This window comes from Vicugna pacos, chromosome X (genome assembly GCF_048564905.1).
Source record: "Vicugna pacos chromosome X, VicPac4, whole genome shotgun sequence".
NCBI classification, from domain to species: domain Eukaryota; kingdom Metazoa; phylum Chordata; class Mammalia; order Artiodactyla; family Camelidae; genus Vicugna; species Vicugna pacos.
In genome coordinates this window covers 50,571,339-50,715,517 of record NC_133023.1, presented here as the reverse complement: position 1 = coordinate 50,715,517, position 144,179 = coordinate 50,571,339, and the positions used below count along the sequence as shown (strand labels likewise).

The following is a 144,179-nucleotide window of genomic DNA, read 5'->3' as shown; positions in this document are numbered from 1 at the left end:
CCTTAGTGGAGAACTACGAGGGAGCAAGGGGAGCTGGAGCAGGCACCCAGTGCAAAAATTGGGGTGTTTTCTGAGGCAGTCATGGGAAAGCGGCTACAGCCCCAGACATTTTCAGTCTGTTTCCTCCACGTTGTTCCTGGGACTGAGCAAGTGTGTGCATGCGTTCTTTATGAACAAAATCTTGGTTTCTGGTAAGTCCCACTGGTTTTCATACCTGTTAAGGGGACTGATCTTCCCAGTGTTAGACCTCAAGCCTGGAGTACCCTATATGTGGATTGAACCACTCTTTCTCCCAGGGAAGAACCTTGAGCTCATGATATTCCCCTCCTCATCTTTGTCCTCTGCTAGGGGCTTTGATTCCCTACCTGATAACTTCTCCCTTGCTTCCTGTCTCTATATGGATCTTCTTTACAATCTCAGTTGTAAAAGAGCCCTTCTGCCAATCTCCAGTTTGTTTTCAGAGAGAGTTGCTCCACCTGTAGATGTATTTTTGATGTGCTTGTGAGGGAAGGTGAGCTCAAAGTCCTGTACTCCACCATCTTGATCTCCCTCTCCATTTTTACTTTCTAGTTAGCTCTTAAATTTTTCTTTCCTTCTGATTTCTAATCTATTATTTCTTCTGTATATGGTAGTGGTATCCTTTTTTTTAAATCTTTCCCTTCTCTTCTTATTCTAAGTGTGTGATTTTAAAATGAACATCTCCATATGTTTTCCCACTCATATTTTAAGGGAATAGGATCTTTTGTTAATAGATCCAGCTGTCAGGAGGTGGTTGTCTAACCGTTATTATTATTTGTTGTTACTACATCCATTTTAGAACAGGTGGCAAGATACTCCCATATGATCAGGGTCTGGTTAATAATGGTCTCTTAGTGGCAAGAATCTACAAAGGCTTACACAGGCAGTGGTAATCTTTTACCTTGATTTTTGAGCAATAACCACAAGATTCAACAGCAGAAAGAAACTGACTACAGAGTCAATGGATTGAGCTGGCTAAGATTTTCCCCACAAGCTGACCACATTATTTCACCCAACCATGGGCTGATTGGCAGAAAGGACCTATAGAAGTGGTTATTCTGATTATAACACAGGGACAACTGATGTTTTCACCAAATGTAATATTTGACCAAGATAAAATATTTTTTCCAGTTCATTCAGTCTAATAGTGGACCATAGAATTAGGTCTCTTTAGACTACAGATACTAGGTTCAGCTCTAGGACATGTGAGAAAACTCAATTGCTCATGCTGCTCAAGATCCCTGAGTAATTTAATCCTAGGTCAGATACCTGAGTTTAATTTGAATGACACAAAAGTCCTCTAATGCATGTTCATGATTAGCTAGATTAGATGACCAATGAGTTGAATGATGTCTTCGTCAAACTTCACAAGGAACTTGGGAGAAGCTGAAGTGGTATGTATACAACTTGTGCCCATATTTTCAGGTCACTGTATGTGCCTCTGGAATACTCAGTTCTCTATTTATAGGGAGAGATTGGACAGCAACTAACTAGTTCCACTTCAGACTCTCTTTCCTAGGAACTCCCTTTTCCATCCCAACATATTCCAACTTAAAAAAATAAAACTTTCAAGGAGCCATTGTTTTCACTGAAACTCATATAGATAGCCTTTTTTTTCCCGGTTGTCTCATCAGTATATGCTCACCATAGACAATTCAAAAAATATAAAAATTAAAGGAGGAAATAAAAATCCATAGTCTTACTGAACAATGATAATTATCATTAATGTTTAGGTATGTTTCCTTATATTCTATTTTATATATATATATATATATATATATATATATATATATATATAAATGTTTACATAGTTGCAATCAAATTATATCTATAGTTGTATGATTTTATGTAACTTTATATGAGAAATGTAGTCTAATCTTGCTTTTAAAGCTCCATGTAAACATAATTTGAATAGCTGCATAATACCCCATCATGCTATGATTTACTTAAACCTGAAAAGATTCATTGGACGGTGAGATTGTTTGCAATATGTTACTATTATAATGAACATCTTTATGCATACAGGTATGTCTATAGCTTTTTTATGGTTCCTTAGAATGGATTCTCAGAATGGGGATTACTAGATCAAAGCCCATGAATGTTTCTAACATTTTTTATTACATGTTGCAAAATTGCCTTCTAGAAAGTTGATACCAACACCATTGCCTTGTAACAACAGTGAAATGCCTAAAACACTATCTCTTTATTATACCAGAAATAGTTGCTTTTTGAAGTTGTCAAACAACTTAGTTTATATGTAATCCCCCAAAACCTGCTGGTTAATTTCCAGTATATTCTGAGCGTCAGCCAGTTCCTATTTCTTACTGGAATTTAAAATTGATGATTTACAATCCCATTTTACCTCTTTTCTAAGGATCCAGTTCATTTCATGTTTTTTTCTGAACTTCCATTTCTGACTCTTTTCACAAGATGATATATAGCAGACTCTTTGTCATCATATTGATATGAGTTCCATATTCAAAGTAAACTGCTTATACACACTTGCAACAATCTTAGCAAGCCACAGTTACACATAAACCCTGTACATAAACAGCCTAAGTGTGGTACAGAAAAATAAAACAAATGCATTTACAGAAAGTCTTTACCTTATTCAGACTCAAAATGCTGTAGTTTCCTCAGTGTTGTTTAGTGGACTGGGGAACTGTTTATTGGAGCCCAAAGTCTACTGGCTACTGTTTGCATAAAGCTATCAAACCACAAACTGCCATCCACCTAGAATAATGTGGTTGATACACTTTCCTTTAATATTCTGGTTTATGTCAAAATACATTCCCAAGCACCAGTGAGCCAGCTGGTTAATTTATTTTTCCAGGGATTTCAAGCCAAGGTTGTTTACCTCTGAACGGGAGGACAGAAAGGAGGTTCAGCTAGTAGTAGTTGGACACAAACTAAATCTCCTAATTCAAAATACATTCTAATTTCTTATTTATACCTAATATTGCTTCAGAAAGTAGTCATAATTATGTGTATCCTCTTGCATCATTCCTCCTGGCTCTGCTTTCTTAACTTTGGTAATAGCTGGCACTACTAATTTCTCCAAATTTAAAATGATCTCTTCCCTATAGTTCAGACCAATTCTGGCTTCAAGCAAGAAGTACCAAAGATGTCTTTTCCCTTATACCCACTTACCTCTTAAGTAAAAATAAATAAATAAATCTATGTGTGTATTTCGGGGGTGGTGAGATGAGTAGGCTTAGTATTGAGTCACCTTCCCTGTTAGATGGATCCAGGGACAGTGAACATTCATGCAATGAAAAATGCAGCCATGTTTTGATGGTGGGGACCCTATATAGACAGATGCTCACAACCCATTCTCTTGATTCCCTGCCCCAGTATGGAAGGAAGAATAAGGGTAGATTCTTTGGGGCCTGGAAATTCTCATCCTCCCTTTAAACAATAAGGAAACACAGAGGACCAGAGAGTCATGGAAAACCAAACTGTAGGCAAGTCAGGGGACAAATGCAGGAAGGAGAAAGTATGGAAGAATTCTTAATTCTGGCAGGGTCATAGCCAGTGGGCTGGAGTCAGCATAAAGAGCCATGAATTTAACAAACAATTGAGGATGAAAACAGAGGAAGTATGAGCAATTGTCCTAAATGTCATCTAGCAATTGTGATTTGTATCTATGGGGCATATATGGTATAACAACAGAGTTCTATAGCCCACAATGCCCCTTCATGCACAACCAGTTCTTACAGTAGATAAGTGGCTTTTGTTTTCCAACCTGAGGATGGAAGGAAGCAGGAAGAAAACAACAACAAAAAATGTTTTCAGTCTCTCTTACATGTCAAGTGTGCACTAAGTGCTTTCATTAATCTTATGAATTAAATGAAGTAGTTGTTATTCCATTTTACAGAAGAGAAGATAAAGCCTCCTAACTCTCAGGTAAGTGCTATCCATCCCATGAACCATCATAGTGTAGTGGTCTTCAATCCTGTTGACAGTGTCCCAGTCTTTCTTCCCCATCCTGAATATGGGTCACTCTGTATGAAACCAGTCTAGTCTGTTTGTGCCATTGAAGGATGCAGAAGTTACTTCCTATTTCTGGCTGCCTCATCTTGCTAATGCTCTGATCTCTGCCAGCTTCACAAGAAGGCTGCCTGCCTCAGTCATGCCTCTAATTCAAACCTTGCCACTTGTGTGGCAAAATAGGCATAGTCAGCCTGATAATAATAACAATGATGGCATTTATCAGTTTTTGAGCACTTACCATCTGCCAGATTGTGTCAAGCTTTTAACATGCATTATCTTATTTATTTCTTACTCAAGCCTTTTTAAGTACTATTATTATCCCCATTTTACAGAAGAGGAAAAATAAACTCTTGCCAATATCACAAATCTCATCTAGCACTACTCCTCCCCTCCTTCATCCTGCTCCAGCCCATTGGCTTTCTTGCTAAAGTCACAGTAGAGAGCCATGAATTTAACAAACAAATGATGCTGAGAACAAGATTTAATTAACTTGCTCGATATAATGTTTCTTGCTGTTCCTCAGATAGTTCAAATTTGTTCCCACCTCATAGTCTTTACACTTGCTATAACGTCTGCAAGGAACTCTATTCCCCCAGATTTATTCTCATGGCTGACCCCTTCACATTATTCAAATCTCAATTCAGATGTCACTTTGAGGTTTTCTTTTTCTCTAAAAATCTGAAATAGTATACATATACACACACCTCTATCGTTCTATTTTTCCTGACTCTGCTTCTTTCTTTCTATTTCCTTCTTTCTTTTTCTTTCTTTCCTTTTCTTCCTTCCTGCCTTCCTTTCCTTCCTTCCTTCCTTCCTTCCCTTCCTTCCTCCTTTCTTTCTTCCTTCCTTTCTTTCCTTCTTTCTTTCTGTCATCCTTCCTTCTTCTTTCCTTCCATCCTTCCTTCCTTCACTTCTTTCTTTCCTATAGTTGATATCATTTTGAAAGTGTCTTAATTGGTTGACTTATTTTTTGCCTTTCTCCTCTACCAGACTGTAAGCACCATCAAAACAGGGATTTCATATATCTATTTATATCTATGTATATTGTCCCCATTGCATAGTAAGAACTTAACTTATGTCTCATAGATGAATCCAGTGTTGTCTGACTCTGTAATCAGCGTTTTTAATTACTACACTTAACTCCTAGTTTGGCAAAGGTGGTTATCACTTCCTTTGGGCAGAGACAATTTATCCCTTAAAACTTATATGAAATAATTAGAGAACAATTATTTTTCCAATTAGGCTCTGAGCTGCCCAAATGCAGGCATTTTATTTTCCTTCCTGTGCTGTAATGTAAAGATGAACTTTAGGACCAGAAAGAACTAGTTTCAATTCCATGCCTTAGGTCTCTTGGTGACTTTAAAATGTTTATTACCTGTGAGACTTAGTTTCCATATATGTCACACATAGTTATTGTGACAATTAAATGAGCCACCATAGGCAACTTGCCTAGTTTACTGCCTAGCATATTGTAGGCACTTAATAATGCCAATGCCTCATCTCTTAGCATTTCTCCCAGAGTGAATCTTATCATGACATTTGTTAATTGGTGGACTGAATACTTCTTTATTTTGTACCCTTTCAGTAGCATCTAATATAGGACTTTGCCCATGAGGGTACTAAGAAATTTTTTTCTTTAATTGACTTGCTCAATTAATATTATTTATTTAATTCCTACTTGGAGGCAAATCTGGAAGGTGTGTTTGTCCAGTGTGGGCATGTTATGAAGCTGGAAGGGGGAGCAAACAAGCTTGATGATGGGGAGGATGGTCTAAACAATATGTTCACAAACTGATCTAATTAAGACAAATATAGCAATGATTATAAAGTAAAATTTTTCATCTGAATACAAAAATACAGTTATCTAAGTTCAGATTGAAAGAGGCGTGGCATAGCCCAGTATGTGTGTGTAAACTTTTTAATTTAGGAGTCTTTGCTGTCAAAAAACTCTGTATGAATAAGGAGTGTGATTTGGCTACTAAAAAAAAATGAATATCATCTTGATTTCAGGGTACCCCTGGATCTTGTCATCATCTGGAATTGATCCATTTACAGAATCTTAAATTACATTTTCTTACTTGGACCACAATTTTATGTCCTTTTAGCTTTCTCCTTGGTTCCTACCCAATGTATTTTCTTTCTCTTTAACATCAGTCTGATTACCCTGGTATTTCTACCTAATCAATTAAACCTGTGTGGTTCTACCTCTTTCCCTATACAGCTTAGACCCCACAATACATCATATTAACCCTAACAATGATGTAGTCCCCTTGTATTTTACATACACTCATGATGATAAATGAATCTTAGCCAAGGGCTATCTCAGAATATCCAGGATGGTGGAACCAGAGGAGTAAGGTTAAATGAAGAAAGAATGTTCAAAGTCAATATAAATCCTTCCCAGAGATTTTGTTTCACATCCACTGTAGCCTGGATTGATAATCTCTGCCCTATAATAAGCCACAGTGGTAGTGTTGTAGCTACAAGTGTGGACTCATATTCAGACAACCTGTGCTTGAATCCTGGTTCCTCAGTTTGCTAGTAGTGTAGATAACCTCTGCATTTTAGTTTCTTTATCTGTAAAATGAGAATAAAATAGGCTCTTAAACCCTAGAGTTGTTGCAAGGATTAAATGAATTAACTAAATGCTTTATATGTAAAGCATTTAAAATAGTGCCTGGAAGATGATAAGTACTTAGATATTGTTAATTATTGTTCCTGTCACACTATTCAAGAGTGTTGGGGTGGGGAAACTTTGAGAACCCTTGCTGTGTGCTCCTTTCTCACAGTATAGTTGTGAAGCTATGGATACCATGCAGCAAGTTATATTAGGGTCCTACAAATCTGTGCACTCCATCCTTAGCTGGGCTTTCAGTGCTACACTTGGCAGTCTTTTTAAAATGTCCCTGGTCAAGCCCCCTTCCCATTCCCCACATCAGGTATTCCATATCTTCACTGACTCCTCAAACTATTTATCCAACTCTAATTGGAAGAAAAATCTCTTTACACTGAATCTCTCTCAAACTATAATCCTGTCTCTCCCCTTCCCTTTATAAATGAGTACCTTAACAAAGGAGTCTCACCTCAGTCTCTGAATTTCCTCACTCTACAACCCACACTGCATGCCACCTCCCACTCTCCCCACTCCTCTATCTAAGAGTGCTCTGATACGGGTCACCAACAACCACGTCCTTATAGCTGGATAAGCTGGATCCAGAGATCTCTTTGCAGCAATCTTGTTTACTTGACCCCCTGCCCTGTACCTTTTAACTCTGGCATCCACCTTCTCTCATGAAGTTCTGTACTCTCTTGGCTTCTGCCATACCTTTCATGCCTGCTTCTCCTACTGTCTCTCCAATTATTCCTTCTCAGTCCCCTCTGTGGGCTTTTGTTTTTCATGCACCTGAAAGGTTCTTGTTCCTGGAGATTTCACTCCTTGGCCTTCCTCTTTTCTCAGTCTTCATGTGTACCTTGGATAAGAAAATACAATACCAATACTTCATTCACAGCGGTGATGAAAATGCAGGCACTAAAGCCAGACTGACCAGGATTTAAATCCTGGCTCTGCCACTTACTTGTTGTGTGACTTACTTAAACTCTCATAAGCCTTGGTTTCTCATCAGTAAAAAGAGGACTGCAGTGCTTCCTAAATCATAAGATCTTCGTAAAGATTAAATAAGATAATGCTTGTGAAGTGCTGGGCACATAATAGGTACTTGATAAGTATTAGAAATAACAATTCCAAGTTCACAGCCCGGCATTTTGTCCTGACTTCAGTCTCAAACTTACTGTGTCCAATCCTGCCCTCATAATTGTTTCCTCCAATTTTGCCCTTTCATCCTTTGTTATTCATTCACTAAATGACACCATCACTTATCCAGTCCCCAAGCAGCAACATCAACCTGTACATGCATAATTTTAGATTCCTCTCTTTTGCTCACTCCCTGTATGTCTAACAAGCAACAAAGCCCTACTTATTCTCTCTTGTTAATATTTGTCCTGTCTGTGCCGTCTACCTTGCTGCTGCCTTAGCTAGTTTATGCTGCCATAGACTTTCATCTATGTAGTCTTTTAATTGGTTCTCCCTTCATCTACATGGTCTTTTAATTGATCTCCTTGCCTCCTGCAGTCTCTAAACTGATGCTAGAATGATCCTCTAGTGGATCCCTAATGTTTATAGGATAAAGTCCAAATTATTTAGTGTGGAGTATAAGTTCTTCAATGATTTCACATTTCCATGTCAAATAGCTTATACTTTCTTTACTGGAAATGCTCCCTTACCTTGACCTTCTAATAAGCATGTACTTGATAGCTCACCTCCTCAAGGAAGATTTCCATGACTGGGTTACCCTTTGTCCCAGTTAGAACTGATGTATCCTTCTTGTATTCTCCAACCTCTACCTATGAACATTTCCTTAAATTCTGAAACAGTTTCTTAAATATGTTGATCACATATTAACATACACATCTACTTTCCTCTATTAAGTTGTAAGTTCCCTGAGGGCAAGGACTTTGTTTTGATTCATCTGTGTTTTGACTGTTTCAATTTACTGCTTATCATAGCAACTGATACCACAGCATTGTTGGTCAAATAAATGAATGCACAAATGGACAAACAACTCATGAGCTGTATTAACTTTAAAAAATATGCATCTCTAGAAGGATGAAAGATAAACTTCCTGGTTTTATTACTCTTTAAAATTATTTACCTTAGTTGGACCACTACTGAAAAAAGAGCCCCAGTTAAAAGATCTTTCATATCCTTTCCTCTTCCAAGAGTTTGTGATTCTACCTTGTCCTTGATACTGTGGGGGATACCAAGGTATAAGATATGAAGTGTGTTCCAGGGAGTTTAATATATATGTGAGAAAATTAGAGTAACAATAATGTAGAGGTGATAAGGCAATAGGGCTAGACATCAAATTAATCATATACCATAAATAACAACTCAGTAGAGGGAGTATATACTAATGGCTGGATTGGTTAGACAGGCTTTCTGAAACATATGGACTTGAGCTGGACTTTAGCAAATGGGAATGAATGAGTAATGTAGTAACAACATCAAAGGGCAGTGCAGCAAGTGATTAGGAGTGTAGACTCTGTAGTCCAACTTTCTTGCTTTAAACCTGGTTCTATTTACTAGCCATATGATTTGGGGCAAGTAACTTCACCTTTCTGAGCCTCAACTACTTCTTTAATACATTTAGTACGGTAATCTTGTTTCCCTCATGTTGTGAGGGATAAATAAGATATTATGTATAAAGAGCTTTTCAGAGTGCCTAGTTTATAGTAAACACTTAATAAGTCACTTAATAAATGATTGTTGTTATTATACCTTATACGTACAGAAGGCTGTCATTTTGAAGAAGTTTTTTACAGCTATCAGCAATGCTCTGAGAGCCAGGAAAGGATTATTATTTCCATTTGACAAATGGAGAAGCTGAGGCCCAGAAAAAGGGAGTGACTTATCAAAGTTGAGCTAATGGAAGAGTCAAGCCTCTTGAATCTCTGGCAAGCCAGAGCCTTTCTTGAGGCCTCTCTTTGACCATAAATTGGTATTTAATACTCCGCAACATCACAGTTTCTGAACAACTGTTTTATTCATGTCTAGGGGATAGAGCAGGGTGGAGTACAGCCAGGTGGGAAACTATGGAGAAGGAAGAATGTTGAGAAAAAGCCAGAACTATCTTTAGGATTTGATATTTGTTAAGGATGACCAGTTCAGTGGAGAATGTCCAGGCTCTGGCTTCTAAGACATGGAAAAAGTAAAACATAACTCACCCCACTAGGATAAAAATTATTTAGTGGGGAGGGAATAAAATTAATCCAGGCCTCACCCTCCTTATCAGTCAGGCAAACAGAAAGTGCTGACAGGTTGAGTCAATTTCCTGAGGAGGAAGAAAGAGGTTTTGTGCAATAATAACATCTGGCAAAACTGTTTCTGATTGACCAGCATACAACTCTCCAAGATTCAGTGCTGTGCAGTTCACTTCTGGTTGTCACACTAAGACAAATGTAACAATAAAAACACTTTCTTTAGATCACTGACACATTAGAATCCCCTATTCAGAGAATAAAAGTCTTGGGTTAGCCTTTTTTTTTTTTTCAGGCTCCACTTCTAAAAGGGTCCTCTCTCCCTGTTTCTAGGCAAGGTTAGATAAGGCCACAGGAAAATAGCCTATTTCTTTCTGTTTCATTCCTACACACCCCTCTCCGCCTCAACACACACACACACAGTCTCAGTGCTACCTCTCTGTGCTAAGCTGCAAGATTGGTACTCTCTCACCATAGGTATGGGGTGGTTTCTAAACATCACAGCCTAGAATGTCTAAATAAAATCAACTCTGCCAAATGCTCACCATATGCCAGGTATTTTAATAAGACTTCTGTAACAAAACTCAATTGGGAGATTTTTTATTGAGATATAATTGACATATCACATTATATTAGTTTCATGTGTATATCATGATTCAATGTTTGTATATATTGTGAAGATTGGGGAATATTATTAATATCCATCTTACAGATGAGCAAATTGAGGCTTGAAAAGAGCAAGAGAGGCAATGGAAATAGAAATTAATGCCAAATATCTGGTTCCAAAGCCACATGTTCCGTGCATTAAAGCTCCTCATTGTGGAGGAAACAGAGCACCATCCAGGCAGGCTCTGTGCATGCTAAACTTATCTCTGTCTTATCTTAATTCTCACAACAAACTGCTTAGTTAGCTACTTCTGTTATCTCTACTTTACTGATGAAGAAATTAAGGCTCATACTCACTTCCACAGAACATAAACTAAAATAGGGGTATTAGATAGATGATTAGCATGACTCTAAATAAAAAAAATATAAATTCATAGATTATACTATGTTTTGAATATTTGTACAAGAAAATGATGCCTGGCAACAAGAATGAATGAATAACTCTATACCCAATATCTTGACTGAATCTCACATTCATAATATTGTGTGAAAGAAGCAAGATACAAAAGACAACATAGTATATGATTCTATTCATATAAAATTTAAAAGCAGGCAAAACTATAGTGTTTATATAGAGAGAAAATAAATGAAACTATTATTTATTATTGTATATTCTCATTTATATTCCCTCCCTCTCTTGCTCACTCATTCCTTCCGTCCCTTCCTTTCTCCCTCTCTCCTTGTCTCTTTTCTTTAAGTGTTATATATCTTAATTCTTTTACTCTTCTATGTCCTAAGGAAGGGCCTGGGACTTTCCTGAGAGGAATTTTACAGATTCTGCCTTGGGGTACACCACATCATAGGTCCAGGCATGATGACTGTAAGAGGGCCAAAATATGGTAGAGGTAAGCTGGGGACAGTTACCACGCATGGCCCAGTTATGGGTAAAACAGTGAGCTCACAAGGAATAAGTGGGTCTTCGAAAGGGGTACATCACATGGAAAAAAAATAAAAGCCTCATGTACTCCATACCACCCAAAACTTCAGGGACTCTAAAGGGGCTAAAATGTAGATGTTAAAACTTCATAAACATAAACTTTATTCCTTCCTCTTGCCCAGAAGTTGTAGAGACCACAGAACAATTATTGATGAGCATGGAATTTTAAAAACAGAGTTTGAGTGTCTGATTGACTTTATGTTATATCTTGACTCTGGCCAAGTTGTATGACATTGAGCAAGTCACTTCCTCTCTCTGAGTCTCACCTTCCTCAGAAATGGGAATAATGATGAGCTTAACACATACATACAAACCAATACAATTTAAATAGGGAGATAATACTTTTAAACTTACAGAGTTGTTTTAGGAAAGAGCCTGGCACACAGGAGGTGCACATTAAATAAATGTTTCTTTCATTTCCTTTATTTTGTAGCCTCAGCCAGACCTCAGGAGGTAAAGCAGAAAACTCAGTGCCAGATGAATTGAGAGGATATATGCTAGTTTATTTTTGGAAGGATGCGCTTCAAAATCTACAAATTTATCATTGTCAAAAGAAGACACTACTGAAAACACATCAATCTGCCATCTACTTCATGCTCTCTGTTGTATATGGGAACAGAGAAACAGAGAGAGGAGGTCTACCTGGCTAACAACCTTCATTAAAATAATATTTTGTAGCTTCAAAACTCAGTTTGGGTTAATTCTCTCTACCCCTAAGTCAATGTAGAACACAAGCATAGGAACTTAAAGACATACAGCACTACTAACACTGAAGAAAGAAGCCTTTGGTATATTTTAAAATAACTTACCTTCTTTTGCTAAAATTGCTTGGCAGAAAAGTACTCCTATGCTGGTTATTGAAGGATGGTGTGATATATGAAACTGTAAAAATACCTGCTGACTCCATTCATACAGATATAATGCCCAGAAGGTAATTATGACTACTTGACTTTTATGACCCTAGGGAGGTATCAGCTGTTGCCACTACTATGCTTGCTGTACTGAACCCACACCACCACTGCAGTTGGTTGCCAGAAAGACTTGTGTTTGAACCCTATGTCATGTTCTAACTGAGTGAACTTGACAAGTTACTTCATCTCTGTAAGTCTCAGTTTTCTCATTTCTCAAATAGAGATAATAATAGTACCTATCTTATAAAGTTTTTGTGAGGACTAAATGAGATAATGTTATATAAAATTAGCATGGCACTTCACATGAATTAAGTACTCTAATATTATTTCCTTCTTACCTTGCTCACTAAAGCATCTACCCCATTTCTGTGAATGAAGTTAGCTGCAGAGTTGACTACTTCCAGCATGCAGGTGACTAGATCCTAAGATATTACAGCATGTTTACTTTCAAAATGACCTGGGCCTGGATCCTTCTTTAGAGTCACTTAATTAGGACTCAGCAAACTATGGCCAGCCAGGCCCATGAGCTAAAAATGGTTTTCACATGTTTGAAGAGTTATAATAAGAAGAAAAAGAGGAAGAGGTAAAAGAGACAACATATGGCCTACAAAGCCTACAAATACTGGCTAATTCATCCTTGAAAAAAAAAAAGAAAGAAAGAAAAGAATGTTTGCCTAACCCTGCACTACACACTAATATAGTGGGAAAAGCACATGCAGTGGCTTGTCTGTGGGAGTTACTTTTTAAAATTTTTTTCGGCCCTATTGTTCTTATTCCCTAGTAACAGATTCTCCCCAAACTGGGTGAGCATTTTATCTGAGCCTGGCCAAATAAAATATCCCACTTCTGGCAACAATGATTGGAGGGATTGTAAGCAGGAGCCTCAGGTTTCTTGCTTGCCCCCAAGTTAGATCTCATACATCAGAAGGGAACTGAAATTGTCTTTCCTGTTTTCAGGTCAGGCTCCTTTTTGGTGAAGGGAAGGTCAGAGAAACCCTTTACCTTAGATTACTTGTCTAGAACCTGAAGATTGGACTTCTGCCAACTATGGGTGGGGGGTCCACATGGGTAAGTGGACCCAGCCTCAATCCTGCCAACAAAAATAAGATGAGCTCCCTTACATAGGATACAAAACAAATAATAGTAGTCCTTTCACCCTCCCCTGATTTCTACTGAGGAGCATAACTAACCAGGAGAATCCAGCAGGACCTAGCATCACCAGTAATGTAATAAGTGATGGGGAGAAGAAGTGACCAAGAAGAAAGGCAAGACCTTCTCCTGGTCAAATTGCTGACCTTGAAGCAGATAATATCGGTGCACAAGGATGCTTATTGATTAAGGTCTCTCTAACATCCCAAGGATTGAGGAAAGATTCTTTGAAATATGATTCATTGAGTTAGTTATTTGTGCCATTGGATCAACATAGAAGCTAAGCAGGAAGGATGTTAAAAGAAAACAAAACTATTTTTTTCTTATTAAGTCATATAAGCTGCTTATGTATTCTGGAGATGAAGCCTTTGTCAGTTCCATTTGCAAAAATTTTTCTCCCATTCCATAGGTTGTCTTTTTATTTTACTTATGGTTTCCTTTGTTGTGCAGAAGCTTGTGAGTTTCATTAGGTCCCATTTGTTTATTCTTGCTTTTATTTCTATTGCTTCAGTGGACTGTTCTAGGAGAACATTTTTGAGATGTATGTCAGATAATGTTTTGCCTATATTTTCCTCTAGGAGGTTTATTGTATCTTGTCTTATGTTTAAGTCTTTGATCCATTTTGAGTTTCTTTTTGTGTATGGTGTAAGGGAGTGTTTTAGCTTCATTGCTTTACATGCTGCTGTCCAGTTTTCCCAACACCATTTGCTGAAGAGACTGTTTTTTTCCATTGTATATTCTTGCCTCCTTTGTTGAAGATTACTGGATCAAAAGTTTGTGAGTTCATTTCTGGGTTCTCTATTCTGTTCCATTGGTCTATATGTCTGTTTTTGTACCAATACCATGCTATCTTGATGATTGTAGCTCTATAAAACCCAATCCAAAAATGAGCAGAAGACCTAAACAAGCAGTTCTCCAAGGAAAACATACAAATGATCAATAGACACAGGGAAAAATGCTCAATATCACTAATTATCAGAGAAATGCAAATCAAAACTACAGTGAGGTATCACCTCACACCAGTCAGAATGGCCATCATTCAAAAGTCCACAAATGACAAATGCTGGAGAGGCTGTGGAGAAAAGGGAACCCTCCTTAACTGCTGGTGGAAATGCAATTTGGTGCAGCCACTGTGGAAAACAGTATGGAAATTCCTCAAAAGACTAGGAATAGGCTTACCATATGACCCAGGAACCCTGCTCCTGGGGATATATCCAGAAGGAACCCTACTTCAAAAAGACACCTGCATCCCAATGCTCATAGCAGCACTATTTAAACTAGGCAAGACATGGAAACAGCCTAAATGTCCATCAACAGGTGACTGGATAAAGAAGATGTGGTATATTTATACAATGGAATACTACTCAGCCATAAAAACCGACAACATAATGCCATTTGCAGCAACATGGATGCTCCTGGAGAATGTCATTCTAAGTGAAGTAAGCCAGAAAGAGAAAGAAAAATACCATATGAGATCGCTCATATGTGGAATCTAAAAAACAAAAGCAAAAACAAACAAACAAACAAAAACAAAGCATAAATACTGGACAGAAATAGACTCATGGACAGAGAATACAGACTTGTGGTTACCAGGGGGGTAGAGGGTGGGAAGGGATAGACTGGGATTTCAAAATTGTAGAATAGATAAACAAGATTACACTGTATAGCACAGGGAAATATACACAAAATGTTATGATAAATCACAGAGAAAAAAATGTGACAATGAGTGTGTATATGTCCATGAATGACTGAAAAATTGTGCTGAACACTGGAATTTGACACAACATTGTAAAATGATTATAAATCAATAAAAAATGTTAAAAAAAAAGAAAAAGATGGAAAATGCAAAGTTTTTGTGATGATGTGGAGCAGCTGAAACTCTCATATACTATTGATGGGAATGTAAATTGGTACAAATACTTGGAAAAACTGTTGCTAAAATTGAACCAAGGCATACTCTACACCTAGTTATATAACCAGCAGAAATGGGTACATACGCTCATCAAAAGACATGTTCAAGGATGTTCATATCAGCACTGTTTGAAATAGTGCAATCTAGGAAACTTACCATATGCACAGCAACAGTAGAATGGATAAAATGAACAAATACATCCCATACAAGGAATATTTTACAGCAATACAAATGAAACTTCTGCAGTTACATATAACAATGTGGGTGAACCTCGCAATCAAGCAGAGGAAGCCAGAAACAAACACATACAAACTGTAGGTTTAATTAATATAAATCACAAAAACAATTAGAATTAATCTATACTGTGAGAAGTTCTGATGTTGGCTACTTTGGAGTTGTGTAGTGGCTAGAAGAGGCTACAAGGGGAACTTCTAGGGTGAGGGGGTCGTGGTGTTTTTTATATGTTGACTTGTTATTCTTTAATAATGAAAGATAAATGAGACATGTATTTATTTGCTAGGGCTACCGTAACAAATTACCATAAACTTGGCGGATTAAAACAACAGAAATTCATTTTTCCATAGTTCCAGAGCCCAGATGTTTGAAATTAAGGTGTCGGTAAGGTTGCAGTCCCTTTGAAATCTCTAAGAAAGTTTCCTATCTTGCCTCGTCTAGCTTATGGTGGCTGCAAGTGTTCTGTGGCTTGTGGATGCATAACTCTAGTCTCTGCCTCCACCTTCACATGGCCATTTCCCCCTTCCCCTTGTATGTCTCTCCTATGTGTGTCTCTCATAAGTATACTTGTCTTTGGATTTAGATCCCACTTGGATAATCCAGAATGATTTCATGTTAAGATTCTTAATATCTGCAAAACATTTTTTCAAATAAGGTCCCATTCACAGGTTCTGGAGGTTAGGACATGTACATAACTTTTTGGAGACCACCTTTCAACACACTATAAGCAGGAAGAAACTTAAAGAGAAAATGTTTATCAGAGGAAATCCTTCATTTTCTGAGATCTATAAGGGCCTCTTGCTCAGTGTATTGGTAATTACTATTTCTCTTCTGGCCTCCTGAATTGAAAATGTTGTCAAAGGACTCCAGTAGTATGTACTTGATGAGCATATTGAAGGCATGGGCATATCTGAGACAGAAATCCTAGAAGAGATTTGGAACCAGGACTAATTATAAGGGAGTCATAGGGAAGACAATTTTAGAACTATTAGACTCCCACACTCCCAACAGGAGTTTCTTTGGCAAGCAGTGTCTAACTAGGACCACTATGTAGGTTGCCATGTTTCTAGCTGTCCCCAGTGATTATTCTCATGCCTTTGTTTTTCTGTAGCTGAGCCAAGTCCTATAATGTGGGAGGCAGAGGACAGTTAAAAAGAATGGTGGTCTATATTAAGTAATGCCATTCTCAAATATGTCCTTATGCTAAAGATCTGTAAGGGCCTCTTGCTCAGTGTATTGGTATTAACTGTTGCACAGAAGACCTTTCTTTGGTAGATGATGATGAGCCAGAGTGGTTGCATTTGTGAAGGAAAACATGACATTATTGAATAGGTCCCTGGGAAGACTGAACTTCTGGCTTGTGGCTGACCTAGGTGTCCCATAGTTGTCTCATTACGGATGATCCAAATGCCTATAAAGTTGATGCTGTGGCCAAGTCAGTGACACCAGAATTTATTTTCACTTGGCTCTTTTCATTTAGATATTTCCCCTGGGTGGTTAAAATGCATCTTGAACTTAGCATAGCCAAAACACAATTCTTACCCAAACCAGTCCTTCTCTCATCTACTCATCTTAGTCATTGGCACCACCTTCCAACCAGTTTCTCAAGCCAAAACACCTGGCAGTCACCTTTGATTTGTGTTTTACCACGTGAATTCAATTGTCACGTCAGATTACCTCCAAAATATAGTGTCTTCTGAATTGAGCTACTAATAACTATTCACCACCACTGCTACCAACTTGGTCTAAGCTTCTATTACCTTTCATCTTGATTACTGCAACAACCTCCTAACAAATATCCCTACTTCCACTTTTGCCCCTATAATCCATTCACTATACAGAAACCGGGGTGATAGTATATATATATTATATGTATTATATATTATAAATAATAATATATATATACAAAACAAAGTGATAAGTGTGAATTTTTCTGTTGTCCTGATTTTGTAATTAGGGCCTGAAGAAGGAACCAGAGAAGAAGGAAAACAAAGAAAAGAGGAAGAAGAGAAAGAATGAGGCATAGGAGAAGTATCTCATTCTAAAGAACATTGCCAACAGCTGAAGCCAGATTTGCTCTTGAGGGCTTTCTGGGAGGTGGCAACACTGACCTTACCACAGTCAACTCCAGTACCTCCATCAGTATCCAGCATATAAAGAGTAGGTGAAAGGACTATCAGATTCATGCCTCATTGAACTAATGAATAGTATGGTGGCTTTTTCTTCACTTTCATGGGTTCAGTATGGGAGTGTTCTGACCCTTGAGCCAAGTGAGAGAGTGCTTCAAGATAAGAGAATCACTCAAAGCAATTGGGGGAGAATTCAAAATGGGAAAACTAACATTTTGATCCTCAGTCTATAAGGAAAAATGAGTTTTGCGTGCATTGAGTGGTCACTCCAGAGGATAGCTAAATTTGACATATTTTGCTAGATCCCTACCCAAGAGGGCTTGTTACAAGGCAAGGGCTCCCCAGCAGCAGAGTCTCTGGGGTTTACAGGTAGGAGTGGCAGCTGAGGTTAAAAGAAGATGAACTGTGGCTAGATCATATACATTAGAAAACTAATCAGTAGGAAATCCCCTAATAACTCAAGGTGAATCTCTTGAACTCAGAAGGCATCAGTATTCAGTCAATATTATCCAGAGAAGCCAATAAAACCAGCACAGAGGACCAAAAGTGTGAGCAGTTTAGAGATGTTTGCCCTTACTTCCCTGTTCCTCCAAGACCAGAGCAGTTGGATCTTGAAAAGGGAAGTGGAGAAATTATCTCCAGAACTCACCCTGCCCCTGCTCCAAAGTGCTGAAGAGGAAGGAGAAGGAGGAAGAAAATTCTGGATCATCTTCACAGTTTAAGCCCCTCAAGCTACAAACCTGGCCTATGATGCAGAAGAGAAAACTTTGAATGTGATATGAAATTACAATTTTAGATTAGGTAGACTTCTAATAAGAAATGTGCCCAAGTACTTATGGAATCTGCCCCAGATGTCCCTAAGAGACTTGCTACTCAGCAGAGAAAGAGAATTTGACATAGCACAAAAAGGTATCGAAAAAGAGCAAAACTATTTCATACTAGTGCTCTGTTGAGTGGCCCTGTTCAATGAATCTGTTATGCATAAATCAGATCATGTCACTTTCTTAAAACCCTCCAAATGTTTTTTGCTTCATTCAAAATAAAACTAAAATCTAAGGAATGTGTTGTTAGATGAGGCCAAACATGATTTCTCAATGCCTTATCTGCAGTACTACAATCACATTGGCTTTCTTATGTTCATTTAACCCAATCACTTTTTCCCACCTTTGCAAATTTTCACATGACTGGTTCCTTTTTATTCAAATATCAGCTCAAGCATTACTTCCTGGAAGAAGCCTCTGTGGCTCACCCTATCTAGTATGGCCTCTTTGCACCACACACTCCTCACTTATGTTGAAATTATCCTAATAATATTTATTTGCTTATTTGCCTGCATCCCTTCTTATTATTGTCTTATGTACTGTTGCATCCTCAGTGCCAAGCACAGAGCTTGTGTATTGAAGGCACTTAATAAGTACCTGTTGATTAAAGACATGAAATACCTATAAAATCACAGTAGTGTAGAAACTATGGTTGGAAAGAAACTTGAAACTTGAAGAAATTTTAGTTCCACTCCCCATCCAGTGCTTACTTTATGTCAATAATATTACCATCCAAGTTCATTATTCCCGACTTTGCTTGGACACATCCAAAAAAAGGGAATTTGTTACACCTCCTGGCTGCCCATTTCATCTGTGGACAGCCCTGTGAAATACTTAGAATAGATGTTCTTTTCCCTGTTGCTCCTGCTAAATACAACTAAAACCCTTGGACATTGTACTTAAAAAAAAAAGCACAAGAAGACTGGCTAGGTCCTTTGGGACCTGATAAATGATATGATGATGAGTTCACTGAGTTTTCTTTTTGTCTCACATATTCCAGGCTGGATACTGGAGAAGCTGGAAAACCAGAAATGCCAAAGAGCTCAGAAAAAGCCTGCTCTCTTCTACCCAAGGATCAGGAAAAGAGCAGCTGAGCAAGACAGAAACCTTTAAAACAATAACAGCTCTACTTCAACCAAACACCACAGAAACAAACAAAAAGACAAACAACAAACCATGAGACTATACTCACCTTTGCCAGCAAAGGGTTAATAGGGAGACTAGACTTCTATCCTTGCCAAGCTATAATGAGGTACCCCCAAACCCCCTCCCACTATGGTATGCTTTAAAGATGGCCAGGTGGAGATCCTGGACTTTCACCATTCTCAGGTGGTAGTGCACCTCCATGCCCTTCCCTACTGCATTGCCACTGGAGACCGTGTGGGTAACCTGACTTTATAAGTTTTAAACATAGGTCCTCATTCCTTTACCAGAGGCAACACTAAACAAATCTGATTGTCCCTATTCCTCATAATAGATCCCCAAGTACCTGAAGATAGCAATCAATTTGTTTCTTACACCATTTGCCTCTCAAGTTTTCTCTTCTACAGGCTGAATATTCCTGATTAATATGGTGATTCCTATTAGGACATGAATTCAGGTCATTTCCCTAAGTGGGACTTTCATCTTGTGATGTACTCTAATGTGTTGATAGAACTATCAAGGTATGGCATTCTATATCTGATGCAACCCTAATTAGGAAGATAGGGGGAGTTGGGGTTGCTTTGGATATGTTATTACTAAGTATTGACATTGATTTCTCTTTCTACCATGGTAATTAAGACAGGCAGATATTACTGATATCCCAGAGCTCTAAGTTGGAGAAAGCACAGGGCTAATGGAAGGGAATGATGCAGGCAAAGGGGAAGACACATCTAACGGGAACAGAGTAGTAAGGGGCTACTATCTGAATGCAGTGAAGTTGTTCTTCAGGTGATGAAAATGGGTAACTTCAAAGCCTGGAATGAATTTAATCCTCATCTCTGGAAATGATTAAGAAGAGGCTGAATTTGGTGAGATGGTGTAGATGGATGTCTAGCATCAAACGGCACATGGTATTAGATGGACTAAGTTTGCTGCTAGCCATAACATCCTGACTTGATGGTTCTAACATTTGCTGTTCTAGTACACTTTTATTCTTTTTTTCTTACTAATTTCCTATATAAGAATAACCATATCAGTCAACTTATGATTATTTGAGGGGTCTCATTTCTCTGACCCCTGCTGCTGCCTGACCCCAGTTACTTAGTCAGTGGATACAGCTTCTAAATCAATGTGTGCTAAGCCTCTGGGAAATTTAATAAGCAGATTAAAATTTAATATGTGCAAAACTACACACTTGTTCCCTGTCACCATAAAGCTTGCTTCTCCCTGAGTCTTCTCATCTGAGTAAATGGCATCACCATTCATCCACTTGTACAGGCCTAAAACCTAGGGGTCATTATTTCTATTTTTTCCTCACTCCCCATACCCAATCCAATAGCAAATCATCTAAGTCTTACCTCCAAAACGAATACAGAATTCAATTATTTCTTTTTTTTAATTTAAGTATAGTCAATTTACAATGTTGTGTTGGTTTCTGATGTACAGCATAGTGGTTCAGTTTTATATATATATATATATATATATATATATATTCCTTTTCATATACTTTTTTATTATAAGCTATTATAAGGTATTGAGTATAGTTGCCTGTGTTATACAGTAGGACCTTGTTTTCTATATATTTTATATATAGTAGTTAATACCCACAAAGCTTAAACTCTCAATTTACCCCACCACCACCCCTTTTCCCCCTTGGTAACCATAAGTTTGTTCTCTGTGTGAGTCTATTTCTGTTTTGTAAATAAGTTCACTGGTGCCATTTTTTTTTTTAGATTACACACATAAGTGATATCACATGGTATTTGTCTTTCTCTTTCTGGCTTACTTCACTTAGAATGATGATCTCCAGGTCCATCCATGTTGCTGCAAGTGGCATTATTTTATTCTTTTGTATGGCTGAATAGCATTCCATTGTATAAATATACCACAACTTCCTTATCCAGTCATCTGTCAATGGACATTTAGATTGTTTCTGTGTCTTGGCTATTGTAAGTAGTGCTGCTATGAACATTGGGGTGCATGTATCTTTTCAGATTAGAGTTTCCTCAGGATATATGCCCAGAAGTGGGATTGATGGGTCATACGGTAAGTATATTTTTAGGTTTTTTTTTTTGCAGCATTTATTTATTTATTTATTTTTAACAATATAACATTTTTTATTGATTTATAATCATTTTATAAAGTTATGTCAAATTCCAGTGTAGAGCACAATTTTTCAGTTATACATGAACATATATATATTCATTGTCACATTTTTTTCTGTGCGCTACCGTAAGATCTTGTGTATATTTCCTTGTGCTATACAGTATAATCTTGTTTATCTATTCTACAATTTTGAAATTCCATCTATCCTTTCCCACCCCTCCCGCCACCTTGGCAACCACAAGTTTATTTTCTATGTCTATGAGTCTGTTTCTGTTTTGTATTTATGCTTTGTTTGTTTTTGTTTTTGTTTTTGTTTTTGTTTTAGATTCCACATATGAGCGATCTCATATGGCATTTTTCTTTCTCTTTCTGGTTTACTTCACTTAGAATAACATTCTCCAGAAGCATCCATGTTGCTGCAAATGGTGTGATGTTGTTGGTTTTTATGGCTGAATAGTATTCCACTGTATTATTATACCACATCTTCTTTATCCAATCATCTGTTGATGGACATTTAGGCTGTCTTCATGTCTTTGCTATTGTAAATAATGCTGCTATGAACATTGGGGTGCAGGTGTCATCCTTAAGTAGGGTTCCTTCTGGATATACTCCCAGGAGCAGGATTTAGTTTTTTTAAGAAATATCCATAATGTTTTCCATATTGGTTGCACCAAACTACATTCCCACCAGCAGTGTAGAATCCAGCTATTTCTTAACACTTTAATCCAAGTCCAAACCAACATTATCTGTTGCTTGGGCTATGGCTATGGCTGCTTAGCTTATCTCCTCATATCCACTCTTGCCCCATAAGGTCCATTGTCCACAGAGAAACCAGAGTCCTTTTAAAATGGATTTCAGATAACAATTGTTTCATATAATACTTAAAATAAAATCTAAACTCCTACATGATCTGCCACCTGCCAATTTCTGACTTCTGGTTCTAAGATTGGCATTCTTGTTATTCTTTGAACATCCCACCTCTAAGCCTTTGCCTTTGCTTTTCAGACAGCCTGGAACACTCTTTCCGCAGACCTTTTCATGGTTTGATTTCCCAAATCACTCAAGTCACTGCTCAAATAGAGAGAGGTTCAGAGAGGCCTTCCCTGACAATCCTGTGTATAACAACTTACTCCCCATCATCCATTCCTTTCCTATATTTTATTTTTCTTCCTAGTGCTTATCAATACTTAAGATGATTGTACTTAAGATTATATTGTATGATTGTCATTTGTTTATTTTTGTCTCTATTCATGATGATAATAGGTATCATTTGTTCACTGTTTCCTCTGTCATAGATATATGACAGAGCTCAAGATGAGATTAGTTTCCACTGTTTTCTCTTGTATTAAAGGAAAGTTTTAGGGACCAGAAAAAAAATCTATTAGAAACCAATGTTACACATTAAGTTGTCTGAAATAGAGATCTTCACAACTCTTATAATGTAAGGTAAGCTCAGAGAGCACAACAATTACAAGACTGTCATTCTTTAGAACTTTGAGGGACAAAATAATGTTAATAAAGAATACATGCTTCCTTCATGTGGGACTAGATTCTGTCTTGGGAAAATGTAATGTTCTGTTTGGTAAGATATGTTTACTTCTTAAGTAACTGATGATGAAATTATCCATGGCTTTCTCTGGTGGTGTATATGACTTGGAATCAAAATACTCACCACCACAAATGACCAGATCCCACCCCTTTTCTTTTAGGGTAGGCATAGGGAAGAAAATAGCTTTCATTATTAACCAGCAAAGTCTTAGGTACTCGAATTTTCAAAACAAAACAAGATAAGGAGATATAGAGAGGGTGGGACACCAGAGCTAAGGATATTGACAAAGAGGGCTCTAAGAGCAATAGGAAAACATAGACTGGGGAGAAAGTGCTGTCAGAAGAGGAGCAACTGATACCAAAACCAGGCAAAGACACTACCAAAAAAGATAATTACAGACCAATATTACTGATGAACATAGATGCCAAAATCCTCACCAAAATATTAGCAAATAAAGTCCAACAGCACATAAAAATATTATACATCATGATCAAGTGGGGTTCATCCCAGGGACACAAGGGTGGTTCAACATATGCAAATCAATCAATGTACATACATCACATCAACAAGAGAAAGGACAAAAACCACATGATCATTTCAATTGATGCAGAAAAAGTATTTGATAAAATTCAACACCCATTTATAATAAAATCTCTCACCAATGTGGGTAGAGAGGGAGCGTATATCACATAATAAAAGCTATATATGACAGACCTACAGCCAGAATAGTCCTCAATGATGAAAAACTCAAAAGCTTCCCACTAAACTCTGGGACAAGACAAGGCTGTCCACTATCACCACTCCCATTCAATATAGTCTTTGAAGTCCTAGCCACAGCAATCAGGCAAGAAAGAAAGATAGAAAACCCTAAAAGGTCCAAACAAAATCTACTAGAACTAATTGAAGAATTCAGCAAGGTAGCAGATTACAAGATTAACATACAAAAGTCAGTTGCATTTCTTTACACTAATGATGAATCAACAGAAAAGGAAAGTAAAGAAACCATCTCCTTTAAAATAGCACCAAAAGGAATTAAATACCTAGGAATAAACCTAACCAAGGAGGTGAAAGAATTATACATGGAAAACTATAAACCATTGATGAAGGAAATTAAAGAAGACTTAAAAAAATGGAAAGATATCCCATGCTCTGGGATTGGAAGAATCAATATTGTTAAAATGGTCACACTGCCCAAGGCAATCTACAGATTGAATGCAATCCCTATCAAATTACCCAGGATTCATTTCACAGAAGTTAAACAAATCATAATAAAATTTATATGGAACCACAAAAGACCTAGAATTGACAAAACATTACTGAATAAACAGAAAGAGTCTGGAGGAATAACCCTCCCAAACTTTAGACAATACTATAGAGCTACAATCATCAAGAAAGCAAGGTATTGGTACAAAAACAGCTATATGGATCAATGGAACAGAATAGAACCCACAAAACTTTGGTTAACTAATCTTCCACAAAGGAGGCAAGAATATACAATGGAATAAAGACAGTCTCTTCAGAAAATGGTGTTGGGAAAACTGGATAGCAGCATGTAAATCAATGAAGCTAGAACACTCCCTTACACTATACACAAAAATAAACTCAAAATGGATCAAAGACTTAAACATAAGATAAGATACAATAAACATTCTAGAGGAAAATATAGGCAAAACCTTATTTCACATATATCCAAAAATGTTCTCATAGGGCAGTCTACCCAAGCAATAGAAATAAAAGCAAGAATAAACAAATGGGACCTAATGAAACTTACAAGTTTCTGCACAGCAAAGGAAACCATAAACAAAACAAAATGACAATCTACAGAATGGGAGAAAATTTTTGCAAACGATGAAACCATCAAACACCTAATCTCCAGAATATATATGCAGCTCATATGACATAATAAGAAAAAAACAAACAACCCATTCCAAAATTGGGCCAAAGACCTAAACAAGCAATTCTCCAAGAAAGAAGTACGAATGATCAATAGGCACAGGAAAAATGCTCAATATCACTAATTATCAGAGAAATGTAAATCAAAACTACAATGAGATATCACCTCACACCAGTTAGAATGGCCATCATTCAAAAGTCCACAAATGACAAATGCTGGAGAGGATGTGGAGAAAAGGGAACCCTCCTGCACTCCTGGTGGGAATGCAGGTTGGTGCAGCCACTGTGGAAAACAGTATGGAGATTCCTCAAAAGACTAGGAATAGGCTTATCATATGACCCAGTAATCCCACTCCTGGGCATATATCCAGAAGGAACCCTACTTCAAAAAGACACCTGCACCCCAATGTTCATAGCAGCACTATTTACAGTAGCCAAGACATGGAAACAGCCTAAATGTCCATCAACAGATGACTGGCTAAAGAAGATGTGATATAATTATACAATGGAATACTATTCAGCCATAAAAATGACAACACAATGCCATTTGCAGCAACATGGATGCTTCTGGAGAATGTCATTCTAAGTGAAGTAAGCCAGAAAGAGAAAGAAAAATACCATATGAGATCACTCATATGTGGATTCTAAAAAAGAAAGGAATATAAATACAAAACAGAAACAGACTCATAGACATAGAATACAAACTTGTGGTTGCCAAGGGGATAGGGAGTGGGTAGGGACAGACTGGGAGTTCAAAATTTGTAGATACTGACAGGCATATATAGAATAGGTAAAGAAGATTATACTGTATAGCACAGGGAAATATATAGAAGATCTTATGGTAGCTCACAGCGAAAAAAAATGTGACAATGAATATATATATGTTCATGTATAACTGAAAAATTGTGCTCTATACTGGAATATGGCACAACGCTGTAAAATGACTATAACTCAATATAAAATGTTAAAAAAAAGGAAGAAGAACACCTGCTTGGTTATGTACCTGAAGACCTGCATGGCAAGGCTTCCTTCCACTGAGTGGTGCAAGAAAACTAGAAAGTTGTTTAATAAAAGCACACTGTAGCCTTTCTGCAGTCTGTGTAATCCAGTGCATTTACCTCCTTCAATGTCAAGTGTATGTTTGTTCAGGGGAAATGGGCAGTGCAGGAGGTATTGCAGGTGAAGGTTGTTTTATAAGAGATGGCATTCAGGCCATACTCAGGAGTATTATGTGGCATCACCACTGAGTATGTCCAACTGTGGAAGGGCATGTGGGCCAGCTGCTCTAAAGAAACAACTAACCAAGTTTTGAGTAATCTCTACCCAAACACCACCCCCACCAAATAGCTCATATATAAGGTGGTGAGGAGCACCCCTAAGAGATCTAAAAGAAGAGACTTCACTTCATCCAATAAAAAGATATGAGGTAGAAAGATGATAGATTGATAGATATTCACAATTATTGAGCACTTACAAACATTTGACTATCCCAACAACTCTAGAAACATTTTATTTCTAACATATTTCAGATGAAGAAACTTGATCAAAATCACAATTCAGGGTTTGAACTCAAAACTCTTCTTACCAAAGCCTGTGCCCTTTCTACTAAACTCTAATCCCACTTCATTATTGATTGATAAGAGCCAGATGCTGTACTTGAAAGAGCAAAGAATATTCAGTCAGAAACACCTGATTCCAAACCCAGTTTTATGCACTTTCTAGCTTAATGACCTTAAAACTACCATTTTTCATCTTAGTTGCATCACCCATGAGGCAAGGATATAATGCATAGAAAGGGTTTAACATAGCACAGGGCACATATTAAGCCCTTGATAAATAGACTACTACTAGTCATAGTACTATTTTCAAAATGTTCCTGGCATAATACATAGTACATATTGTACAGTAATTTCATGGTTGTTATTAAGGAGTTTGTTGTTAGAACAGAGGCTTTGTTTAAATCTCAATGTTGCTACTGCCTAACTGCATATCTAGTTAAGTCATTTAAGCTCTGAGTCCTGATTGGATTATTTTTAATCGGACTTGGAACAGGTGTATGTCAAGATTCCCTTGAGGCTCAGATAATTCAGATAAAGTACTTAACATAGTCCTAGGCACTTGATGCTCTAAAGTATAGGATTGCTCTTATCAGAATAATACATTAAAAGACTTCAGAGTTATGCCAGATGCAGTGGGAAACCATCATGCAGGTTCTTGGGAATAGTGGTGATGAAGGAAGAGGTGATGAAGGAATGCTTCTTCTCATTTCTTAAGTGTAGAGGCTCCCCAGAAGGGGTAACATGACAACTAATGGTCTTTTGGTATTGAAGAATGGTTTCTAGGTAGGTTAGGTGGGGGGACTTTTGTGCATAGTGAGGCTAGTTTTCCATAGGTGGAAGGCTAGGGTGAGGGAGATGAGCTTGTCAGAGGGAAGTGGAGGGAAGTGGTTGGATGGAGTTATGCATGGGGTTATTGCTGGAGAATGAAGTCCCTTGAAATAAACCCAGAGGCACAGTAATTCATGAAGAAATCAAGAGGGAAGTATCTCCCCACCACATGTGGGAGGAATTTGAATATGTTTGTGGGTTGAGTGGCTGGACATAAGAGGAAAGGTGAATAATAAAGGTACCAGTGAGAAGGGGGTTAAAAATAAACCATGGTCCATAGTGGGTAAGAGAGGAGGAAGAGGCTCATGTTCTCTTCCTCTCCATCAAGAAGAAAGGCCAGAATGGATGGAGAGAGAAAGCTAATGGCATAAGGGAAAGAAGTGCAAGGACTTCATGCCTAATAGCATCTGTTTTCTTAATGATAAGGAGAGGGGTCCATTTTTATAACTAGGTGCCAAAGCAGGGACTTTAGGGAAAAGGTAGTTTAGAACAGCTGTGCAGGAAGGATGGGAAGAGCCTCTAACTGAGGAGAGAAATTATTTCACTTAGTGCTTTTAAACAGTTGTATTCAAAATTTGAGTGGGCATCAGAATCACCTGAAATGGCTTGTTAAAACAGATTTCTGGGCCTAATCCTGGAAATTTCTGATTCATTATGTTTGGGTCGGGACTAGAGAATTTACATTTCAAGCTAATTTCCAGGTAATCATGATTCTGCTGGCTAGAGACCTGAGTGAGAGTTCTTGAATTTATTACTGTTTTCTGGTTGTATGACCATGAACAAGATCCTTGTTCTATCTGTATCTTGGTTTCTCATCTGAAGGATAAGGATAATAATCACAGTGTGTATCTCATAAGGTGGTTGTGAAAATTAAATCAGTTAAGACACATAAAGCACTTAGAACAGGACCTGATGGTGACTTGGGAGCAATATGGAGGACTCAAGAATAGTTGGAAATCCAAGACTGGGCAGTCACTTTTTTCTGGCAACCCCTCCTCTCTGTTCTACCCCTGTCTCTAAGTCCAGGCCCTAAAACTGCCTTCACCCCACTCCTTGGTACTTACTTGTTTCTAGGGATATCTCTGGAGAGACCTGCTCTCTGAGGCTCAGTGGCAACTCTGCCTGTAGATTCTATACTTAAGCCTGCATCCACTTCTTCCTTAGATCCATTACAATTGCTCCAAAGCAAGCTGTGAGAGATCCAGCCTGCCTGGTTAACATTGAGCTTTCCCATGAGGGACCAACTTGTATCTCTCTGAGTGGAGGCACAGTCAAAGCCCTCCTGGGGAGAGGTCTTGAGAGGTGGCTAGTGGGGGCTCTTATGTCTAAACTCTCCCCTGGAGGAATCACTCTGAATGCAAACAGGCTGGAGGCAGACACTGAGGAGAATGACCCTAGCTGCCCGACTCCAGGCTGGTAACATTATATTAGTGAAGATAAATGGGAGAGACTATTATCTGGAGCCCTGCAGACTGACCTGACCCTTCACTGTGACTGTTAGAAAACCATCCCTTAAGCTGAGTATAAATTTGTCTGCCTGTGTATTGTACCCATATGTCCTCACTTTGCCCCCTTAAGATACAAATCTCATCTGTTTCTTTCTACCCTGTGACAGCCCTTCAGATAGTGGCAGAAAGTGACCAAGTCCTCCTGAGTCTTCTCAAACTAAACGCAGTGGTAGAGGGGTAGCAGTGCAATGGGTGACTGGATATTTCACCAACACTAAGGAGAATACAATTTTGGAACCTTCCCTCTGGACACTAGATAAATCTCATATGATTATGAATATTTTACATGATTATGTATCCCTTAATGTTACCACTTACCATGATAACTTTTATTCTTTCTTTCACCCATTTATGTATTTCTTAATTTGTTATTTATTTTTGTGCCAAGCATATCATGTTGCACATTCCTTTTGAAATTGAAGTGGGCTAAACGAGTCTAATATTTTGCAAAAATGCTGCTGTAAAGCCCTATGGCCCTCAGTCTGTAAGTACAGTTTTAGAGTGAAGCATTTAAATCTTTTTTTTGCATCCCCAGTGATAGTTTTTTATTCCTTTAAGGTGAGCAGCAACATGGTGTAGTCAAAAGGTTGGCCTTAGAAAATTCAAATTCAAATCTTAACACCTCTGCTTAGCAATTCTGTGTTCATTTGGATGTCACCTAATGTTTTATATATCTATTTTTTTCATTTTTAAAATGGAGCTAATAATCCCCAGATCATAGAAATGCTCTAGAAGGGTTACTGAAATAACATATAAATTACCTATCACAGTGTCTGCATTTCTGCCCTTTCCAATTAGTAAATTGGCATAATAATAGTAATAACACCTTCCTTCCTGTGATTATAAAAATTGAATGTGATACATGTGTAAAGAACTCTATAGGGCTATGCTACCTGTTGTTTTAAAGCAATTTTGTTAACAAATGCATTTGTAGAAGAGTCAGAGTTGCACAGCCTTCTGGTCAGTGTGTGTAAAGCCTGAATCCTAGGCCTGCAGAGATAGTGTGTAGAGAAGACAAAGGGGTTTGGCTACTTGTGTCAGTTTAAAGTACATTCTCAGAGGAGGACTGAGTCAGGCAAAAACAAATAAAAATAGGAACTAGTGACAAGAAGGTAAGCTAATAAGATTAGACAAAGGGTAGGAAAATAAGTTGGTGGGCAAAAGATCAATAACTATAGTCATAATTATCACTATCATCCTAAGAGATCTCAACTATTGAGTTCCTTTGTCCTGAACTAGGTTAGGGAGTCTATAAATGTTCCTCTTTAATCTTCACAGCAACCTCATTTCTTTCTATATCTTTTTAGATAGGGAAACTTTATCTCTGAGAGGTTAAACTACTTGCCCAAGATGATGTAAGATGCAAATTTTAAGTGACTGATGTGCCATGTCCTTACTGACTGGAGCAAGACATGTGACGTAGCATGTTTAGATTCAGCTTCTGGCCATCGTTCTGAATTAAGGTTGTACTTGCTGTGTGTCCTTGGGCAATTCAGTTAACTTGTCTGATCCTGAAATGCCACATGTGTAAAATAAGGAAAATGGTACTTTAAAGAGTTGCTCTGTGGGATAAATGGGGTTATAAGTATAAAGTGTTGTGAGGGCCCCAGCATTACCAACATTATGGAGTGAGAAATAGGAGTATACCCAGTAATACAATCTGAGAAAGAGGCATTAGAGAAATAGAGGGAACCCAGGAGACAGTGATGTTTTCCAATGCAAGAAAGAATGTTTCCCAAAGAAAAGAGTGCCCAGCACTGGAAACAAAAAAACTGCAAATAAATAAGAAAATGTGTGAAAATGTTCCCTAAAATGTAGCAGTAAAAATATCACTTGTGACCTCAGGGAGACAGCATTGGGCTAGAAGCCAGATTATAATGGATTGTGAAGCTAATGAAGAGTGAAGACAAGGAAACAGTGAATGGGGAGTACTCTGGCCAGAAATTTGGCTGAGAAAGGAAGAGAGATGAGGCTGTTATTTGAGGAGGAGGCAGTGTGGAAGATTTTATTTTACTTTAGAGTAGGAAGAAGTCAAATAAGTTTGTGGGTAGAAGGATTGAGCACAAGAGGGAAGGTAAATAACAAATATACCAGCAAGAGAGGAGTTTAAAAATGAAGCATGGTTCATAGGGGGCGGGGAAGGGAGGAAATACTCTCTTCCTCTCCTCTCAGAGGAGAAGCCAGAATGGGTCAAAAGAAAGAGAAACTTGCAGACATAGGGAAGGAGGCAGAGTGACATCATGCCTAACAACATCTGTTTTCTTGATAAAGAGGACTGGGGTCCATTTTCTCAACTAAGAATTAGGTACCATAGTAAGGACTTGAGGCAAAAAGGTTGAGGTTTAGAATAGCTGTCCAGGGGATGGGAAGAGTCTCTGACTGGGAAGGAAAGAAGTAATTATACCTTTGAGTGTGGCAGTGAATCATTCAGACCTCAGCTATTCTTGAGAGTCTTGGGTCAATTGTCACTTATTGGTTGTGGCTTCATGAGAGGTTATTACCTCTCATTTCTGTGCCTCAATTTCTTCATCTATAAGACAGAAATGTTATCATGGTATATACCTCATAGGATTATTGTAAAGATTAAATGAGATGTTGCATGTAGAACATTTAACGCAGGGCCTGACATAGAGTTGATCTAGTGCTGATTAAGTATTGGCTGTTATTATTATCTTGAGTCTAGGCATCAGTGTTATTTTTGGCTACCTTCTTTGTGTGGTGGCTAACCTGGGGTCAGGGAACTCATTAAAGAAGGATGAATTCAAAGATAAGCATGTTCCTCCTTGGGCCCACTCATTCAGCTATTTATTCACTCATTTATTCAGCAAAGCTCTATTGGGCAGTAGTATGCTTTAGGTACTGTTTTGCAGGTAGGAATTAATCATTGAAATGACTGATAACTCTGGAAAACTCCAACATTTTAGGGGCAAGTGGAGAAGAATCTGAGAAAAGTTAAAGAGAAAGAAGTGAAGCCAGGAGACATGGTTTCTGTGAAAGTAAAGAGAAGAGAGCCAGTAAGGAAAGGAACCAAACACTTTTCATTGTTTCAGAGAATTCATATAAGAAGATAGGACAGATTCATGGGTTTGATAGCAAGGAATTGATGAGTAACCCTGAAGAAAGCAGAATGTGATAAGTTCAGAAATGAAGAGATGGAGGTTAAGGACTATGGAAAACCTATTCCAGAATATTGGGTCTGGATGGAAAGACAGAATTTAGGGGGAAAAGCTGGAGGGAAAGAGATTGTGAAGATACAAGACAAAAAAAAAGCAGAGCATACAGGAAGAGAGGACACAGAGATTAGTCTGGGACCAGAGAAAGCTCTAAGATAAGAGATAAAGATAAGCTTGAAAGTGGAGATCAGAAGTTGTCTAGAGAGTTCTAGCCCGGTGCTTTTTTATAGCCTCAGTGAAAATGGAGGTGAAGTCATCTATGAGGAGTTTAGAATAGGGTGTATTAGTATTGGGCACTTGAATAAGAGAAGTGAGTTTCCATTTTAGGTAGGTGGAAAGGAAGGTGATTAAGGATGAGAGAAAAGACTGTTGAAATAAGATAGGACCCAGCTTAAGTTAGAAAAATCCCAGAGCTGGGAGTAATACTTTCTTATACCGTAGCTTTCTAAACCAGAATATGCAAGCCTCTGGATGCCATTACCTGAGACATCTGTGACCAAGGTTATCTACAACACATCCTACAGGCTGACTAAAGGGTATTGGGAGTTGATCTTGGTATTCAGGGACATCCCTAGAGATGCCGGAGTCCACAGGGACTGCCACACAAGCCTTAGTGTCTCCTAGTGCCTTCAATCTCTGCTTCTGCCCTGTTTCCAGCCTTCAGAGGGGCTTTATGGACCATAGTTTTCCTGGATAATCATGAGGCTCTCCCATAAGAGTATACTCTGCTGCATTGAACCCTGGAATTAGAGGCTGTTCAGGCTTCTCTAAGACACAGCCAAGGCCAATATTCCCCTGAGTGACCCTAGATAACCTTTGAGAGAGAGTCAGGGGTGGCATCAGGGAGACCTGAATTGCTCACTGGGCCCCAGAAGAACATCTCTGGCCCCATAGATAGGCAGAGGGGAGGCTGGCCCTGTCTATCCTGATGTTAGAGCAGGCTGATTCCAGTAGTGGAGTATAATCAAAGAAACTCTTTACCTGGGATTACTTGGTTTGAATTCATAAAGTGAGTCTTGCCCATGTTAAGAGGAGGGAATGGAGAGAACCCCCAAGAAATGAGCTGGCCCAGCCTCAATTCTACTGCCCAGGTATATCGGGACAGAATGGCTCTCCCATAGAGGGTGGAGCTGACAGCCTTAACTCTACCAACCCCTACATTGCACCTCTGTCCTTAGAGCTGGTGCTAGGGAAAAGTCCAAAATGCCCTGACAATCTCATTATCCTACGTCAGATATAGTGTTTAGGAAAGTCTCTGAGAAAGTGAAATTTGAGCAGAGACCTGGAGGAAGTGAAGGAATAAACCATGCAGATATCTGGGGGAAGAGTTTCCTAGGCTGAAGGAACAGTAAGTGCAAAGACTGAGTGTAGAGTGTGATTTGAGTGTTGGAAAAAACAGCAAGAAAGTCAGTGTGGTGTGGATATGGTGGTCAGGGAGCAGTTGTAGGAGACAAGATTAGCAATAAAGGAGTAGGGTACTTGAGTGAGATGGAGTAGGACATAATGTAGACTATTGCAGACCATTGTTAAAGACTTTGGCTTTTACTCTGAATAAGAAGTCAGTCATTGGAATGGTTTGGAAAACGGGCTGAATTACATTTTTAGAGGATCACTCTGGCTGCTGCACTGAGAAATGACTGGAGTGGAGTAAGGACAAGAGCATGGAGGCCCATTGGAAGCTATGGCAATAGTCCAGATGGAAGGTGATGGTGGCTTGCAACAAAGCATTTGCAATAATGTGCTAAAAATTTGTGGAATTCATAGCATATTTTGAAGGCAGATCTGATTCTTATGCTGATGAATTGTAGAAAAAGAAGAGACAAGGATGATTTTAACGTTTTGGGCTTCATAGGCTTTTGTGACTAGATAAATCAATCCGTATAAAACACTTGAAACAGTGCCTTGCAAGTGCTCGGTGATAATAAGCCACTATTATATTTTTATTGAACTAGTTATGGTGGAGAGCAGTAGTTTCACAGTTGCAGCTTAAGGTCATTTTCCAAATAATAAACCAACAGCCTGTGGACCCTGAAGTTTCCCTGATATTACCATTATCTCAGGCTTCCTCTTGTCCTCCAGGAAGCATCATGGAGTACAAGGAGCCTCTTCATCTCAGTCATAAGATGAATGCCCCATTCATAAGATAAGGGTAGTAATCCCTATCACATAGGACTGTTGTACGCTATTAAGGGGCACATTTGCATGATTTATAAATGTTCAGTAAATGTTGTTTCTTCTCACCTCTTCAAAGAAGAATTCTGATAATGCTGTCTACTAGCCAATGCACCAGCAAATGTCCTTCCAATTCAGTTCACTCATGCCAGTGGCCTTGCATTTAGTTTGCTGAGCACAATCAAATGAGGTAGAAAAGTTTATCTGAGAGCACAAAGGTTGAGTGAGCTCTTGAAGCTGGCTGGGGTTGTTGAAAGGCCCCTAATCCTGACCCTGAAGGATGTTTCCCATCTCAGCTGGAAAGGACTTTAAAAAAAATAATAAAGGCAGCATGGTTGTATCAGATGGGAGAGTACCCCCAGGTTAAAAGGTCCTATTGCTCCCAGCTCACATTTATTCAGCTGTGGAGTTCTTTAACTACTCAAGTGCAACAAATTCAGAGTTCTTCTGACCTCTCCCATTTTGTCCTTTATACTTGTTCTTCTCATTAATTTGTTTATTTCTGCTGCCATGTACCAGACTCCTTCCCAGCCCTGTCCCTCACTAGTTAACACAGGGCAAGTCAGTCTATGCCTCAGTTTTCTTATCTCTAAATAATGAATAAGGAAGGCTAGTTATAAGAGTTAAAAATTAGTTAATATATGTAAAATGTTGAGAATAGTGCCTGGCAGATAGCAAGTGTTCTATAATTGTTAGTTATTAAGTATTAGCTCATTATGCTTACCAGTTAGTGGAAGGAAAAGGACAGACATTAAATGAATAAGCCAATTAACTAATTAAATTATTACAGATTATAATTCAGTGCCAATAAAGGAATAAACAGAGTGCAGCATGCCGGAGGACTGGGTGAGTGAGGCTTATGTGAGGAAATGACACCCTGCCACGAAGATTCAAATCCTCCCTTGGCACCACAGATCTTAACTTCAGCTCCATAGTCTCTCCTGCTTTCATTCCCTCTCACCCTGCTTCAGTCCCTAGAGCTTTTCAGTTCCTTCTATAGGAGTGGCTTGGTCCCGGTTTACCCACCCTTCCCCAACCCCTCCACTCACCTCCCCAACACCTCCACCCTGTGTCCCTCTCAGGGCTGGGACTTCTTTGTGTAGCCACGCCTAGACACTTGAGTAGTCCAATAGCTGCCTCACGGGGGTGGAGAAGTAGGCAAAGCTTGAAAGAAAAGGAGAATGAGTTCTGGCTGTTTTTGCTACACGTGGATGTGAAATGAATCAGAGCAGAGCTTTGACTGCAACGGATTTCATCTATTGAGTGTGGTATGCAGGCTGGGGGCTAAGAGGTGCGGGATTGGTGGGATGTCTGGCCTGTGCTGAGGTACATTTGTCCAGGAATTCCTTTGCTGGAGCAACATACATCCATTTATAGGGTAAGTGTGGAAATACCCTCTAACATGGCAAAATGTCTTAGACCTGTGGGACATAGATCAGGTTAGGATGACACTGTTAAGGTGCTACAAAGTCAGAATGGCTAGGAAGGTTTCCTGTGGCTGTCTGTCTGCCCGTGCATCTGTATCCAGGGTGTACTGTCTAAGGTGCCAGGGACCTGACCTAATACCCTGGAAAGCCATTTTTCCCGAGGTAGGCTTTTACTGGACCCAGATGGCCTCTGGGAACATGCCTGAACATGTCCAACCACCCTGAGTATCTGGGGTTGTGAGATAAGGAAGAGAAGGAGGTTTTAGGAGCTTAGGGGAGGGAGGGGTTGGATCAAGTTTGTGAAGCATCCTGAGGGAAGTTGAGCCTCTGGACTACCCACGTGGCCCCTGGGCAAGTTAGGGCTTGTATAAAGAGCTTTCAGGCTCTATTTGGGGGCTTTCAGTCTGCACCCTCACCCACCCAGCTGGGTTTCACTTGATCCCTCACTCCTGGAAACTGAGCCCAGGGCAGTGATATTTTGATCCTGCCTTACTCCAAACACTGGCCAAGGCCAAGTCAGCTGTGAGAACTGGGGGACAAGAAGAGACTCGCCAGAAACCGGGCTAGGGAAGCAGAGACTGCAAAGTCTGATTTGGACAGGTGTTAGCAGCATTGGCCAACATTTATGTCATGCAGGGTGGCTAAGAAAGAAGAGTGGGGGGGAATCTTTCCCTCATGACTCTCCTATCTCCTCCTTCACCCCAACATGCCTTTAATTCAACATAACAGACTTACTGGTCATCTATTCTGTGTCACTACTGCATGAGACAGACAGTTGGCTAAGACTGTGGATGTGCCCATTGGGACCTGAAGATCTCATCATGGGTATAAGAACAAAGAAATATAACACAAGATAGCTTAAAAGTTCAGTCAGAATGCTTCTATGTTGTCAAGTAAGGATCACATCAAGTTGAGCCAAGGAAAAAGCAGAAAGTTTTTTTTTTAATTGTTTTTTGACATTGTAATTCCTTTCAGGGCTCCAGAGCCAGACTATTTGAGTTCAAATCCCTTCCCTACCATTTATTAACTTGTATGACATTGGACAAGCAGAATTACTTCCTACTCTCTGAATTCTGGTTTAAACTAGGTTAAAATGGGGATAATAATAGTTTACTTTATCAAGTTTTTATGAGGATTAAGCTAGAAAATCCATGTAAAATTCTAGTACACACTTAGCACAGTGGCTGGACCAAAATAAGCACTCAATAAATGTTAACTATTACTATTATTTAAGATGGACCATGACGCACAGCTAGGATTTCAACAGGTGGAGATAGGAGAGAAGGCAGTCTAAGCAGAAAGAAAAGCAGGAACAACTGTTTGGAGGCAGGGAAGCTCGAGGCATGTGAAAAGAACACTGGCTGAACTGGATTTTAGAGTACAAATTAGGGAAAAAGTGGAAGTTCAAGTTGCCATGGTAGATTGGTGGCAAATTATGGAAGAATTTTGGATGCTAGACTTTTCTGTTTGATTTGGCATATGGTGGAAAGCCAGCCTTTGAAAATTTCTAACCTAAAGGAAAAAGCCAAATATGTGTTTCAAGAAGAATAATCTGGCAAACATGAGTTCACTGAATTGGAATAAGAAAACATGAGAGGTGGATAAACCAGATACAGAGAGGGAATGATACCCTGGAACTGAGGTGTTGGCTGTGGGAATAGAAAAGTGGAAATGAGTTTAACAAGACATCACAAAAGTTGAATCTGTAGAACTTAGAAGTTGATGATTTATATGAGATTGGAAAAAGAGGGATGAGAGAATCAGTATCTCTTAGGATTAGTTTAGACTTTAAAAAGGTTGTATATTCCAATCCCAATTCCATGTACTTCTGTAGAAAGGATATCTACTTCCTGAGTTAGACACAGCTTGTTCAAGTCCTGGGTCTGCTACTTACCTGCTTTTTGTGATCCTAAGCATATTATTTATCCATCATTCCCAATCAAGATCAGTATGATATTCATAGGGTATTTAGAAATATGTGTGTGGAGTGTGTTTTTTCTTTTTTCACACAAAGAATGAGGTACTACTGCACTTAGTGCCAACCAGTTTGATACAGCAAAGCATCATTCCTCTAAGCCCAGTGAGAAATATTGAACTTCTCCAATCCTCAGTTTGGAGGAAGATTAGTATCCATGTCATAGTTTTGTTGGGAGGATTAAAATAAATAATTCCTGCAAAGTATCTAGCACAATATCTGGCACATAGTAGGTTTTCATGAATCATAATTTTCTTTCACCCCAATTGACTTCACCTTGTAAAATTCTGGCTAGTCTCTGCCTGAATCCTTTCAAAGCGTATGTACTTACTGATCTCTGAGGGAGTCCATTCCCTTCATATAAAGCCTTACCTCTTCAAAAGTTCTTCTTTCATTAAGTTGAACTCAGTATCCCCATGGCTTCCAGGGGTTCTAGTCATTCTCCGTGGGGCCATTCAGAGTAGTCTGCTTGTTCTCTTCCATGATAGTTCCTTAGAGATCTGAAAACCAAATACCAGATACCTCTGGATCTACCATTCCCAGGTCAAAAAGCCCAGCTCTTCCATCATTCCTCATACAGTATGGTGTCAAATCAAATAAGACTCAGGTTTTGAGTTATATAAATTGGGGTGATGGTGGTGCCATCAAACTGATGGGAAACACTAAAAAAGGAACAAGATGGGTGAATTTGAGGAGTTCCTTTGTAATTTATTATTTCTTAAGTACCCACTATGTGCTGAGTACTTTCAAATCCATCATCCCCCTGATTCCTCACCCTAACTAAAGAAATTCTAGGTCTTCTTGTCTTAATTGTGCAAGTGGCCAAATAGGCAGGCCCCCCAAAAATGAAACTTGCCAGGGATCATTTAGTTAGTAAGTGTCTGAACCAAAACTGGAAGCCAGATTTTTCTTACTCTATGGTTAATTTTTTTTTCATTTTGTCCACAGCTATTTCAGTTTAAGATATAGGCTGGGAAATTAGGCCAACTTTGGCAGAAGGAGACAAGAGAAGAATTTATCCTCTAATGATCTTACTAATTATTCCTTCTTTGAAGGGCCTCATTTAAAGAAGCTCTTTAAGGGGGACAAAAGTCCCTAGTCCCAGAAGGGAGGTAAGCAATACCTCTACCTGAGGACCCAAGGTAGGCCCCAAAACCCTTCTTTAGATATCTTCTTGGCCTACTCCACTTGAATGCATCTTTTGGAGACATTCTTCAGAGCTGACCATTGATATTGAAGCAGAACCTATTTTTCTCTGTTTTCTTTCTGGAGACTAGCTCCATCCATCATTTCTCCCTTGGACACTTAACAGAGGGATGTGAACCAGTTTCACAATCAGTCTGTAAAATGGAAAGAATTATTATTCTGTGTTCATGGGAGATATAAGGATGACTATAGTTTGTTTTAGATTAGAGTTAACTGTATATGTTTTCTATGTTCCTCACAAGACTATGATTTCCTAAAGGTAGAGAAGATACTTCATTTACCTCTGGATTTTCCTGTCATCACTAAGTCCTAACAGAATGCCTGACATAGAAGGTATTTGTCAGGTGTTTTTTGAGTGACCAGAAATTCATGCTTCCCATGTCAAGGTGACTGCAGGTATGATATCATTTAAGTACCCCAAAAGATATCATGGCAGTCTCAGAAATAAATTGTCATGAAACATATATGGTAGAACCAAAGAGTAAAATATCTTCACTTCCAAGAGGTTGTTAGTTACCCTTGTGGATAAGCCAAAGGAAGTGGGCAGCATCACTTCCTTTCCATGAGCCACTTCTCCTTGACCCAACTCACCCTTTAAAAGTATTCCTTTGAGTGTAAAAGGAGCCAAGATTAGGCTCTGGGAGTGTGTGTAGTGGGGAAGAGAAGCTAGAGTCTTGGTAATATACCTACTGAGTAATCAGTCAGTCCTAAACCTGGGCCCACCCCTCTCTTTAATTATGGAAAATAGACAAGCCACTGGGCCCTGAAAATGAACACTTGGATTCTAGTCCCAGCTCTGCCACCGACCAACTACATGACTTTGGGGAAATTCTATCACTTCTGTGAGCCTCAGTCTCCCCATCTGGATCATCAAAGGAATGAGGTTAGATTGTCTTGAAGAATCTTTTTGGAATTCCATGACAGTATGTGCTCAATTAGCTGGTGGTTTGAAGTTTTAACCAGTTGCCAAAGAGGAGAAAAAAATAAACTATAATACATTGTGCTGTCATGTGAGTACTGAAGTGCCTGTTACTAAAGGAGTTCAAGTAGATATGGATAGTATTTCTTTATTGGGCAACAGAAAGATGGGACTAAGATGAGTTTTAAGCTCCCATCTAATTTTAAGATTGTGTGATTCTGAAAATTGTCTTATAAAATGTGCATTTACATGTGAGATCATAGGCTTCTTGTTATATCAGTTTCACTTTTCCCCTGCTGCACCACCACCTTTCTTAAGTAGGAAATATTTTGGCATCAATATCTCATCCTGTACAGACAGGCTTCATTCTGTGAGATTCTCCAATTCCTATTGGAAAGATAAATAGTCCTGAGATATGCTTGCAAATGGCCATCAGTTTGTATGTCTGCTTCTTTAGAATATTTCATTCCATGGCCTATGAGGAAGGGATGGTATACATGATAAAATTTAGATTGTTGTGGGAGAAAAGGCACTGTTCTTATTGACAACTTCAGAGAGATAGCTATTCCAGATTGTTTGGTAACTTGGACAGAGTGGAGAGAATGTGGGGCAAGACCAAAAAAATCATTAATAAAAATAGGAAATAAAAACACTGTGTATGTATGACTGAAACATTATGCTGTATACCAGAAATTGACACAACATCGTAAACTGACTATACTTCAGCTAGAAGCACATTTCCTCAAAATAAAGAAAAAGAAAAAGAAAAAGAAAGAAATGAAAGAAAAGAGCATTTGACTGAGTTTTATCTAGTTTCTAGCCCTGCAAAGAAATCATACTGTGAATCCAATTTTCAGCTGCAGGAACTTAGCCAAAAGTATATCCCCCTTGGGAAGCTAATGAATATCCACTCCCCAGCACTGCTGATAGTGTAACTAATTTTTGATGATACCATAATTTCATGGTATCTTGTGGTGATCAGCAAATGAATATGACTCACTTTAGCTAGGAACACTATGGAACAAAACAGGGGCTTTGGATATTGGTTGTTCATCTGGCCTATGGTTTGTCTCCAATGCCCTTTACACCCCAACTTTGGGTGGAATAGAAACAATAGTCATAGCAACCCTTTACATGTGTAGCACAGTTTGGAGTTTCCAGAGCACTCACACATACATTATCTCGTCTTTCCCTTGAACATCATCCAGAATAGTTTCTGTACCTTTGCTCCCACTTGGGAAGACTATTTCAGCAATCATTAAAATGATATTTTCCCCCTCATAATCAGACCAAAGACTTCTGGCCTTAATTTCATCCCATTTCTTTTATTAATTATATCACTATATTCTTGGCTGCATAATTCTTTTCTCTCCTTCCTTTAACATTTTTTTTCAGCAGTTGCCAGACACTAACCAAATATTTATATATTTTTTAGGTTTTCTCCTTCTAAATTTACAGTCTTTTAAGTTATGTTTGTCTTTTTAGGTTCATGCTTTTTTCTTGTGAATATATGTGCTTCCACATGTTTTGAAAGGGAAACATTTCAACTCACATGGTTAACATTTGCTTTTGGCTGAATTGAGATAGTCAAGTTCAGCTGTTTATTAATTCTATCTGTACAGTGACAATTGCTATTAATAAAATTTTCTTTTTCTTTTTCTACCCCAGCATCTTTATTCTTGCTGAGGCATTATTTGTTGTTCTGTACACTGGAGTAAAGTAAATATGTGTGGTACAAGGCAAATAGATGTGGCTTCTTTAGTTTTTCACAGCTTCCTTCATTCTCTTCTGTTGCTGTACTAATCCTGACGTTATTGGACCAGACATTGCTATCACTAAGTTGAAATTCTTCAGCCTCTTTGGAAATGGAAAGAGAAGCTTCCTAAAAACTGTAACAACCACCTATGATATCTGAATTATTTCAATTCCATACACCTATTATAATATACTCAAACATTAAAAGGCAATTTACTGTGTTCGCATACCCACAAAATAATGCATCTCCAGTCCTGATACTCCTTCACATCCCTGTACCAACAGCTGACACTGTTGTTCACCTTTTACTTCTTAAAACTTTGTCCTGTACTATCCCATCCAGGGTCTATTCTTTCTTCCCTGGATTCCACTTCTTGATTGCTTCTGGCTGTTCTTCCAGCTTCATGTATGGATGTTCCTTAATGTTTTATTCTTGGCATTTTTCTTTACTCATCCAAGCCTCTGCCATGACTTACCTAGGCCAATGGTTCTCAACCTCACAGAAGTTTTAATTTATTTGTTATAGGACATAGGTATTTTTAAGGTACCCCAGATGATTCTGATTTGCATCCATCAGAATCAGGGTTTTTTTTTATGCACTTGACCTATCTCTCTCCCCAAGCTATGTTCTACCTATTTTAATTGCCTGCTGAGCACTACCACTGACATGTTCCTCTCTTTCCATCTGTCCATACTTACTTTGAAAAATTGAGTGAATTATTTTTTTTTCTGACAAGCAAGTCCCCTTTCACACGCTTTATGACCCTGAGGTTCTCCTGGTTTTCTAGGTAGAAACCCTCAGAATCTTCTCTGACTCATGTCTTTCTCTTGGCTCTCATGTCTAAACAATTATAAGGTCCTATTGACTTTCTTTGTAAGAGCTATGTCTCCCACCATCACTTCATTTTTGTTCCTGTTGCTACCATCTTTGTCCTGGCCCTTATCTTCTAGGGCTTGAGCAGGAACCCTGTCTAGCCATTCTTTAAAGAACACATTAATGTTTAGAAAATACATTTTTGCCAACCTAAAATATTACTGATAAAATATTAAATTTAAGTGACAGCCTGGGAGAACTTCCATTCCCTATTTTAGAATTCAATACTGTCTTGGAAAGCATGCAAAACTCATGGGTCTTAAGTTACCTGTGAGTTCTGGCTTTATTTCTTACTAGTTAAATACATTTAAAGATACTATTTTTTTCTTTTTGAGCCTCTAGTTTTTAATCTATTAATTGGTAATAATAATCCACGACTTACTCCCAGGGTTATTGGAAGGAACTTTTGAGCTAACTGATGTGAAACCCTTTCAAACTGTGAAGATTATTACCATTATTCTGTAGATGTTTACCATTCACTCATCCAACAAATATTTATTTAGTGCCTACTATGTGCCAGGCACTGTTCTAAGCATGGGGGATGAAGTAGTGAACACAAAAGGATCATGATCTCATGGTGTTTACATTCTGGTTGGGGGAGAAACAGGCAATAAAGAAGTAAGATATAAAGTATGTCAGGTGGTCATAAGGGCTGTTGAGGAGAATGAAACAGGAAAAGGGGATAGGAAATATGGAGAAATATGGAGGAAAGTTGCAGTTTTAAAAGAGTGGTCAGAGAAGCCTCGCTAAGAAGATGTTATAAGATCAAACAACTGGAGAAAAGGAGGGTAGCCATGTGGTATGTGGTGAAAAACATGCTTAACCAAGGGAACAATGACTATGAAGTCCTTAAGGTGAGAGCATTTGAGGTCAGTTTGAGGAATAACAAGTGGGATGGCATGACTGGACTTAAGAGAATAGAGGAAGAGTAGTAGATCATGGGGCAAAGAGGTAATGGGGAGGTAGACAGATCATCTGTGGCCTCATTGGCCATTATAAGGACTTTAGTTTTATTGAGTGTGGTGGAGAACCATTAACGGATTTTGAGGTTGGAAGTAACATGATCTAACATGTTTTAAAAGAACCACTCCATCTTCAGCCCTTTAGACTCTATTGCACATTCTTTCCAGAAAAAAAAATGGGAAAGCCCCAGGTTACTTCCTCTCCAAGTTCCCTCTGAATGTGGGGGAACAGAAAAAACTTTTTTCTGATTACATCTTGTATTCTGGCAAAACAGAGAAGAGCCAAAAAGACCCCTTAAAACAGTGATTTTCAAAGTTGGCTGCACAAAAGAATCACCTGGTGAATTTTAAAAATTCCAAATACAGCAGAATCTCAGGAATGAGCCCCAAGTATAAGTGTTTCTTGAAGCTCCCAAGGTGTACCCTATACTGAGAACCACTAGTCAAAGAAATTGGCCACACCTTCAATGGTACGATTGGGGACCATGAGTCCGGCACTAGGGAGGAACATGCTTCTGATGGTAGAGTTGGGCCTGGGACCTCTCACCATACTGAGGAATGCAAAATTCACAAATACCGGGGCAGGAGAAAGATACGATGCTTAATGGTTTGGAAGCAGGTTATGGGCAAGAGAAAGCTGGGATAGGAGTGGCTCTGGGCCAGGCCAGGAAAGAGAAGGCTGAGAGACAGCACCAAATTGATAAAGCAAATCTGGATTATAGGCCAAAGATCTGGAAATGATGAGGACATTGCATAGATTAGAAGCTTGATTTTCAAAGAAAGTAGTGTTCTCAAGGCCAGGCTGAGCAACTGCTTTGATTTTTGCCAGTCCTCTGTATGTGGATGACAGGGTAGGCTCATAAGGAGAGGACTGGGTAGGGCATGGACCAGCTGCTGTCTTCCTCATCCTCTTTAATCCCACACCTCCTGCACTGCCCAGGCAAAACAAATATCTTCCATGAAGTCCTGAGTTCTTAATTTAGACCTATCATCCTGTTCTGCCTACCCATCCTAGATTGAGAGAGCATGTTTCACCCCACAGGCATGTGCAAGTTGAGAAGAGCAGCAATCGCAAGCTACAGCCAGAGGCAGCTGCACTGGCAGCAGTTTGAGTACCTAACATTCAGCAGAAACTTGGCCAACATCAATTTTTCAGGGAAAAATGAGCTAATGTGGGGATTATAATTAATGTCAGACTCATTGCTTCTCCTTTTCGCTGTCAACTTGCATTTTTATTCTTCTAGGTTATTTTTCAGGGAGATAATCAGGACAGGGGGATGGACAGGGTGAGCAGCAACATGACAGAGACAGACAAAATAAGGAGACATTCTAATCATCATGCCATTTGTCAGCTCCCCTGGTTAAACCCAATCAGCACTTACTAGATAAATTTGGGTGAAAAATTCACATTTGGAGGCATATATAAGAATATTCATAGTACCCTTTTAAAATTTTAATTTGGAGAATAGCTTAGGCAATATCTATTAGAATGACACAGGGTATCACAGTGTTAAATAAAAAATTGAAGAACCAGCTTTTTAAAAAATTGAAACATAATTTGCATACCACAAAATTCGCCTTTTTTAAAGTGTACAATTTGCTGTTTTTTAGCATATTCACCAAATTGTACAACCATCATTACTATCTAGTTCCAGACCATTTCATCACCCCAAAGTGAAACTCACACCCAGTGGGTAGTTATTTCCCATTCTCTCCTTACCCCAGCCCCTGACAACTACTGGCCTACTTTCTATCTCTATGAATTGCCCATCCTGGACATTTCATATAAATGGAATCATGTAATATTTTTCCTTTTGTGTAACTTCTTTCACTTAGCATGATGTTTTCAAGGTACATCCATGCTGTAGTATGTATCAAGTACTTCATTTCTTTTTCTGTCAGAATAACATTTAATTGTGTGGATACACCACATTTTGTTTATCTATTTATCAGTTTATGTACATTTTAGTTGTTTCTACTTTTTTGGATTTTATGAATAATGCTATTAGGAACATTTATGTACAAATTTTTGTGTGGATGTACATTTTCAATTTTGGAGGGTATATTACCTAAGATTGGAATTGCTAGGTCACATAGTAACTTTATGTTTAACATTTTGAGGTACTTCAAAGGCATTTTCAGACTGTACCACTTTCCTTTCTCACCCGAAATATATAAGGGTCCCAATTTAGCCACATCCTTGTCAACACTTAATTGTCCCCTTTTTTAAATTACACCCACCCTAGTAAGTGTGAAGTGGGATTTCATGGTGATTTGATTTGCATTCCTCTAATTGATAATGATGTTGAGTATCTTTTCATGTCCTTGGCCATTTTTATATTTTCTTGGAGCAATGCATATTCAAATTCTTTGCCCATTTTAAGTAAATTATTTTTCTTTTTATTGTTGAGTTGTAAGATTTCTCTTTATGTTCTATATATATCTTATCAGATCTCAGTATTTACAGTTTTTTTCTCCCATTATGTAGGTTATCTTTTTATTTTCTTGATAGCATCCTTGAAGCACAAGAGTTTAAATTTTGATTAAGTACAATTTATCTATTTTTTTTCCATTTTGTTGCCTTCTTTCTGGTGTTATATCTAAGAAACCATTGTCTAATCCAAGTTCCTGAAGATTTACACCTACATTTTTCTTGTAAGAAAGATTTTTAATCATATAATTTTGTTTTCTTATTAAAAAACACTCTTTTAAGAGTTTTATATCATTCATTTAGGGCTTTAGTCCATTTTGAGTTAATTTCATATACGGTGTGAGGTAAGGGAATGATTTGATTCTTTTTCATGTGGATACCTAGTTGTCACAACACCTTTTTTTGAAAAGCCCGTTCCTTTCCCATTTAATTTTCTTGGCACTCTTTTGGAAAATCAGTTGATCATAGCATAACAACTTTATTATAATGGCCACAAATTAGAAACAGCCCAATGTCCATTAACCAAAAAAATTTATAAATAAACAGTAGCATGTCCATACAATGGTATACTACATAGCAATGGTAAGGAATGAAAGTTGGTACACACAACATAATGGATAAATCTCACAGACATTACATTGAGCAAAGAAAATCAGAAACAGGATACTGGTCTTATGTGAACCCAATTTTTATGAAGTTCAAGGACCAGTAAAACTAATAATAGTGACAGAGGCCAAAATAGAAATTACTTGGGAGAAGGGAGTGGCATTGACTGGGAAAGGACATGAAAGAGCCTGATGAGGCAATGCAAAAGTTCTGTATCATTATCTGGATAGTGTTTGTTTGAGTATATACATAGGTCAAAATTTTATAAGCCTGTCTATATTGCAGCAGTTTGGAGGATTCAGACACATCTTCTGTGATACCTTAAAAATGTATCTAGCTGCAGTTATGGGACATCTCAGAGAGCTCTGATTTTCTCAAAACCTAATTATTCTCTCACCTTCTCTTAAAATAAAAAGCCAGTTACATGTGCCACCGGACACTGCTGAACAGAGGGAAGAATTTGGCATAAGGTCTGAGTTTGTCCCTGGATAATTACATTTAACCATTATTAGACAATTTTACCCATATAACCTGATTTCTGCAGAACAGACCAAATTCTATGTGGTTTTCTTCTCTTTAAAAAATGCAACTTGTTAAACTTATAATAAAAGACAATTTAATTTGTGTGTTTTAGATAAACAGTTTGACAAAAGAGAGAGAAAAAAAAAAGTCCTTTGTTCATCCCCTGAGGCCTTATATGGGGATTTGGCAATAAGCCTACCTCGCATAGACATGGGTTTCAAAGCAAGGTTAGAAGGACATGTTAAGATTCATGTCACATGACATTTATTAGATGGAAGGGGCTCTGGATACCAAACAGAATAGGGTGTCTCATACACCCAAAGGTGAACCATGGAGATTTCAGATGCCTATATCAGGATCTTATCTCAAGGGCAAGGCTGCTCTTTGGCTCCTGCCAATACTTTTCTGTTTTTATGGGCTAGGAAAGGATACAGGGGAGTTGTCCAGACCAGTATGCTGGCCCTGTGCCCATGACATTTAATTCCCTTGTCATCAGGGCTATGAGAACACTGCTAGTTTTTGTCCTTAATGAGAAGGGTGGGTAGGGAGGGGAACATGCCTACTGAGGCTGACATTACGGGCCAGTAATCAAAACAGCATCGGGGGCATCTTCAGCTTGTGCAAAAATTGATTTTGTAGCCTACTTTCATTTGCATGAACAAATGGGAAAGAATGGCCCAGTTGATGGTGGGGAAAGGTGCATTCAAGCAAGGATGTCACCCAGGATGACTTACCCTATTGCTACTGGGGACTTTTGAGGGGAGGAGTGATGATCTCTTGAGGTACATATACACATTCTTCTCTCTTCTGACTGGAAGCAGACACTTAGGACTTTCTATACTTTGAGAAGCCACCTGAAGTTCACCTCGGTGTGAGGTTAAGGAGTGAGAAAAATAATCTTACTCTGCCTTCTTTTTGAGTAGTGCAAGCCCCATATATATCAGTTACTTACATTAAAATTCATTTTTGTAGAAAGCTATCTATTTGCATCCTTAACTCTGTCATATTTTGTATAACTTTTCTAATCCTTCAAAATGAATTAGTAGACCTTAGCTCATTTAACCCTCCCAAGAGCTGTATAATATGGATGAGGAATATACTGTCCCCATTTTTCAGATTAAGTAACTGAGGCCAGAAAAGATAAAGTGACTCTTCCAAGCTCATAGGTTAGAAGGAAGAAGAGCCAAATAAGTTGACCAACCATCCCAGTTTGCCTGAGGCTGTCCCAGTTTTAACACTGAAAATCCTATATCCTGAGGAGGCTTCTCAGTCCTAAGCAAGTCCTGGATGCTTGGTTTGCCTATAGCCAGGATAGAACCCATATCTCCCAACTCTCAGACCAAATGCTAGTACCACTGCCCTATGCCATCTGTATTACGAGGACTATTATATGAGTAGTGTTTCCCCTTCTCTACACCTTAGTGCATCAGGACATTTCTTCATGCTAGGTCACCCTCCTCTCCTCCCACTCTTCCAAGGAAAGAAGCAATTGTAGCTAGTTGTCCTCAAAGGTACTTAAGAAAGTTTTGGCAAAGGAGAACCATGCTTTAGCTTTCTCATCCACAAAAGAATGATGATAATCTCTATATTACTTACCTCACATGGATGTTGTGTGGATCAAATATAATGGGTGTGAAAGTGCTTTCTAAACTGTTAATAGCTGGTCACATGTGAGAGACTGTGGTTATTCTCTACCCCCTAGACAGAAGCCAGTTCCTTGTATTATCATTTTCTTTCCAGTTAAGCAAGTGGTACAGCCACTAACTGTGTGAACTTTGGTGAATTCCTTGGACTCTGGGTCTCATTTTTCTTATATGCAAAATTGGGCTAATAATAATTTTTGACGCAATTGTTTTAATGATTAAATGAATTATTACACATAAACCATCTAAGTGATCCTGGCACATGATCAGTGCTATATATGAACCAGCAGTTTTGGGTTGGCTTCCTCAATCTCTATAACCCAGAACCAGAGACTAGATTAAGAGGATCCATAAACCAAGTGACATGGAAGCCACTACTTACTTTGCAATCCCTTTCCATTAGCTCCCTAGTTTTTATGTTCTATACCCACAGCCTTCCCATCATGGATTGCCAAGAAAATGAATACTGGGATGAATGGGGACGGTGTGTTACTTGCCAATTGTGTGGGCCTGGACAAGAGCTCTCCAAGGTAAGTCTGCCTAGTCAGGGTACTTATTTCTGTCACATCTTAAGAATCTGTCTGGAAACCGAGAGGATCCAGGATTAGGACAGTCAGCCCCATTTGTGGCTAATCCAGTTTAGCAGACAAAACATGGAATCAAAAAATTATGACAATAGCATTCACAGCTCCATTAAGAAGTCAATCTGGAAGGATCATGGTCAGGGGAAGTTTCCATGAGATAATAGGGTATATCAAGAGGAGATGTGGAATGCAGAGACTTAAGAAAACTATTTGGTATTAGAGACATTGTCAAATAAAATAGGACCCACCTATTTGGGGTTCAGCAGTCAGGTACCAAGTCTGTGGAATGGGAAAGAGAGAAGAACTGAGAAGGCTGAAGTGTAGCCTCTGCCCTAGAGGGACTGGGCCACTGAGGAAGCTGTGCAAGAGAGCATTCATGAATGCACAACTAGGGAAGGTCTAGAATCCCAATTAGCAATAAGGGTCAGAACAAAACAACCCACAAGGCAGGGATTTTATACTCAGCCCTGGTTTGCAAAGCTGGAACTGCTTAATTGTTCCTGTTTCAGGTCCCTATTAGTCCCAGAGCCTGGAGGTGGTGTTAAATTTAGGGTGCAACTGGGACCACAAAGGCTGGGAGAAGACAGCCAGCAGATTTTTCCCCAAATTTACATCTTATTTTATGCAGCTGTTCATCAATTTAGCAATCACTTATTGAACACCTACAAAGTGGCAGGCCTGGTTGTAGGCACTGTGGCTATGGCAAAACAAAAATCTTTGCCCTCATGAACCTTACCTTTTAATTAGTGAAGCAAACAATGAATGAGATACATACATAGACAAATGAAGAATTTAGACATAGAGGTATGACAAGAATTAAATTCCAGTGATCTGATACAGGGTGACTGGGTGGCTACTTATATCAGGTAGCATGGGAAGGACTCCCTAAGGAGGTGCCTTCTGGGGAGAGGATGCTAGTGCAGAGTTCCAAGGTAGGAATGAACAAAGCACATTCAAGGAATGAGAAGGTAAGCATAGCTGATGATTGGTGAGTGAGGGCAGAGTGGTACATAATGAGTTCACAGAGGGCGGTATGGGTCAAACCATGGGGAGTCTTGAAGTTTACGATGAGAAATTTTCATTTTTTCCTAAATGCACCAGGAACACTTTGGAGGGTTTTAGGTAGGAGAGTGACAATCGTCTGACTGAAAGAAAATACTGCAGTTATTTATCCCACCTCCTTCCTACCTCCCAATTTCACAAATGAAGAGGCTGAGGCCCAGGGATATCAACAAGCAAGTACTAAAATTTTAACTCTTTACACGTAATATTCTGTACAACAGTGGGGTGCCCACATAGTTAATAAGGGATCCCAAGACTAAAAAGTTCATCAGAGATCAGATCAGGCCGGATGTTAGGATGCACCCAGTAGAATAAGCTGCTTGGCTTGGGAAAAATATCTATTTTAAATCACATTGATTTTCATGATCAAGTCTCTGCACTCCCATAAGAACAATATCTTAGAAATGTTCCTGTCATGTACATGGCCTTTACATTTAAAATAATCCATATTTACAAACCTGAGCTTCTCCAAGGGAGAAAAATAGGTCTTTCTGTCAAACTGCTGTTAACCAAACTCTCAAAAAGTGGCCCATGATGAAATGTACATTTGTCTAAACACCACTCTAGTTGCTGTTTATTTCGGCACCACTAGAAAGCTCAGAGAAAATGAATGAATTACAATATTGTGCTCCTGCAACAGCTTTATATATAAACAGCCTGTACTTGTATAGCATTCTGTACTTTGTAAAGAGCTTTCATGTGCATTATCTCATTTGGCTTTCAGTTCCACCAAGAAAATATTGTAAGCCCCATTTTATATGATGAAACTAAGACTCAAAGTGGATATGTGACTTGTTCAAAGTCACAATGGTTCAGTAAAAATAAACATGAGCCAAATACACATGGGTTTGACTCCCAGCTTTGCTATGGGCAAAGTAGTTAATCTCTGACTCAATTAGGGTGTACTAAGTTAAAAGTAACATAAAACTTAACAATGACTTGAACCATAAACACATTTATTTATGTAATGAAATATGGAGGCAGAGAGACTTGTGGTTGGTTGGGCAGATCAACAATGTTGTTAAGGACCTAGGCTTTTTTTAATCCTACATCTTGGGCATCTTGCTATTTTGTCCTCATGCTTGTGGCCTCTTGGATGCCATAACTCAAAGCGTTATATCTTCACAACATAGTCAGGAAGAAGGGGCAGGGACAAAGTAGCTTAATTTTTATTAGAGAAGAAGTTCTTTTTCCCAGAAGCTCCCCTGCAGATTTCCCTTTCTATTTTAGGGGCCGAACTGGGTATTATAAGTATCTTTAAATTGTCAAGGGATGCTAGGATATGAGTACCTGTCAAACAAGAATGGGATTGTCACAACTGACTAAGATTAATCAAGAATCAAGTTTTGAGGCTGGTCACCTTGCCACCCAGGATGAAATCAGTATTATGTTAGTAAGAAAGCAAATGGACAATGATTTTTGGATAAGCAGCTAACAGCATCTGAAACAGTCTTGTTTTTATAAGTTTTTTTTATTTAGTTTCAAAGTTCACTCATGTGAATTGTAAACACCACTGTAAATCTTTAGAGAAAATCAGCACTATATCCTTGGGACATATTTTTATAAGTATAATTATCAAGCTAAAAAAGCATACAATTTTAAGATTCCTGTAATATATTAGCATTTGTGAACTTTTTTTACTAATTTTTATTACAATTACATTCACTTTTAACAGTGCATGGGATTCTTATATCTCAGAAGCCTTACCACCCATAAATAATTCATGTTTCTATTACCTATTATTTTATGTCTTTGTTTATAACATTAAATTACTATTTTGTGAGGACTTTATGATAATTTGTTTACTTTTTTTCCTATTTGATAGGGGAAAATATCACCTTTTTTATGTTTTGTCTATTTCCAATTTTGTGAACTGTTTCTGATTGCTTGTTTTCCTGTTCTATTCATTGTTTATCGTTTATTCTTTACTCATGTAAGGCACCTGAGTAGACAAACATATAGCAGAATATGGAGTATTTTTTAACTGTTTTATATAGTGTGTAATATTTTAAAAAATCAGAAATGATTTTGAATTTTATTTCATCTTCATCTCTTGACTATTTCATATATTTACTCTCTGATATTAATTGGATGACATATATTAATAACTTCCAAAAATTAAAATATCTTGCATCCTCACGATAAGCCATTTTTATTGTGATTTGGGGTTAAATGCCTTCTTATGTTTTATAAATTAACATTTTATTTATAATAAATCAATACTCATAGCATTATCAGCATCAAAATTTGTATCAGAGCAGTGCTAGCTTAGTAAAATTAATTAAGAAGATCAGTGTTTTTCTGGTTATAAAACCGATTAGTAGCAAAATATTTTGATCATTTGAAAGAAGTTTCTCTGCTTCATCATTAGGAAAGAAAACTTTCAATATAATTTTTTCATGATAATTTCTTCCTTTTTAACTTCCTAAGAAAAGTATCATCCATTTGTAGTCAAGAAATTATTATCATGGAAAATTGGATAATGTTATGACAATCTCTGCTTTTAATTGGTGTCTTTAGACCATTTATATTTAAGGTAATTATTGATATGTTAGACCTAAAGCCTGTCATTTTATTTTATTTTTTTCTGTTTCTTGTTCTTCCGTTTGTCTTTTCTTGCTTTCCTGTGGGTCACTTGGACTTTTTTTTAGGATTACATCTTGATTTATTTGTAGTATTTTTGTATAGTTTTCCTCAAAGTCATTCTGGGTGTTACAGTATGCAGATGTAGCTTAACATTCTCCACTGGCATCAACATCTTTCCATTTTGAGTACAGTATGAAAGCATTATTTCTACTTAGATTATTTTCCCCACTTTCAAATATCATTGCTTTGAGTATCAGATAATTTTGTGATTTTTTTTCCTTTAATCATTAAACATGATTTATAAAACTCATAAGGACAGTTTATTGTATATACCCATATTTTTGTTTTTCCAATATTCTTCTTTTTCCTTCCTAATACTTCAAAATTCCTTCCTCTATCATTTTATAATTTTCTGTTTGAAATTTACTGGCTGTTTGAAGATTCCCCTTTAGCCATTCTTTAAGGGTAGGCCTACTAGTAACAAATTCTTTTAGTTTTCCTTTGCCTTAGAATGTCTTTATTTTCCCTTAATTCCTGAAAAAATGTTTCACCAGATATAGAATTTGCAATTGTGACAATTCTTTTCTTTCAGCATTTGAAAAATATTCACCACTTCCTCCACGTCTCCATGGCTTTCAGATATAAACCCATTATCATTCCTATTGGTATTGTCTTTAGGTAACTCATTTATTTATAGCTACTTACAAGATATAGTTATTCTCTTTGTCTTTAGTTTTCATAAATTTCATTATAATCTGTATTTCTGTACTTTTCTTTGAATTTATTCTATTTAGTAATCACTTATTCTCTTGAATCTGTAGGGCTTTTGCCAAATTTCTGAAGTATTTAATTTTTATCCCTTTGAAAATATTTTCAGACACATATTTCCTTTTGTTTTCATGAAACTCTGATGACACAATTGTCTGATCCTTCATTACTGTCCTACAGGTCCATGAGGCTTTTTCACTTTATTTTCAGTCTATTTTCTCCCTGTTGTTCAGATTTCATACATTCTATTTTTCTGTTCTCAAGTTATGTCATTTGTCATCTCTTCTCTACTATTGAGTTTATACAGTGAGATTTTTATTTCTTTTTTTATTCTTATAATTTGTCTAAAATTACAAATTTTTGTAATTCGTATTTATTTGTTGAGATTTTCTAATTTTTTTCTTTTGTTTCAAGATAATTCATGATATCTGCCTTAAAATTCTTGTCAGATCATTCCAACATCTGTTTCATCTAAGCATTGGTCTCAGTTGATTGCTTTTTCTTATTCATGTTGTATTTTCCTGATTCTTGCTATGGCAGGAGATTTTTTTTTCATATTTTGAACAGTTTGTAAATTATATTAGGAGGCTCAGGGTCTTATTTAAATATTTTATTTTAGCAGGCAGTCACCTGTGTAGGTTTATCTCATAGGTCCTAGCCTACATTTGTTAGTGTGAATCTAATGACAATTTAATTTTCAGGGTCTTTGTGGTTGTAATTTTGGTCTGTATTTAGCTGGTGCTGCTGTGGGTCTCACTACTTGGTCCTGGTGCTGCTTGAGGGGTGAAAGAAATCTCCCTGAGTAGAGGCTTCCCAGGATGAGTCATTTGCTGTGACACACCATTATGATTCCAAGTCTGCTTATTTGTGAAACATAGATGAATAATGCACACCTTACAGAATTTTGTGGAGAATAAACAAAAAATAAGACCATGAGGGCAAGACTTTTTGTCTGATTGATTCAGTTTAGTCACAACATCCAGGATAACATCCTGACACATAGTAGTTGCTCAATAAATATATTTTTTTCTGAAGTGATGAATAAAATAAAGAGTCATGCCTGACACATGGTTGATTCTCAACAAATTCTAGCTTAGATGAAACAGATGTTGGAATGCCTAATTCTCCTCCATATGGGCTGTGCCATTTGCATCACCACCATTAATATGCTTATTTCCCAACAGCCTACCAACAGGCCATGTTGTCAAATTTTTGGATTTTTGTCAATCTAATAGGTTAAAAAAATGGTATTTCGACATAGTTTTATTTTTCACTTCCCTCATTCCTGTAAGTGAGGTGGAACATCTTTCATCTGGGTAAGAACCATTTATATTTCTTTTTCTGTGAAGTGTATGTTTAATTTTCTGTAGGATTGTGGTTTTCTTATTTTTACCAGTTCTATATATTAAGGATATTAGTTTGTTATATAAGATGTATATTTTTCCCTAGTTTGTCACTTGTCTTTTGATTTTACTTATGAATCTTTTACCCTGAAACACTTTTTAAAAAAATTTATGTGAGTAAATTAAATTCATATATCTTTCCATTATTGCTTCTGGACTTTGAATTACAGTTAAAAATATTTCTGAATCCTAGATTAAAGAGTGTTTCACCTATACTTTCTTTCAATACTTGTAGGTCTTCATTTTTTATATTTAAAATCTTTGATCCATTTGGAATTAATTCCGGTATGTATTGTGACATATGGATCAAATTTTACTGTTTATCACATAGCTATATGCTTATTCAAAATGACATACTAAAAAGGCCAGCTTTTCCCCATTGATTCAAGCTGCTCCTTTTGTTTATTTGCTCAGCTCATTTAATCATAAAAAAACCTATGAGTTAGGTAACATTATCTCTGATTTAATTGACAAGAAATTCAGGCCCAGTGACTTGCCTGAGGTCACATGACTTGGTCAGTGGTAGAGATGAGATTTAAAGCTAAGCCTCCTTCACCCTGGAAACAGAGCAGTATATCACTACACTGTATTTTCTATTACTTTGATCCTAAGTTCACCCTCTAGAACAGATATGGCATCCATCATTATTCCAGTGCTTCATCTAAGGTAGCAGAGGCTCTAAGAAGCCCTTTGCCTTCCCCATAAACCCAAATTTTAAACAGAATGGCCAGGATTAATGCTCCATGTGGTCTGTCAAATCCCTGGTATACAGCAGAGAGCTGAGTTTTAGTGGAAGAGGTTTTTGCAAGTTAGGTTATAAGGTATTAGCTAAGGTCTTTTGACGTAAAACAATAAAACAAACAATTATTTTATAAGCAAAATTGCTTTATATTCAGGAACAGCAAAATAAATACAACTCAGTATATAAAAGCTATGGTGAACCACAGGGAAGTCTGGAGAAGAAAGGAAGTAATGTTCTTTCATAGAGAAGAAGGGGTAGTTGGGATGGGCTGTTATAAACAATATGTCCATTGGAGGAAGTTTGAAGTGTAGTGGCTTTTCATTGGCCGAGTTGTGGCAGTCTTTCACTGACTAGTCTGTTGCCAGGCCTGGAGAAATTCTTCCTTCCTATTTCTAGATAGTAAAGTATTAACCTTCTTCCTGTTGGAGATGTAAATGTGTGTGTGTGTGTGTGTGTGTATATATATATATATATATATATATATATATATATATATATATATATATATATATATATATATATATATATAAGTCTTCCTGTTAGGTCTGCAATTGATATTGAATGCTAAGGTGTAAGATCTCCCCTTTCTGGCCTCCCAACTCTATTTAAAATGAGATTTCTGTTTATTAATTTTTATTTTCTTCTTTTGATTAAGATCTTTCTCTTAAAGCATCACTGACTAGGAATCAGGTTTTTTTCTGGATTCGGTGACCTTTTGTCCCTTGGTACCAGAAAGGACCTTTCCTGAGTGTCACATCCCATATCAAAGGGAAATTACACAGATTGGAAACCTATTGAGGTCACATTCAAGTAACTGGGAGAAATATTTCTCAGACATTTTTCATCTAAAGTCTATATCTTAGAATAGTGAAGACAGCAAGAGCATACTCAACACTGAAAGAATTAAACAGGCACTTTGGGAAGACAGTCCAGGAATAAACATGAAGCAATAGCTGATGAACATTTGCAAAAATAGCAAAAGTTCAAAGACTCTGTTTCAAAAAAAACCCCAGTGTTTTCAGTATTGTTATCTCAAAATAACTATTTGTAACCAAGTGTTTTATCAATAACACAGCCTATAGTTTGCAAATTTAGATATCACAAATTTGCATAAGAATCCAGACTCAGTTAATATTCCAGGTGAAAGAGAGAGACTTCTGTGAATTCTAAATCTTCTAATAGGCCTCATCCAGGCACCTAGGGAAAACTGTCTCATCAGATGTTGTTATCTCCAATTCTGGGAAATTTTTCACCTTCAGGTCACCAGATGGTGTTCAGCTCCAGTCATGATTTGGTGCTTTCTTTAGCTGTAGCATGTGAATTCCCTGGAATTTGGCAGCATAAGGGTTTATTAGCACTACCTGTTAGAGGATTTCCAGTGAAATTGAAGATAGTTCTTCTGGAGGTGCGTTTTCCAATAGACAAAATCTCCAGGTTGCAAGGTGTGATGCTTAAGGAGAACATTGTGCAAAGATTGCTTTACAAGAGCATGATTATTTTTAACAGAAACAATTAGGCCTTTATAATATTGAAACATATCTCCTTTTATGAGCTACACACAAAAGCTGTAGGGGGCAGGTGCTTTGAGCATCCTCTATCTCAAAGGGTAAGAATTTATGAGTTCCAAGTAGAGTAGATCTTAGATTTGGAAGGACCAATAGCAATGCTTTGTGCTTTAGTCCAAGGCATTTGGAGGGCCTCTACAAATCTTGCCTACTAAGTCTTAATGGTGCCATTGTATGTTTGACTAACCCTGAGAATTAAGGATGGTAAGCACAGTGAAAGTGTTGTAAAAATTGCCAAACAGCACAGACTTGTTGAAGTATCTGACCAGTAAGATAGATTCCTTGATCACTATGAAGTTTAAGAGGGGTTCCCTAGGTAGAAATAATTTTGACAAACAAAATTCTAGCCACAGAAGAAGCAGTAGCCTGTCTAGAAAGGAAAGTTTCAGTCCAGTGAGAAAAGATACAGACCATGATTAAAACATATTTATATACATGAGATGGGAGCAGCTGTGTGAAATTCATTTACCAAACCTCAAATGGCCCATTAAGCAATTCAGAATGTCCAGGAACATTGTGAACAGGTTTCCCAGGCTTGTATTTTGGATAGGTGGGTCAAATGAGGTAGGCACTTTTTGTGGCCTTATTAATATTTCCCCACCAGTGTTGGTTCATGAAAGCTATCATTTATCAGTGGACCAATGGTTTAAAGAATGTACAGTGGTAAGGAGTGAGAATCTTAGAATTTCTGATAGGACTGATTTTTTATTTAGCTGAAATCGGAATTCTGTCTCTATTGAACCAACATTTCCTAGATTTCCAATATAGATTTTTTTCCTTTTCTGGGGCATAGGGAAATTCTACTCATTTTTTTTTCTAGATTGTTGTCCTTGGGAGCATCCCTTTAAACCATGACAGAGGCTTGGCCATTAGTTCCTTTGACAGCAGTATTTTTGGTGAAATATCAGTGAGACGCTTTCTTCTAGCCTCTAGGGAGTCAAGCTTGGAATGCCCAGGGATCTTAATAATACCTAAAGCAGTTGGCAAGAGTATGGCATTAAAATAATAGATTTTGGATATGAGCCATTTTTAATCTTTCACACAGTAGAGATAAGGAAATCTCACTGGTTCAACACCATCCCAAAGTCATGGGTTACCCCAAATGCATGTTTTACCCTTGGCTAAAGCACGAGCCCAAGTGAACGTGTATTATTCAGCCTGCTGGGCCTAAGTAGCCACAGGTAAAAATGCTGCCTCAACAGTTTCAAGAGGAGTTGTAATAACATACACAACATGCTGTCTACCATATTCATCTTTTAAATAGTGAACCATGAAAAATCTACATTGGGTAGAGGAATCTTCTATGAATTATTACTGGGAGTCAAATAGTAATCTGTCAGTGTTAAGCAATTCTAAGGGGTTTTGTCAGTGGAGGAAGGAAGAAGAATAGCAGGGTTAAGGTTAGTATAATGTGAAAGAGTTGTGCAATGAGCTAACTGCAAAATTCTTTTGCAGTTAGCAATTTCATAAGAGGTAAGGTGATTGACTAAAAAGTGTTGAATGTGGCGAAAATTCAGGAGGGCGTCTACTGCATACGGTACCATGGCTATTTATTCCATAGCATTAACTAGAAGGGCAGTGGAAGGAAAGGCTCTGAGGCAAAGGGGATATCCCTGTGCCACAGGTCCAGCTGTTGGCTATAATAGCCTAATGGGTTGATGACAGTTCCTATGTTTTTGAATGAGTACCCCTAGGGCATTCCCTTCCTTCTTAAATACAAAAAAAGAAAAGAAAAGAAAAGGGAAGCTGATAATTAGGTTAAGTAAAGGTAGTCTCAATTAGCTTTTCTTTTTTTTATTCCTTTTCTTTTTTTTATTGAAGTATAGCCAGCTTACAATGTTGTGTCAATTTCTGCTGTACAGCATAATGCTTCAGTCATACATGAATATATGTATATTCATTTTCATAATATTTTTCACCATAAGCTACTATGATGTCAAATATAGTTCCCTGTGCTGTACATTATAAACTTTTTAATCTATTATATATATATATACCAGTCAGTATCTGCAACTCTCAAACTCCCAATATATCCCTCCCCACCTCCTTCACCCTGGTAACCATAACTTTGATTTCCATGTCTGTGAGTCTGTTTCTGTTTTGTAAATAAGTTCATTTGTCTTTTTTTTTTTTTTAGAATACACATATGAGTGATATTATATGGTATTTTTCTTTCTCTTTCTGGATTACTTCCCTTAGAAAGATAGTCTCCAGGTTCATCCATGTTGCTAAAAATGCCATTATTTTTCTATATATGACTGAGTAGTATTCTGTTGTATAAATATACCACAACATTTTTATCTGGTCAACTCTGTGGATAGTTAGGTTCTTGCCATATCTTGGCTTTTGTAAATAGTGTTGCTATGAACATTGGGGTGCATGTATCTTTTTGAATTAAGGTTCCTTCTGGATATATACCCAGGAGTGAGATTGCTGGATCATATGGTAAATTTATTTTTAGTTTTTCTTTTCATTATTCTTCTTACTATGTTTTATTGACTTATAGTTAGTTTACAATGTTGTATCAATTTCCAACATAGAGCACACTTTTTCAGTTAAACATGAACATACATATATATTCATTGTCACACTCTTTTTTGCTGTGAGCTACCACAAGACCTTATATATATTTCCCTGTGCTATACAGTATAATCTTGTTTAACTATTGTACATATGCCTGTCAGTTTCTAAAAATTTCGAATTCTCAGTCTGGCCCTTCCCACCCCCATTCCCCCGGCAAACACAAGTTTGTATTCTATGTCTATGAGTCTGTTTCTGTTTTGTATTTATGTTTTTTTTATAGATTCAACATATGAGCAATATCACATGGTATTTTTCTTTCTCTTCTGGCTTACTTCATTTAGAATGACATTCTCCAGGAACATCCATCTTGCTGAAAATGGAGTTATGTTGTCATTTTTATGGCTGAATAGTATTCTATTGTATAAATATACCACTGTTTCTTTATACAGTCATCTGTTGATGGATATTGAGGCTGTTCCCATGTCTTGGCTAATGTAAATGTTGCTGCTATGAACATTGGGGTGCAGGTGTCATCCTGAAGTAGGGTTCCTTCAGGATATATGCCCAGGAGTGGGATTCCTGGGTCATATGGTAAGTGTATTCCTAGTCTTTTGAGAAATTTCCATACTGTTTTCCACAGTGGCTGCACCAAACTGCATTTCCACCAGCAGTGCAGGAGGGTTCCCTTTTCTCCAAAGCCTCACCAACATTTATTGTTTGTGGACTTTTGAATGATGGCCTTTCTTACTGGTGTGAGATGATACCTCATTGTAGTATTGTTTGCATTTCTCAGATAATTAGTGATATTGAGCATTTTTGCATATGCCTATTGGCCATTTGTGTTCATTGGAGAATTGCTTGCTTAGTTCTTCTTCCTATTTTTGGATTGGGTTGTTTGGTACTTTCTCATTACATTGTATGAGCTCTTTATATATTCTGGAGGTTCAGCCCATGACAGTTTCATCTTTTGCAAAAATTTTCTCCCATTCTCTAGGTTGTAATTTTGTTTTGCTTATGGATTCCTTTCATGTGCAAAAGCTTGTAAGTCTAATTAGGTCCCATTTGTTTATTTTTGCTTTTATTTCTATTGCTTGGGTAGACTGCCCTAGGAGAACATTGATGAGATGTCTGTGAGATAATGTTTTGCCTATGTTTTATTCTAGGAGATTTAATGTGTCTTGTCTCATGTTTAAGTTTTTAATCCATTTTGAGTTTATTTTTGTATATGGTATAAGGGGGTGTTCTAGCTTCATTGATTTACATGCTGCTGTCCAGTTTTCCCAACATCATTTGCTGAAGAGACTGCCTTTATTCCATTTTATATTTTTGCTTCCTTCATCGAAGATTAGTTGACCAAAAGTTTGTGAGTTCATTTCTGGGCTCTCTATTGTGTTCCACTGATCCATATGTCTGTTTTTGTACCAATACCATGCTGTTTTGATTACAGTTGCTCTCTAGTATTGTTTGAAGTCTTGGAGTACTATTCCTTCAGCTTCATTCTTTTCCTACATTAATGCTTTGGCAATTCTAGGTCTTTTGTGATTCCATATAAATTTTATTATAATTTGTTCTACTTCTGTAAACAATGTCCTGGGGACTTTAAGACCCCATTAATATCATTGGACAGGATTTCCAGATGGAAAATAAATAATGCAATAGAGATACTAAATGACACGATAGAACATGTGAACTTGGTTGATATTTTCAGAATATACATTATTTTAAAGTGCTCATGGAACACTATCTAGTATAGACCACATAGTAAGACACAAAACAAGCCCCAACAAATTTAATAGGATAGAAATTATTCCAAGGAACTTCTCTGACCACAGTGGCATGAAACTAGAAATCAACCACAGAAAAACAAATGAGAAAAAATGACAACATGGAGAATAAACAGCACACTTCTTTTAAGCCTTTTTTACTGATTTATAATCATTTTACAATGTTGTGTCAAATTGCAGTGTAGAACACAATTTTTTCAGTTATACATGAACATATATATATATTCATTGTCACATTTTATTCTCTGTAAGGTACCATAAGATCTCGTATATATTTCCCTGTGCTATACAGTATAATACTCTTTATCTAGTCTAAATTTTGAAATCCCACTCTATCCCTTTCAACTCCCTGCCTCCTGGGAAACCACAAGTTTGTATTCTATGTCTATGAGTCTGTTTCTGTTTTCTATTCATTTTTTTTTAGATTCCACATATGAGCAATATCATATGGTATTTTTCTTCTTCTTTCTGACTTACTTCACTTAGAATAACATTTTCCAGCAGCAGCCGTGTTGCTGCAAATATGTTATGTTGTCATAATTTATGGCTGAATAGTATTCCATTGTATAAATATATCATATCTTCTTTATCCATTAATCTGTTGATGGACATTTAGGCTGTTTCCATGTCTTGGTTATTGTAAATAGTGCTGCTATGAACATTGGGGTGCAGGTGTCATTTTCAAGTAGGGTTTCTTTTGGATATATGCTCAGGAGGGGGATTACTGGGTCATATGTTAAATCTATTCCTAGTCTTGAGGAATCTCCATACTGTTTTCCACACTGGCTGCACCAAACTGTATTCCCACCAGCAGTGTAGGAAGATTCCCTTTTTTCCACAGCCTCTCCAGCATTTGTCATTTGTGGACTTTTGAATGATGGCCATTCTGACTGGTGTGAGATGATACCTCATTGCAGTTTTGATTGGCATTTCTCTGATAATAAGTGATATTAAGCATTTTATCATGTGCCAATTTATCATTTCTCTGTTTTCCTTGGAGAATTGCTTGTTTAACCTGCCCATTTTTGGATTGGGTTGTTTATTTTCTTCTTATTGAATTGTATGAGCTGCTTATATATTCTGGAGATCAAGCCTTTGTCGGTTTCATTTGCAAAAAATTTTTTTCCATTCTATAGGTTGTCTTTCTCTTTTAATTATGATTTCCTTTGCTGTGCAGAAGCTTCTGAGTTTCATTAGGTCCCATTTGTTTTTTTAAACATTTTTTATTGATTTATAATCATTTTACAATGTTGTGCTGTGCCATTTGTTTATTCTTGCTTTTATGTCTTCCAAGAGAAAATTTTTTGAGATGTATATCAGATAATGTTTTGCCTCTATTTTCCTCTAGGAGGTTTATTGTATCTTGTCTTATGTTTAAGTCTTTGATCCATCTTGAGTTGATTGTTGTGTACGGTGTCAGGGAGTGTTCTAGCTTCATTGTTTTACATGCTGCTGTCCAGTTTTCCCAACATCATTTGCTGAAGAGACTGTCTTTATTCCATTTTACATTTTTGCCTCCTTCATCAAAGATTAGTTGACCAAAAGTTTGTGAGTTCATTTCTGGGCTCTCCATTCTGTTCTATTGGTCTATATGTCTGTTTTTCTATCAATACCATGATGTCTTGATGACTGTAGCTCTATAGTATTTTCTGAAGTCTGGGGGTGATATTCCTCCAGCCTCATTCTTTCTTTTCAGTAACGCTTTGGCAATTCTAGGTGTTTGATGGTTCCATATAAACTTTATTATGATTTTCTTGTAGTTCTGTGAAATATGTCCTGGGTCATTTGATAGGGATTGGATTAAATCTGTCGATTGCCTTGGGCAGTGTGACCATTTTAACAATATTGATTCCTCCAATCCAAGAGCATGGAATATCTTTCCATTTTTTAAAGTCTTCTTTAATTTCCTTCATCAGTGGTTTATAGTTTTCTGTGTATAATTCTTTTGCCTCCTTGGTTAGATTTATTCCAAGGTATTTTAGTATTTTGGGCACTATTTTAAAGGGGATTGTTTCTTTACTTACATTTTCTGTTGATTCATCATTACTGTAAAGAAATGCTACTGATTTTTTAACATTAATCTTGTAACCTGCTACCTTCCTGAATTCTTTGATCAGTTCTGGTAGTTTTTGTGTAAACCTTTTAGACTTTTCTATATATAGTAAACTATCGTCAGCATATAGTGACACTTTTAACTCTTCTTTTCCAATTTGGATCCCTTTTATTTCTCTTTCTCACCTGATTGCTGTGACTAGGATTTCCAAGACTATGTTGAATAGCAGTGGTGATGGTGGGCATCCTTGACTTGTCCCAGATTTTAGTGGGAAGCTTTTGAGTTTTTCACCATTGAGTACTATGCTGACTGTAGGTTTGTCATATATAGCTTTCATGATGTTGAAATGTGTTCCCTCTATATCCACTTTGGTGAGAGTTTTTATCATAAATGGGTGTTGAATTTTATCAAATGCTTTTTCTGCATCAATTGAGATGATCAGGTGGTTTTTGTCCTTTCTCTTGTTGATGTGATGTATTACATTGATTGATTTGCTTATGTTGAACCAGCCTTGTGTCCCTGGGATGAACCCCACTTGGTCATGATGTATAATCTTTTTTATGTGTTGTTGGATTCTATTTGCTAAAATTTGGGGGAGGATTTTGGCTTCTAAGTTCATCAGTGATATTGGCCTATAATTCTCTTTTTTTGTAGTGTCTTTGCCTGGTTTTGGTATCAGGGTGATGGTGGCTTCATAGAATGAGTTTGGGAGTATTCCCTCCTTTTCAATCTTCTGGAAAAGTTTGAGAAGTACTGGTATGAGTTCCTCTTTTTATGTTTTGTAAAATTCCCTGGCGAAGCAATCTGGTCCTGGACTTTATTTGTAGGGTGTTTTTTTAATTTCTAATTCAATTTCTTTTGTAATGATTGGTTTGTTCAAGTGGTCAATTTCTTCTTGGTTTAGTCTTGTGGATTGTAAGTTTCCAGAAATTTGTCCATCTCCTCTAGGTTATCCATTTTGGTTCCATATAGTTTTTCATAATATTCTCATATAATATTCTGTGTTTCTGTTTTATTTGTTGTAATTTCTCCATTATTCTTTCTTATTTCGTTAATTTGTGCTTGCTTTTTTTTCCTCTGTGTGAGTATGGCGAGTGGTTTGTTGATATTATTTACTTTTTCAGAAAAAAACAGCTTTTGGTTTCATGGATTTTTTTCTATTTTTTTAAATCTCCATTTTATGTATTTCCTCCCTGATCTTTATTATTTCCTTCTTTTAGCTGCCTTTTGGGGTTTTTTCCTCTTATTTTTCTAATTCCTTTATCTGGTGGGTTAGATTGTTTGAGAATGTTCTTCTTTTTAGAGGAAGGCCTGTATCACTATAAACTTCCCTCTCAGAACTGCTTTTAATGTGTCCCATAAATTTTCTGTGGTTGTGTTTTCATTGTCATTTGTCTCAATGTATTTTTTTTAAATTTCAACTTTGATTTCATCATTGAAGCATTTTTTTTTAATACCATGTTTTTTACTCTTCATGCTTTCCTTTTTTCTTCTTTGTTTCTCTGTAGTTGTTTTCTAGTTTTTTGGGCATTGTTGTCAGTAAAGATGCTTGAGATAATTTCTACCTTTGTAAAATTGTTGAGGATTCTTTTGCACCCAAGTACATGATCGATCCTGGAAAATGTTCCATGTGCATTTTAAAAGAATGTATATCCTATTTTTGGGGAGTGTAATGCTCTGAAAATATCCACCAAATCTTATTTTTCTATAGTAGCATTTAATTTCTCTGTTGCCTTGTTTATTTTCTGTCTGGAAGATCTGTCTAGTGATGTTAATGCAATGTTAAAATCTCCAACTATGATTGTATTCCCATCAATATCCCCCTTTATCTCTGTTAGTAATTCTTGTATGTACTTAGGTGCTCCTATATTGGGTGCATATATATTAACGAGTGTAATATCTTCAACTTGCATCACTCCTTTAATCATTATAAAATATCATTTATCTTTCTTTATGGCCTTTGTTTTAAAGTCTATTTTGTCTTCAATCAGTACTGCAACACCTACTTTTTTGGCTTTTCCATTTGCATGGAATATCCTTTTCCATCCTTTCTCTCTCAATCTATATGTGTCCTTCTCCCTAAAGTGGGTCTCTTGAATGCAGCATATTGAAGGTTCTTGCTTTATTATCCAGTCTTCCACTCTATGCCTTTTGATTGGAGCATTTAGTCCATTAACATTTACAGTAATTAATGACAGATGTGTGTTTATTGCCATTTTGAACTTATCTTTGCAGTTGAACTGGCATATCCTCTTTGTTCCTTTCTTCTTCCTTTTGTGGTTTGGTAATTTGCCTTTGTATTATCATGGGTTTTATTTAATTTTTGTGACTCCCTTGTAAATTTTTGACTTGTGGTTACCCTTTTTTGTAAATCTATTAACCCATTAGTATAACTGTTTTTATTAAACTAATAGTAACATGATCTCAAACCCATCCTACTCTTAAAAAATTTTAAAAAAGAAAAAAAATAATATTCTTTATTTACCTGCCTCCCTCTCCCTCTCTCAGTGATTTGTATGTTTTCTTTATTTGTAATTCATGGGTTATCACGTTTCCAGTTGTGAGTTTCTCATTTCTGTAGCATCCTGCTGCTTTTTTATTTAGAATAGCCATTTCAATATTTCTTTTAGCATGGGTTTAGTGTTGCTAAACTCCTGCAGCTTTTTTTTTTCTGTGTGAAACTCTTTATTTCTCCTTCTATCCTAAAGGATAGCCTTGCTGGATAAAGTATCCTAGGCTGTATCTCTTTTTCATTCAGGGCTTTGAATATATCTTGCCACTCCCTTCTGGCCTGTAGTCTTTGTGTTGAGAAGTCAGGTGAAAGCCTTATGGACGTTCCCTTGTAATTCACTCTTTGCGTATCTCTTACTGCCTTTAGAATCATTTCTTTATCCTTGACTCTGACCATCTTGATTATGATATGTCTTGGTGTGGGTCTATTTGGGTTCTTCCTGTTTGGGACCCTCTGAGCTTCCTGTACTTGGATATCTGATTCCTTCTTTAAGTTTGGGAAGTTTTTAGTCATGATTTCTTCAAAAACCTTTTCAATTCCCTTTGATCCTTCTTCCCCTTCTGGGACCCCTATTATGTGAAAATTGGGATGCTTTATATTATCCCATAGGTCACTTATGCTACTTTCATTATTTTTTATTTGCTTATCTTGTAGTTCTTCTGAATGGGTGATTTCTATTGCCCTGTCTTCTAGATCACTAATTCGTATCTCTGCATTATCTAGTGGACTTTGAACAGCTATTAGATCATTCCTCATCTCTTTCGATGAGTTTACCCATTCTGCTTGGCTCTTCTTTATAGCTTCAATTTCATTTTTGACATATTTTATATCTCTAAACACTATCTCTTTTAATTCCTTCAGCAATTTGATCAATCCTTTTTTGAAATCTTGATCTAGTAGGCTATCAATGTCTATTTCATTGATCTTTCTTTCAGGGGATTCCTCTTGTTCTTTTAATTGGGAAATGTTTCTCTGCTTCTTCATCTTGCTCATACGTCTCTGGCACTGTGGTTTATGGAGTATCAGTTGTCTATTTGGACCTTAAGGATTTTATCTATCTAATGCCTATTTAGGAATAGAACTTAGGAAAAAAGAAAAAAATAACAGAGAGAGAGAAAGATTTTTAAAAGAATGGAGAAAGAGTGTTTGAAAACAGTGTATAATTAATAATAGAAGAGCGAGTTGAAGCAGAGTATTAATCGGGTTGAGACGTCCTTTTAAAACCTTTAAAAAAAAAAGAAAAGGGGTGGGGAGATGAACAGATGTATTTGAAACCTGTGTCTAATCAATAATAGGACATCAAAACCCAAGAGAAATAGAAATGAATTAAGAAGTAAAAATTAAGAGAGTAATAGAAAATAGAACAGGTAAAAACAGATTTAAAAAAAAAAGGGGGGGTTGTCGGTGTTCTCCTGGAGTCTGTGTGCTTTTAATGTGAAGTCTTTCTGTCTTCGTCCTATTTTGGAAGCTCAGCTTGTTTTCAGAGGCCCTCCGTTGGTGCCCTCTTCTGTGTTGCTCCCAGCAGCTGTCAGCAAGCAGATCGCTCCTCCTCCTAACACGGGGTCAGGTGCAGCTCTCCTCTGCTGTGAGCGGGCGGGTCACTGCCCCTCCGGATCCCGCAGTCAGATGTTGCAGACTGGCCAGGCAGGAGGGCGGGTCGTGCCCCCTCCCAGCACCTTGGTCAGGGGCTGTGTTCCTGCCCGACAGGCGGGGGGCCTCTCTCCCTCTACCTGCACAGCTGGTAGCTCCGCTGCTCTGTGCGGCTGTGCGCTCCACCCTGGTTGGCGCTCAGTCTTGGTCGGCGCTCTGCGGGTGGGCTCGGGGAAGAACGAGGGACAGCTTTGTCCCTGCTCCCAGCCAAAACCCAGCTCCTTGTTTGTCTTTGTGTAGCAAGTTCTCTAAGGGACCAGGATGGAAGTATCCTATCTGCCCTGGGCTGTAGGCCCGTCTCAGTCCGGCCTTTGAGGCTGCTAAGCCCTTCAGTGCGGATGCAGGTTTCGTTCCCACCCCCACCTGGGTGCTCAGCGCAGGAGTCTATGGCGGCTGTGCCTGAGCCCCGCCTCTCTTCCCCCTAAAAGTTTCTGCTGGTTTTCAGAGATGGGGGTATGCACCCTTCCCCCCAAGAGCACATCAAACTTGTTGTTTTATGGAGGGCCCAGATTGTTCTGCCCTGTACACCCACAGCCATGGCACACAGCCCCTTGCGTTCCCCCGTGGCTGCCTCCGTGCAGCCGCCTCCATCATCCGCCCAGCTTCTGCAGCCTGACCCTGCCCAACGCTGCTGGCCCGCGTCTCAGGCTGGGTGTCGGGGGGATGCTCTGTGCCCATTTAACTTAGTTCTGTCAGTCAAGGGCTGCTCTGTACAGATCTGAACCTCGGAGGCTCCCCCTCCGTCCAGCTGGCCTCTCAGTTGGAGAGGGGAGACCCAGCGAGCGAGCGCCAGCCCTCCTTTGCCGCTCCCTCCCCGCGGGACTCGTCCCGCACTGCTTTGCCCTTTGTTCTTTCTTTTTTCCTTTTCTCCTACCAGATTTTTGGCGTCTTTATCTGTTGAAGAGGGCAATGTTCTGTCAGAGTTCCGTAGGTGCTCTGGTTGGCTGAGTGGGTCTGTAGATGTGGGTCTTGGTGTATTTGTGGGAGAGGGTGACTTACGAGCGTCCTTCTACTCCGCCATCTTCTCCATCTCGAAAACCCCCCTCCCACTCTTAATGTTTTAGATGTCTTCCTTTACAATTTTGTGTTTATTTTATTTGTAATTTATGAGTTATCACCTTTCCAGTTATGAGTTTCTCATTTCCATAGCATCCTGCTGCTTTTCTATTTAGAGTAGACCTTTCAATATTTCTTTTAGCATGCATCTAGTGTTGATAAACTCTTTTAGTTTCTTTTCTTTTCTGTGAAATTCTTTATCGCTCCTTCTATTCTAAATTATAGCCTTACTGGAGAACGTCTCCTAGGCTGCATCTTTTTTTCACTCAGGTCTTCAAATGTATCTTGCCACTCCCTTCTGGCCTGTAGTGTTTGTGTAGAGGAATCAGCTGAGAGCCTTATCGGGGTTCTCTTATAACTCATGCTTTGCTTTTCTCTTGCTGCCTGTAGGGTCATTTCTTTATCCTTGACTGTGGCCATCTTGATTATGATATGTCTTGGTGTGTGTCTTTTTGTTTTCTTCCTGTTTGGGACCCTCTGAGCTTCCTGTACTTGGATATCTGATTCCTTCTTTAGTTTTGGAAGTTTTCAGTCATGATTTCTTCCAATACCTTTTGATTCCACTTTGATCTTTCTTCCCCTTCCAGTACCCTTATTATGTGAAGATTGGCATACTTTTTATTATCCTCTAGTTCCCTTATGTTGTTTTCATTTGTTTTTATTTGTTTGTCTCTCAGCTCTTTCGACTCGGTGCTTTCTGTTGTCCTGTGTTTTAAGTCACTAATTCATTCCTCTATGTTATCTAGTCTGCTTTACACAGACTTTAGATCAGTTCTCATCTCAGCCAATTAGTTTACTAATTCTACTTGGCTGTTTTTTATAGCTTCAATTTAATTTTTGGCATATTTTGTATCTCTAAACATTATCGCTTTTAGTTCTTTCAGTACTTAGATCACTTCTATTTTGAAATCTTGATTTAGTAGGCTATCAAAGTCTATTTCATTGATCATTCTTTCAGGGAATTTCTCTTATTCTTTTAATTGCGAGTGGTTCCTCTCCTGCGTCTTGCTCATATCTCTCTGGCACTGTGGTTTTTGGAGTGTTAGTTATCTATTGTGGTCTTTAAGATGTTTATTTCTTTGTCTATCTGATGCCTATGTAGGAATAAAACTTTAAAGAGAGAGAGAGAGGGAACTTTAAAAGAAGGTAGAAATAAAGTTTTGAAAACTGTGTACAATCAATAATAGAAGAGCAAGTTGAATCAGACTAGCAATCGATTTGAGACGTCTTTTTAAAAACCCTTAACATGAAGGAAAAAAGATTTAAAAAAAACTATTTTAAACCTCTGTTTAATCAATAACAGATCAAAACCAAAAGAAATGAAAATGAAATCACGTGGATTTTTAAAAATAAAACTAATATAAGTACTTTAAAAGAAAAAATTAAAAAGAATTAAAACTAGAAGCATATGCAAATATTTAGAAAATAGAAATTGAAAAGGTAATAAAAAATAGAACAGATAAAAAAGATAAAGAGATAATTTAAAAAAAGGGAGGGAAAAAGGGTTTGAAAACAACGTATAATGAGTAATAGAAGAGTAAGTTTAAGCAGAATAGCATTTGGGTTGAGACGTCTTTAAAAAACCTTTATAAAAGGAGAAATCAGGGAAAAAATATACATTTGAAACCTGTGTATAATCAATAATAGGAGATCCAAACCAAGAGAAATAAAAATGAAATGATTTGGATTTTTTTAAATAATACTAATAAAAATATTTTAAAAGAGAAGTTGAAAAGGAATGAAAACTAAGAGCATATATAATTGTTTATAAAGTAAAAATTTAAAAGGTAATAGTAAATAGAACAGGTAAAAACAGATTTTAAAGAAAGGGGGGATTGTTCTCCTGGAGACTGTGCTCTTAATGAGAAGTCTTTCAGTCTTCATCCTGCTTCACAAACTCAGCTTCCTGTTTCCAGAGGCTGTCCACTGATGCCCTCATCTGTGCTGCTCCCAGTGCCTGTTGGCAAGCAGATCACGCCCGCTCCCAACATTGGGTCAGGTGCAGCTCTCCTTCCCTGTGGGCAGGTGGGTCACTGCCCCTCCCAATGCCATGGTCAGATGTTGCAGACTAGCCAGGTAGGTGGGCGGATCATGCCCCCTCCCATCACCACAGTCAGGTGCTGTGTTCCTGCCATAAAGGCGGGGGGTCACCCGCTGTCTCTTGGCGACTCACTCCACCACTCTGTGCTGCTGCCTGCTCTGCCTCAGATCAGCTCTCCATAGGCGGGCTTTGGGAAGACAGGGGAAAAGCCCCACCCCTGCTCCATGCCCAAACTCAGCTCCTTGTTTGTCTTGGCATTGCAAATTCTCTGAGGTACTAGTGAGGAAGGATCCTATCTGCCTTGGGCTGTAAACAAGTCTCTGTCTGGCCTTTGAGCCTGCTATGCCCTTAGGTGTGGATTCAGGTTTTGACTCCACCCCTGCTTGGGTGCTCAGCACCAGAGGATATGGTGGCTGTGCCTGAGCCCCACCTCTCTTCACCCAAAAACCTTCCACGGGTTTTCAGAGATTGGGGTATGCACCCTTTCCCCAGGGCACAACAGCTGTATTGTTTGATGGAGGGCCCAGTTTTTTATGCCCTGTGCACCCACTCAGCCACAGCACACAGCACCCTGCAGTCCCCCGGGGCTGCCTCAGTGTAGGTGCCCCAGTCCTCCACCCAGCTCTGGCAGCCTGTCCCAGCCCCCAGCTGCTGGCTAGCATCTCAGGCTGGGTGTTGCAGGGACCCTCTGTGCCCATTTATGTTAGTTCTGTCAGTCAAGGGCTGCTCCATACAGATCCAAACCTCAGAGGCTACCCCTCTTTCCCACTGGTCTCTCCGTTGGAGAGGGGGAGACCAGCAAATGAGCACTAGTCCTCCTTTGCCACTTCCTCCCTGCAGGACCAGTCCTGTACTGTTTTGCCTTTTCTTCTTTCTTTTTCCTTTTCTCCTACCAGATTTTTGGCATCTTTGTCTTTTGAAGAGGACGATATTCTGTCAAAGTTCCACAGGCTCTCTGGTTGGCTGAGTGGGTTCATGGATGTGAGTCTTGGTGTATTTGTTAGAGGGTGAGCTATGAGCATCCTACTACTCCGCCATCTTGGCCTCCTCCCCCAGCAACACACTATTAGTAAGCCAGTGGGTCAATAATGAAATCAAAGGAGAAATTAAAAAATACTTTGAGACCAATGACAATGAAAACACAACCTAACAAAACCTATGAGTTGTAGCAAAATCAGTCCTAAGAGGGAAGTTCATAGCAATATAGGCCTTCCTCAAAAAAAGAAAAATTTCAAAAAAAACCCCTAACTTACCACCTAGAATAATTAGAAAAAGAAGATCAAATAAAACCCAAAGTCAGCAGAAGGAAGAAAATAATAAAAATCAGGGAGGAATTAAATAAAATAGAGATTAAAAAATAGTAGGAAAAAATCAGTCAAAGCAAGATCTGTTTTGTAGAAACAGTAAGCAAAGTTGACAAAACTCTGGCCAGGCTCACCAAGAAGAAAAGAGAGAGAGCACAAATAAACAAAATAAGAAATGAAAATGGAGAGATTACAACTAACAGCACAGAAATCCAAAAAATCATAAGAGAATACTGTGAACAACTATATAGCAATAAATTTGACAACTTTGAAGAAATTTACTTGTTTCTAGAAACATAAAGTCCATCAAAACTGAATCAAGAAGACATAGATCACTTGAACAAACCGATCACTAGAAGTGAAACAAAATCAGCAATAAAAAACCTCCCTGCAACCAAAAGTCCAGGACCAGACTTTTCACCATGGAATTTAATCAAACATACTAAGAATAGCTAATACCAATCCTTCTCAAACTCTTCCAAAAGATTAAAGTTGAGGGAATACTCCCAAAATCACTCTATGAAACCACAATCATCCTGATAGCAAAATCAAAGCCACTACCAAATAAGAAAGGTATAGGCCAATATCAGTGATTAACATAGATGCAAAAATTCTCACAAAAATATTAGCAAACAGAATCCAACAACACATAAAAAAGATCATACACCATGATCAAGTTGAGTTCATTTCAGTTATACAAAGATGGTTCAATATACACACATCAATCAATGTGATACACCCCATTAACTAGAGAAACAACAAAAATCACAGGATCACCTCAATAGATGCAGGAAAAGCATTTGATGCAATTCAACACCCATTTATGATAAAAATTCTCACCAAAGTGGATATAGAGGGAATATATCTTCACATAGTAAAAACTATATATGCCAAACCTACAGCCAGCATAGTACTCAACTGTGAAAACTCAAAAGCTTCCCCCGAAAATCTGGAACAAGACAAGGATGTCCACTCTCACCACTGCTATTCAACATGGTATTGGAAGTCCTAGTCATGACAATTAGACAAGAAAAAGAAATAAAATGGATCCACATTGGAAGAGAAGAGGTAAAATTGTCATTATGTGTGGATGACATAATACTGTATATTGAAAACCCTAAAGGTTCCACACAAAAACTACTAGAGCTGATAAAAGAATTTGTTAAAGTAGCAGGATACAAGATCAACACACAGAAATCAGTTGCTTCTTTACACTAACAATGAAATATAAGAATAGGAAAGTAAAGAAATAATCCTTTTAAAATTGCATCCAAAAATACAATACTTAGTAATAAATCTGACCAAGGAAGTTAAAGACTTATAGATGTAGACTTATAGATGTAAACTGCTGACTAAGGAAATTAAAGAGGACTTATAGAAATAGAAAGATAGCCCATTTTCTTGGATTGGAAGAATTACTATTGTTAAAATGGCCACACTACCCAAAGCAAACTACAGATTTAATGCAATCCCCATCAAATTACTCAATTAAATTTTCTTTAAGGCTCCAAAAACTCTGTGTCATCTTGATCTCCCTAGATAATGTGGACAGGTTTCCTTTTTTTTTTTAAAGCATGTAAGGATTCGATGATAGGAAAGAAATTTTGAACCCAATTTTGACAGTAGCCAAGTAGGCAAATAAAGCTTTATAATTGACACTTAGTTTAGGTTTAGGGAAGTTCAGGATTCCATGAAGCCTACCTGGATCCAAATGTAGTCCTTCTTTGGAGATCTCACACCCTAAATATCCAATCTGAGTTCGAGCAAACTGCAGTTTTTATTTGGAGTCTTTATGTCTCCTTAGGGCCATAACTTCTAATAGATGGATGCTATCTTCATATGAAGAGATTTGGACAGGAGAGTGCAGAAGCAAATAATCTATATTTTGTAAAAAGTTGACCCTGTGGAAAACTTTATATCATCCAAATCAACACTCAAGATTTGTGAAAATTAAGGAGGACTTTCTGGGAAACTCTGGAGCATTACCATTCAGATGTATTTGTCATCCTTTCCAGGTGAAGGCAGGAAGATATTGGCTAGCCTTATCAACTGGAAAACTGATGAATGCACTGTATAGATAAATTATGGTGAGAAGTTTTCTTTCTGCGGGAATGGATGTTAGCAGTGTGTAGGTGTTAGGGACAACAAGGTATTGAGAGATAACAATATTGTTTATTGCTCATAGGTCCTAGGCAAACTTTCGTCCTCAGCCCTTGGGTTTTCTCAAAAGTAAAATATGAGTACTATAGGTACTAATGCAAGAGATAATGAGGCCCTCAGCTTTGCAATCTTCTATTATGAGTTTTACAACTTGAAGGGCTTCTTTACTTATAGAGTATTGATTAATTCTGGAGAGAGGTTTTGAGAGATCTATTTGAATCTTGATGGAATATACTCTGTGGATCTTAGCAATTTCAGTTGGAGATTTTTGTCCTATAAGAAGGATGGGAGCTGATTCAATAAGTAAAAATGATGTGTCTCCAGAATCATCTTCAGTACCATCAGAGACAGAAAAGAAATGTTGAAGGGTCATTTAGTTCATCTTGTTGGCTATTTTAACTGTTATTGTCAAATTCTAAATTATTTCCCCCTTCTCGAAGAAAGAAATTCCAGCACAATACTTTTCTAAGAAGTCTCAGCCTAATAAATGGCCAGGGGTAGAAGAACTAAGGGGAAAAATTAGGGTATCTCTCAAAGGGCATAAACAAGAAGTAATAGGTTCAGAGACAGGAGCCTGCTGAGGATCATTGGAAACTCTCACTATTTGAACTGTTTTAGTATTACAGGACAGGAGCTACTTTACAGCAGTGGGATTGAACTCTGACCGTATGACTCTGGTGTCAATAAGGACAGAAAGAAATTCACTCCCAATCTAGACAGTTGTTTCTTCAAGCTGATTAAGAGGGAGGATTGGGAAGATCCCCTATTATTCCTTGGAGCACCATTGTTGAGGAATGGGAGGGCATTGGAAAGTCTGCTTTGAATCCTGAAGGTACATAAAGTGCTTATGTTTGTGACAATCATTTTGCCAATGTCCTGGCTGTTTGCAATAATAGCAAAAACTAAGAGGTTTTCTGTTTCATGTAAGGGCCTTCATTTATCAGAGTTGAAAATTAAGAATTTTAGCATTTTTTTTCTATTAGGTGACTCATTTGAGGTGTAAGTAAGCTGATTTGCCACATTAAATAAATCTAGTGTGGACATAGTTTCACATTCCACCTTGGTCTTTTTAACTAAAAGAGAAAGTTTCTGTTTCAGCCCATTAGTAAACATAGAGTTGAAGGCTAGTTAATTGGATTTAACATCTGAAGGATGGCCAGAGTCTACTTAGAAAATAAACTTAAGTCAATTATAATAGTCATCAACAGGTTCACCAGATTTTTGTGTGCAAGCCTGAATTTTGTTTCAATCAGTAGGCTTAGGGAAAGCTACTGTAATTGCTCAGGAAGTTCTCCAGAAAGTGCTGTAGCCTCTTTCAAAAGTTATGGGATTGTTTTTATAAATCCCTTTAAGGACTTTCCCATCAGGCAAGTTTTATTCAATGTTTGGCTTGATCCTCACAAGCATGTGAACTAAGTGATATAGATCCAAAAAAGCAGGTTAATAAGTTGGAATGGCTATGTTAAATTCATCAGCAACCTAGGGGGTCCTCAATGACTTTAGAAAATTCTTCAACTATGGCTTTCAATTCACCTTTGGTCTTGGAAACAAATAAACTTGGAGTTTGTTTGGATTTTCAGGAGACTTAATTTTAAAGGGGCAGTTTCTAATAGGTTCAGAGGAGGAAGGAGCAGGGAGAGATTTAAGGAAAAGGGGAAGTTTGGCAAGAGAATTATAAAGGGGAATCTGAGGGTGCAGAGGAGGAAGAGGTGGTCTATAAGGGAAGGAGGAAGATGACACCAGAGGTGGGGACTGGACACAAGGTGGCTGCTCTATGTCCAGGGACAAAGAAGATGGGAGAGGGTACAGAGAGGCCTCAGAAGCCATTTTTGTCTTTCTTCAATTGTTTGCCTCGGTTATTTTAAACATTGTATTTTACAACGAGGCAATTTTAGACTCCTGTGATAACACTTGGAAGCTTCAAAATACCAATTAAAATAGATGTGCTATTCAGTTTTGACAATTTTAGAGCCATGAATGATCAATTCAGTCTTAAGAAAAGTATGTTTGGGAGTTCAAAAATTCTCAGTATTGTCCATCAGTGTTCTAAATTAAGTTGGTCCATTTAGTGAGAAATGCACATAAAGAGGAACTAGAATTTGTAAACATAAAACTGGCCAGGATCCCTAAAGTAGGGGAATTCTCAAAGCATTTAGATGACTGAGATTACATTTCTTAAAGAGTTTTCTCTAGAGCAAAGGAAAAAAAAATCCTAAACACCACAATTCCAATAGGAAGATCTGAGTTCCAAAGGAATGAGACCAAAGGCTTAGCAGCAAAGTTGTAACAGATACAGCCTGGTTCCAAAATGAATAAGAACAAAGGCTAGCAAAGCTACAGTAGGGACAGCATAAATTCAAAAAAGGCCAAAGTGCCAAACAAGTACTAACAGAAAGGCCAAAGCCTTTAATAGAACAAAATGAAACTTTTCCAAATAAAATACAGAAAGAAAAGAAGGTTCTGAATAAAGCCTGGAGAATTTCAAAATGCAGAAGGAGGGGAAGGGCCAAGATGGTGGATTAGAAGGACATTCATAACTCACTGTCTTCCACAGATAAAACAAGACTTACATCCATGGACCCACCCAGCCAATCAGGACACCTGCTGAACTTTGACAGAACATAACCTTCTTCAAAAGACAAAATATGCCACAAATTAGGTAGGAGAAAAGGGAAAAGGAAGGAAGAAAAAGCAAAACAGTGTGGGACCAGTCCTGCAGGGATGGAGTGGCAAAGGAGGAATAGTGCTTGTTCACTGGATCTCCCCCTCTCCAACAGAGGTCAGCAGGACAGAGGGGGAACCTCCAAAGTTTAGATCTGTATGGAATAGTGTTTGACTGTCAGAACTAAGATAAATGGGTACAAAGGGTCCCCACAACCCCCAGCTCTAGAGGCAAACTGGCAGGTAGGGGATTAAACAGGCTGCCCAAGCCAGGTATAGAACTCAGGCCAGCTGTACAGAGGCAAACTTGGATGACTGCAGTGTGCTGTGTGCTGTTGCTGGGAGGGTATATAAAACAGAACAACCTAGGAACCCCACAAAATATGGGGAAAAAAAGAGCAAAGCAACAATCCTGGTGTGCCCTGGGGGAAGGGGTGCTGAATCCTTTGCCTCCAGAGACCCATGGAACCATTACTGATGTCTTCTTGGAAGAAGAGAGGTGGGGCTCAACCACAGCCACCATATCCTCTGGTGCACAGTGACCAGGCAGAGACTGGGTCAACACCTGAATCCATACCTAGAGGCTCTGCAACCTCATAGGTGGGACTGAGATTTGTTGACAGCTCCAGGCAGATAGGATTGTCCTGCCCTGCTGACTCTGTGAACTTGCACCTCTAAGACAAATGAACAAGGAAAGGCGTTCTGGCACAGAACAGGGGCGAGGGCTTGTCAGCCATTTTCTAGGAGCCTACCTATAGAGTGTGGACCCAAAGCAGAGCAGAAAGCTGCACAGAAAAGGGGAGTGAACTGCCAGCCTACCATGCACTAGTAGGGTACTGGACTGCAGCTTTGGGAGGAGGTGCTACCCACCCACCTACCATGCAGGAGCAAGGCTCCTGGACCTTGCATCGGGAGGAGGTGCAACCCACCTGCCTAATGTGCACAAGCACAGCACCCAACAGTGGCATCAGGAGGGGGAGCAACCCACCTGCCAACCAACACTGGGAGTAGCACAGACATGGAGTGCAAGGAGAGGGCCTCCAGAACCAGCAAGCTGAGTTCTCCCAATAGGGCAAGGGCAGGAGAGACAGCAACCACAAAACAAAAAGGAGGCCCCATTCAATAGCAAGGCAGGCTCTGACTACCAAGTTAACAGCCACATCCCTAACCAGAGGGGTAACAGGCAAAAGGCATAGAAGTAAGACTTGTCAACCACCCATACTTAAGAAGTACTTCTCAACAAAATTAAGAGCAAACACTCTCCATAGGAACACAACCACTTTTTTATTTTCCATTTGATTTTCTTTTACTTTTTTAACTTATACTTAAATTTTTTTGTTTTTATTTTTAATCCCTTTAAAATTTTCTTTTAAAATGTTTTTATTATTTTTATTTAAATTTGCCTTAATTTGATTTTCATTTCTCTTTGATTTGGTCTTCTCTTATTGATTATAATCATTTTTCAATTTTTAGTTTTTGTTGTTCTAAGATTTTTAAAATTCAACTCAACTAGATTTTTATTTTTCTTTTATTTGTTCTTATGTTATTGATTATATGCTGTTTTCAAACCTTTTTCTCTTCTTTTATATTTCTTTTTGTTTTAGTTTTATTTCTGCATTCACTTTAGATAAATAAATAAATAAACACTTTAAGTATCACAGTAGATAACTGATACTCCATAATCCATAATGCCAGAGAGATATAAGCAAAATGAAGAAGAAGAGGAACCACTCCCAATTAAAAGAACAAGAGAAATCTGCTGAAAGAACTATTAATGAAATGCACATTGATAGTCTACTAGATCATGATTTCAAAAAAGCAGTGATCAAAATATTGAAGGAACCAAAAGAGATTACATTTAGAGACAGAAACTATGTCAAAAGGAAATTGAAACAATAAAGAGGAGCCAATTAAAATTGGAAAGCTCATTTGTTGAGACGAGAGCTGAGCTAAAGGCTGTAAAAAGTAGGCTAGATAATGCAGAGGAACAAATAAGTGACTTAGAAGACAGTATAACAGAAGTCACCCAATCAGAATAGCTGAGAGAAAAACAAATAACCAATGAAAACATTATAAGGGACCTATGGGATAATATAATGCATGCCAACCTACACATAATAGGGGTCCTAGAAGGAGAAGAAAGAGCAAAGGGGATTGAAAAGGTATTTGAAGAAATCATGACTGAAAACTTCCCAAACCTAAAGAAGGAATCAGATATCCAAGTACAGGAAGCACACAGGATCCCAAACAAGAAGAACCCAAACAGACCCACACAAAGGCATATTATAATCAGGATGGTCATGTTAAGGATAAAGAAATGATTCTAAAGGCAGCAAGAGTAAAACAAAGAATAAGTTACAAGGGAACCCCCATAAAGTTTTCAGCTGATTTCTCTGCACAAACAACACAGGCCAGATGGAAGTGGCAAGATATATTCAAAGTCCTGAATGCAAAAAAAGATGCAACCTAGGATACTTTATCCAGCAAGGCTATCCTTTAAATAGAAGGAGAGATAAAGAACTTCACAGAGAAGCAAAAACTAAAAGAATTTAGCAACAGTAAACCTATGCTAAAAGAAATAATGAAAGGTCTACACTAAATAGAAAAGAAGCAGAATGCCACAGAGAGGAGAGAACTGTAATTGGAAAGCCATAACTTTCATGAATTACAACAGAATAAACATGAACTTATAAAAGATGATATCAAATTCAGTAAGGATGGGAGAAGAGAACAAGAAAATATAGTTTTATTTTTCTTTTGTAAATATTTTGTTCTCGGTAGGATAGGTTTGAGCTTATATTACTATCTGTTTACAACAAACAGTTATAGAAATGAGTTAATATATGTACAAAACAAGGTAACCACAAGTCAAAAACTTACAATAGAGTCACAAAAACTAAAAAAAAAAGAAAGAAAAAAATCTAAGATAATACAAAGGAATATTGTCATACCACAAAAAGAGAAAGAAAGGAACAAAGAGAAAACATAAAATCAACTGCACAACTAAGTTCAAAAAGACAAGAAACACACATCATTAATTACTGTAAATGTCAATGGGCTAAATGCTTGAATCAAAACACATACAGTGGCAGACTGGATAATAAAACAAGAACCTTCAATATGCTTCATACCAGAGACCCACTTTAGGGAGAAGGACACACATAGACTGAGGGTGAGAGGATGGAAAAAGATATTCCACACTAATGGAAATGACAAGGTAGCAGAAGTAGCAATAGTGATTTCAGGAAGAAAAAAGACTTTAAAACAAAGTCCATAAAGATAAAGAAGGACATTTAATAATGATTAAAGGAGTAATACAAGATGAGGCTATTACACTCATTAATATATATGCACACAATATAGTAGAATCAGAATACAAAAAGCAAATACTAACAGATAAAAAGGGAGAAATTGATGAGAATACAATCAATGTAGGAGACGTTAACACCCCATTAGCATCACTAGACAGATCTTCCAGACAGAAAATAAATAAGGCAAAAGAGAAATTAAATGGTAAAATAGAGCAACTAGACTTCATTGATATTTCAGAACATTATGTTCCCCCAAAATAGAATATACATTTTTTCAAGTGCACATGGAACCTTTTCTAGGATAGATCATGTAATCAGGCACAAAAGAAGACCCAACAGTCTTAAGAAGATAGAACTTATTTCAAGCATCTTTTCTGACCACAGTGCCATGAAACTAGAAATCAACTACAGAAAAATAAAGGAGATAAAAATGACAGCATGGAGATTAAGCAACATTCTACTAAAAAACTTAAGGGTCAATGATGAAATCAAAGAGGAAATTAAAAAAATTACATTGAGACAAAGGACAATAAAAACACAATCACACATAATTTATTGGATGTGGCAATGGCAGTGCTAAGAGGGAAGTTTATAGTGAGACAAGACTTCCTCAAAAAAGAAGAAGCTCAAATAAACAATTTAACCTACCAGCTAAAAGTATTAGAAAAAGAAGAGAAAAAAAAGTCAGTAGAAGGAAGGAAATAATAAAGATCAGGGAGGAAATAAATAAGATAGAAATTTTAAAAATAGAAAAAATCAGTCAAGCAAGGAGCTATTTTTTTGAAAGAGTAAACAAAATTGACAAACCTCTGGCCAAACTCATGAAGAAGAGAAAAGAGAGAACACAAATAAACAAAAGAAGAAAGGAAAATGGAGAAATTACAACCAATTCCACAGAAATACAAAATACCATACGAGAATACTATGAACAACTCTATGGAAACAAAATGGATAATGTAGAAGAAATGGATAAGTTTCTGGAAACATATAGTCCACCAAGACTGAATCAAGAAGAAATTGACCACTTGAACAAACCAATCACTAGAAATGAAATCGAATTAGCAATTTAAACACCACCCTACAAATAAAAATCCAGGACTGGATGGCTTCACTGGTGAATTCTACCAAAAATACAAAGAAAAACAAAACCATAAACTGTTTCAGAAGATTGAAATAGGGGGAGTACTCTCAAACTCATTCTATGAAGCCACCATCACCCTGATACCAAAACCAGACACAAAGACACTACCAAAAAAGATAATTACAGATCAATATCACTGATGAACATAGATGCAAAAATCTTCAACAAAATATTAGCAAACAGAATCCAATAGCACATAAAAATGATCATACACCATGATCAAGTTGAGTTCATCCCAGGAACACGATGATGGTTCAACATACACAAATAAATCAATGTAACACACCACATCAACAAGAGAAAGGAAACACACACACACACACACACACGATCATCTCAATAGATGGAGGAAAAGCATTTGATAAAATTCAACATCCATTTGTGATAGAAAGTCTTACCAAAGTGGGTATAGAGGGAACATATCTCAACATAATAAAAACTATTTATCACAAACCTACAGCCAGCATAGTACTCAATGGTGAAAAACTGAAAACATTCCCACTAAAATCTGGGACAAGATAAGGTTGTCCACTCTCACTACTCCTATTCAACATAGTCTTGGAAGTCCTAGCCACAGCAATCAGCAAGAAAAATAAATGAAATTGATCCAAATTGGTAAGAAGAGGTAAAATTGTCACTATATGCAGATGACATGATACTATATATAGAGAACGCTAAAAGTTCCACATAAAAACTACTGGAACTAGTAAAAGAATTCAGCAAGGTAGCAGGATACAAGATTAATGTACAAAAATCAGCTGCATTTCTTTACACTACTGATGAATCAAGAAGAAAAGAATTTAAAGAAACAGTCCATTTTAAAATAGCACCCAAAGTAATAAAATATCTAGGAATAAATCTAACCAAATGGGTGAAAGACTGATACATGGAGAACTACAAAACTGAATACATCTTTTTTAATGCAGAAAGAGCAGAGCTCAAATACAGGTGAATACTTGCCCTCAAACTCAGGGTTGGCAAGAAAGCAGTGAGCTAAATGGGCTACCAGCATCTGTTTTCTCATCAGCCTAGGAGTTAATGTGTGTGGTCATGAGACCTGGGTCGTCTCTGGATCCCATTTCTGACACCAAGTAATGTAACCTAAAACAGTGGAATAGCTGATTATTTTGCCAGCCAAATGGGTTTATTTAGGAACAACAAATAATTGCAGTTTAGGGCACACAGTTCAGTAGGGCTGTTATAAACAAACAGTCCTTTGGAGAAAACTGGGATTTTGAAGTGTAGAGGCTTTTTATTGGCTGAGTTTGACAGTCTCTCATTTGCTGGGCTTTTGCTGGGCAAGGAGAAATTCTTCATCCTGCTGGATAGTAAAGTAGTAACCTTCTTTCTTTTAGAGTTGCAAAGGAAACATTCTTCCTGTTAGGCCTGTAATCAACGTTGAGTGGTAGTGTTTGAGAGCTCCTGCTTCCGGCTTCCTGATCCCACTTTAAATGAGGTTTATGTTTTTAATTTTCACAAGCCAAAATGGGAAAATAAAAGGACAGAATGTCAGGGGTATTTAATAGTTGGTTGGTGCTCTCATTTTCCAGTGCCTTGTAAAGTCTGTCTTATCTGGTATTGCTTCAGTTAATTCCTGTAACAGATAAATACTAAAATTTTAGTGGTATAAAAGATTAGTGGTTTATTTCTGACTCTAGTAAACTACAATATGTGGTGTGGAGTGGGAGGATTCTTCTTGATCATTCTGGGAACCAACTTATGGAGGGTTTGTTATTTTCTTAACAGTTTTATTCAACTATAGTTCACATATCATATAATTCACCCAATTAAAATATACAATTCAATGGGTTTTGGGACCTTGAACTATTAATTTTTAATATTGTAGTAAAATAGAAAACATAAAATTGCAATATTTTAAATGTGCAATTCAGTATCATTAATTATATTTTCAGTGTTGTACAGTCATCTCCACTATCTAGTTCCAAGACATTTTTATTACCCCAAATAGAAAATTTCTACCCATAAAACAATAAATTCCTCAATCACTCCTACCCCCAACTTCTGTTAATCTCTACTCTGCTTTCTGTGTCTATGAATTTTCTTAACCTAGGTATTTCATATAAGTGAAATTACATAATATTTGTGCCTGGTTTATTACACTTACCATAATGTTTTCAATGATTATTCATGTTGTAGCATGTATCAGAACTTTATTTCTTCTTATTGTTGAATCATATTCCATTGAATGTATATACCACATTTTGTGTATCCATTTATTTGTTGGTGGATACTTAGATTGTTTCCATCTTTTGGCTATTGTGAACAATGCTGCAGTGTACATTGATGTACATGTATCTGTTTGAATTGCTGCCTTAAGTTATTTTGAGTGTTTAAGTAGGGGATGAAATTGCTGGGTTATATGATAATTCTATGTTTAGCTTTTTGAGGAATGGCAAGACTGTTTTCCTTAACAGCTGCACCATTTTACATTCCTAGCAACAATATGTAAGGATTCCAATTTACTCACATTCTTGTCAACACTTGCTATTTTATGTTTTGTTTTGGTTCTTTAAAGCCATCCTATAAGCCATCCTAGTTGGTGCAAATTGGCATCTCATTGTATTTTTGTTTTGCATTTCCCTAATAACTAATGATATTGAACATATTTTCATCTGTTTTTTGCCATTTGTATATCTTCTTTGGAGAAATGTGTATTCAACTCTGTCCATTTTGCAATTGGATTTTCTGTCATTTTGGTTTTGAGTTTTGGGAGATCTTTATATATTGTGGATATTAAGCTGTTATAAGGTACATGATTTGCAAATATTTTAACCCATTCTGTGGATTTTCCTTTCAATCTTGATGTTGTCCTTTGAAGCACAAATGTTTTCACTTTTGATGAAGTCCAATATATCTATTTTTTCTACTGATTTCTTGGTATTTTCTTTTTTGATGTCATCTCTAAGAATCCATTGCCAAATCTGAGGTCATGAAGATTTACACCTATGTTTTATCCTAAGCATTTTATGTTTTTAACTCCTATAGTTAGAACATTTATTCATTTTGACTTCATACTTTTTCATGTAGAAATCCAGTTGTCCTAGCACCATTTGTCAAAAAGACTGTTCTTTTCTCATTGAATGGTCTTGGAACCCTTACCAAAAAATAATTAGTCACAGATGTATGTGTTTATTCTCAGACTCTCAATTCTATTGTATATGTCCAATATACTGATACCTGAATTTTGATTAATGTAAATTTGTAGTAAGCTTTGAAATAAGGAAGTGTGCCTCCTCCATTTTTTCCATCTTTTTCAAGATTGTTGTGCCTCATTTTGACTTCTTACAATTCTATATCAAATTTATGATCCAATTTTCAACTTTTGCAGAAAAAAACTGATGGAATTTTGACAGGGATTTTGTGAAGTCTATACACCACTTTCAGTAGCAATGGCATCTTAGCAATATTAAGTCTTTTTATACATGAACACAGGATGTCTTTCAATTTATTGGGGTCATACTTAATTTCTTTCAGAGAAATTTTATAGTTTTCAGTGTATAATCATTCAAACACCTCCTTGGGGAAATTTATATATATATATATGTATATATATATATATATGTATATATATATATATATATATATGTATATATATATATATATATACACATACACACACACACATACCACATCTCCTTTATTCACTCAGCCATTGATGGGCACTTTGGTTACTTCTTTATCTTGGCTACTGTAAATAATATTTCAGTGAACATAGGCGTTCAGATTTTTTTTCTATTAGTGTATATCTTTTCTTTGGATACTCTGGAGTGGAATTGCTAGATAATAAGTTGATTCTATTTTTTTCATTTTTTGAGGATTTCAGTACTGATTTCCATAGTGGTTGCACCAAATTATACTTCCACAAACAGTACATGCAGGTTCCCTTTTACTACCTCTTCACCAACATTTGTTATTTGTTGTCTTATTGTTAATACCCATTCTGGCATGTGTGAGGTGATATCTCATTTTGACTTTGATTTTCATTTTCCTGATGATTAGTGATGCTGAACATCTTTACATGTGACTGTTGACCATCTTTATACTTTCCCTGGAAAAATGTTTACTCAGTTCCTCTGCCCATTTTTAAATCAAATTGTCTGTTTATTTTTTTTTTTTTTGAGTTGTCTATTTTGGATATTACCCCTTTATCTAATATATCATTTGCAAATATTCTCCCACTGACTAAGTAACCTTTTTGTTTTATTGGTATTTTCCTTTTTTGTGAAAAGTTTTTTAGTTTCACATAGTCCCATTTATTTATTTTTGCTTTTGTTATCCTTGCCTGGAGACACAGATCCAAAAATATATTACTTAGACTGGTGTAAAAAGCATACTGCCTATGTATTCTTCTGGAAGCTTTATGGTTTAATGTCTTACATTTAAAGTCTTTCATACATTTTGAATTTATTTTTGTGCATAGTGTGAGAGAGTACTCAAGTTTGATTCTTTTGCACGTAGCTGTCCAGTTTTGCTAACATCACTTACTGAAGTGGCTGTATTTTTCCATAGTATATTCTTGCTTTCTTTGTCACAGTTTAATTACCCAATTAACTATAAGTACATTTCTGGGCTCTATATTCTTTTCCACTGATGTATGTATCTGTTTTTGTGCCAGTAACATACTGTTTTGATTACTCTAGCTTGGTATTATAGTCTTAATTCAGGGAGTGTGATATTTCGAGATCTATACTTTTCCCAAGATTTCATGGGCTATTCAGGGTCTCTTGTTGCCCAGGACAAATTTTAGGCTTATTTATTCTAGTACTTTGAAAAGTGCCATTGATACATTGTTATGAGTTGCATTGAATCTGGAGATTATTTTGGATAGTATGAACATTTTAATATTAATTTTTCCAGTCCATGAGTATGGTATATCTTTCCATCTGTTTGTATAGTCTTCAATTTATTTTATGAGTATCTTACAGTTTTCCAGTACAGATCATTTACTTCCTTACTTAGATTTATTGCTAGACATTTTCTGATATGATTGTAAATGGGATTGTTTTCTTAATTTCTATTTCTGATAGTTTATTGTCAGTGTATATAAATATAATAGATATCTGTATATTAATTTTGTGTCCTGCAACTTTACTGAATTTACTGGTGAGCTCTAGTAGTTTTTTGGTGGGATCTTTAAGATTTTTTTGTGTGTATATAATATCATGCCATTCATAAACAGTGACAGTTTTACACCCATTACAGTTTGGATTCTTTTTTTTTTCTTTTCTGATTGTTGTGTCTAGGACTTCCAATACTATGTTGAATATATAATTAGTTTAATTTGTAATCCTATGTGTTTTACACTAAGCATTTAAAAATCATTATTCGGAAAATGGGTCAATAGACTTCACCAAACAACCAAAGGTGTCTGTGGCACAAAAAGTATCCCTACAGTCATCCTGGAAAAGCCTGCAGCCCCTCCAATATTGAATAACATGGGGAAAGGACCAATGCAAGTGAAATATCCAGAATCAGAATCTTCATTAGTTGTACAACAAATTGATCACTGGTTGTAGCTGAAACAGCATTTTTTTAATCTTTTTACTGCACATATGTTTTTAATTTACATAGATGTACTATTCATTGTTTTTTAAGAACATTTAAAGCTTTAGCTTTTTAAACTTACATAGTTATCAAAGGAATAAAGCCAACCACAAAATAAGAATTAACTCAAAAAGATACATATACCCTGTTATTAACAGCACTGTTATTTATAATTGCCAGGATATGAAAGCTTCCTAAGTGTACATCAGCAGGTGAAATGATAATAGAAATATTATATATATATATATATATATATATATATATATATAGCATTTATATATATAGCATTATATATATATATATATATATATATATATATATATAATGGAATACAGCTCACCCATAAGAAAGAAGGCTATTTTGCCATTTGTGGCCTTTTATTTGCTTATTTTTGTTTTCACTTCAAAAACCAGAATTTTATAACTGGCAGAGGTATTTCCAATACATCAAAATCAACAAAATACCTAGGAATAAACTTAACCAAGGAAGTTACCTATAATCTGAAAATCGAAATGACACAAAGAAATGGAAAGATTTCTTGTGCTCTTGGAGTGGAAGAATCAACATTATCAAAATGGCCACACAACCCAAAGCAGTCCACAGATCCAAAGCAACTCCCATCAAAATACTCATGACATTCCTCACAAAACTAGAACAAACAATTCCAAAATTTATAAGGAACCACAAAGGACCCCAAGCAGCCAAAGCAATCTTTTGTAGGTCTTTATTAATTTTCTCTTTTTTTTGTTCTCTTTTCTTATGGTTTGATAACTAGAGAAGGTCTTTTATCATTTATTGTAAAACTTGTTTTGTGGTGCTGAAGTCTTTTAGCTTTTATTTATTTGAGAAGCTTTTGATTTCTCCATCAAATCTAAATGAGAGCCTTGCTGGATAGAGTATTCCTGGTTGTAAGTTTGCCCCTTGCATCACTTTAAATATATTATGCCGCTCTCTTCTGGCCTGCAGAGTTTCTGCTGAAAAATCAGCTGATAACCTTATGGGAGTTCTCTTATATTTTATTTGTTGCTTTTCTCTTGCTAATTGTAATATTTTCTCCTTAGCCTTAATTTTTGTCAATTTGATAACTATGTGCCTTGATGTGTTCCTCTTTGGGTTGATCCTGTGTGGTACTCTCTGAGTTTCCAGGACTTGGGTGACTGTTTCCTTTCCCAAGCTGGGGAATTTTTCAGTGATTATCTCTCCCAAAATTTTCTCAGGTCCTTTCTCTCTCTCTTCTCTTTCTGGGATCCCTGAAATGTGAATATTAGAGCACTCCATGTTGTCCCAGAGTTCTCTTAAACTATTCTCATTTCTTTTTATTCTTTTTCTTTTATCTGTTCTGAAGTAGTGATTTCCACTGATCTGTCTTCTAGCTCACTGATCCATTATTTGCCTTATTTAGTCTATTCTTGGTTCCTTCTAGTGTATTGTTCACTTTCAGTGACTTTATTCTTCAACTCTGTTTGGGTATTCTTTATATTTTCCAACTCTTTGTTAAAAACTTCACTCTGTGCATCTATACTCCTCTTGCATTCTCTGAACATCTTGGCCATCATTACTTTAAACTCCTTCTCATATAAATTGCCTATCTTCTCATCACTTATTTCTTCTGGAATTTTATTTTGTACCTTGGCCTGGGAGATATTCCTTTGCCGCCTCACATTGTGTATCTTTCTATGTTTGTGGATTCCTTCCACAGGTTTTGGGATTATTGTTTTCTTATTTCTAGTGTCTGCCCTTGGTGGATGAAACTGGAGTAGAGGCATATGAAGGTTTCCTGGCGAGAGGAGCCAGTGCCTGCGCACTCCTGGGTGAAGCTTAGTCCTGGACCTCTGGTAGGTAAGGGCTGTGTCTAGAGGCAGGTGTGGCTTAGGAAGTCTGTTGATAGGTGTGTCTGTGTTCCCACCCTGTATGTTCTTTGGCCTGAGGCTTCCCTACAGGCTGTTGGGTGGGTCTAGGTCTTGATGCTAGTGATCCAGTCAAGATGTCAGCCTCCAGGAAAGCTCATGTAAATTAACACTTGCAGAAAGACCACCATCAGCTTTTATGTCCCCTGAGTGAGTCCCATGTCCCCAGGAGACCCTCCAAATCCAGCAGGCAGGCCTGGCCCAGGTCCCTATGAAATCACTTCCTCTATCCTTGCACCTAGTGCATGTGAGTTTCTGTGTACACTTCTGAAACAAATGGAGTCTCCGTTTCCCCCAGTCCCATGAGGCTCCCAGAGCCAAGCCCCCTCTGCCTTCAAAACCAGATATCCTGTAGTCTCCTTCTCTTCCCAATGTCAGAACCTGAGCTGGGGAGCCTGACTTGGGGCTTAGAGCTCTCACTCCTTGGGAGGGCCTCTGCAACTTATCAAATCTTCAGTTTGTGGGTCACCCACCCAGGGGATGTGGGACTGAAGTATATCACAAGCACGCCCCTCCGACTGTCCTTCTGTGGCTCCCTTTATATGTTTACAGTTGCAGAAGATCTTTTTTGCTAGGTTCCAGTCTTTTTTCAATGGTTGTTTAGTATTCAGTTTTGGTTTAGTTGTAGTTGCAAGGAGAGGCAAGTTCATGGTCTTACCACTCTGCCATCTTGATACTCTGTGTCTTTTGATTGGAGCATTTATTCTACTTACATTTTAAGTAATTATTGACAGGTATGTACTTATTGCCATTTTGTTAATCGATTTGATGTTTTTGTGTTTCTTCACCCCTTTCTTCTTTCGTTCTCTTCTCTTGTAATTCGATGACCATCTCTAGTGTTATGTTTGGATTCCTTTCTCTTTTGCTTGTGTGTATTATAGATTCTTGTGTGTGTGGTTACCATGAGGTTAATAGAACACAATCTCTATATATACATGATTATTTTAACTTGCTGATCTCTTAATTTCAAACACTTTTTAGCAACATTGCATTATACTTCCCTGCCACCAACACATTTACTGTTTCTCACATCATACTTTACATCTTTTCTGTGAGTATGTCTCTTAACTACTTGTTGTGAAATTAACTTATTTTACTAGTTGTCTTTTAATCTTTCTGCTAACTTATGTATTGTTAATTTACTGCTACCTTTACAGTATATTTGCCTTTATCAATGAGATTTTTCTGTTCCTCATTTTCATATTTCTAGTTATGGCCTTTTTTCATGTGGAAAATTCCCATTAACATTTATTATAAAGCTGGTTTGGTGTGGCTTAACTTTTAACTTTTGCTTGTCTGTTAATCTATGGTATCGCCATCAAATGTGAGTTAAATCCTTGCTGGGTAGAACATTCTTGGTTGTAGGTTTTTCCCTTTCATCATTTAAAATATATCATGCCACTCCCTTCTGGGCTGCAGAGTTTCTTGTGAAGAGGCAGCCTTATGGGACAGCCTTGTATGCAACTTGTTGATTTCCCTTGCTGCTTTTAATCTCTCTGTATCTTTATTTTTTGCCATTTTGATTATAGCATGCCTTGGTGTGGTCCTCTTTGTGTTGAACCTATTTGGGACTCTCCTGGAGCTAGTTTTCTGTTTCCTTTCTCAGGTTAGCGAAGTTTTCTGTTATTTTATTTTTAGATATATTCTCTGACTTTTTTTCTTCTCCTGCTAGGTTCCCTGTCATGTGAAGGTTAGCACACTTGATGTTGTCCCAGAGGTCTCTTGAACTGTCCTTATTTTTCAAAATTACTTTATCTTTTTTGTGTTCAATTTCAGTGATTTTCACTGTTATATTTTCATCTTTTTTTGTTTGCTGTATTTTCTAACTCTTTGTTAAAAACTTTTAAATTTCTCACTCTGTGTATCCAATCTGCTCCTGAGTTCTTTGAATACATTTATGATCATTACCTTGAACTCATTATCAGATAGATTGCCTATCTCCACTTCACTTTATTCTTCTGCAGTTTTACCTTGTTCCTTCATTTGGATCATTGTCATTTTGCCTCATTGTGCCTAATATGCCACTTTCATTTCTATGTATTTGGTAGGTTGGTTACATTTGGTAAGTTGGTTACATAGATTGGAGTTGGAGAAGACACCTTTTTTGGGATATGTCCTATGAACCCCAGCATTGAACTCCTTTCTGGTCACTAGAGATAGGGGTGCCCCCTGTGTGGGCTGTGTGGGTCCTTCTGTAGTTGCAGGATGACTATTGTGGGCTATCTGGTAGGTGTGTCTTTCCTCCAGTCTGGTTGGTTGCCAAGCCTTTCCTTATGAGGAGGCTGTGTGCTGCTGATTGGTAGAGCCAGGTCATGAGGTGGCAGGCTGCAGAGACCTGTCATTTCCCAGGGCTAATGCTGTCATTTTCCAGGGCTAGTGCTGACCACCAGATGGGCAGAGCTAGGTTCTGGGTTGGGTGACTGCAGGTCTGGAGTTCCCAGATCTAGTGTCAGCCTGCTGGTGGACAGGGCTGTTTTCTGACATGTCTGAGTGTTGGGTCTGAGGTGCCCCAAAGTTGGTGCTGTCACACCAGTGAATAGATCTATATTACAGGGCAGCTGGCTCAGGAGTCCAAAGTATTTCCTGACTGTTGCCCCCATTCTGGTGGCTGAAGTCATGTCCGGGCCTAGTGCAGGCCCACTTGTGGGCAGAACCAGTTTCTGGGGCCTCTGGGTGCAGGACCTAGCTGTCCCAAAGCTGATGTTGGCTGACTGGCATGCAAGACTGAGGCCCAGGGGGTATTAGGGCTACTGCCAGTTCATTGGTGGATACAGTTGGGTCCCAGATTCTCTGGCTGCAGTGTCCTGGGGGTCCCCAGAGTTGATGTGTTGGACAGCTGATGTTCAGGTCCAGGACCAGGGGGTCCTGGATATTCCTACCAACTGGTGGGTGAGGCTGGTCTCAGAGCTAGTGATGATCCAGTGATAAACATAGCTGGATCCCCGCATCTCTGGCTGCAAGTCGCTTGGTTCCTGGGTCTAGAGCTGACTAATATGTAGGCTTGGGTCCTGTGCCCTCTGGTGGACTGAGCTTGGTCCCAGGGTTGCTATGGTCTCAGAGGTATTAAGGTAGACATCCTGCTCATTGATAGGGCTGTATCTCTACCTGACAGCTAGTTACTTGGCTGTAGTTGTCACAGTACTCATGCTGACAGACTGGCATGCAGGGCCTGATCCCTGCACTAAGCTAGAGGCAGGATTTGAAAATGGTGTTTTTCAGCACCAATGTCCTCATAGTAAAATCATCTCACAAAGATTGCTGCCAGTGGTGTCTGTGTCCCAAGTGTGAGCTCCATTTGCCTCTGGCCTATCCAAGAGGCTATTCAAGATCAGCAGGTAGGTGTGACCCAGGCTCCTTTCAAATTAATGCTTCTGCCCTGAGCATGTGAGATTTTGTGTTCACCCTTTAAGAGTGGAATCTATTTCCCACAGCCCTTGGCTCAACAGAAAGTAACTCCCACTAGCCTTCAAAGTGCAAAGTTCTGGGGGTTTTGCACCTCCAAGCTGGGAACCCCAATGTGGGCTCAGTCCCCTCACTCCTTGGGTAGAAACTTTGTAATTATAATCATCCTCCCTTTTGTGGATTACCCATCTGGAGGTATAGGTATTCAATATACTGCATTTCTGCCCCTCCTACGTGGTTATTATAGTTCCTTCTTTGTATTTTTAGTTGTAGACGATCTTTTATTCTAACTTCCAGGCTCTCTCATTAATAGTTGCTCTGTAAATACTTGTAATATTGTTGTGCTCATGGAATGAGGTGAGGTCAGTTTCTTCCTATTTTGCCATCTTAACCAATCTCTTCTTCAGTTAAATTTATTTTGAGATTTTTTTATTCATTTAGATATTATAAAGTGTAATTGCCTTTTAATTTCCCTTTTAGATTCTTTCTTGCTGGTGTATTGAGATGCATATATTTTTGTGTGTTTACCTTTTATCCTGCAACTTTACTGAATTCATTTATATGTTACTTTGCTAGGGCTGCTATAACAAAAATTATATATAATATATTGGGAAATTTTATTTTTCAGAGTTCCAGAGATTAGAATACTGCAATCAAGGTGTAGACTGGTTTCTGTTTCTCCTGAGGTCCTTGCTCCTTGGCTTCAAGATATCTGCCTTCTTTCTGTGTATTCACATGGTTGTCTTTTGGTGCATGTATATGTGTGAGTTTGGTCTCTCCCTTTCTCTCTGTCTTAATCTCTTCTTCTTGTAAGGACACTAGTCATATTGAATTAGGGCCCACCCTAACCACCCCATTTTAATTTAATTATCTCTTTAAAGGTCCTTTCTCCAAAATACAATCACATTCTTAGGTACCAGGATTTATGACTTCAACATATGATTTGGGAGGTGGGACACAATTCAGCCCATGACAATTTATTATCTTTACTAACTTTTGTATGGAGTAATTAGATTTTTCTATGCTTAGGATCTACAAATATGGTTTTACTTCTTTATTTCTAATTTGGGTCCATTGTATTTATTTTCCTTCTGTAGTAGTTCTGGCTAGGACATCCAGTAAGATGTTGACATCCAGTAAGATGTTGAATTGCAGTGGTAAAAATTGCCATGCTTTTCTTATTTCTGATAATAGGGGTAAAGATCTCAGTCTTTTATCATTGACTAGGATGTTAGCTATGGATTTTTCATATATGTCTTTTATCATGTTGAGTAAGTTTCCTGTTATTACTGATTTTCTTTGGCAATTGAGATGATATTGTGTTTTTTTCTTTATTCTATTAGTGACCTATATTAATATACATTTTCTTATGTTAAATCCTCATTGCATTCCTATGATAGACCACACTTGGTGTCTAATCCTTTTACTATGCTATAAAATTCACTGTACTAGTATTTTGTTGAAGATTTTTACATGAATGTTTGTAAGGGATATTGATATGTAATTTCTTTTTCTTGTGATGTGTTTTTTTATCCAGTATTTTATCAAGTTAATGCTGGCCTCATAAAATGAGTTAGGAATTTAATTAATTTAATTTTTAGGAAAACCTTGAGAAAGATTATGGGTAATTCTTTTAATGTTTCCTAGAATTCACCAATGAAGACATCTAGTCCTGGATTTTTCTTCATTGAGACATTTATTATTACTGATTCAATCTCTTTCCTTGTTAAACATCCATTAATATTGTCTATTTCTTCTTAAGTCAGCTTAGGTAATTTGCGGATTTCTAGGAGTTTGTCTACTTTATCTAGATTATATAATTTGTTGCTGTATAAGGGTTCATAATATTTTAATAATTGTTTTATTTCTGTAAGGTTGTTAGTAATAGTCCCACTTTTATTTCTGATTTTGTCATTTGCATCATCTGTCTTTTCTCTTTGTCAGTGTAGCTAGATTCTGATTTTGTTGACCTTTTCAAAGAATCTATTTTTCATTTAATTGATTATTCTGATTTTCTACAGTCTATTTTATTTACCTCTACTCTAATCTTACTTCATTCCTTTTGCTAACTTTAAGTTTAGTTTCCTCTTTTTTTTTTACTACTTCCTTATGGTTTAAAGTTTGGTTATTGATTTGAGAACTCATTTCTTTTTTAATGCAGACATTTACAAGTATAAATTTCCCTCAGAGTACTACTGCCTTTCTGTATCCCATAGATTTTGTTGTGTAGTGTTTTTATATGTATTCATCTTTAAATAATTTATAGTTACCCTTAGGATTTTTTGTTTGACCCATTAGTTGTTTAAGAATGTGATATTTAATTTCCACATATTTGTGTATTTTGCAGTTTTCTTTCTGTTGTTAATTTATAGCATCATACTCTTGTGGTCAGAAAAGACACTGTGTATGATTGCAGTCTTTTAAAATTCATTGAAACTTGTTTTGTAACCTAACATATGGTCTAACTTACAGAGTGGTCCATATGCAATTGAGAAAAATGTATACTTTTCTTATGTTGGTTATAGTTTTCCATATATATCAGTTTGCTGTAGTTGTTTTATAGTGTTGTGAAATCCCTCTATATCAATATTGATCTTCTTTCTAGATATTCAATCCATTATTAAAGTACAGTATTGAAATTTGCAAGTATTTTTGTGGAATCACTATTTCTTACTTAAATTTTGTTTAGTGCTTGATTCATAGATTTTTCAGGAGCTTTGTTTTTTAGTGTATATATGTTCACAATAATCATATCTTCTTGATGTATTGAACCTTTATTAATACATAATGTCTTTTCTTTTGTAGAAGTTTTTACTTAAAGTCTATTTTGTCTGATATCAGTATAGACATCTCAGTTCTCTTTTTGGTACTATCTGCATGGAATATCTTTCTTTTCCTGTCAACCTATCTCTGTCTTTGGATCTAAACTGAATCTCTAGTAGACAGCATGTTGGTAGATCATGTTCTTTTTATCTAGTCTGCCAATCTGTGCCTTTGGAGAGTTTAATTCATATACATTAAGATTGGTACTGATAAGGAAGGAGAAACAGATCAAGATGGCAGAGTAGAGGAATGTGAAGCTCAGATCCTTCCACAAATACATCAAAAATACATTTACATGTGGAACTTTTCTCATAGAATACCTAATAAAAGTTTGCAGAAGATCTCATAAACTAAAGCTGAAAGAATGATCCCCACATTTCCATGTAGGATGAAGGAAAATGAAGAAGAATCACGATGGGACCTGTGCCCATGGCTGGCAACTGTGAAAGAAGAAAGGTTTCCTAACCCTAGGAACTTTCTTCACCAGCTGAGAGGCCTACCAGGATAGATAGGGAGCTTTAGAGGCTGGAGATGAGAGTACAGGACCTGGCCTGCAGCCCTGCATGATAGAGATACACCATCACAGACAGTCTTTGACATAGCATCACTCTTCCCAGCCCAAGACATACACCTGCTGGTGTTTGTAGTGACTGGGTGCTGAAACTCAGGCTTCAGTGGATAGACCTGGGGAGAGGACTTGGTTTGGCTGTGTGGAGACAGTACAAAGAGCCTGGAATGTGGCCTAAGCTGCAACTGGGGGTGCACACAAGACAGATCACGGGTCTGTCATTGGAGCCCCATTGTAAACACTGGAAAAGAGGAGCATGTGTCTGCCATAGTACCCTTATTATCAGCATTCTCACAGTCAAGCACAGCTTCAGTCACTGAGGGTTTTGTGAAATTTGTGGGCATCTGCATGTGGAGGTTGGGATGAAATCTGAAGCAATTACCAGTACTGCAAAAATGGGTGCAGCTCCAGCAGGTTCTCACACTGCTGAATTTTGAGATCAGGACTGAGCACACATGCCTGAGGGTGGAGCAAGCCAGTTAACAATGCTCCCACAGTGAGGCTGAATATAAGCCAATTATCAATTATCCCAAAGTGGGTGCAGGGAATGCAGTGTTGCCAGATTCTTCTTACTGCATCTTTGTGAGCACATACACACTTAAGGGATCTCTAAGCCAATTACTGGTGCTCCCATAGTGGCCCACAAAGGCAGTGCCAGTAACACTGATCTTCATGACATGCACATCTGGTTGCAGGATGAGTCACAGAGTCACACATTCCAGCAGACAGCTCCTGGGGAAGAACAGCAGCTCCTTTCTGAGAGAGAGCTCTCAAGTCGCACCTACCTCATACCACTTCTTAGAACCAAGTCTGTGAGCTTCTACTCCAGCAATTGAGGAACAGAACCTACCCCTGACAGAGTTGTGACAACCACAGAGCAAATAGGAGGCCCCACCCAACATCCAGTATAGGCTCTGGTCACCACAACACCAAACATGCCTCCTGTAAAGGAGACAGGGTCCAACACACCCTGTGGAAAGAAGTGGCAAGCATCCAACCAAAAACATCCCTCACACCAAAGATATTGGACTCATACAGTCTACACCAGGTTGTTCTCACATAAAAACAGCTCTTCAAGACCATAGCAGATAAATGTTTCTCCTAAATTCATAGAATCACAAAAATATAAGTAAAATTGAAAAGCAGAGGAATTAACACCAATTAAAAGAACAAGAGAAATTCCTTGAAAGACAAACAATAAAATAAACCTCTCCAGTCTACCAGAGCTGGAGTTGAAAAAGGAAGGAATAAAACTTTTAATTTTTATTAATATAAATATATAGGAATTGACAAAGACTATCAATACAAATGCAGATCACTGTAACAAGGAACTAGAAACTATAAATAGGAGCCAATTGAAGTTAGGCAACTCCATTGCCGAGATGAAAACCTAGCTTAAAGTGTGCCAATCTACACATAATATAAATCTTGCAAGAGAAAGGAAAAGAAAAGGGGATCAAAAATATATAAGAAATTATGGCTAAAAACTTCCCAAATCTAAAGAGTGAAACAGATATCCAAGTACAGGAAGCACAGAGGTTCCCAAACAAGATGAACCCCAACAAAGCTACACCAAGACGTATCACAATTAAAATGGTAAAAGTTAAAGATAAAGAGAGGATTCTAAAGTTAGCAAGAGAAAACAAAGAGTCAGTTACAAAGGAATTCCCTTAAGGCTATCAGCTGATTTCTCTACAGAGACATTGCAGCCCAGAAGGGAAGGCACAATGTGTTCCAAGTCCTAAAAGGGAGAACCTATAACCTAGGATACTCTAACCAGCAAGATTATAATTTAGAACAGAAAGAGAGATAAGGAATTTCTCAGACAAGCAAAAACTAAAAGAATACAGCAATACTAAACCTATCCAAAAGAAATGTTGAAATATCTTCTCTAAATAGGAAAGAAGCAAGGATCTATAAGAAAGTGAAAATCACAATAGGAAAGATAAATATACAAAAGGATTGAAGATCACTTAAATAAGTCAGTACAAAGATTAAAAAAAATATGTGAAAGTGATTAGAGCTGCAATGAACAGCAAAAGGATAAACATGAATTGGACATCAAAATTACAAAGTATAGGGGAGGGGAGTATAAAATGGAGATATTTTAATATTATTTTAATTGAAGTATATTTGATTAACAATGTTGTGTTAATTTCAGGTGTACAAAAATGTAGATAATTTAGAATGTGTTTGAGCTTATATGACTACCAGTCTAAAGCAAGTAGACATAATTATGGGTTAACATGCTTGAAAACCAGAGTAACAACAAATCAAAAACATACAATAGATTCACCAAGGAAATGAAAGACTTTTATGCTAAGAACTATAAAACATTCATAAAGGAAGTCAGAGCTGATTCAAGGAAATGGAAAGATATCTCATACTCTTGGATTAGAAGAATTGATATAGTTATGGCCATACTACCCAAATAGATCTATAGATTTAATGTTATCCCTATCAAATTATCCATGGTATTTTTCACAGAATTAGAACAAATCATCTTAAAATTTATGTGGAACAACAGAAGACTTAGAATTGCCAAAGCAATCCTGAGGAAAAAAGACAAAGTTGGGGCAAAATCCTTCCAAACTTCTGATAATGCTACAAAGCTACAGTAATCAAAATAGCATGGGATTGGCACAAAAACAGACATGTATATTAATGGAACAGAATAGGGAGCCCAGAAATATACACACACCTACAGTCAATCTTCAACAAAGGAGGCAAGAATATACATTGGAGAAAAGACAGTCTCTTCAGGAAGTGGCATTGGGAAAACTGGAAAGCCACCTATAGATCAATTAAGTTATAGCACTGCCTCACATCATATATAAAAAATCAAAATGGTTTAAAGACTTAAATATAAGACATGACACCATAAAACTTGAAAAGAGAACATAGGCAAGATATTCTCTGATATAAATCATAGCAAGGTTTTCTTAGATTAGCCTACCAAGGCAAAAGAAATAAAAGCAAGAATAAACCATGAGACCTACTCTAACTTATACACTTTTGCACAGCAAAGGAAATAATAAGCAAAATTACAACCTATAGACTAGGAGAAAATATCTGCAAATGATGTGACTGACAAGGGATTAACTTTCAAAATACACAAACATCTCATACAACTCAAGATCAAAAAAACAAATGATCCAATCAAAAAATGGCAGAAGACCTAAAAAACTTTTCTCCAAAGAAGACATACAGATGGCCAACAAGCACATGAAAAGATGCTCAACATCGCTAATTATTAGAGAGATGCAAATCAAAATTACAATGAGGTATCACCTCACATCAGACAGAATGGCCATCATCAAAAAGTCTATAAATGCTGGAGAGAGTGTGGGGAAAAAGTAATCCTCCTACACTGTTGGTAGGAATATAAATTGATGCAACCACTATGGAAAATAGTATGGAGGTTTCTTACAAAACTAAAAATTGAGTTACCATGTGATCCAGCAATTCCACTCCTGAGCATATATCCAGAAAAGATGAAAACTCTAATTCAAAAAGATACATGCACCCGAATGTTTATAGCAACACTATTTACAGTAGCCAAGACATAGGTGCAACCTAAGTGTCCATCTATGGATGAATGGACAAAGATGATTAAAGATGATTTTTATATATATACACACACACAATTCAGCCATAAAAAGAATGAAATTATGCTATTTGTAGCAAAGTAGATGGACCTATAGATTATCATGTTAAGTGAAGTAAGTCAAACAGAAAGACAAACATTATATGATATTATTTATATGCAGAATCTAAAAAATACTGCAAATAAACTTATTTGCAAAACAAATAGACTCACAAACATAGAAAACAAACTTATGGTTATCCAAGGGAAAGTGGGGAGAGATAAATTAGGATTATGGTATTAACAGACACACCACTATAAATAAAATACATAAACAAAAAAGATTTAGTGTATAACACAGGGAATGTATTCAATATACTATGAGAAAAAAATTGGAAATATATATACATAATCAAATCACTTTGTTGTACACCTCAAACTAACACAACACTGTAAATCAACTATACTTCAGTTAAAATTTTATAGAAAGATTAGTACTGATAAGATAGTATTTATGAAATTTTATTATTTGTTTTATGTATGTCTTGTACCATTTTTGTTTATCATTTTCTACTTCAGTGTCTTTTTTATGCTAGTTGATTTTTTGTAGTGAGAAGTTTTAATTCCACTATTTCTTTAATGTTTATTTTTGTATATTTTCTTTGTGTTTACTATGTTGATTCCCTTTAACATACTAAATTTTAACAGTTTGAATTGATAATAACTTAACTTCAATTGTGTGCAAAATTCTACTCTTTTACAACTTTGTATCACTTCCCTCTATGTTACCATTTTCATTCTAGTTTTTATCTTAATCATTGTGTATCCAATAACATAGATTTATTTTTATCATGGTTAATTTTTCTTTAAAATCATATAGGAAATAAAAGGCAGAGTTCCAAAACAAAAATTAAGTAGTTCTGCCTTTGTATTTGCCCATGTGTTTACCTTTACCAGAGATATTGATTTCTTTTTGTGGATTTGAGTTACTATCCAGTGTGCTTTCATTTTAACCTGAAGAACTCCCATTAGCATTTATTGAAGTACAGGTGTAGTAGTATCAAACCTGCTTAACTTTTTTAATCTAGGAATATTTTCATTTCTTCCTAAATTTTGAAGGTATTTTTCCACTGGGTATAGAATTATTGGTTAATAGTTTATTTTTTAGATTCTTAAAGATACCATCTTATTGTCTTCCAGCTTCCACAGTTACTGAAGAGAAATCAAGTTTTAATCTCATTGAGAATCCCTTGCACTTGACAGAATTTTTTCTCCCCTGCTGCCTCAAGATTTTTACTTTGTTTTTGGCTAACCATATTTTGTTTATGTCTCAGTATGTTTCTCTTTGAGTTTTTCTTACTTGAAATTTTTTGAGCACTGTGGATGTGTTATTCATGTTTTTTTGTCAAATTTGGGAAATTTCAGCCATTATTTATTCAAATGTTCTTTCTGCTTCTTTATCTCTCTCTTTTACTTCTGGGACTCCCATTTATGTGTATGTTAGTCCACATGATGACATCTCTTAGGTTTTGTTTGCTTTCTTCATTCTTTTTAAATTTCTCCTCCTTACATTTGGTTATTTCAACTGTCATATTCCAAGTTTGTCATTCTTTTTTCTACTTGCTCAAAACTGCTGTTGAACATTTCTAGAAAATGTTTTCATTTCAGTTATTTTAGTTTCAGTTCTAGTGTTTCTGTTTGGTTACATTTTTATAATTTTTAATTGATATTCCCATTTTGTTCATACATTTATTTCCTTATATCCTTTAGTTCCTTGTCCATGTTTTTCTTTGGACATATTTAAGACAGTACATTTTTCTCTTTGTCTAGTAAGTCTGATGTCTGGATTTCTCAGGAACAGTTTCAATTTTATTTGCTTCTTTAAAAGAGCCATACATTTCTGTTTATTATTATGCCTTGTGATTTTTTGTTGTTGTTTTTGAAAATTGGTCATTGTTTTCATTATAATGTGATGGTTCTGGAAATCAGATCCTCTTCCTTCTCCATATGAAGATTTTGTTGTTGTTGTTGTTACTTCATTTGATGCAGGCTATAGAAGTCCATTGTTTAGGTTTTTATTTATTTTTTATTGAGTAATAGTCGGTTTACAATGCTGTGTCAATTTCTGGTGTACAACACAATTTTTCAGTCATACATGAATATACATATATTTATTTTCATTTTTCCCTATGAGCTACCACAAGATTTCGTGTGCTATACGGTATAATCTTGTTCATCTATTCTGCCTATACTTGTCAGTATCTACAAATTTTGAAATCCCAGTCTATCACATCCCATCCACCTCCCCCTTGGCAAACACAAGCTTGTATTTTAGGTCTATGAGTCTGTTTCTGTTTTGTACTTATGTTCTTTTATTTTTTAGATTCCACATATGAGCAATCTCATATGGTATTTTTCTTTCTCTTTCATTTCTCTTTCTCTTACTTCACTTAGAATGACATTCTCCAGTGCCATCCATGTTGCTGCAAATGTCATTATTTTGTCATTGTTTACAGCTGAATAGTATTCTGTTGTATAATTATACCACAAGGTTGTTTAGGTTTTTAAGCTAAAATACTTGTGCAAAGGCTGTATTCCTTTGTATTCCTAGTCACATATGATCACTGAAGTGTGTATTCATTTAGATAATATTTAGCTATTATTTTGACAAGGATTTCCTTAAGTGCCAAGAGTTAAAACAACAACAACAGCAACAATGACAACCAAAAAACCCCACACATCTCTTTGATTCTTTGCAATTTGGCTCTGTGCTGAAGCACTCCTTCAACAGTTAGGCAAATTGGCACTTAGCCTATGGATCAGCCTAGTGTGTAAACTTTGGGTCTTCTCCATATTTTTCTAAGCATGTGTCTTGTCCTGGTTATGCATGTGCCTTTCTAAATTCCCCCATATGTATGGATGTTTTTGAATGTCCTAATTTCCCAAAAATTCTTCCCCAACTTTTGTTTCCAGACTTAGACAGTCTATTGTATGTCTCCATCCATAGTTTCTTGCCTCAGGCACCTGTAGTTTTTCAGTTTGCTTTGCAATATTTTTAATAAATGCCCACTCATTTTCCAGCCTGCATTCTTAACTGAATTAAACAGGGATAATTACCTTCTATTTGTCCTTCAGATAACTGGTTAGAATGTATATATTCAGTAATTGGTGAATAAGTTTTTCTCAGCTCAGTCTGGAACTAGGGATGAGGGTCTCATACTAGACCTGTTGCTGGGGAGAGAGGTACAGTAAGGTAAGTGAAAATGGCACAAAGCTTTCCTGTCATTTTCAAGATGATTTTTCTTGATTCAGAATTTGCTTCATTGCTGTAAATGTTTGTTTGACTGTTCCCCAAATTTATGACAACATTGATCCTGACAGTTTCTATTTGTTTTTCTATGTTTCTGTGAGGGAATGAAAGCTAGGAGATATTGCATTCTCCACTTTCCTCATATCATTTATTGTTTTTAATACATTGATTTCAGCATCTCCCTGTGTGTCCCTGTGCACCAGAAAATCAAAGTATAAATAAAATTGAAGAGATTTTAATTATAAAATAAGTATAAAGAAAAAAAGGCAGTTTTTTGTTGGGCCAAACCTGAGAGAGGCATACATCATTTTATCCATATTCCATTGGCTAGAAATTAGACACATGATCTTATAAAACTGCAGTGGGGTTAGGGCATATTGACCAGTGGTATTCCCAGGAGGAAAGGAGAATGAGTTTAGTGAACAACCAGCCAACTTCTGCCACAACTAGCAAATATCTAACATATATTTTTTATAGATGCTTCTTTTTTTAACATTTTTTATTGATTTATAATCATTTTACAATGTTGTGTCAAATTCCAGTGTTCAGCACAATTTTTCAGTCATTCATGGACATATACACACTCATTGTCACATTTTTTCTCTGTGATTTATCATAACATTTTGTGTATATTTCCCTGTGCTATACAGTGTAATCTTATTTATCTATTCTACAATTTTGAAATCCCAGTCTATCCCTTCCCACCCTCTACCCCCCTGGTAACCACAAGTCTGTATTCTCTGTCCATGAGTCTTTAGATTCCACATATGAGTGATCTCACATGGTATTTTTCTTCCTCTTTCTGGCTTACTTCACTTAGAATGACATTCTCTAGGAGCATCCATGTTGCTGCAAATGGCGTTATGTTGTCAGTTTAACATATATTTTTAACTAGAGTTCTGTCTTTGACAAAGAGCTGTGATTTATCAGGTAGGAGCCTTGTCCCTATTTCAGAATGTCAGAGCTGGAAGAATATTTAGAGACCATCTATTTCAGTATCCTCAGATGTTGGGGGCTCTGATGCTCAAAGTAGAGAAGAGCTGGCCAGAGTCACACTGTCAATACCTGACCTGAGACAAAAGCCAGCTGGACCACTTATGTATTCTCTATACCATCTGCATGCAGACATTTTTGAGCATTTCCAAGAGTAAGATTCAGTCTTGCAAGATTGTATGTTTCAAGGACTTTATCCATTTTTCTAGGTTGTCCAATTGATACCATATAATTGTTCATAGTATAATCTTATGATTATTTGTTTTTCTATGATATTGTCTGTAACTTACACAGCAAAGCATGTTAACTAAACAAAAAGGCAACCTACTGAATGGGAGAATATAATTGCAAATGCTATACCTAATAATAGGTTAACATCCAAAATATTCAAAGAACTCTTACAACTCAACATCAAAAAAAAATAACCCCATCAAAAAATGGGCAAAGCACCTGAATAGATATTCTTCCAAAGAAGACATGTAGATGGATAACAGGCACGTGAAAAGTTGTTCAACACCACTAATTATCAGGTAAATGCAAATAAAAACCACAATGAGATATTATCTCACACCTGTCAGAATGGTTATCATCAAAAAGAAAAGAAATAACAAGTGTTGGTGAGGATGTGGAGAAAAGGGAACCCTTGTGCACTGTTGATAGGAATGTAAATTGCTAAAACCATTATGGAAAACAGTATGGATATTCCTCAAAAAAGTGAAAATAAAACTACCCCTTGAATCTGCAAATTCTACTCCTTGGTATTTATCTGAAGAAAATGAAAATATTAATTCAAAAAGATATATGCACCCAATGCTCATTGCAGTGTTATGTATAATAGCCAAGATACAGAAGCAACCTAAGTGTTCATCAACAGATGAATAGATAAAGAAGATGCATTGTGTATATATATAAAATGGAATATACTCAGCCATAAAAAAGAAGGAAATTTTGTCATTTGCAATGACATGGTTGGAGCTAGAGGGTATTATGCTAAGTGAAATGAGTCAGACAGAGAAAGACAAATACCATATGTTTTCACTTATATGTAGAATGCAAAGATACAAAACAAATAAATATAATGAAACAAAGACAGAATCACATATATAGAGAACAAACTAGTGATTGCTAGTTGGGAAAGGGGTAGGGATAAGGGCAAAAAAGGTGAAGAGGATTAAGAGGTACAAACTACCAGTTGTAAAATAAGTATGTCACAGGGATTATAGTCAATAAGATTATAACTTTGTATGGTGTATAATCTATTAAGATATTGAATCACTGTTGTACACCTGAAAGTAATATAATGTTATGAGTCAACTATACTTCAATAAAATGTAAGAAATAAATTTTTCATCACAACCCAATACATACTTAACATATTTCACCTGTAAAAGTTTTACAAAACAATACTGAGATACTTAGTGATTAGAGCTGTATGTCAAATATTTCCAGCTCCCCATCTTCTGGCACATTGTAGAATTACACTTTATTTTACTTTTATAGTTACTAATGATCAGGTGATGTATATGGTCAAGGACATGTGAGCAAAATGAAATGGGTCATTTCAGGGGGGAAATTTTAAAAGCCAATGCACAGTTCACAATATTCTATTTTCCCTGATGCTTCAATCATGGCAGCACAGTGAGTATAATGTAAAGAAGAATACCCAGGAGCTCTCTGATAGGCAAATAGTGAGAGTGAGAAATAAATTTTTGTCCTTTTAAGACACTGATATTTGCAGTTTTCTTTTTACCATGGCATAACCTATCCAATGCTGACTGATATAAATACCTAGTTTTAGTACATGATCTGTATTCTGATATTTGGTATCATTTTATTTTGTCCTATTTCAGTTTTCAATGATAGTTGCAATCTACTAAATTGATTTCATGTCTCAGTAATGGGTTGCAACTTATAGTTTGCAAAATCCTACTATATACAGTGTCCACTTGTCCCATAGCTAATCCTCTCTCCAGGTTTTCTTTTTTACAGTAATGTTTGTGACTCCCATTTCTCTGCAGGATTGTGGTTATGGAGAAGGTGGAGATGCATACTGCACAGTCTGCCCTCCCCGCAGATACAAAAGCAGCTGGGGCCACCATAGATGTCAGACTTGTATCACCTGTGCTGTCATTAATCGTATCCAGAAGGCCAACTGTACGGCTACCTCTAATGCTGTCTGTGGGGACTGTCTGCCCAGGTGAGCCTGCTATATGAGCCCAATCTATTCAGGCCTTCTCTAGCCCTTTTACGTTTCTCTCAACCTTGCTTCTCAGAGCCTAGTTGAAGTATTCTAACTCTCCATATCATGATGAGTTTACGCTCCCCTGAGACATAGAAGCAATATCTTCCAAAGATCCCCCTATAGAGTGCCTATCATACAGTCCATCACAGATGATTACTAAACAATGTTTTACAGGTCCAAGTTTCAAGGTAAATCTCACTGTAGACCTAAAAGAGATTAGGAAGCCCTTGGTGTCAAAGCAGTGTTCCCCTCTCTTGTGAGACTGGTTCTCCTTTTGGCTGTAGAGTTTGGTGAATGGGGGAAGAGGTGGAGTGTCTGGGACTTTGAGTCAGACATAGAGGCATAGAACTCACGCAAGGCTGAGGTGGGTGCTAACTTCTAACCTGGAAGGCAACACTCTTAGAAGCTGCCTATGTTTCAGGAAGAACCAGTACAAATATATTGCTCATTTGATCACCTTGCCATTTTTTATTGCTCTGACCACAGATTCTACCAAAAGACACGTATTGGAGGCCTGCAGGATCAAGAGTGTATCCCGTGCACAAAGCAGACCCCCACCTCTGAGGTTCAGTGTGTGTATCTGATTCTCTTCTCTCCTTTCCTCCTCAATCTGCTGGGTGACCCCCTTGTACTCCTTTCTGTAGGGTAGATTGGCAAGGGAATTGGTTAGATTTGAATCTTAGTTTCCAATCTGTGTAACCCTGTGCAAATCATTGAAACTCATTGAACTTCATTTCCCTCATCTGAAAAAAAAAACTCATGATAATCATTTTTCTTTATATCTTATGAGATGTTATCTAGTTCTAATGAAATTATAAATTTAGAAAAACTTTATAAATTATAACATTATACACTTGTGGATTATTATTATTATTATTGTTATTATATGAGGTTTATAGTAGTCCCTAGTGCTTAAGACTAATATAAGGCTGAATGAAGTACTAGGATCTAGTCTATGCCCATATCACTATCTATTTATAAGTCTATCATTTTTGTCTATCTACCATGTATATGTCTAACCACTTATTTTTTAAATGATTGATATGTTTTTAAAACATGAAATATTTCAAATATGTAGAAATATTTTAAATGAAGAAAAATACAAAAATAAAAATGCCCAGTTACATGACATCAAGAATTAATAAATCTTAAAATTTTGCATATTTTCTTCAGATTTAAAAAAATGAATATTCCACAAGCTTAGTGGCATTCCCTTTTTGATCCTTTCTGAGTTCCATTCTCTCCCTACCTCCCCATTAGCAACCACTATCATGAAACTGTATGTCTCTTGTTGGTAGGCTATGCTACAGTAACAAACCCCCAAATCTCAGTGATTTAAGGCAATAAAAGTTTATTTTTCACTATGAAAAATTCTTACTCCATCTTCTAACTGTACCATCAGACCATGTGGCTTCCAGGTTGATGGGACAGGGTAAAAGATGGAGGAGACATACTGCCTCTTAACTACTGCAGTCTGTATGTGGCACACATTACTTCTACTCATAGCCCATTGGCCAGATGTACTCAGATGGCCTTACTACAAGGGTGTTTGGGAAATGCAGGGAAGCATGTGGATAATTGGTGAGCACTATGACTCTGCCATACTCTCCACCTATGTTTTGATACTTGTATTCTTTTGTGATATAGGTATATATCCATAAGCAATATCTGCTATTATTTATATTTTATGTTTTATATATAAGTACTTGATACAAATATCAAGCTATATACTCTCTTTCTCCACTTTGCTTTTCCCCTCTGGATCAGTTATATTCATCCATACAGGTCTTTTATTTTAAATGCTATATAATCATATTATCATCTATATGATATTATTATATATTACATTACAGAATTATATCATGATTTATTTATCATGTGCCCTACTGATGAGTATTTTAGTTTGTTTCTATTTTCCTAGGTTATATAACTAGATGTGACATAGAAAGATCATAGGATATGTGCATCTTCAAATAACTGTGCTAATTTATACCATACTAGCAGTATATGAAAGTTTCTCTACTTTATTCTTTATACTTTTGCCACAAAGAAGTAAAACTAGTTTAGCAGTCCTAATTGAAGAAGACACTAGGGACAGGATGTTGGTCTGAGAAAGTACAGGTCCAGTGTCAGGGTGACTATTGACTACCTACAATGACTGACCTCTCCCACTTTCTTGTCTCACAGGTGCCTTCCAGTTGAGCTTAGTGAAGGCAGATGTACCCACAGTGTCCCCTCAGGAGGCCACACTTGTTGCACTGGTGAGCAGTCTGCTCATGGTGTTTACCCTGGCCTTCCTGGGGCTCTTCTTCCTCTACTGCAAGCAATTCTTCAACAGACATTGCCAGCGTGGTAAGGGTAGCTGCTTCATGTATTACCTGAATCAGGATCAAGGCTCTGACTAGCAGAAGAGAGACATTTTCTGGGGCTGAGAGTTAATGAGGCTTCCCTACAGCCTGGAAAACCCCAAGGATGGACTCTCTAGGGGGTGGCAAAAGAAAGCATGAGACTTCAGAGATGATTGAGGATGATCCTGTGAGTTTATAGGACTGATTCATTAAGGTGTAGGGGTTCATAAAGGAATACAACATTATGGGAAAACCGTTGGGAAAGGAATCTGGGGACCTAAATTCTAAATCCACTTCTAAATCATTGTGTAACTTTGGATAGGTCATCTAGCTTCTTTAAGCCTCTTTCTCCTTAATCTTTAAAATGAGAGAGAAAGTTGATTTCTGAGTCCTTTTACAAGTCTTCATTTCTACTAACAGCTATAGATTCTGGAGCATGTCAGGAATGGAGGAAGGCTGGCTGAAATGAGACACGACTCTAATAAATATGAATGAGGTCTAAGGCAACAGTTATCAGTACAATAACAACTGAAATATAGGTAACTGAGAGTCCAGTGTCCAGAAGAGTTGGCAAGCTTAGACATTTATCCTCAGAAAATAATTATACCCAGAGAGGTCTGGGCCAGCCCATAGGACATGGCCATGTGAAATCTTAGATTGAAGGTCATATTTAAAGCCCGGATTAATATCGGGATCTGTTTTCAGCACCAACTCTAGCCATTAGCCTAGAATGTGGGACAGAAAGTCCAGATCACTGAGGGGAAAGATGGGGAAGGTGGGATGCTGGCTGGCCAGGATCAGGCAAGGGTTTAGATATTTAGTCAAGAATACTGAGGCTCAGTGCAGCTTCATTGCCATCACAGGAACTGAGAACTAGGCAGAGACACCAAAATAAGGACCGAGGCTAGTAAGTGGAGTTGGTCTAGTAAGGAAGAAGGAGGATATATTTTACTGGATATGCAGGTACTTAGAACTCCTCTTCAGCCCATTGGATACTTGACCCAAAGCAACACAATTTTTTTCAACCTCTGTTTGTGTGGGAAAATCCTTCTTAAGTAGGCCTGCCTTGGCCAGTTTGGCTCTAGTGCCTGCCAGATGATCTTCAAAAAGCCTAGCAGATATGTTTGGCTTAAGTAGAGGTGAATCTAGAATTTCAGGGAATGCACGGCACAAGGGGAACACTGTTGGACCTTTATGACCCTTCTCAAACTCTACTTCTCTCTCCTCTACTCGTTGGCCTGGAATATTGTGGCCAAGGGTGGACCAACCTGTCTCTTACTTTGGAGGCTAGTTTCTCAGATAAGAGCTATTGCCCAGTCCCTGGGCATGGGCATGAAACATGGGACATGAACCATTTGGGCCCCAGGGCCCAGAAAGAAGAAGATGAGGCAACATCTGTGAGATGCCTGTCTCCTTCCTCCTGCCTCAGGAGGGGAGAAATGGATAACCCTTCTCTGCTCCTCCTCTGTCCTCAAGATAATATTGCAGTACCCTTTTCTGGGAACACAAGGGTAGGCAGCTCCCTCAGGGTCTCCATAGGAGAAATAGGATTAGACATTTTTTCATTTAGGGAAGGTGTTTGTCAGGAGTCACTGACTTACATGCATACTGCGGTTGTACAAGTGAGATTAATATGTGAATTAGACCCAGTATAAAGTCCAATAGAGAGGAATAGGGACTGTGGCAAACTAAATAGTTCATCCTCTCTAAAAGGGGAATCTACTACTAAGCAGCTTCAGCTGTTTGTTGCCATGTGGGAATATTGAATGTTTCATGATCTTCTGAATTTTCAAGAGAAGCCAAAAATCTGGATTTTTGTATGAAATAATATTGAGCTCTGACAATGGGTTTTAATTAAAAAAACACAACCACAATATGGGGATCAAACCAACATGCATTCCATAGTCTTTCAGTTTGTAACCTGATAGTGAATCAGACTTATGCATGTCTATCACTGTAATAACAAATTACCACACATTTAATGACTTAAAACAACACCTACTTATTATCTATTTCCATAGATCAGAAGATTTGTAGGCTTGGCTGGATCTTTACCTTGACTCTCACTAGGCAGAAATCAAGATGTTTGCTAAGGTTGCATTCTTTTCTTTTTTTTTTTTCAAGTTGTACAACATAAGTTTAATGAACATCCATCATCTCACATAGATACAAAATTAAATAGAATTTTTTTCCTTGTGATGAGAACTCTTAGAATTTACTCTCTTAACAACTTTCACATATGACGTATAACAGTGTTAATTATATTTATTGTGCTGTGCATTACATCCCTAGTACTTTTCTTTTAAACATTTTTTATTGAGTTATGGTCATTTTACAATTTTGTGTCAAGTTCCAGTGCAGAGCACAATTTTTCAGTTATACATGAATGCATTCCCTTCTGAAAGCTCTAGGAGAGAATCCATTTCCTTGATCATTCAGGAAGCTGGAAGAATTCAGTTCCTTGCAGTTATTGGGCAGAGGTCTCACTTCCTTGCTGACTGTCATCTAAGGGCCATTCCCAGTTTCTAGAGACAAAACACATTCTTTGGCTCATGACCCCTTACCATTTTCAAAACTAGCAACGGTGATCAAGTCCTTTTCATTTCACATATATCTGATACTCTCTCTGACTCTTCTGCACCCCTCTTCTACTTTTAAAGACACGTGTGATTACATTGGGCCCACCTGGGTAATCCAGGATAATCTCCTGGATTTTAAAGTCCATAATCTTAATTCCATCTGTAAGGTACCTTTTGTCATATAACACAGCATATACACAGGCATAACACGAAGGAATGAAGATCATGGCCAGGGTGTGGGGTTGAAGGGGATGGCAGTTTTAAAAATCCTGCTTCCCACAAAGGGTTGCTCTTTCTCTGAAGAAATTGACTCTTTTTTTTCTGATCCACTACCAGGTAGCCTCAATCTGATACACCAATGTAAATGTGTTTCTCAACTGTATCACCTTAGCCTGGTGCTAGGTACTTCAGTCCCTGGGTCCCCAGGGAGGGAAAGAGGAGCACTAGTTCCCAGATTTCGCCCTATCTTGTGCTCAGGACCAGATGCCCTGCTGAGAGGAGCCCCTCCCTGCCTTTGGATGACCCCATGGCTTTCTGCTTCAAGTTTCAGGAGGTTCGCTGCAGTATGAGGCTGACGAAGCAGCAGAGGAGGAATCTCTCTTCCCCGTGCTACCTGGCCAGGAGACTAGTCCTGAGTCCCCACTGAGTGAAAACATCTTTGAGACCAAGCCACTTAACCCCATCCTGGAAGATGACTGCAGCTTGACTCATGGCTTCCCCACACAGGAATCTTTTATCTTGGCCTCCTGTGCCTCAGAGAGCCATTCCCACTGGGTGCATACTCCCATCGAATGCACAGAGCTGGACCTGCGAAAATTTTCCAGCTCTGCTTCCTATACTGGAGCTGAGACCTTGGGGGTGAACACAGCTGAAAACTCTGGAGACAGGCTGGAGCTCACTGTGTCCTTTGAAGTCCCCAGCCCTTAACTCTACTGAGGTGAGCTGGAAAGTTAGGGCAGAAAGACCAGAGATTGGGGACCTCCCCCACAGAATTCTCCTCTAGAGGACTGTTGTTCAGTGGGGCTAGGAGTGAAGAGCCAGCAAATTAGGAACATTGGTTGATGGAGGGACAACAGTGGTAATGCTAATCTTTTGAGCCAGTCACTCAGACATCATGTATCTGGGCCTACAGTTGTCAAGGAACTGGCCAGGTTGACATGACATCAGTTTCTCTATCCTGGCCTTGTGCAAGCTCTCTCAGGGCCCCACTGTTTAATAGTCAGATTCAGTTATCTCCCATCATGTGTACAAACACCAAGGCACAGTGGAAAATATAAAAGCCTTGGCATCTGGCAGCCCTATATTTCAAATCTACCTCCATTCCTTAATGCTATGTGAAATTTGTGTAAATTACTTCACCTCTCTGAGCCTCAGATCCTTAATTTGTAGAAAGTAGGAAATACTACTTACCTTATGTTGTGAGGGTTGAATGAGAAATGCACATGCTAGTGCTTTTTACAGTGTTTAATGCATTAGAGTTGTTTAAAACATGTTATTTTTTCTTTCCTTCCCTCACCCACAGTCACAATTTATACATGCCTTCATATATGCTACACTCATCTAGTCTTCATAACATCCCTTTGTGGTAAGCAGTTCAGAGTTTGTTAGCCTCATTTTATAAAGGCAGGAACTGAGATGCAGAGGGGGAAAGTGATTTGTTCAAAGTTACAGAGCATTTTAGTGGCCAAACTGGGCTACAGCCCAGGTTTTAGAGCCCCAATTCAGAGCTTGTCCAACTCTATCAATGTGACTATTCCATAACCAATGTTACTTTCTCAAAAGCTTAAGTAGCATGGGGCAGTATGAGGCATGAGGGTAGATTCCTATTTTTCAACTAACGAGCTATTTTCACCACCCATTTCCATATTTCCCCAGCTATGATATTGTCCAGGTCCCCCAGTGACTCCCACTCTCTAATTCTTACCTAAGGAAACGTGAAAAATATGTAGGTAAAAGCCAAGACTGCTATTAAACCTCAGGCTAGATACCTTCAACATCATCTAGTCCAACCTCCCATCCAAGTCCTCCAATCCATGTTTGATTCCCTTTTATAATAACCCCACACAGTATTTGTGTCATCTTTGCTCACATGCTTTCAGTGTCAGAGAGCTCACAACTGCCCAATGTGTATTGCAGCTATGACTGGTGGAATTGAGCTCAATGTAAAGAAAACTTTCTGTCTCCCTGTAGTAACCACCCATGGGTCCTTGGGCTCTCTTTCTTTGGCCTCACAGACCTCATCTGCTTCTGCATTTCATGATAGCCCTAAAGAAGTCTAACTAGCACCTCCTCTCTAGAAAGTACCACTTTGGGTTCCTTTAAAGTATGGAGTCTTAAAACTGAACCCAGTTTCGTGAGAAATAATGTCACCAATGTAGAGTAGGCTAGAACTGTCATCATGTCATTGCCCTAGATAAATGATGCATTTCTGCTGTTGCACCCTAACCACTGGCTTAAACCCTGTTTGTTTGCTTGTTTGTTTTTTAAGGGATGGGGAGAGGAATGAACTAGTGAGCTCACGTCATAGATTTCTAACTTGCTCTGCTCCCTCCCTAGGTCTCTTGGGCTCCTAGCAGTCCAGTCATTCTCCTCGGACTCTCCTGACTTGTTCCAATACCACAACAGCAGCAGGGGTGTGGGATGTGGTATCCACAACAGCCTATAATCTACGGATGGGACACATCCTATCCCATCCTACTAGAGGATTGATTCTTCACCACTTTCTGAAGACTGAGCAGCAGCATTTCTTGCTTTCCTATTCTAGCTAGCTGGGAAAGCCAGCTTCCCCAGCCATGGAACTACTAGACATGTTCATAGCTCAGCTTTATTATAGAGAAGAGGGAGGAGGACAATAGTGAATGTGGCAGAGTTTTACTGCCTGCATCTTTGGACAGATGAACCTGAAGAAAGAGCCTCTCAGTACTCTGTTGATACACCTATCTAGCACTTTAGGGACAAAATCAAAGTCTTCCCACTTTAAGTCCTCTGTACAGACACACCTCCCCAGTACACACACACACACACACACACACACACACACACACACACACACACCCCTACACACATCCTAGGGGAGGCCTGACTTCTTTATCCCCCATATATCTCTTGGACTTCTGTGGCTGTGACAACCATGGAGCTAGTTCATTTGCCCCCTAGAGTCTTTCTTCCTACATAAGGTTTCTTACTTTCTTTAGTGGGGATCCAAATCAGTGTGTTTTTAATCTTTAAAATGATATTTCCTGAAGTCCCTTTTATTTATCTTCTGTTTTGCCTCTTTTGTCCCTTCCTGGTGCCTGGTCTTTTTAAGCCCAAGGCTTTCTTTAGATTCCCAGAGCCAAATTCAGATCTCAGAGCTTTGGTCTTTGAAGGGACACTCAGTGGTGCAAGGGTGAATATAAAGGCTAGGAACCACTCCCTATCTTGAAATCTTCATTTTCTGGAAGACAGTGTTTTAAAGTAAAAAGATTTTGGCTTTCTGGCATATCTGTTGCAGAAAACAACTCTTTTTGGAAGAAAAAAGAGTAGAGAGACAAACAAGACTTTTATGTCTGAATGTGAATGAGGTAATGTCCTTGCCCACCATACTAAGCCTATTCTCTCCCCTTCATGCCATCTCCCCTACCCCTACCCTTCAGACATCCTGGATGTATACTCTCTGCCAGATCTCACCCCAGTGCAAAGTTAAGAGGATTTCCATTCATCCCTGCCCCTCAATAGGTCAGAAAGTGAGAATAGCTACAAGATCAGACAAGAGTCTTTGTATCTTACCTCTTTTGCCCCTGGGGTGTAAAGAGAAGAGATAATGGCTGGAGCCAGTAGGAGCATCCATTCTACTTGCCCTCCCTCCTGCATTCCTCTGTTCAATTTAAGAGTCTCTGTTCTTCATTTAGGCAATGACTTGAGACTATTTAGCAGTGGGAGGGGGACAAATACCCCATATTTAAAAGCCTGCTGCAGGTAGATTGCAGATATTTGAGAAAATCTGTCAATTATAACACTTTAGTGCTGTATAGTCTAAAAAAGTTCATTCCTACATTATGCCTATTTTAAAGATGAAGAACCTGAGCCCTTGACAGGAGTAGTAGCTTACCCAAAGAAATTTGTAGTTGGGAAAGACAACTTGCTCCACATGCCCACCCCCAGACCCAGGTGTGGATCCCATGGCTGAGAATAGAGGCTAGGGAAGGGCAGATAGAGAAGACACTACTCTTGGCTGTGTCAGAGGGATAGACAGGGCTGTTGGAGGGCACTGGTTATTTCTCTCCACTAGACACTGCTCAAATAACCCTTAAAAGATCATTAAGGAGCACAGGGAAGAGACTTAGGAGATTGATTAAGGCAGTTCATCTCCATCACCAGAAAAAGCAACTGGTCCCATAGTCTAAGTGCTGCTGAGGCAGCAGTATAGTCTAACATTGAAAAATAGCACATGACTTCATCTGCACCCAGGACAGTGATGGTTTGTTTGTTTATTTATTTATTTATTTATTTATTTATTTATTTATTTATTTTTCTTTTGGCTTTACTCTATCTGAAGCTCTTACCTCCTATGGCCTACAAAGCCCTTCCCCTTCCTACAGGTCCCTCTAGACTCGCTGCATTCCCTGGGTCAGCTGGAAGTTCTTACACATATTTGAAGAGCAAAAGTTCTGTGTTGCAGCATAGGGCAGGGCATCCCTGTGGATTTCCTGGGCCTCATAATTTATTTGAAATGCTATAAATCTCCACCTCCAGCAGGCAGCAGAGCTGGAATTTGCCCTCTTGTAACCTTACAGAAAATTTCTGAGCCTAGATTGGAGCCTGATTTCCCCAAACTCCCTCCCATCAGTCCCCCAAAGATATTTCCCAATATATACAGGGGCAGCTGAGTAGGGAGAGGAAAGGAGCCCCACTGCCTCTTTCTATTGACATGTCTATTGGATCCCAGTTTTCTCACCACCCCTTCCCATTCGATTCTTTCAGAAGTGTGCTTTTGCTTTAATTCCTACTTAGAAATCTCATAACTAGGGAGGAACAAGCTCCTTGGAGGCTGTATTCTTCTTTATTATCTGATTATTTTTCTGAGGCCTGCACAGCTAGTTCCTGTCCCACAAGTACTCTGTAGTTAATTAAGTATATTAGGTAGCATGTACACTTCGTCACCAAGTCCTACCCCTGGCAAATGAATGTTCCTTACAAGAAGATCTCTGCTTTCAGGATTTTATTAAATACATCTTTGGGGATAGTTTATCTACAAACACTGATTAAGGCCCCCCTAAGGCAACCCATAAGTCAGGGTGCTAAAAAGCACTTGGAAAAAACACCCCATTGTACTGGACTGAGAATTAGAAGCAGTCGAATTACAAGCCTGCACCAGGCAGCCTGGCCTCATATAAGTGCTAATAAATATGTGTGAGCCAAGGGTTTAGGCCTTGATTTTTAGGTTCTCTGTATTTTTCTTTCTGGGACAGTTTATTCTTAACTCACTGGCTCTAATTAGTCATATCTACTGCTTCTGGTAGGGCAAAAACTAATTACCCAAACAAAAGGTGATTCAGCTTGAGCAGGCTTTAGGTGTTCAAAGGTCACCATATGCCTGGCTGTGGTTCAAGCCCAAGTCTAATGCTACTGCATCTATGGGAAAGATAGTGATATATCACAGTTGTAATAACAATAATATAATGATAAAATGTTACAGCCAGCCCTCTTCACTGTGCCTGCTCTAGACTTATAATTTACAAAGCTCTTTTACTTTTATAGTCTCATTTAATCCTCACAAGCTCCTGAATAGGGTGTTATTATATCCTTTTTAAAGATGAGAAAACCAGCTCATATTAAATACATGGCTTGTCAGGCCAGCAATCAATCTGGTTCAAGTCTCCTGATCCCCAGACCACCACTTTCTCTCCCATTTCATGGCTTCTCTTTAACAACTGCTTTAAGATGGTGCAGTTACCATAGTGGCCCTGGGGGAAACACTGAAGAAAAACCAGCAGCCATGTAGCTAAATTCCCCAATAGTATATCCACAAATAATCATGACAAAGCTCATTGTAAGCCCCACTCAAGGCAACAAACTTCCTGGCTAAAATACCCAGCCCAGAATAACTTCTTAGCACTGAACTTTTCTGTAGCAATTAAGACACTAGATTTGGTTACTGGGACTACCTCAGTGCACAGATGTGCCAGTCAGGAGCAGGGTCCTCATGGTGAGAACATTATCTGACCATCCCAAGTCATACCCAGAATCACCTTGGTTCTAACTTTCATTCTGAAGTTCAAAAATTGTAGTTAGCAATTAGAATAAGGAAATGAAGTTTTACTTTGCTTTTTAAGGTATCTTGGGTAGAGGTGTGGTGAAGCATGCTTTTCTTCTTTATAATTGTGGTTAGCCATGGAAAATATCACACTGAAGTGTTTGTCCCATGGCAGATGCTTTTAAAGATTTCCTTCTCATTGCTTTTAAAGAGCAAGCATCTTTGAAGGCCTTGCTTTCATGTATCTTTTCTATTTAGGGGTTATTGGTCAGTGGAAGCATAAATGGCACTTGATAGAAATGTTTTCAATATGCCCAGAAGACTAGATAATAGTTGAGTTGTCTATATTTGAACTAGCAAAAGAAAGTTGTCATTATTTATAACAGAGGGGATGTGTTTGCTGGGGATGTGATTGGATTTTTGATTCAGTATCTTCTCTGTACACCTGAATTTGGATTTTGACAGAGAGGAGTCTAAGAAAGCAGCTTTCTCCTCCAAGGTTCTCAGACCCAGGCTAGCTAAAAGTGTCAATACTGCAGCACCCTCTCCCCAACACACAGCCCTACTATACTGGGAAAATAATCTCTCATGCCCCAACCCCCTGCTTACCTCACTACCAAGGTCTCTGGTGTTTTGCATTTAATGTAGATAAATTTTAACTTCTATTCCTTCCTAAGTTGGTTATTTATAGAGATTTTGTTTAATCTTGAGCCATATGTATGTGTGGCTACTGGCAGAATTGTTACTTCTGATGATCTGAATATATGTCATATTAGCCAATAATGACAAATACAGCCAAATACCTTGTTTATTCCTCTACTTTCAAAGAACTAAAGTACCTCATTTGGCTGATGTGGCTTTGCTCAGTGAGTACAGCAAGGAAATGTGTTTCTTATCAGTTAATCCAGCACCAGAGGTATTGGAATCCACTGACTTGTCACCTAGGAGATCTGGGTTATACTCCAAGCTCTCCCTCTATATTTTTTGAATTGTTTATGACATTTATCTTTTTGTCTGTGCTACAGATCTACTAGAAAATCTTGTGATCTAAATTAATACTTCATAAACAGGGTTTCATGGCCCTAAGAGGACTGTGCATGTCTTTGAGGTCTTTAAAATCTCTAGGAGTTTGTGTGTGTGTTTTCATTTTAATCATAATTTTGTTTAAAAAAATATAAGCATATTATGTCTAGACCATCTAGATGATTATCTCTTAAGAGTACTAACTGGCCATTTCGGAGTCTGTGTTTGTGTCTACCATCTCATTGGATTCAAGGAACCGCCTAAAGAGATACTACTTAACTTTGAATGCTGTGCTTTACTATGATGTTATTTAAGAGCTAGAGAAATCAAGTTCCTCTCATCTTTAATATTCTGTGATCCTGACAACAACACATGTTGACAAAGATATGGATAAATGGGGACGCTCATACATTGCTAGTGGGTTTGTAAAATGGTGCACCCACTTTTGAAAACAGTCTGGTAGTTTCTCTAAAAGTTAAAATTAGAATTACCATATGATCCAATAATTCCACTATATATATATACCCCAAGATAATTAAATACATATGTGCACATGAAACTTTTACACAAATATTCATAGAAACATTATTTATAATATCAAAAAAGTAGAAATAACCCAGATGTCTATCAACTAATGAATGGATAAGCAAATTGTCATATATACATATAATGGAATATTTAGTAATACAAAGGATTGAGCTGACACACAATATGTCATAAATGAACCTCAAAGCAAGCCAAGTGGAAAAGCCAGACACAGGAGATCACATATTACGTGATTCCATTTATATAAAATATCCATATAGACAAACTGATAGAGACAGAATGTATATTTGTGGTTGCCTGGGGCTGGGGGTGAGAAAAGGAATTATAGATGGTCTCTACTTTATGATGGTTCGACTTAGAACTTTTTGACTTTATGATGGGGTGAAAACAATAAGCATTCAGTAGGAACAATACTTCAAGTTTTGAATTTTGATCTTTTCCTAGGCTAGCAACATGCACTATAATACTCTTTTGTGATTCTGGGCAGCAGCAGTGAGCTACATCCCCCAATCATCCATGAAATCCTGAAGGTAACCACTGATATACTCACAGCCATTCTGTATCCGTACAACCATTCTGTTTTTCACATTCAGTACAGTATTCAATAAATTACATGAGATATTCAACAATATAATATAAAATAAGCTTTGTGTTAGATGATTTTCCCCAACTGTAGGTTAATGTTTAAGTGTTCTGAGCACATTTAAGGTAGGCTAGTCTATGCTATGATAGTTGGTAGCTTAGGTGTATTAAATGCATTTTCAACTTATGATATATTTATCAGCACATAACCTGACTGTAAGCTGAGGAAGATCTATAAATGTAAATAAGCATGAAGGGGATGAAAATGTTCTAAAATTGAGTTATGATGATGGCTGCAACACTTAGTAAAGTGTATAAAAATTGTTGAACTGTACACTTGAAATGGATGCATTTTATAATATGTAAAATATACCTCAATAAAACTATTTTTAAAAATATTTTATGATCACTGATCTGAGTAGACTTGTGTTGATTTAACAATTTAATTATTTTCCAAACACCTGCATTGCCAGAAACAATCTCTATCTCAGTCAACCTCTCTCTCTCTAAGACAGACAGACTCTCTCTCTCTCTCTCTCTCTCTCACACACACACACACACACACACACACACACACACATACAACCCAGTTACTCAGTTAGGACAAAAGAAAGAGACAGAAACAGAGAGTCCTCTTCAGTCCTCTTCATTTTGAGCTCTCTGCATAGTCTGAAGGAAAGAGAAAGGATGCATCTAGAAGGAACTTATAGGACAAAAACAGGAAGCATAATTCAAAACCAAAGGGGGAAGAACAGAGGAAACCACTATAGCTTCAAGAGTGAGTATAGGAAAAGAGGTATTGGAAGATACCATCATGGGCTACAGAGGAGTTTTTTAAGGGAGCCACCACAGAGTGAGGGAGGATTAAATGGGAGTTACTTGGCAGGTAAGAAGCCAGGACTTACGGTGAATCTGTCCTGCTGCTGTGTCAAAAAAAGACCATTTGGCCCAACTGGTCTCTCATTCTTAATAAAATTTTGAATGTTGATACAGTGGGATAAATTTAACTCTCTAATTTATGGATGGTGATTAAAGCATAGGAAGGGTTAGCACTTCTCTGTCAGAGTTGATACAAGTGTGTGCTTGTACCAGTATATGGCAGTGAACTTCTACTCCTTACCTTAGAAGGACATGGGGGGTCTAGGAACACTTGCATATTTCTGGGCTGGTGTGATGTGCTTTCATTTTATGTTCACAACATAATTGGCAAATTTCTGTGCACCGAGCAATTAGTCTTTTAAGGCCTCAGAAATTGTGTGTTAGAAAATGTGTGTTAGTGGTTCAGATGCTGCTTTCTTGGACAAAATGGATCCCCTGTGAGAATAGCTGCCTTGTCACATGGCTGTCATCCCTAAAGCCTTTTGTTTCCTTGTGGTTTCTAGTGCCAGCAAAATCTTCTCCTTAATATACTCTTTCTGAGGAACAGTTCAGTGAAAGGGAAGGGGAAAGCAGTGTTTAGCGATTATCACTCATGTGCTTTCTCACTTTCATATTTTGTCTCATTCACTTTTCATGATGTCTCCAGGTGGCAGGAGCTCTTTATAACCTTCATTTTACAAAAAAAAAAAAGAAACTGAAGGTCAGACAGGCTTAATAGATTTTCTGTGGTTATATGGTAGTAAATGATGTGCTAGAATTCCAGTCTTAAGTCAGTCTGACTCTGAGGCACAAACACTTCCCACTATGTCTCGGCTGCCTCCCTCAGACAGATTCCAAGAAAGAGAATCCTATTTATCCCACTGGACCTCTCACAGTTCCACACTTGGAAGGCTTCATCAGAGAGTTTCCCTAGGATTCTCTATTACATAGTTATGTCAGCTCATGGTATATTAATCATTCCCATATAATCAGAAAGGCCACAATGACAATGCTTTCTCCTTGGCCACAATGTTGCCACTTAAAGAGCACACTGGAGATCTGAGTTTTTATTTCACCATCATCATCCCCTAGCTGGAGTAAGAAAAGGGTACTTTTCTTGGCCTCAGTTTCCCCCATGGCACACAAAGGAAATTGGATTCAGTGATCTCTAAGTGCCTTCCCACATTGATGCCCAATAAACATACAAGACTGACTTTTGCTATAGAATCACCCTTAGTAGCAGGCGATATCAAAGGAGAAGGACAGACAAGATAACCAGAAATGGTGACTGGAAAACAATTGAGTAAATAATAGGAGTCTTATTTTTGTAACCTATGGGCTTTATTGCTGTTTTCCATTCCCTTTTGGAATCAGCTTTTTTAAAATCCTGTGACATTTTAACTGAATATTAATTAAATGTGCCTCTAGGAATTATTTTCAGATCCTTCAGATGCATCTGAGAAAGTAAGCTTTCCACAAGTAAGAACAACAAAGAGACAGATCATGGGGAACTTTTCTTCTCATTGATGTGTTATCTGTAAATCCAGATCTCTTGGTTAAAATAGTACATCAGTAACAATATTGAACAATATTTTATTATACTGAACAACCCATATGGATAAAGATTAAAAGACCTGGGTTTGGTTACAGACTATCTCCATGAAGACTTAGTTGTTGACAATCACTTAATCTCTTCTTGATTCCACATTATCACTGTCTTGTGTGGGATGTGTTTCTTATTAACATTAATTGAACCTTCCTACTCTAGTCAAAAACTCCTGTAGCAGTTGTTCTTAACCTTGGCTTTATACGGGAATCACTTGGGGAGTTTTAGAAGTACTGATGCATAGATTTCATCCCTAGAGATTTTAGCTTAATTTTTCTAGAGTAAAGCCTGATCACAATTTAAAAACAAAACAAAACAAAACAAAAATAAGAAACAACAACAACAAAAAGCTCCCCAGGTGATATTAATGAGTAAACAGGGTTGAGAACCTCTTCCCTACAAGAAAATTCTCTCTCCTATTCATGGCTTTCTTTATCATGTCCACAGGTAATCTATTTACTCTGCTAAATGGTCCTTTGAAAACTTCCATCAATAATTTGTTTTCTGCTTCCCCATCTGTAGGCAGAAATCAAGAGATACGGTACCAAAGGACAGTTGGTTTTCCTTCTCTTAAACTAAACTCTTTGCCCATTAAGGTTGAAATCGGTATTCTTCCTAATCTGTATTAACTAATCCCCTACAAAGCATCCCAATTACAGTATCAGGTATAAACTTAATCTATAATACAGATGGCTTCTAATTTGCCAGCTTCCTGTAAAGATCCTGAAGGCTGTGAAATCAAGCCACATCCAAACTTAACTTAAAAACAACAAAAAAAAAGCTTCAGGTTCCAAACTAAAGTTGCATTTCTCTATTCCTCCCACTTAAGTACAGCCCATATCTCTGGACATGACATATAAAACAAATATGAGAAAGTCCTGAAAAGTGGAGAGAAGTCAGACCATCTAGGAGCTATGGAACCTGATGAATGATATAGCAGTGAGTTCCCTGGGTATTATTTCTGTTGTATATATCTCAGACTGGGTGGGAGAAAATCCAGCAACACAGAAATTCCAGTGAGCTATTAATGCCAATAAAGTCCCCAGGAAAAGCCTGCTCTGTCCAGCCAGAAGATATAGAAAGAGTCAACCTAGCAAGATAGAAACCTTCTAGTTAATAACTTCCTTACATTGTGGAAATGATTGTGGCCCCATTCCTATCCTTGTCATTAAAGGCAGTGTGGGAGCCAAGACTTCTGCCCTTGCCCTGCTCTAATGAAGTATCCCTTCCTTTTTTGCCAAAGCCATATCATAGAAGACCAAATGAGGACTGGAAGCTTTAACCACTGCCTTGTGGTAACAAACACCTCTCAGTGATATCAGTAGAGATCTACTGGGGGCTGGAATTCCACCCTTACCTGGTAATAACCAGACAACCCTCCCATTCCCCACCAGTTTCAGTGAAGGATGAATGGGAAGCTAGAACATTCACTACCAGCCAGAAGTAACAAGGCATCTCCCCACTCAGAGATGTCAGTGGAGGCCACAGGGGGAACAATAAAACGGTGCCACTTCTCCTCCTAGCCAGGGTGGTACCATCAGAACCCTAGAGAAGATCTGAAACTCCTACCTTTCCCCAACAGTAAAAAGTCACCCCTTACCTCTGAAGTATCAAGGAAAACTGAGTGTAAGACCTGAATTCCTACTCCTCACTTGTCAGTAAAAACAGAGTGACCCTCCTTCTGCCACTGGTGTGATGTCAGAGGAGGCCTGCTAAACAGAATATATTGCAAATACCCAGGGTTTCATAATATAAAACACAAAATGTTCATATACAATAAAACATCATGTTCATAGGAAGAATCAGGAAAATTTCAACTTAAATGAGAAAAAACAGCTTATATCAATGAAATGACATAGATGTTGACATTATCTCACATGGGTGTTACAGCAGTCATAACAGTGGTTCAATGTGCAAATATGAACTTGCTTGAAGCAAATAAAAAAGTAGTAAATCTCAGGAAAAAAACAGAAAGGTCAAATAACTTTTAGAATTGAAAAATGCAATACTGCTAATAATTCAATGGATGGACTCAAGAGCACAGTGAAGAAGGCAGAAAAAACGAATGAACTTAAATATACAGCAATATTAATTATTCAGTTCAAACAACAGAGAAAAAAAGTGAACTGAAGAAACCTGACAAGATACTGGCAATGAATAAGTGAAATTTAAAATTTAAAAACACATTATTATTTACATTAGCAACACCATAAAGATCTTGTACAGTATGTACAGGATCTTAATGAGGAAAACTACAAAACTTTGATGAAATAAACTGAAGAAGAGCTAAATAAATGGAGAGATATTCCATGTTCATGGATAGGGAGTCTCAATATTTTCAAGATGTTAGTTTTTCCAAATTGGACTTATTGATAAAATGCAATCCCAATCAAAATCCCAGCAAGTTATGTTGTGGTTATCAACAAGGTGATTATAGAGTTTATATATAGAGGCAAAAGACCCAGAATACCCAATACAATATTGAAGGAGAAGAACAAATTTGGAGGACTGATACTACCTGACTTCAACACTTTACTCTAAAGCTATAATAATCAAGACAGTGTGGTATTGGTGAAAGAAAAGACAAATTTAGATCAATGGAACAGAATAGAGAGTCCAGAAGTAAAGCCACCTACATATAGTCAACTGATCTTGGACAAGGGAGCAAAGGCAATACAATGGAGCAAATATAGTCTTTTCAGTAAATGGTACTGGTACAACTGGACATCCACGTGCCAAAAAATAAATCTAAGCACAGATCTTACACTCCTCACAAAAATAAATCCCAAATGAATCACAGGTCAAGATGTAAAATGCAAAATTATGAAAGTCCTAGAAGATAACATAGGGGAAAATCTAGGTGACTTTTTAGATGCAACACCCAAATCAAGGTCCATGGAAAAAATAAAAAAAGAATTGATAAGCTGGACCTCATTAAAATTAAAAATTTCTTCTCTGTGAAAGACACCATCAAGAGAAAGAACAGACAAATCACAGACTGGGAAAGAATATTTGCAAAAGATATATCTGATGGAGAAGTGTTATTCAAAATTCATAAAGAACTCTTAACACTCAACAATAAGGAAATGGACTAATTAAAAAATAGGCTGAAGACCTTAACAGACACAGCACCAAAGAAATATAAAGATGGCAAATATGTTTATGAAAAGATGCCCTACACCATATGTCCTCAGAGAAACTCAAATTTTAAAAAATGAGATACCACAGACATTTTTTTAAATGGCAAAAAATCAGACCACTGACAACACCAAATGGTGGTTAGAATGTGGACCAACAAGAATTCTCATTTATTACTTTGTTCTTAATTTTGTGTGTGTGTGTGTATTTCTATCATATGTATAGATAGACTGATGTAAATACCATCACAATCATAACTGTTCAAAATAACTTCTTAGTAGTAATCTTCATTGTCACAGCCCCCTAACATTTTATACTTATATGTATGGTATAAAATGAGTTATTCTTTTCTATAAGATATGAAGTTTAGATCAAGGAGTTTTGTTTTGTTTATTGTTTTGTCTTGGTTTCTTGCTTATGGACATCTAATCGCCATTGTTTGAAAGGGCTATCCTTACTTTCTTGTATTCTTTTGAAGTTTTGTCAAAATGCAGTTGATTGTACTTGTATGAGTCTATTTTAGAACTCTCTATTCTGTTCTATTGAAATATGTATCTCCACCCCCCGACTATTAACACACTGTATTGATCAATGTAGGTATACAGTAAATTTTTAAATGGTAAGAGTGATTTCTCTTACTTTATTTTTTTAATTGTTATAACTAGTTCAGTTCCTTTAACATACCTTAACAATTTTAAATTAAGCTTGTCAATATGTAGAAAATAATCCTGTTGGAGTTTTTGTAGAAATTGTATTAAACCTGTAGATCAAATTGAGGAGAATTGACATCTTGTCTTTGCTGAGTTTCCCAGTCCATGAACAAAGTATACCTCTCCATTTATTTGTTTTTTTTTTTGTTTTGTTTTGTTTTTAGTTCTTTAATTAGCATTTTGCAGTTTTCAGGACATAGATCCTACATATTTAGTTATATTATACTTAAAGATGTCATTCTATTTTTCACCTATTATAAATGGTATTGTGTTTTAAAATGTGGTTTCTAATTGTTCATTGCTAATGTATAAAGATGCAATTGACTTTTGTGCACTGACCTTTTAAAGCTGTGTCATTGTTAAGCTCCCTTATTAATTCTGTTCTTTCTCTCTCATGGTTCTTTGAGTTTTTGTATGTAGACAACCATGACATCTGATGATAAGAACAATTTAATTTCTTCATATCCAATCTGTACATATTTTATTGCTTTATTTAACTGGCAAGGACTTTCAGAATTATGTATAATAGCAGTGGTGACAATGCACAAAATTGCCCTCTTCACAGTTTTTGGAAGAAGGCGTTTAGTTTTTCACCACTAAAGACAATGTTAACTGTGGCAGTCTCTTTATCTGATTGAAAACATTCCTTTATATTTAAAATTTGGTGACAATTCCTGTACTAAGTTGTACTGAATTTGATAAAAATGCTGTTATATACTTATGTTTTTTTTCTTTTTTATAATGTTAATATGGTATTTTACATTGATTTTGAATATTGAACAAGTTTTATGCTTATGAAATAAATTCTTCTTTTCAAGGTTTACTGTTGTATATTGATAGTTTTATTTCCTAAAACTTTGTTGAGCATTTTTTGAATTTATGTTATAAATGCTATTTGTAGCTTAACACATCTATCACCTCAAATAGTTACCAAATGTGTCTGTGTGTGTGTGTGTGTGTGTGTGTGTACGGTGATAATAATTAAGACCTAGTCTCTTAGAATCTCTCAGGTATACAATATACTATTGTTAACTATAATTAACATACTCTACAGTAGGTCCCCAGAATTGAATCATCTGATAAATGGAAGTTTACACCCCTTGACCATCATAACCCGTTTCCTTTTTCCCCCTAGGCCCTATGATACTGTTTCCAGGAGTTCATCCTTATTTAGGTTTAATATATAATTAAGATCATACAGTATTCTTCATTCTCTGTCTGACGTATTTCACTAAGCAAAATGAATCCTTGGTTCATCCATATTGTTGCAAATCTAAGGATTTATTTTTTTTATTTTTCATTGATTTTAAAAAATTATTTATTGACCCAGGGGGCCAAGATGGTGGACTAGAAGGATGCTAGTATATCACCTCTTCCACAAATACACCAAAACTCACATCCATGGACCCACTCAGCCAACCAGAGCACCTACCAAGCTCTCAAAGAACATCACCCTCTAAGTGCCAAGAATCTAGTAGGAAAAAAGAAAAAAAAGAAAGAAGAAGAAGCAAAGCAGTGTGGGACCAATCCCATGGGGAGGGAGTGGCAAAGAAGGAATAGCACTTGTTCGCTGAATCTTCCACACTCCAACTGAGAGGTCAGCGGGGCTGAGGGGAAGCCTCTGACCCTCAGATCTGTATGGAGCAACCCTTGACTGACAGAACTAAGTTAAACAGGCTTAGAAGGTCTCTGCAAGCCCCAGCCCTAGAGGCAAAGTTGTAGGTGGGGGACTGGACAGGCTGCATGAGCCGGGCAGAGGAATTAGACAGCTGCACTGAGGCACCCCTGGGGGACTTAAAGTGCTGTTCACTGTGGATGAATGGGTACACAAAGCATAACAACCTGAGCCCTCCATAAAACAACATAGCTGATGTGCCCTGGAGTAAGGGTGCCATATTCCATCTCTGAAAACCCACCAAAGGTTTTCTGGAGAAGAGAGGCGGGGCTCAGCCACAGCCACCATATCCTCCAGTGCTTAGTACCCAGGAAGGGGCGGGGTCAAAACCTGAATCCTTACCTAAGGGCTTAGCAGCCTCAAAGGCCAGATGGAGACTTGTTTACATCCTGAGACAGATAGGATCTTTCTGCTCTGGTACTTCAGAGAACTTGCACCACCAAGACAAACAAGGAGCTGAGTTTTGGCAAAGAGCATGGGTGGGGCTTTTCCACCTTCTTACCTAAGCCCACCTATGGAGTGTGGACCTGGGGTAGATCAGGCAGCTGCACAGAGCAGGGGAGTGACTGGCACCGGGAGAAGGCGAGTGGCCACCCGCCTACATGGGAGGAGTGCAGCACCTGACCATGGTGCTGAGAAGGGTTGTGATCTGCCTGCCTACCTCATGGAGCACAGCATTTGACTGTGGGATCTGGAGGGGGAGTGACCTGTCCACCCACCATGAAGGAGGAAATCACCTGATCTCAGTGTTGGGAGGGGGTGCAATTGGCTTGCTGACAGGCACTGGGAGCAGCACAGATGAAGAATGCTAACAGAGGGCCTCTGGAAGCAGCAAGCTGAGATTGCAAAATAGGGAAATGACAGACAGAATTCTTGATAAAATCATTAAGAGTGCACAGTCTCCACAAGAACATATCTTGCCCTTTACTTTTTATCTCTTTTATTTTATCTTTTCAATTTTCTATTACCTTTTAAATGTTTACTTTTTAAACAATTGTATATGCTTCCAGTTAAATTCCTTTTAAATATTTCTTTTAAAATATCTTTATTAATATTTTAAAAAATCCACCTTATTTCATCTTTCTCTTGGTTTTGATCCCTGTTACTGATTATTAACATGTTTTGAATATATTTTTTGCTCTTTTCTAATTTTAAAGGTTTTTAAAAGATGTCTCATCCTGATTGCTATTCTGCTTCAACGTGCTCTTTTACTACTGATTATATAATGTTCTCAAAACTTTCTTCCTCTCTTCTATTAAAATTCTCTCTTTTTATTTTATCTTTTTATATCTGTTCTATTTTATATTACCTTTTAAATGTTTACATTGAAAACAATTGTATATGTTCCAGTTTTAATCCCTTTAAAATTTTTCTTTTAAAATATTGTTATAATTATTATTTTTAAAAATCCAACTGATTTAATTTTAATTTCTCTTGGTTTTCATCTTCTGTTATTGATTATACACAGTTTTCAAATATTGTTTTCTGATCTTTTCTCCTTTTTTTAAAAAGATTTTTAAAAGACGTCACAACTAGAAACCTAGTCTGAATCAAATTGCCCTTCTTTATTGATTATAAACTGTTTTCAAATTCTATTTCTCCCTTCTTTTAAAATTCTTTCTTTTTTTAAGTTTTATTACTGCATAGGCATTAGATACATAAATAAATAAATTCCTTAAGGAACACAATAGATAACTGACATTCCATAAGCCACAGTGCCAGAGAGAGATGAGCAAGATGAAGAAGCAGAGGAACCACTCCCAATTAAAAGAGAAAGAGAAATCCCCTGCAAGAATGATCAATGAAATAGATAGTGGTGGACTACTAGATCAAGATTTCAAAAAAGGAGTGATCAAAGTACTGAAGGAACTAAAAGAGATAGTGTTAAGAGATATAAAATATGTCAAAAATGAAGCTATAAAGAGGAGCCAAATAGAACTGGTAAACTCATTTTCTGAGATGAGAGCTGATATAAAGGCTGTACAAAGCAGACTAGATAATGCAGAGGAATGAATAAGTCACCTAGAAGACAGGACAACAGAAAGCACCCAATCAAAACAGCTAAGAGAAAAACAAATAAAAAAATGAAAACAATGTAAGGGACTTATGGGATAATATAAAGCATGCAAACCTATGCATATTAGTGGTTCCAGAAGGGGAAGAAAGAACTAAGGGAATTGAAAAGATATTGGAAGAAATTATGACTGAAAATGTCCAAAACATAAAGAGAGAATCAAATATCCAATTACGGGAAGCTCAGAGGGTCCCAAACAGGAAGAACTAAAACAGACCCACACAAAGACATATCTTAATCAAGATGGCCAGAGTCAAGGATAAAGAAATCGTCCCAAAAGCAGCAAGAGAAAAACAAAGAGTGACTTACAAGGGTACCCCCATAAGGCTCTCAGCTGATTTCTCTACACAAACACTACAGACAAGAAGAGAGTGGCAAGATAAAATCAAAGTCACAAGTGAAAAAAAGATGAAGCCTAGGATACTCTATCCAACAAGGCTATCCTTTAGAATAGAAGGAGAGATAAAGAATTTCACAGACAAGCAAAAACCAGAAGAGTTAAGCAACAATAAACCCATGCTAAAAGCAATATTGAAAGCTCTACTCTAAATAGAAAAGTAGTAGGATGCTACAGAAATGAGAAACTCATAACTGAAAAGGTGATAACTACCATGAAATACAAATAGATAACCACGAAATTGTAAAAGAAGACATGTAAATCATTAAGAGTGGGAGAAGGAAGCAAGAAAAAATGGAGTATTTTTCTTTCTTTCTTTTTAAAATTTTTGTTCTCAGTAGGATGGGTTTGAGATTATATTACCATCTGTTTCATAAAAACAGTTATAGTAATGGGTAAATAGACTTACAAAAAAGGGTAACCACAAGTCAAAAACTTACAAGTGAGTCACAAAAACAGAATAAAATCCATAATAATGTAAAGGAAAATTACCAAACCACAAAAGGAAGAAGAAAGGAACAAAGAGGAAATACAAAATGAACTGCAAAAATAAGTTCAAAATGGCAATAAACACACATCCATCATTAATTACTTTAAATGTTAATAGACTAAATGCTCCAATAAAAAGACATAGAGTAGCAAACTGGATAATAAAGTAAGAACCTTCAATATGCTGCATACAAGAGATCCACTTTGGGGAGAAGGGCACATATAGATTGAGAGTGAAAGAATGGAAAGGATATCCCATGCAAATGAAAATGCCAAAAAGCAGACAAAATTTCAGACAAAATAGACTTTAAAACAAAGGTCATAAAAAAGATAAAGAAGAACATTTAATAATTATTAAAGGAGTAATACAAGATGAGTATATTACACTCTTTAATAAATAAGCACCCAATACAGGAGTACTTAAGTACATAAAACAATTCCTAACAGAGATAAAGGCGGATACTGATGGGAATACGATCATTGTTGTAGATTTTAACACCACAATAACATCGCTAGAGAGATCTTCCAGACAGAAAATAAATGAGGCAACAGAGAAATTAAATGACACAATAGAAAAATCAGATTTGGTGAATATTTTCAGAGCATTACATTCTCCAAAAATAAGACATATATTTTTTTCAAGTACACATGAAATATTTTCTGGAATTGCTCATGTACTTGGGCTCTAAAGAAGCCTCAAAAATTTTAAGAAGATAGAAATTATCTCAAGTATCTTTACGGACCACAATTCCATGAAGCTAGAATTCAACTACACAGAAACAAACGTGAAAAAAAAAATCATGGAGATTAAACAACATGGTGTTTTAAAAAAAATGAGTCAAGGAGGAAATCCAAGTTGAAATTAAAAAATACTTTGAGACAAATGAAAATGAACACAATACCACACAAAATTTATGGGACACAGCAAAGGCAGTGCTTAGATGGAAGTTTAGAGCGATACAGGCCTTCCTCTAAAAAGAATAACAATCTCAAAAAAAAAATCTAACTGACCAGCTAAAAGAATTAGAAAAAGAAGAGCAAAAAACCCCAAAAGCCAGCAGAAGGACAGAAATAATGTAGACCAGGGAGGAAATAAATAAAATAGAGATTAAAAAAATTTAAAAAAATACATCAAAACAAAACCTGCTTTTTGGAAAGAGTAAATAAAATCGACAAACTTCTGGCCAAACTCACAAAGAAGAAAAAAGAGAGAGCACAAATAAGCAAAATAAGAAAGGAAAAAGGAGAAATAACAACAAATAATATAGAATTACTGAATAACACATGAGAATATTATGAAAAACTATATGGAACCAAAATGGATAACCTAGAGGAGATGAACAAGTTTCTGGAAACATACCATCCACCAAGGCTGAATGAAGAAGAAACTGACCACTTGAACAAACCAATCACTAGAAACGAAATTGAATTAAAAATAAAAAAAACCCTCCTAACAAATAAAAGTCCAGGACAGGATGGCTCCACAGGGGAATTTTATCAAACATACAAAGAACTCATACCAGTCCTTCTCAAACTCTTCCAGAAGACTGAAAAGGAGACAATGCTCTCTACCACGTTCTATGAAGCCACTATCACCCTGATACCAAACCCAGGCCAAGACACCACCAAAAAAAGAATTACAGACCAATGTCACTAATGAACATAGATGCAAAAATCCTTACCAAAATATTAGCAAATAGAGTTCAACATCACATAAAAAAGATTGTATATCATGATTAAGTGGGGTTCGTTCCAGGGACACAAAGGTGGTTCAACATATGCAAATCAATCAATCTAATAAATCACATCAACAAGAGAAAGGACAAAAAACACATGATCATCTCAATAGATGGAGAAAAATCGTTTGGTAAAATTCAACACTCATTTATGATAAAAACCCTCACCAAAGTGGATATAGAGGGAACTTTTATCAACATACTAAAAGCTATACATGACAAACCTACAACAATCATAGTACTCAATGGTGAAAAACTCAAAAGCTTCCCACTGAACTCGGGGACAATACAAGGTTACCCACTATCACCAATCATATTCAACATAGTATTGGAAGTCCTAGCCACAGCAGTAAGGCAAGAGAGAGAAATAAAAGGGATCCAAATTGGAAAACAACAGGTAAAAGCATCACTATATGCAGATGACATGATATTATATATAGAAGACCCTAAAAGGTCCACCCAAAACCTACTAGAACTAATCAAAAAATTCAGCAAGATAGCAGATTACATGTTTAATGTTCAAAAATCAGTTGCATTTCTTTACACCAAGAATGAATAAACAAAAAAAGAAAGTAAAGAAATAATCCCCTTTAAAGTAGCACCCAAAGGAATAAAATACCTGGGAATGAATCAAAGGAAATGATAGACTTAAACATGCAAAAATTTAAACCACTGATTCAGGATATTAAAAACTTTAAAAAATGGAAAGATATCCTATGCAAATGGATTCGAAGGATCAATATTGTTAAAATGATCATACTGCCCAAGGCAATCTACAGATTTAATGCAATCCCTATCAAATTACCCAAACTAGAACAAATAATAATAAAATTTATATGGAACTACAAAAGACCTCGAATTGCCAAAGCATTAGTGAGGAAAAAGAAACAGGCTGGAAGAATAACTCTCCAACACTTCAGACAATCCTATAGAGCTGCAGTCATCAAGACAGCATGGTATTGGTACAAAAACAGACATATGGACCAATGGAACAGAATAGAGATTCCCAGAAATGAACCCACAACTTTTGGTCAACTGATCTTCAACAAAGGTGGCAAGAATATACAATGGAATAAAGACAGTTTCTTCAGCAAATGGTGCTGGGAAACCTGGACAGCAGCATGAAAATCAGTGAAGCTAGAACACCCCCTTACACCATACACAAAAAGAAACTCAAAATGAATCAAAGACTTAAACGTAAGACAAGATACAGCAAACATCCTAGAAGAAAATATAGGCAAAACATTATTAGACATACATCTCAAAAATGTTCTCCTAGGTCTCCCCAAGCAATAGAAATGAAAGCAAGAATAAAGAGATGGGACCTTATTAAACTTACAAGCATCCGCACAACAAAGGAAACCATAAGTAAAACAAAATGACAGCTTACAGATTGGGAGAAAAATATTTGCAAATGATGAAACTGACAAGGGCTTGATCTCCAGAATATATAAGCAGTTCATACGACTTAATAAAAAAAAATAACACCCCAATCCAAAAATGGGCAGAAGACCTAAACAGGCCATTCTCCAAGGAAGAAATACAACTGATCAATAGGCACATGGAAAAGTGCTCAATATCACTAATTATCAGAGAAATGCAAATCAAAATATATATATATGTGTGGAAGGAGAGGGCTATTCGCAAACTCTCTGTATTTTCTGCTCAATTTTGCTGTGAACCTGAAACTGCTCTAAAAAATAAAATGTATTAATAAAAATAAATAAACAAATGAATTTTAAATATTTTATTGCGTTATAGTCATTTTACAATGTTGTGCGAAGTTCCAATGTAGTGCAAACTTTTTCAGTTATATGAATATACATGTATTAACTGTCACTTTTTTTTTTCACTGTGGGCTACCACAAGATGTTGTATGTATTTCCCTGTACTATACAGTATAATCTTGTGTATGTATTCTACATATGCCTGTCAGTATCTACAAATTTGAAATCCCAGTCTAACTCTTCCCACCCCCCACTCCCTTGGCAAATACAAGTCTGTATTCTATGTCAAAGAGTCTATTTCCCTTCCGTATTTATGCTTTGTTTGTTTTTCTTTTCTTTTTTTTAAGGCTCCACATATAGGCGATCTCATGTGATATTTTTCCTCTTCTTTCTGGCTTACTTCACTTAGAATGACATTCTCCAGGAGCATTCATATTGCTGCAAATGGCGTTATGTTGTCAGTTTTTATGGCTGAGTAATATTCCATTGTATAAATATACCACCACCAGTCATCTGTTGATGGACATTTAGGCTGTTTTCATGTCTTGGCTATTGTAAATAATTCTGCTATGAACATTGGGGTGCAGGTGTCATTGTGAAGTAGGGTTCCTTCTTGATATAAGCCCAGGTGCAGTATTCCTGGGTCATATGGTAAGTATACTCTTAGTCTTCTGAGTAATCTCCATACTGTTTTCCACAGTGGCTGCACCAAACTGTATTCTCACCAGCAGTGTAGAAGTGTTCCCTTTTCTCCACAGCCTCTCTAGGATTTGTCATTTGTGGATTTTTGAATGACGGCCATTCTGACTGGAGTGAGGTGATACCCCATAGTAGTTTTGATGTGCATTTCTCTGATAATTAGTGATACTGAGCATTTTTTCATGTGTCTATTGATCATTTGTATTTCTTCCTTGGAGAATTCCTTGTTTAGGTCTTCTGTTCATGTTTGGATTGCGTTGTTTATTCTTAATGAGTCATATGAGCTGCTTATATATTGTGGAGATCAAGCCTATGTCGGTTTCTTTTGCAAAATTTTCTTCCCATTCTGTAGGTCTTTTTTTGTTTTACTTACAGTTTCCTTTGCTGTGCAGAAGCTTGTAAGTTTCACTAGGTCCCATTTGTTTATTCTTGCTTTCATTCCTTCTAGGAGAAAATTTTTGAGATGCATGTCAGATAATGTTTTGCCTATATTTTTCTCTAGGAGGTTTATTGTAACATGTCTTATGTTTAAGTCTTTGATCCATTTTGAGTTTCTTTTTGTGTATGGTGTAAGGGAGTGTTCTACCTTCATTGTTTTACATGCTGCTGTCCAGTTTTCCAAACACCATTTGCTGAAGAGACTGTCTTTATTCCATTGTATATTCTTGCCTCCTTTGTTGAAGATTAGTTGACCAAAAGTTTCTGGGTTCATTTCTGGGCTCTCTATTCTATTCCATTGGTCCATATGTCTGTTTTTGTAGCAATACCATGCTGTCTTGATGACTGTAGATCTACAGGATTGTCTGAAGTGTTGGAAAGTTATTCTTCCCGCCTCCTACTTTTTCTTTAGTAATGCTTTGGCAATTCTTGGTCTTTGATGGTTCCATATAAATTTTATTATGATTTGTTCTAGTTCTGTGAATTATGTCCTGGGTTGTTTGATAGGGGTTGCAATAAATCTGTAGATTGCCTTGGGCACTGTGACCATTTTAACAATATTGATTCTTCCAATCCAAGAGAATGGAAAATCTTTCCATTTTGTAAAGTCTTCTTTAATTTCCTTCATCAATGGTTTATAGTTTTCCATGTATAATTCTTTCACCTCCTTTGTTAGGTTTATTCCTAGGTATTTAAATCCTTTTGGTGCTATTTTAAAGGGAATTGTTTCTTTACTTCCTTTTTCTGTTGATTCATCATTAGTGTAAAGAAATGCAACTGATTTTTAACATTAATCTGTAATCTGCTACATTGTTGAATCCTTTAATCAGCTCAAGTAGTTTTTGTGTGGACCTTTTAGTGTTTTCTATATACAGTAACATATCATTGGCATATAGTGGCAGTTTAACCACTTCTTTTCGAATTTGGATCCATTTTATTTCTCTCTCTTGTTTGATTGCTGTGTCTAGGACTTCCAGGACTATGTTGAATAGGAGTGGTGATAGTAGGCATCCTTGTCTTGTCCCAGATTTTAGTGGGAAGCATTTGAATTTTTCACCGTTGAGTACTATGCTGGTTGTAGGTTTGTTATATATAGTTTCTATTATGCATGTCATATATAGTTCTATATATGTTCCCTCTATACCCACTTTGGCCAGAGTTTTTATCATAAATGACTTTTGAATTTTTATCAAATGCTTTTTCTGCATCTATTGAGATGATCATGTGTTTTTTGTCCTTTCTCTTGTTGATGTGAAGTATTACATAGATTGATTTGCATATGGTGAACCACCCTTGTGTCCCTGGGATGAAACTCACTTGGTCATGATGTATAATCTTTTTTATGTGTTGTTGGATTCTATTTGCTAATATTTTAGTGAGGAATTTGCCATCTACGTTCATCAATGATACTGGCCTATAATTCTCTTTTTTAGTACTGTTTTGCCTGGTTTTGGAATCAGGGTGATGTTGGCTTCATAGAATGAGTTTGGGAGTATTCCCTCCTTTTCAATCTTCTGGAAGAGTTTGAGAAGGACTGGTATGAGTTCTTCTTTGTAAGATATTTTGAAATACCTAGGGAAGAAGTCTGGTCCAAGACTTTTATTTATAGGGAGGTTTTTCATTTCTATTTCTATTTCATTTCTAGTAATTGATTTGTTCAAGTGTTCAGTTTCTTCTTGATTCAGTCTTCATCGACAGTATGTTTCTAGAAACTTTTCCATCCACTCTATGTTATCTAGATAGGTTCCATACAGTTTTTCATACTATTCTTGTATGATATTTTGTATTTCTATTTTATTTGTTGTAATTTCCCATTTTCCTAACTTATTTTGCTAATTTGTGCTCTCTCTTTTTTCTTCTTTGTGAATTTGGTAAGAGGTTTGTCGATTTTATTTACTTTATCAAAAAACCAGCTTTTGGTTTGGTTGAAATTTCCTATGGTCTTGTTAATCTCTACTGTATTTGTTTCCTCCCTAATCTTTACAATTTCCTTTCTTCTGCTGCCTTTTGGGATTTTTGGGGTTTTTTTTTTCAAATTCATTCAGCTGATGGGTTAAATTGTTTATTTGAAGTTGTCCTTCCTTTTTGAAGAAGACCTGTATCACTATAAAGTTCCCTCTTAACATTGCCTTTTCTGTGTTCCAAAGATTTTGAGTGGTTCTGCATTCATTGTCATTTGACTCAAGGTATTTTTTAATTTCAGCTTTGATTTCCTCATTGACACATTGGTTTTTTTAACCACATATTGTTTAATCACCATGCGTTACATTTTACCTCCTTTGTTTCTCTGCTGTTGGTTTCTAGTTTCATGGCATTGTGGTCAGTAAATATGCTTGAGAAAATTTCTATCTAAAAATTGCTGAGGTTTTTTTCTGCCCAAGTACACGATCAATCCTGGAAATTATTCCATGTGCACTTGAAAAGAATGTATATCCTATTTTGGGGGATGTAATGCTCTGAAAATATCCACCAAATCTAATTTTTCTATTGTATTACTTAATTTCTCTGTTGCCTTATTTATTTTGTGTTTGGAAGATGTGTCTAGTGATGTTAATGCGGTGTTAAAATCTACAACTATGATTGCATTCCCCTCAGTATCCCCCTTTATCTCTGTTAGTAATTGTTGTATGTACTTAGTTGCTCCTATATTGGGTGCATATATATTAACAAGTTTAATATCCTCATCTTGTATCACTCCTTTAATCATTACAAAATGCCCTTCTTTATCTTTCTTTATGGCCTTTGTTTTAAAGTCTATTTTGTGTGAAATCAGTACTGCAACACCTGCTTGTCTGGCTTTTCCATTTGCGTGGAATATCCTTTTCCGTCCTTTCACTCTCAGACTATCTGTCTCATTCTCCCTAAATTGGGTCTCTTGTATGCAGCCTATTGAAGGTTCTTGCTTTATTATCCAGTCTGCCACACTATGTCTTTTGACTGGAGCATTTAGTCCATTAACATTTACTGTCATTAATGATGTGTGTTTATTGCCATTTTGAACTTATCTTTGCAGTTGAATTGGTATTTCCTCTTTGTTCCTTTCTTCTTCCTTCTGTGGTTTGGTAATTTTCCTTTGTGTTATCATGGATTTTATTTAGTTTTTGTGACTCCCTTGTAAGTTTTTGGCTTGTGGTTACCCTTTTTCGTAAATCTATTAGCCCAATACTATAACTGTTTTTATGAAACAGATTGTAATGTAATCTCAAACCCATCCTACCGAGAACAAAAAATTTAAAAAAGAAAAATAAATTATATATTTCCCTGGCTCCCTCTCCCACTCTCAATAATTTGTATGTCATCTTTTGTAATTTCGTGTTTATTTTATTTGCAATTCATGAGTTATCACCTTTCCAATTGTGAGTTTCTCATTTCTGTAGCATCCTGCTGCTTTTCTACTTAGAATAGACCTTTCAATATTTCTTTTAGCATGGGTTTAGTGTTGCTAAACTCTTGCAGCTTTTTCTTGTCTGTGAAATTCTTTATCTCTCTTTCTATCCTAAAGGATAGCCTTTCTGGATAAAGTATCCTAGGATGCAACTTTTGTTTTCATTCAGGACTTTGAGTATATCTTGCCACTCCCTTCTGGCCTATAGTGTTTGTGTAGAGAAATCAGCTGAGAGCCTTATGGGGGTTTCCTTGGAACTTACTCTTTGCTTTTCTCTTGCTGCCTTTAGAATCATTTCTTTATCCCTGTCTCTGGCCATCTTGATTATGATATGTCTCGGTGTGGGTCTCCTTGGGTTCTTCCTGTTTGGGACCCTCTGAGCTTCCTGTATTTGGATATCTGATTTCTTCTTTAAGTTTGGGAAGTTTTCAGTCATGCTTTCTTCAAAAACCTTTTCAATCCACTTTGATCTTTCTTCCCCTTTTGGGACACCTATTATTCGCACATTGGCACACTTTCTATTATCCCATTGGTCCCTTATGCTATTTTCATTTGTTTTTATTTGTTTATCTTGTAGCTCTACTGACTGGGTACTTTCTATTGTCCTGTCTTCTAGGTCGCCAATTCGTTCATCTGCATTATCTAGTTGGCTTTGCACAGCTTTTAGATCATTCCTTGTCTCAGTCAATGAGTACCCTTTCTGCTTGGCTCTTCTTTATAGCTTCAATTTCATTTTTGACATATTTTATATCTCTAAACACTATCTCTCTTAGTTCCTTCAGCACTCTGATCACTCCTTTTTTGAAATCTTGATCTAGTTGGCTATCGATGTCTATTTCGTTGATTGTTCTTTCAGGGGATTTCTCTTGTTCTTTTAATTGGGGTTGGTTTCTCTGCTTCTTCATCTTGCTCATACCTCTCTGGCACTGTGGTTTACGGAGTATCAGTTATCTATTGTGGTCCTTAAGGAGTTTATGTATCTAATGCCTATGTAGGAATAAGACTTAGAAAAAGAAAAAAAAGAGGGAGAAAGAATTTTAAAAGAAGGGAGAAAAAAGGTTTGAAAACAGTGTATAACGAATAATACAAGAGCAAATTGAAGCAGAATAGTAATCAGGTTGAGACGTGTTTTTAGAACCTTTAATAAAAGGAGAAAAGATGAAAAGATATATTTGAAAACTGTGTTAATCCATAACAGGACATCAAAACCCAAAGGAAATAGAAATGAATTAAGAAGTAAAAATTAAGTGGGTAGTAGAAAATAGAACAGGCAAAAACAGATTTAAAAAAAGGATTGCCTCAGTGTTCTCCTGGAGACTGTGTGCTTTTAATGTGAAATCTTTCTGTCTTTGTCCTGTTTTGGAAGCTCAGCCTTCTTTTTCCAGAGTCCCTCCGTTGGCGCCCTCGTCTGTGCTGCTCCCAGTGCCTGTTGGCAAGCAGCTCTCACCTCCTCCCAAACCTGGGTCAGGTGCAGCTCTCCTTTGCTGTGGGCGGGCGGGTCACTGCCCCTCCCAATGCCACAGTCAGATGTTGCAGACCGGCCAAGTTGGAGGGCGGGTCACATCCCCTCCCAGCACTGTGGTCAGGGGTTGCGTTCTTGCCCGAAAGGCAGTGGTCGCCCGCCCTCTCCTGATGCCAGTCGGTCCGCTGCTCTGTGCCACAGCACGGTCCACCTGGGGTTGGCGCTCTGTAGGTGAGCTTGGGGAAAACCGAGGAACAGCCTTGTCCCTGCTCTGGTCCAGAACCCAGCTCCTTGTTTTTCTTGGGGGAGCAAGTTCTCTGAGGGACCAGGATGGAAGGATCCTACCTGCCTCAGGCTGTAGACAAGTCTCTGTCTGGCCTTTGAGGCTGCTAAGCCCTTTGGCGTGGATGCAGTTTCCTCCCCCACCCCCGCCTGGATGCTAAGCGCTGGAGGATATGGCGGCTGTAACTGAGTCCCGCCTCTCTTACCCCGGAAACTTTCTGTGGGTTTTCAGAGATGGGGATATCCACCCTTCCCCCCAGGGCACATCAACCATGCTGTTTTATGGAGGGCCCAGGTTGTTCTGCCCTGTGCACCCACAGCCATGTCATGCAGCCCCTTGTAGTCCCCCAGGGCTGCCTTAGTGCAGACACCCCCATCCTCCGCCCACCTCGAGCAGCCTGGCCCTGCCCCCTGTTGCCGCCCCGCATCTCAGACTGGTTGTTGCGGGTACCCTCTGTGCCCTTTTATCTTAGTTCTGTCGGTCAAGGGCTGGTCTGTACAGAGTCAAGCCTTAGAAGCTCCCCCTCCTTCCTACTGGCCTCTCAGTTGGAGAGGGGAGACCCAGCGAAGGAGCACCAGTCCTCTTTTGCCACTCCCTCCCCAGGGGACCTGTCCCGCTCTCCTTTGCCTTTTCTTCTTTCTTTTTTCCTTTTATCCTACCAGATTTTTGGTGTCTCTATCTTTTGAATAGGGTGATGTTCTGTCGGAGTTCTGCAGGTGCTTTGGTTGGCTGAGTGGTCCTATGGATGTGAGTGTTGATGTATTTGTGGGAGAGGGTGAGCTACAAGCGTTCTTCTACTCCATCATATTCTCCAGACGCCTGACAATCCTATTTTTAATTTTTTGAGAAAACTCCATACTCTTTTCCATAGTGACTGTACAAATTAAATGCTCACCAACATTGTACGAAGGTTCCCATTTCTTTGCATCCTCTCCAACACTTGTTATTTATTTTTTTCTTTTTCTTCTTTTTTTTTCTGATAATAGCCATTCTAACAAGTGTGAGGTAAAATCGCATTTTGATTTTGATTGGAATTTCTGTGATAATTAGTAACATTGATTATCTTTTAATATGCTTATTGACCATCTGTATGTTTTCCTTGGAACAATGTCTATTTTGGTCCTCTGGAAGGGCTACTAGTTTTGAAATATCCTCAAACCTATTCATATAAGAAGCCCTATGAGGGATGTGCTGAACTTTGCAGATGTACCCGAAAATTTTGACTCAAAATCACATGACACAATTCAAGACAGAACTAAATGGTTAATGGCCCTGATGTCAGTGGTACCACTCCTCCTCAACCAAGCCTCTTCTCCCTATTCAACAGTCTTAGCTCCACTGTAAAGCACAATTTAACCCTGTCTTTGCACTTCCATCAGTAGCACAAAGTCACACTTTTTTCTTTTGTGGAAGAGAGGAAGAGACAGAGAGAAAGGTTAGTGGTCTGCCTAGTGGTTACTATTAAATCTCTGCATTTCTTCAATTTAAACTGCATTGTCCATGCCCACATAATCAAGGAATAAGAATGTGAAAGGTGAATTAGGGTAGGATCCCTTGGCTGACCTTGCCTTTTGTAGGCTCCCTTCCTCCACTTGGAGAGCAGATCTGCTGGTTGAAGGCATTTGTAGGTTACTCAATTAATTTACTGTGTGGAAACCTGTACTAAAATACCTGAAACATTTATTGTGATGATCACTTAATAATAAATGCAAATGTAAAATCATTATGTAGCATACCTGAAACTAACATAAAATTGCATGTCAACTGTAGAAAAGGAATGTTTCCTATCATAGTAAACAAAAAAAGTTGTCTGCCTTTTCAGTAAACAACAAAACAGTAAATGTTGCCCACAATTAAGCCATTAGCCACTGCAACCACTGACCCCCATCCTTTGCACTGGTGCACCCTGAGAGAGATTCAGGATGGAGAAAAACATGAAATATTCTTCACTCCAGATACTGGTCCAAGGTAGTGAAGATGCACATCAAAGTAATAATTTCGATGAGCCCAGACTCTAGCATCATCCCATACATAAAAAAACATTAAAATTACTAACTTGAGATGTTGGCTTTCTGTGGTTAGCAGTAATTTTTTGATGTTCCACTAAATTCTTTTTAGCAGAAACTGTTATATATCCTGGTTCCTCCCTTAGCCCTTTGGACCAGCTCCTCAGAACTGAGAGGCTGTTTCCTGGGCTACAGTCCTCGGTAAGTCTCCCAAAGAAATCTTAACTTGCAACTTCTAAGTTGTGCATTTATCTTCAGTTGGCAAACTGTATATCAATCAAATAAATAAATAAAAATCAATTTAGCCAATAATGACTTAAACAAAAGAAAATGTGAAACACAATAGAATATCGGAGTGCTTCACTTCTAATGAGGCTAAGCAAGGAAAGGTAGTAAAACACAGTATCATGATCTCTGAAGCTTCAATTCTTGGTAGTGAATCCAGGCCCTGGCAATTACTTATTACTTGACTTGTCTGTGATTCAGTTTCCCCAGCTGCAAGAGGGAATTGCTATTCCCTTTATATTATATTTGTAATTTAATTGATATATATATAATTTTATAGTTTCCATTGCACAGTGTTCATTGTGTGTATTGAGGAATTGAGTTACAAATTTAACGCACTCAGAACAGTACTGAGCATAAGATAAATAGAGATAATATGTCTTTAAAATGAATCTTTGATTTTTTTTAACTGAAGTATAGGTGACTTACAATATGTTACTTTATGGTGTAAAACATAGTGATACATTTGTATATATATATATGTATATGTATATATATGTACACATATATATTTCTCTTCATGTTCTTTTTTATATTAGGCCATTGCAAGGCATTGAATGCAGATCCCTGTGCTATACAGTAGGACTTTGTTGTTTATCTATTTTATATATAGTCCTTACTATGTATTCACAATTTATTCCTTCCCACCTGCACCTTTCCTCCTTGGTAACCATAGTTTGTTTTCTATGTCTATGAGTCTGTCTCTATCTTGTAAATAAGTTCATTTGTGTCTCTTTTTTTTTAAAGATTCCATGTATAAGTGCTATCATATGATATTTTTTTCTCTTTCTGACTTACTTTACTTAGTGTAATGTTCTCCATGTCCATCCACGTTGCTGCAAATGGCATTATTTTATTCTTTTTTATGGCTGAGTAGCATTCCATTGTGTGTGGGTTTGTGTGTGTGTGTATACCACAATTTGTTTATTCAGTCATCTGTCGATGGACATTTAGATTGTTTCTATGTCTTGGCTATTGTAAATAGTGCTGCTATGGACATTTGAATACATATACCTTTTCAAATTAGAGTTTTCTCCATATATATGAGTGGGAATTGGATTGTTGGATCATAGGGTAAGTCTATTTTTAGTGTTTCGAGGAATCTTCATACTGTTTTCCATAATAGCTGTGCCAAACTATATTCCCACCAACAGTGTAGAAGAGTTCCCTTATCTCCACACCCACTCCAGCATTTGTCATTCATGACGCTTTTAATAATAGCCAGTCTGACCAGTGTGGAGTGATACCTCATTGTAGTTTTGATTTACATTTCTCTGATAATTAGTGATACTAAGCATTTTTTCATGTGCTTATTGGCCATTTGTATGTCTTCATTGGAGAAATGTTTATTTAGGTCTTCTCCCCATTTTTGGATGAGACTGAATCTTTGGTTTCTGATATTTGTGAATGTGAGTGCTGTTTCATGATCTAAAATGTACTATATAATGTGGCTAGAGATTAGAAATGTTGAGAAATTCAGTTCATATTTCTGGATTTGTGATTTGCCATACAATTATCACCTGCTACTCCTCTGGCCCTCTAGCCACAGTATTACCATAAATTTGTTAATGAGTTAATTAAATTTAATTAAAATAATATCACCACTCAATCATACTCTGAGTGCCATAAAAGCTGACTGGACGTGGTGGGTGGGGATGCAGGCCAAGATCATCAGTACAAATCTATAATCAAAATTAATACTTCTCTCCTGGCTCCTTGACTCTCCTTCCAAAGTCCCATCTGTATCCCTCTGCTTTCCAA

The 144,179-nt window shown here is 37.4% G+C and overlaps 1 protein-coding gene across 3 annotated transcripts; it reads left to right on the top strand.

The window, feature by feature from the left end:
- Positions 1-49,277: 49,277 nt before the first annotated feature.
- On the top strand, positions 49,278-111,991 carry EDA2R (ectodysplasin A2 receptor). Of its 3 annotated transcripts, XM_072956535.1 has the most exons (6): positions 49,279-49,365; positions 105,914-106,092; positions 106,624-106,709; positions 108,325-108,489; positions 111,368-111,424; positions 111,609-111,991. In XM_072956535.1, exons 1-6 carry the CDS (start codon positions 49,279-49,281, stop codon positions 111,989-111,991), a joined length of 957 nt encoding a protein of 318 aa, XP_072812636.1. The 3 variants fall into 3 exon arrangements, with proteins under 3 accessions (XP_072812637.1, XP_031531065.1, XP_072812636.1); XM_072956536.1 differs by lacking the exon at positions 111,368-111,424 and having other exon boundaries at positions 49,278-49,365; positions 111,615-111,991; XM_031675205.2 differs by lacking the exon at positions 111,368-111,424 and having other exon boundaries at positions 49,278-49,365.
- Positions 111,992-144,179: the final 32,188 nt, after the last annotated feature.

Excerpts from the sequence above, each read along its gene's own strand:
- EDA2R (XM_072956535.1), top strand. The coding sequence starts at position 49,279 with ATGGATTGCCAAGAAAATGAATACTGGGATGAATGGGGACGGTGTGTT. Across the intron at positions 108,490-111,367 it reads CAACAGACATTGCCAGCGTG|AAATTGACTCTTTTTTTTCT; the intron begins GTAAGGGTAGCT and ends CTTTCTCTGAAG. Across the intron at positions 111,425-111,608 it reads CCTCAATCTGATACACCAAT|TTTCAGGAGGTTCGCTGCAG; the intron begins GTAAATGTGTTT and ends TTCTGCTTCAAG.